This window comes from Ixodes scapularis, unplaced genomic scaffold (assembly GCF_016920785.2).
Source record: "Ixodes scapularis isolate PalLabHiFi unplaced genomic scaffold, ASM1692078v2 PGA_scaffold39__5_contigs__length_11793443, whole genome shotgun sequence".
Taxonomy (NCBI): Eukaryota; Metazoa; Arthropoda; class Arachnida; order Ixodida; family Ixodidae; genus Ixodes; species Ixodes scapularis.
In genome coordinates this window covers 5,574,527-5,718,705 of record NW_024609867.1, presented here as the reverse complement: position 1 = coordinate 5,718,705, position 144,179 = coordinate 5,574,527, and the positions used below count along the sequence as shown (strand labels likewise).

Genomic DNA, 144,179 nt, shown 5'->3' with positions numbered 1-144,179 from the left:
GGTGGGAACAATAAGAACTTGAATAACCTTCTTTTCTTTGTTTCTTGATTCAGGACAATATTATTCAAAGTAATGCCACGAAAGTAACATATTACTTTTTGGGGCTAACGTTAAATTACTTTTATGAGAGGGTAACTGGCATTGTAAAAATTACAATGTAGCCTTGAGTAATTGTAAATGTAACTCCTTACTATTTTCAGTAACGCGTGTACAAGTCTGCCTACAAGTACCGAGCCAATTTTGACGAGGGCTTGATGAGCGATAGCTCCGTGTTTTATTACGGGGTGGTAGCTGGTGTCACCTACTGGTTGTAGCAAATATAAGTGGCTTCCGTGGAAAGGTTCCCGAAAAGATGGGATGCGAAAACGCGCGCCATTGTGTTTTCGCGACGCAGCGCGGCATACATTTGAGCTGAAGAAACATTTTTTGTTGCTCGTGGAACAGATATTCACTAAGGTAAAGCTAAATTAACCCTTGTTTAAGAAAGTTATAAATGTTTGGCTGTCTGGGTAGAAGACAAGCCTCGTTCAGACTTCGTTCCAAGTTTGAAAGAGGACGACGAAGTTCAGTCCTATAAATGATGAGGAGGAAGTTAGCAGTTAAAGGCGGGCGGTACACCACCAGCATGGTTGACCAGCATGTAAAAACTGTATATAACACAATCATAACTTTAAAAAAACTGTAATTCGGCTCCAGTGCAAATAGATCTATTCTTAAATTATCGAAGGATCAAGGGGAACTCTGGAAGTGTAATTCTACGATTCGCGCGCGCTGGCGTTCCCCTTATAAAATATTTCAAGTAAATAATCATAATAAGGATTTGACGAACTCACCTGCAAGGCAAAGTATGTTTTAGGCTTTTGGATTTAGAACAGTTATTACTGCAGACGTCAGAACATACAGCGCGTGTGACTAGAGTGGTAGCCTCCGCATAGTTGCTGGATAAATTTAGCAAAAGATCTTCTCGAACGCTGTCTTCTTCTGCGTGTTATCAATACCCGGCCGATTGAGTCAAGGCAATCCACGTTCCAAAGACGTTGCCATGCCTACAACCATCGATTTCATTTCGGCTTAGTGATGGCCAAAATCGAGACTATCTCGAAAATGCGGCGAGGTCATTTCCCATTCTTTGCGATTTAAGTGAGGTAAGGCAAAGCAAAAGCCTCCTGCACCTTTAATTGCAGACTAGCGCACCCGATATTGCAGCTGCAACGACATATTGTTCCAAAGCGAGCGGCGCTCACTCACCGGGGAACCACCATGTTTCCCAGCCGTCGTTGCTCTGCCGGTCACGTGACCTAAACTTTCCCCTAGTAAGGAAATGCGGTTAACTTCTACCCGCGGTTAGAATAACCAGCTTCGAGCCAATGGGCCCTGATGCTCTTCGCGTATTCGGGACTGGTGACCGGCGGCCAAGCGCTTAGCCGGTAACCAAACTCCTGCTAGGCAGTTCTTTTTTTTTTCAGCCATTGTTTGTTTGAATATTGGCCATAGTTGGCCGGATAGATGTAAACGTGTCTGGAACTGCCGGCTGGTGGAAAACCTCCCGCCGGTGAGCAGCCTCCTGCTGGGCAAATGTTTGCAGCCGCCCACACAGTGGACGGTTGTTTTGTTTGCCGGGCAGATGCTGACACATATTTGGGACTGGCAGCCTCCATCAAAATATACAGCGCTGTGGACAGCCTCCTGATGGGCAGATTTTCGCAGCCGTTGTCCATGTAAATGTCACTGATTATTTGCCCGCATGATCCTGCACACACTGTTGAACTGATTATATGTCCTTTTTGTTGCACCACTAGTATTCGAGTGATTTCGTGGTCTTTGTACAAACGGCCGGCAAGTAAATAATTAAAAAAATTAATTGAAAATGGTGCCCGGCAGCAAAATGTAGAGTAGGTGGCCAGCATTTTACCGCTAACAATGGGGTTATTGATTGACAATAGAAAACCAAGCCGTCAGTGGCCATGGGTTTACCAGCGTCGTTTTGAGGAATGTTGGCGAGCTACTTGGCAATGGCTAGCCAGGCAATTTTGGTTCCAACACTCTACCGGACACTGGCCGCTACCCGGCAATAGTATTGTACTTCCTGGGAGTCCACTGCTGCCCTCTACCAAGCGTCATTGCCACCAAGGTCCTGCGTGGCACTCCTAGAACACAAGGTCATGGAGTCAAGGGTGAAAATCACAAAACACCACCGACTTTTGCGTGGAAACTCCTTTGAGGACCATTAGATTTAGGTCCACTTTTCTTCGATCTCTGTCTCCCTACGAACGTGCATGCCACTGACTGTCCCAACATGTGGCCTTGAGTAATGCACAGGCTGCGCGCTTTCAGGAGGGACGGGTGAGATGCCTCCTTTGCGGATACAATAGACTTCGCTTATAGAATTGCTTTAACGTTAGTCAATGGCGCTACTTGCGGAATTAATCAAATCCGTTCACTGCCGGCGCCACGGCTTTTTATTGACTATCCGGATCATATTCTCAGCTACCTTTTCAGGTATTTGCTTCGTTATAGCAAACTACAATCCTCGCTTCTGTGGACTACCTACAATCCTGGCAGAATTCGGATCACAAGGCGCAACACCGTCTCCGACATCAGTGGGGAATTTAATATCAAGTTTGTGATGTGTTAGCTGTATACAACGAGGTAGAGGGGCTTAGAGCGATAAACCGGGGTTCCGGTCTGCACTCGAAAGTGACCCCCATAAGGAGGCTGCCATTGTACGCAAATTTGACCACACGTCACATGACCAAACCAAATACGTGACGTCACAGAAAAGATGGCAGCGCCCATGCAGCGGCTGGCCTCAGCTGGGCCGGAGCTTGTCGGATGCTTTGTTGGTTGTCGTTCGTCTCGGCGAGTTGATTTCAGACGCGGAAGCCGTCATATGAGGCCGGTCGAAAGCGCGGTCAGAGTTCAGCGTGGTGTTTGACGTAGGTATCACGTGAAAATACGGAGAAACGGTGTGCATTTCGCTGGTGACCGACCGGGATATTGCCACGGAAGAGACAATCTGACCTACGTTGCTCGGACCTCGGATTGATTCGGATACCACTAGGATATAATTTAAGGCGACGTTTCTGTGCTCTCGTTGACCATCGGAATCTTCGAGGTTTGCAGTGAAGCGTGTGCAATATATTTGGATACACAGTTTAGCGACGGAAATTGCGTGAGTAGTGCTTGGCGGTGTGTAATCGCGGTGCAGCTTCGATCAAATGACCGAGGGCTCACTTCGGCTGTGCGGCGCACCGGAAGACTGCCTTGAAGCTGGTAGTTCCCGTGCCGTGCTGAATGATGGTGTGCTGCTTACAAATTGTTCCGGCGTAGAAGTGCACTTTCACGGAGCACAGGTGTGCGGCGCACCGAAGAGCTGCCTTCAAGCTGGTAGTTCCTGTGCCATGCTTTAGGTGATGCTGTGCTGCTTCCGAAATTGTTCCGGCGTAGACGTGCACTTTCACGGAGCACAGGTGTTGCAGTTGGTATTGATCCCGCTGGTCTGCCGCACGTTTCGTCAACACAAACTTTTCATCCACACTCGTTACGCGAATTGCAAGCTGTCCGGACATTTCACCCGTGTTACGTACCCAGCTCACGCCGCTTTGTGGCAACAGTCTGCAGTGGCTCATTACCAGAAAAGTGGTCCCACATCCATTTCAGTTCAGTTCGTCCACGGCAGTCGCCAAACCCCGAAGGAGAGGATTTATTCGGACAGAATGCCACTAAAGCAATGCAGCTTCTTCAGTGGTCAGGATAGATTCTCTTCTGCTAGTTTTGTTATACTGTCACGGATCCTTGTTCCAGTCCTATCTTCTATCAATATTCACTATTCTGGGACACTGCAGGTCATGCTCAGCTGTAATCATATGTTCAGGTGGAGGTGCTGCGCACTTTACCCGTAGCCCTTCACTCTGTGTGAACCCGGCGGCTCTTCAGCCGAGTTACCCGATAATGGGACACGGCTGGCGGACTATTCTGCGTCTTATACCCCTGTCGAGCCGTAGGCAAAGTCCTGACCCGAGCCTGGCAGAACAACCGCAAGACGACCGAGTACCACAAGGAGTAACCTCGGAAATACACCACGAAGCACCTGAAATCCGAGCCAGTTGCTGCTACCAGGAAAAACCACCGGAATTCGGTCTCCTGTCAGAAAATCCGAAGCTGACTAAGCCAACAATGACAAACTTGTAGCAGCAAACCGTGTCCCCTCCCACCATTGTTTGCATGCCCGTCGCAAATCACACTCCGACGCTTTTTCACGCAAGCTGTATGAAGACGTCAAGGACTGGATTGAACAATACGACAGTGTCGCCCGCCACATTGGGTGGACAGACAACCAGCTCCTGCAGAACCTATACTTCTCGTGGAAGCAACTGCCGGCGCTGGTCTGAGAACCATGGATCCTCCTTAACGTCATGGGAAGTTTGCAAGATCAAGCTGAAGCGCGCATCCGTCAGCCAACATCAACGAAAGAGAGCCGCATTCTTGATTCTGTCCAAGACACTGCCCCAATGAGAGCGCCACCGCACTCGTGGAGGATGTTCTGCGCTTGATCGAGCGCCCACGCCCACGCCGGCCTTGATGCTACAGAAGCCAAGAACCTAAGAATCCCATGCGCCTCACGTGAGGGACGACACCTTCGGCAGCCTTGTCCGCAACCCCCCAACAACAGTCGAAGTGTTCATATCACTGAGACTTCCAACATGGAATGTGCACTGCATGCCCGAGCCTGCCACTATGAACAACTTCCCGGCGTCTCGACACTCGAGTTGTCCAGCTACTACTTCGACGCCAGCCTCCCAGGCATCCACGACATCACCCACGACGTTGTCTGGGAGGAGATCAGGACGCTACTTCCTGCCATCAGTTGCCCGGCTTTTATTTTGATTGCAGAGATTGTTTCAGAACAAGTTTGACAGGTATTTCAACCGAGACTTCTGCGAGCGAAGCGGCATCTGACAAACCAAGGGCAACTTACGCCACAATGGCACGACGACCGCCACCGGCTGCCCCTTAGTATTCAATGCCAATTCAATGAGACACTCTAACGCCGAAGCATTCCCGACATCGTGTGTAGGACTGTGCTCAACAAAGTACACCGAGGAAAACGTAGGTGATGCGAATGTGCGACCGAAAACCACTTTGCTACCACTGCATGAAGCCGACCATGTCTACCAAAGCAGCCCGTACCAATGAATTGGTCGGCGAGGGTTCGTGCCAAATGACCCTCGATTACGTCTCGAGGAGCGACCACGGGAGATTAAGGATTACCTTCGGCGATCTTTGTCCCTGGTGCCGAAGGTGCTGAATCGAAGATTCTGAATCCCTGATTACCCCAAAGCTCCTCATGTCCATCACCTCAACAAGAGGTAAGCACGACAAAGCAGGTGAGTGGCGATGCAGTGACAGTGGATTTGGTGTCGGTTGTCGTCCAAGGACAATACCTAAAAATTTGCTGACACCAATTTTCTGTGTCCACTCCACGAAGCACACAATTTCCAAATTTGAGGGAGAATGCCCCTGAGTGACTTGAAGGAATAGAATGGTTGGTTGCCCTCAAAAGTGAACTGCAAGCATCACCAGACTTGGATAGCAAACAAAAATTGTTGCCAGCTTTCAAGTCAACGGTACAGCGAAAGGCACAGCCACGTAAGCAATACATGCCCGAGCTTGCTACATTGATGCCGAAAACTACCAGGAAAATTTTCGGATTAGAAGCCAGCCCTGCAGCTTCAGTGCACATGACGTATGATTACAAGACAGCATCAGTCGGTCAAAGTTGCCACTCGACCAAACTAAACACTGACGTGCCAGGAGCGTCATCCGACAACAAGGTCCACAGGTACTACGACTGAACGCCTGACACGAGACTGTCGCAGAAAGAACTCGTTATGGAACCATTTACTAAGAATCAATAATTATGTAATCAAGTGGAAATAAACATATTTGATACACTAACCAGATAAACATATTTCCGCTTGCCTTCATGCCTTGAGAGTCTACACACCGAGAATTGTGTCCATTGCACGCTCTGGACCTTACGAGGACACTCGCTTCTCTGACTCTTCAGTATTAATTAAGCGGTCATACCAGACTGGCAGACTTCTTGCAAGGGGCTGCACTCGTTCAACCTTTCCTGAACATGTGGTGCATCCGAAAACCAACTGCAGTGATGTGAAAATGTTATTAATTTATTCCTTCCAGGGGCCTTCGTAGGCATTGCAGAGAGGATACTTAAAACTACACACATGATAATAGCATTAAAGCACACTGCTGTAACTTGTTAATTGGAAAAACAAACACACCTCTGAGCATATAGTTTAATAGTATGTGTTGATGCATTGTTATATAGCATGACACTTCCTATATGTATGACACAATAGACCCTTTGCAGAACCTTTTCAAGCAACACAACCGTCACCATTTTTTTCGGCGCAAAGCACACGAATGGGCCCCAGTTCATGTCGAACGCCAATGCAGCATTCGAGTCCAATAGTTGCTGAGCCGAATTCACAGGGATGGCGGACATAACATTCTTGTCGAGCAAATACCCAAAGTATGAAAGCCTGGGGTAATTACAGTAGTAGCTACTGTAATTTGTTTTATCAGAATTTGGCAGACAGCAAAGGCTACGGTCTCGGTGAGTCAATACACACATTGGAGAGAGGCACATGACAGCATATCACCAGAGTGCTCGTCTGCACAGATTTGTCACACACCTTCGCTCCGTCTCTCTGATTGGCTCGAGGGGGCTGTGGCGGTTGGCCTTTTCCAAGTTACGGTGATGCGAAGTATAGACAGCCCACACTTTTAAAAAGAGTCTATTGAAGAGACCGAAAGGAATGGTAGTCAACATTTTTCAACAAGACTGCTCTCCAGGCAAGGGATGAACACAAATATGAATCATCTTATCCAGGTAATTAGAACAATTAAATAATTGACCGACTAATACAATGCACTCTTGATGGAAAAGAGTATAGCTGCAATAAATCCTACAAAACGGAAAAAATGCGCAGTTAATCTATGCATGCACCAAAACAGTTGTTCTTATAGCAAGTCGAATAGCTTTGAAGCAGGTGCCTGCAACGATTTATTCTTCCCCATACTCAATAAAACGCCAACCTCGTAGCTGAAAATAAGGGTGCACTTCGCACTCACACACACAAAAAAAAAAAGGAAGAAAAGCGATCGAATGCAGAATCGTGGATTAGCACAAAAGGTTAAAATCGCAGGAGCTTCCTCGCTAAAAGTTGCTATGGTTGTTCGGTGACGGAGGGCTGAAACAACTTCCCTTAGGCCCTAACGCGACGTATACATTTCGCGTAGATTCTCAGATATTTCAACGTTGAAACAAAGCTAAGAGAATGCGAAAATTTCATGTTAAAAGCACTCAAAGTTCTATCGATCCTCGGACACATCCCGGAATCCAAGCACCGGTACGGCGATGCAGAGCTGATGCTGTCTCACAGGCGTTAATATCCAGATGATCCAGAGCGATCTTGCGCAAAAACGGTATAAAGTCTCATTCCTTCATATTTTCACATTATACCTGCGTCAGCGAGCACGAAGAAGCCCGAAGTCGTCGGAAAGCAGCTGCACATCACGGCTACCGCGCACCGAACAAACTCGCATCCGCCAGCTCTGGGCGCTGCCATCTTACCTGTGACGTCACGGCTCTTGGGAGGTCACGTGACGAGTGGTCACATTTGCGTAAAATATGGCGGCAACCGGGGGGGTGCCACTTCCGAACTTCCGGTTTATCACTCTAAGCCCCTCTACCTCGTTGGCTGTATAACGGCAGCGACAGCCGCCCCGTACCCCCAGCGCCGCTTAGCAGGCGCCGTCCGAAACTCCGCGCACACGCTGTGTGTCGGGAGCACACCCTCGCTTTGACGTCTGCTAGGCGCAGAGCAGGCGATGCCACAGTGCTGCTCGTCTGGTACCTTCGCCATAGCGAACTGGCCTCAAACTCATTTTAAACCGGCGATTTTTATTGGGGCATTAACCCTGTCTACGTTTATTTTTTCCTTTTTTTTGCTTTTTTACAAACGGGCGGCGCAATGCACCTGTAACAATATTCATTCCCAAACCAGCATGAGCGCAGCAGGTATGATACAGAAATAGACTGTTATACTCCTTCTTATCTTAAGTCCCAGCGCAGCGTACTTACAAAACGACAAAGCCAATCAAATATCGGCAAAGGTGCAACGCCACGGAGTGCATCACCGGGTGACCAACAAGGTGCAAAAAGTGCGCTTTTGTCGCTGCTTGGAAGGTTCTATCCTTTCGTAGCGTCCACTGCGCTTAGACCTAAAGTGAAGCGGTGTATAACTGCAAGTTTGTCCTTTAAAAAATGTAATCTACCTTGATATTACATTTGGTGGCGATGATTATCCTTAGCCAGCGGAGTCAGGGAATCAACCGTGGGCACCTCTTACGCGGGGTTCGCTGAACCATGTTCACCGTACATTGTTGAATGCTGTGGCGCCGCTTACTCTGTGCCTAGGAGACGACAAAGCGAGGGTGTGCTCGCAGGCGGGAAGAGCGAGTCCGCCACATGGTGCATGCGCGGAATTTCGGACGGCGCCTGCTATGTGGCGTTGTGAGTATGGTACGGCCGCCGCTGCTGTATTATAGCTAACAGTGTCAACGATAGTACCTCTACCAGCCACGGAAATCTTCATGTCCTTGGCGTTGGACCCCAAAAAACTCTCGGCGAACAATTGAAGGCGAAACAGCATATCTCCAATAAAATCAGGCACACAGCATACAGCTCAGTGTCCGCTTCAATAAAAAAAAACACAAAAAGCATCAACAAATTCAAGCATCAAAACCGCATGATGAATGATAAGGCCCGTATGCACAATAGAAACACCCCCAACCCCCCCCCCCCCCCCCGCGCTCCGGTAAAGATTAGGTGCGCAGCTGCTTCGAAAGGCGTTGGCGCCACTCGAAGATTTCGTGTGAAGTGCAAACCGCATAGTGGATGATAAGGGCTCCCGCGAACAATGCGAAGAAAGAAAAAAGACTTCAGAAGATTGAAGCGAAAACTACAAACGCCACGCATGCCACATAAAACAGAATGATAATAATGCAATTAAAAACAAAGCTGCAAGTGAGCCGGACAACAATTATGAAAATAATCCCTGGAAAAGGGAACAAGAAGGACAAAAACAAACACAAATCTCCCAACACAGCTAGGTGACGGTGCGCGACCGAAAAAATCCGCCTGGTCTGGGTATCGAACCCGGGACATCTCCATTAAAGGTGGAGCGCTCTACCAACTGAACTAACCAGGGGTTACAGGTAAGTGTAGCAAGCGGGTTTTATCAGCTGCAACCAGTCTGACACAAACAAGAATCAAGCTTGCAATTTAAGGTTATGATTATAATGCAAATAAATACAAAGGTGCAAGCGAGGTGGACGAAATGATGCAAATAATCCCTGGAGAAGGGGAACAAGACGAACAAAGGGCCAACACAAATCTCCAAATACAGCTAGGTGACTGGTGAGCGACCGAAAAAATCCGCCTGGTCCGAGTATCGAACCCGGGACCTCTCCATTAAAGGTGGAGCGCCCTAGCAACTGAGCTAATCAGTGGCTAGACGTCAGTAGAGAAAACGGGTTTTATCAGCTGCCACCAGACTAACACCAACAAGGGTGAAGCTTGCAATTTAAGGTTATGATTATGATGCAATTAAATGCAAAGGTGCAAGCGAGCTGGACAAGAATGATGAAAATAATTCCTGGAGAAGGGGAAAACAAGAGGGACAAATGACAAACACAAATCTCCAAACACAGCTAGGTGACCGGAGCGAGACGGAAGAATTCCGCCTGGGTCCGGGAATCGAAACCGGGACCTCAAAATTGCAAGCTTTACCCTTGTTAGTGTTAGACTGGTGGCAGCTGATACACCCCTTTGCTCTACTGACGTCTAACCCCTGGTTAGCTCAGTTGGTAGAGCGCTGCACCTGCAATGGAGAGCTCCCCGGTTCGATACCCAGACCAGGCGGATTTTTTCGGTCGAGCACCAGTCACCTAGGTGGTTTGGAGATTTGTGTTTGTTTTTGTCCCTCTCGTTCCACTTCTCCATGGATTATTTTCATCATACAACACAACATTTGTTTCAATAAAGAATAAGCACAAAACAAGCGCCCTAACCATATAATGAATGAAACGATGCTCCTGAAAACAATGCGAAGCATGTAGCGCTCCCCACATACGTTCCCGGTGAAGACTACTGTTGTCCTAGCAGCCGCGGCGATGGCAGCTTGCGAAGTGGGGAGTGACGTCACTAGTATTTCATATATAAAAGAAGAACCCACCTAATACCCCGTTTCACCTTTCATCCGGACGCAGAGGATGCTGCGAGCTCTCTTAGCCAATCCCGTTCTGTGGACGTGGCCCGTGATATGTTTTCCGCGAAGTGCTGTACCCCCTCTCTAAGGTTACGTGACACTCACAAGGCCTCCGATTGGCTTCGATGGCGCGTAACATTCGCTGCGCTTAAACGTGGGATGAAACGGTGTAGAGCAACTGATTTCATTGCTGGTGCAGCACCGCGGTGAATAGGTCACGCATAGCTCGGACTCCCGAGGAGCAGCGAGAATACTAGGAGCGGCAAAGGGAAAAGAAGCGGCAATACGACTGGCGTGTGCAGTAGGCGATCGTTGCGGGAGATACCACAGCTTCGCTAACCAACCACCTTCACAACGTGGATTAGAACCCCCAACGTTTTTTTTTTTTTTTTTTTTTTTTTAATATTATATTACAAGGAAATGGCAGATAATTGCTTTGAGTTGCTATCCTGAGATATAGATTTTTTCTTCATAATGAATCACCATGCACAACTGATTACATCATTTAGTCACCTGATTTGGTTGGCGGTTTAGTTTTACATGATTATTAATGCTTGAAAGTTTCGAAAAAAATAACGCAATCACCCGCAAACAATTGTATGAAAACTTTGGGCCATTTGTACTCAGCTAGATCATTAATATAGAATAGATAATGAAAAGTAGTGGCTCATGGACGGATCATTGTGGTACTCCAGTTTTAACTTCAAAGAAATGGGAGTAACTTTTTTCACGTATATAATTTACCTGTGGTTTTCCAAATAGGAATGAATTAATCTGACTGTCTACGGTTGAACTTCATTTTTGTTTTAATTAAGATGTAGCTTGCCAGGTTGTATTTTGACGGCTGCTTAGAAATAGTTAAAAAATGCACCATCGATTTGGGCAGATTTGTCGAGAACTTTGGCCATATCATGTGAGTTGAGTTGTAGAACATCCCTGGCCTAAACCTATGCAGCGCGTCCGATAGTATGTTGTGCTCGTAAAGGTACAAAGATAGATAGTTCGCAGTCACATGTTCCATAAATTTATACGATAAGAAAGTTAAAGATAATGCACGATATTTGCTGAGGACTGACGCATCGCGCTTTCTAAAAACCGGAATTGCATGTGACGAGCGCCCATTATGATACATTGAAGATAACAGATAAGAATTTTACAGCTATTCCGCATATCTTTTTTGAAAAGGGTTAGGAATGCCGTCCGGGACATATGGCTTCTTAGCATCAATGTGAAGTAACATAGAGCACACGCACCCTGATTTGTAATTTCAAAATCCAACCCATTCTGTAATACGGTTGAGAGCTCGGCTAGTTGGTTGTTGTTAAACATATTAATATAAAACAGCGGAAAAGTTTCAAAAGGAAGCGACAAACCGGACAGGAAAAAGCGCTGACTCTCAACGATGTATTTTTACTGATAGACAAGGAGAACAAAAATACACGTTCTTCAACACGTTCACACGCACATCTTCTAAAGATAAGATCTACGCATTACTGCAAGCGCTGGGGCTTCATTGTGAGTTTCAGGAATTATAGCTCCTTACTAAGCATTCTACATCCTCAGTGGCGGAGAAAGCTGCACTACCTCAGCTTTAATCCAGCGCGTGAAGCAATGGGAAGATATCATCGGTAGAAGATGTGCGTTTGACGGTTTGGAACGATATGCGTTTTCTTTATCCTTGCCTATCAGTAAAAATACCTAGTTTCGAGTCAGCGCTTTGTCCTGTCCGGTTTGTCGCTTCCTTTTGTACCTTTTTGGGCTGTTTTATTGCATTATGTTTAACAACTCATCCTCCCATTAATAGTTAGATACAGGACAAGTTTCGCGTGTGACAGGAACAACGCTCTCAAAATACTGGTAAAATAGCTCAGCTATTCCTTTACTATACTATTCCTGACGGCGGCATCACTATGAAAGATCTGCATAATACCTTTTTCATTTTGAAATAGATATGCCAAACTTTCGGATGGAAATCATTCAATAACCTTGAAATGGTGTTAAAAAATGCCACCTGTCTTCTGCCAGTTTTTGTAACAACCAACAACGAAGCTGCAAGACGGCATCTGCATTACATAACTGTGACTTCTTGTACGCGTGATTCTCCGTTTTAAATGCATTATTGCTCATCCACGAGTTTCCCGAACCAACTCGTCTTCGTTTTACAGGGACAAAGTTTAGCAAGCAATGATAACAATGACTTTTGAATTTATTCCACAGTAAATTAACGTTGTAATCGCTGAAAGTTTTAATAGCGGTACCGAGATAATCTAGAATCGAAACGTCGTCGGCTTGACTGTAATTCTTGACGGGTACCTTGGACTTTCGCAAAACTTTTGCTTTCGAAGAGAACAAGAAACATACACCAATCTACGGTCTGATATACCTTTTTGAACAGAAATGTTTGGGGTATGAATGTTATTATTAGCGAAAACCAAGTCAAGGATGGAACTACTCGAGTCCGTAATTCTCGATGGTTGATCTTCTATCTGGGCAAGACTGAATAATAATATCATGTTTAGCAGTATTTCTGAGCTTCATACGTTTGTAGGACTACTGCTGGGGTTCACCTAGTTAGCTTCTGGAAGGTTGAAGTCACCGGCAATTAAATATTTGTTACGGCTATGTGCGCTTATATAGACATACACTGTTTTTGTAAGGTCTGGTGCAGCCTGTTGGTGTCCAATACACTACAATATTTAGTATATGATTTTCCCATACTTTTTTTCCTGCAACAGATGCTTTCGTGGTCACCTACTCGCTTGACCATTAACTTGAAATGCAGATTTTAATTAATAAGACTACGCCGCCTTTCCTTGGGTGTTGGTCTTTTTTTGTACACTATACATAAAGGTGGAAACACGTCGCCATTCGATATTTCGTCCCTTAACCAAGTATACTTTATGAGAGCCACATGTGGGTCATACTGTGAAATTGTAGTTTATAGTTATTCTCCTCTATTTACCATACTTTGTGCTTTCACAAAAATAATTCTAAGATCTTTTTTCGAGACGCTGGCATGATTCAGATTTGCAGCTTTGTCATTCCGGCGTTTTGGATACAGATTTTTCTTTTTGAAGCACTACTCTGGAGTTCGTGCGCCCATCCCAAACGTAGACAATAATACTAACGTACAGTTTATCATAAACTATCCTCACCCGATCTCTTTGTTGTCACTAGTTCAAAGTTAAGCCTTACTGCTTACGTTTGGCCAAGGTATTTAGCAAAAAATCATTTGATATACACAACCGTTTGCCCTTAAATATAGAGTAGTTCTTAAAAAATGTCCGTTTCTCATTATAATTGGACAGCCATAAAATGTCGAGTCTAACTTTGCCCTCTTAAAGCCTTCTCAGTCTATGTATTCGCTCTAGGCACGTGATGTTTACACCAAATTATTCCGTGAAGATTTAATCTATGGCATTATTTTCTAGTTCTCTTCTTGTTGCGTTAATTTTTTGGGGTAAGCGAAAAACTAGTAGGATGTTATGCCGGGAGTAACCTTCATATTAGTTAAGCTTATTGATCTGCTCGTGCAATTTTTCTTTCAAACATTTAACAGTGGTTCTAAGTGCATTTAGCTTGCTATCAATTTCCTTTGTTAATTTTAAAACCTCAATTGGTTTTGACAATCGATTGCTAATTTCCCTGAGAGCTCTGTTGCGTTGGTCATCTTTCTGCGTTATTTTGTTTTAACTTGTTTACTACCTATTTGAGCACTAACTTGACTTCGGGGCACGGGTTAGATTCAACGTCATCCGCAACTAACATAAAACCGTCGAGCCCTCATCCAAAATTTCAAAGACTGCTTTTGAGTACGGTACGGCAATATTACAATCCGCACTAGAACGAAATTTACGCCATCAGTGACTGTAACCAACCTGTACAGTAAACCATGAAACGTTAGGCGTTTTACTTGGACTATCAACACCGACACCTTTGAAGTTGGGAATAGTAGATGTCTCTTTTATAGCCTCGATGTTAGACGCCAGAGTGCCACATCGCTTGTTAATATTTCGGTCCCAGAATGCAAGGTCATCCTGATAGGGCGCCGCCAGGTAGTTCGTGTCAGCCGCACTTGCACAATTTGATGACGAAGTTGTTAGGGCTATAAAGTACCGAACAAAATCTGTACAGCAAGACCTGACTATTAGCCGTGTTGCATGGACGATACGCACTATACCACGATTAGAATATTTATTTACAGGGTTTTATTTGCTTTTTTTTGTCACTAGCCGTTATTGTTCCTTGCACACGACACACCTAGGAGTGAATAAAGGCTCAAGCACTGGTAGCACACGTTCTTGAGTGTTCGATTTGAAATATACATAATTCAACATAATAGGGTAGTTATAATGTGTTAAACAAAAACCTAAATGGCAAACCTTTACAGGAATCAATCGCTTGTATAACGGCATCAGTTTTGATGCCAGTGGAACAGCCAGCCATGTATGTCGACTCAGCACACGGTGGTTTGACAGATCCAGATTGCTAGTTTTAGACAGCAGTGTCCACCAGCTAGACCACCGCAGTGACTTTCTTAACACGAGCATCCTGGACATCGCAACTAACCATCGACGGAGGCTCTTTCTTGAATCTTGGCACATTCAGACCACGCCAACAAAGATTAATAGGTCCCTTTGCGTACTGCCATCTGTGTATGTGACCGGGCTCCACCACGTGTAACCAATAAACGACAAGAGATGATTTAGAAGGGATCGTGCTTATTTGCCTCCATCATAGAGGTAAAAAAAAAGTCTGCGGCTCCTTTCTTCCATAGTCGGCCCTGAAGAAGACGCGAAACCGGCTTCAAAATGTTGGGCCCCTGATTTAGGGATTGGGTGGTCGCCGTATTTTAATAATTATTTCCCCCGACTAGACAGACCTCTGTCTAATATTTACTTTCAAGACATGAGTTTAGTATCAAAACTAAGTATAACTCTTCTAATATGTTAGTGTTTTTGACCAGGCCTGGTTTTATCTAGTACTTCGTATTGACTATTGCTCACTTCGTTTCACTAGATCAATAGTTTGCATACTTTACAAGTACCATTTGTGTACTATTCATTATAGCATTAATGTAAGAGGTCGAACATCATTCTTTTATTTTTTGCCAATATCAAGGGTAAAGTGTAAAGCGTCGACGCCGTTTACATCGAAAAGCCATTGGCCAGTACCTTCCTGCCACAGTGAAGCGGTAATGGCGGGCGTAACCCAGGTCCCACCCGAGCTGGGCAGGCCCAAGGTTCAGTGTGGCAAGTGCAAGTCGAAGTGCTGCATACACAAGGCCATGTGGGCCGGGGCAGACAGTGGGCAGGGCCAAAACGCCGTGATTAGTGACGGAGAGTGAAGTCAAGTTAAGATTAAGATTTTAATGTCGCAGCGGCAATGGTGGCCATAATGCGCCAAACAAAGTGTGTATTAAAGATCAAGAAAAACAGATACTAGGTTACATAAAATTTTTATAACTGGTGTAGACAGCCGGTTTTGTTAATAGAATGAAAAACCCAACTAAGATGTACGAAAGCGTTGTCTCCCATTAAAAAACATAGGATGAAAAAGGAAGATGGTTTCTAAAGATTTCAGGAAACATGATGCGCGCAGTTGATGATAAAACCTACACTCCCATAAAATGCGTAAAACTGTAAGTGATTCCCCTCAATGGGCGCAAATTGCAACATCTTCGCCACAGAGAGTGTACATATGTGCCAAACGGGAATGGCCATTTCTGAAGCGGCAGACCAGAACCTCGAGATGGCGGTTTTTGAGAAATAAACTGTCCCAGTTGCCTATCTTGGGTTTAATCACATGGAGCTTGTTGTTGGTTTCAGTGTCCTATTCTAACTGCCAAGTCATTACAAGACATTTCTTTAAAAGTGGTTTAAAATCCTTTAAAATCCTGGTACGGCGGGCCAAAATATGTTATTGAATCTCTGGCAGATGCAGGCAGGCGATCTTAGCTCTCATTCCCTGCAATTCCCACGTGACTCCGTACCCAGCAAAATTTTACATTACATCCAGGCACGTAGCCAGGATTTTGTTTTGGGTGGCCGGGGGGGGGGGGGGGGGGGAGGGGGCGCACATGACAAAACGCTGTGTGAAGGGGAGGGGGGAGAAAAGGTCCCAGCAAAATGGAAGGTTTCATGGGAGGGGGGCGGGCGCCATGGGTCTCCTCTTTGGCTACGTGGCTGATTCCTCCAAGGCGGAAAGCTGTTTCCTTTAAAACAAAAATGCTGTGTAAGAACATTTTTTGTAGAAACTCTGGGAGAAATAGCAGATAAAACGCTTTGTGAATCGACAAAAATTACTGCGTTCAATACACTGTTGTCCAGAATGCGCTCAATGGCAATAAAATAATATAAAGCTCTGCAGCGAAGATGCTTGCAATTGAGTCAAGCCGCACAGCTCTTATAAGCTTACTAGAATAAACTGCACAACCAACGGAACATAAAGATTTCCTTGCAATGGGAAGGAGCTGAGCTAGTTGGTTGTACATACTTAGATTGTGATAACCAGCTGAACTTACAGAAAAGGGTGAGGAGAGAAAGGAGGAAAAAGCATCCGATCGCTGGACTACCAACTATTTATTAACCCTCGGCTTCTTCTTCTACTGGTCTGGTAACTGTCCTTTTTACGTCTTCATTTTTTTCCTTTTTCCTTCGGGACGTTGTATAAATGACCGCACGCGAGAACATGCCGCAAACTTAAGAAACCTTGCTGCACCTGGACATCTAACAGCTCATTGTAGAGAATGCATGTGTGAGGCTAAGCTTGAAACGGTAAGCATCCTAGCTCACCACAAAGATCGGTTTGCCCGAGAACTACTTGAGGCCTTAGCCACAGATCAACAAAAAGACAACTGCGTTAGTTCACCATCCATTGCCCTACAAACAAGTGAAAAGAAGTTCCTGCGAGACGAAAATGCCCATGAAGATAGAGGAAGATCAAGAAAAAGGAAAAAGAAGAAGACGTAAAAAGGACAGCCACCAGACCAGTAGAAGAAGAAGCCGAGGGTTAATAAATAGTTGGTAGTCCGGCGATCAGATGCTTTTCCCCCTTTCAATCCTCACCCTTTTTTGTAAGTTCAGCTGGTTTTCACAATCTAAGTATAAAGATTTCCACCCGTAAGCGTAGCACTCGATGCAACCTCTACATATTCTTTCTTTCAACGATAGAAACGCATGCTGGAGAAACTGTGGAGAAACGGTCTTCGTACTGTATTTGGTGAAAGACGAGTCACAACATATGGGCAGCTCGTTCTAGGGGGCAATTCTCTCTATAGATTTTAGCAAGTTAACACCTACAATGGAAAGGACATTGAGGTTGAGATAACTACTAATACTTTGAGCTCGAGAACCTGGGGTGCGCACTATTGTTGGCTTGTTTTCAAACAATTTACAGAACAGACGGGTGTGCAAACTACTATAATCAGGATTTTTCTGGATCCGACAGCACTTTGTAATACTAACACAGGCTCAAATAGTGTCGGCGTTTTTCAAGAGACATTTGATGTGTTTCCACCTACAAGCTTAACGTAGGTGATGTGCGAAATGCTCAAGTTGCCAGCCGGAGTCCTATGTGATGAACCGGATACAACATCCTTAGTGTGGAAGGTCGAGCCGAATCATAAACAATCACTCCATAATGCAGGCATGGTCGGACTAAAGCGTTGTATAAACGTAGGGGGCATCGCCTGTCAGACCTCCAAGAAAATGTGACAGTACAAGGATTTTAGAGGATCGTAAGCACTTTTGCTTTATTTCCTTTAAATGAGACTTATATCTGAGTTTTCTTTAATCGAAGATCAGGCCTAAAAATTGATGTTCGTGCTTCACCGATATATCTGTGTTGTTCAATTGTAAGATTGGATCCAAAAACAAACCTTGTCGCATGGAGAAGGGCACACATACAGTTTTCTCTGGGGAAATTTTAAAACAATTTTTATTTGCCCACTTGCTCATCCTATTTACTGTGAGCTGCAATTGTCGGTCACAACTAGGGAGGTTGAAAGACGAAAAATATATTTGCACGTCGTCCTCGTAAATCGAGTAAAAGACTGATGACGATATAACTTGAGCCAGACTGTTTATCCTAACTGCAAATAAAGTGGCACTTAGGACTCCGCCTTGGGGGGACACCATTTTCTTGTAAGACAATGCTGTAGAAAGGCGAGCCTAATCGAATTTTAAATGTACGGCCACTTAAAACGTTCTCCAAGCAACGGAGCATGCGGCCACGCATTCCACAGTTGTAGAGATCTCGAAGGATGCCATACCTCCATCTAATGTCTAATGCTTTCTCTGAATAAAAAAAAAAAAGAAACACTGACACACAATGGTGCCGGTGTGCAAAGGCCTAATGTATGACGGCCTCAAGTCGGACCAGATGGTCCATCGTCGACCGTCCAGCCCAAAAATCACACAGGTTAGAATCAAAACAGTTTTTTTTCTTAAAAACAACAACAACAACGTAATGCGGCGATTTATAAGCCTGTTATACGTTTTCCCAAAGAGCTTGTAAGTGCTATGGGGCGTTACCTTTTAGCCAGAGAGGGATATTTTCCAGGCTTCAGCAAAGGTATAAAGCGGGCACATCTCCAATAATGCGGAAAAGCAGCAGCTTCTCAAAGGTAATTGAAAGAGGACAGCAAGTAAAACAAATATTCATGAGACAGGTGCTTGAGCATCTCGTAGTGAACTCTGTCTGGCCCAGGTGGAGACTGCTGTTTTACCCTGAGAGCACCATCAGGTTCCCACATTGCGAAGAGTCTGTTGTATGCAACGGAGTTCAAGCCTGACATAGTGATTGTCTGCTTTTCAGCGGTAGACCGGAACTTTAGAAACTCCGTTCTGTAATTCGAAGAGCTACAAACACGCTGAATATGTTCAACGAAGAAGTCTGCTTGCCTTGTTAGAGATGCTAAGATGGAAGGAAAAAGTGGAATCCTGAAAGCATGGTACTGCCCGCGAACTTTTTTGAGTCAATCCCATACTTCGTTAGCAGTGACAAAATTATTTAAGGATAAAACTTACTTTGTCCATGAAGCCCACTTGGCCTGCTTTCGCGTCCACAAAGATTGTGCTCTTTTTTTTTTTCCTAAACTCGATCAAGTTACTGAAAGTTGGATATCGCGGAAAAGTTCCCCATGCCTTGTTCTGGCTTTTCCGAGTGGAAGTACATTCCTCATTCCACTAGGGCTTGCACTTCCGGGGAAGATTTCCTGAAGTCTGTGGAATGGAAGCGGAAGCAGCATTTATAATGCATTCTGTAACGTAAAGCGTCGCGTCCTCAGGAGTCTCATGAAGAAACAAGGGGGGATCAAGTGTTGCTTCTAAACCGAAAATGGACCAGTCGGCCTTTTCCAACTTCCATCGCGGAAGGCGAGTTGATATCGATGAAAGTGGTAAAACGAGCTCTGAAATTATGGGTAGATGGTCCCTTACAAAATGATTGTTTAAAACGTCCCATAAAAAGCATGAACGTAGATATGGGGATGATTGTAATAGGTCGATCAATGGAAAAGTATTGTGGGCAGCATTAAAAAATGTAGGTTCTTTCTTATTCATCAAGCAGATTCCAGTTTATAATAAAAGTCCTTCAACAACTCTACCTCGAGAGTCTTGACGAGAGCTTCGCCACAAAAGAGGGTGGGCGTTAAAATCCGGAAGGATTAAAGAAGGTTTGGGAAGTTGGTTGATGAGTGCTTGGAGTTCATGAAGATGCAGCGGAACATTAGGTGGTAAGGAGAGTGATACTAGAGTGATGAGGCGGTCTACGAGGATGCGAACTGCAACTGCCTCAAATGAAGTTTGTTAAGGAATTTTGGCACATGCCGCTACACTCTGAACCACCACGGCTACACCACCCGAGGGGCTTGAGGAATTGCGGTCCTTCCTAAAAACTAGGTGATGAAACAAGACCTGGGTGTGCGAGTCACTCAAGAAAGTCTCCTGTACGCAAATAGCAACAGGGCAGAGCTCATCAAAAAATGAAATGATGTCATCTATGTTACGTAGAAGGCCGCGGCAGTTCCGCTGCATAATACCTATAAGCTTAGCCAGGGCGAAGTGAATATAAAAAGCGGTAAAAAGTAAAATCAGGTGACTAGGGCATAAAATCTCTTTTTGCGCGGTGCACTTCTTTTTACAGCCTCTTTCTGCTGACCATTGGAGTAATTGGTGGCACAAATGAAGGAGTCAGATCCCGCGAGGAGGCTTTCCTCGCCGGACTTAGGTTCACCCTCGTCCATAGGCTCCTTAGGGAGAGCCGGGGGGAGACCCGCTGGGGTCGGCTGCCTTCACGGCTCGCTAGATCTCTGCTGGGTCGAGACGCGGGGTTGCCCCCGGGCTCGAGGAGGCACGGAGGCAGTGGCGGCGGGGGGTGCCATCCCCTGCTTCAGGCTGGACGTTGAAGGAACAGCGTCCACCGTCTGGTTGAGGTGCAGTGCAGGTTGCACCACTCCTGTGAGTTTTAGAGGGGACACTGACGGGAGACACACACCTTCTGGAGGAGTCTGTGTTCCCACCGATGCCACCACGGGCCGTGCAGGTCCCCTGTGCACAACCTCGGCATATCCTCCTTTCGATATAAAGGAAAAACGTTTTCTTGGCTCGTGGTACGGGATGTTTTCTGTGGTCTTCAGAGTCAGTAGCTCTTTTTCTTCTTTCAACTTCGTACAAGAGCGCGAGTATGCTGGATGACGACCATCACAGTTGGCACATCTCGGTTCACTTTCGCAAGTGCCGGCAACATGCTCTTTACTGGAGCATTTCGCGCAAGTGTCCCTTTCCCGGCAGCTCCGTGACCCGTGACCGAACCTTTGGCATTTAAAGCACCGCTGAGAGTTTGGCACATAAAGGCAAACACGGCACTGGAGGTAGCCTGCGTTTATGGTTCCTAGGAGTGTGGTGGAGTCGAAGGTCAGTATAACATGTCTTGTTTTTCGCTCCGCGCCCTCACGACGAAGAGTGATGCGTCGAGCGGCTACTATCTTCTTGGTCTGAAAGGCCTTCGACATGTTCTTAGTCAGATAAGTCCATTAGGTCATCCTCTGAAATAACTCCTTGAACTGTATTAAGTTTGCTGTGTGGAGCAACATCTACTTTATAGTCAAACACAGCATTGAGAGAAAGAAGGGCATCACTTTGCCTTTTGGCGTTGATCGCGACAATTAGGTCACCGGACGACATCTTTATTGCAGAGTAATTCTTTCCAACGATTGCTTCAAGTACCTCGGTGACCAGGAATAGGGACAGTTTAGCAAGTGGTTTTTCTTCTTCGAAGTGTGAGATAATACGTTTTGGAAATTTTTGAAGCACTATGGATGTTTCGGGAGTGACTCGAGCTTCGATGGGACTTCTTTTCAGAGGCCGATCAAGAAAGGTTTTGTCGCGTAGACCTATATGGAGATGGGAGGACAGTTCAGTGCCCGGGTGCACCGCCCACCATAAAGCCCAACATGGGGGTAGGTAATGTACCATAGCAAGATTGGCCTGGCTAACACAATTACTCTACCAGCGCTGCCCGGGCACTATACCCTAGTGTGGTTGCATGAACCGGACCTGTTTCCACTCAGGGCTGGCCCTTGCAGCCTAAGAAGGTGAAAAAGGGAGGAAGAGAGTGTATAAGAAAAGAGAAAGAGGTGGGAGGAAAAGTTAAAGAAGGAAGAAGAATGTAGAGGAGGCGACTGACTGAATCATCCTGGTCGGGCCAAGCCAGGACACCCGTCTAGAAGAAGCAGGTACCGAAGCGGTATATTGCCTCACCCAGGGGGCCCCGAACGGTCCAAACGTGCCCCGGGTTCAGCTCAACCACCAGGATCCCCTTTTTTTGTGGACACGGGTTAAGCCACTCACAGTCAGACATGGGTGCACGGTCCCCCATGGCTCGGGATTCATGTGACGCCACTCACCGAGTACCTACTAAAGTAGGTGCCTCCTGCGTGCGGGTATGGTGGCCCACTGGCTGGGGTCCATGGTGACAGTACTCACCAAGCACCTAGCACCTAAGGCGCAGGCGCCCCCTGCGGGGCTCGGGGTCCGTGGAGACGCTACTCTCTAAACACCTGCTTTCACAAGTGCCCCCTGCGGAGTGACTGAGAATGGAGAGCCTGCTTGCCCTCCTTACGTTTTTTTTTTTAAATAAAACAATTGTAAAAAAAACCAGAATGTAATATTTATTAATGAAAATTAATTTGTACTGTTTTTTGTGACAAGATGGTAAAACGATTGTCGAATATAAGTTGTTATAAGGTAAAGGTAGATGCCCAGATTGGCTCGTAGGATGTGATCACGAAGGTCAATATTGGGAGGTTAATGCTTCCAATATGGTCTAGAAGTGAGAAACTAATAGAAGTAAATATTGGAAACTTGAGTGTAGCAAACATTGGCCAGGGCGACGGTACGAATATAGGCCGATACTGAGAAAGTAGTGTTGTCAATATTCGGTAGAGTAAGTGTAGCATTATAGTAGAATATAGAGCTAGAAGGTGGAGCTAATATTGACTGCAATATGTGTACCGAAATAGAAGGAGTTTGTGCAGCCAATGTTGACTGAAATATGTGTACCAATATTCTATAATATCGCGTAACTAGCATAGAAAATATTAGCAATACAATGTACACCAATGTTGGTCTAGTATGGAAAAATATCGCGTAGCCAACTTAGAAATTGTGCACTAATAGTAATAAATATTATGCTCACAGAAAACGTCAATTTATTAATTACATTTTTCACTTGACTGCTAGGAGCATTGCTAATAAACATGACGAAATCACTATCTTTTTGGGCTCTCTTAATTATAGCTTCGACGTTTTGGCTTTTACAGAAACTTGGCAAAGTAGTACCAGTGACGAAGTTAATTTTCAGGGATACAAGAGGGAAGGGGTGTTTAGAACAGACAAAAGAGGAGGAGGCGTTTCCCTGTACTTCCGTGATAGCACTAGTTATCGTGTTGTGCCCGAGTATTCGGGTGTTACTAGTCACTACGAATCGATCGTTGCAATATGCGACGGTTCCGTAGTCGCTGCATGCGCTGTATCGCCCGCCTTCAGGAACAGTATGTGAATTTATTAATTACATCACTGAATTTTAGGCTATATTACTGCTTTAAATTTACCAGTCACACTAATAGGCGACTTTAATATTAATGTACTTGGCTCGAATCCGTCTTGCAGACAGTTTCTTGACATAATTGAATCTTTCGGGTGCAGTAATGTTATCACCGCCCCAACAAGAATAACCTTTGATAGCGCAACTGTAATTGATCTGTGTATTACAAGTCATTTACCGAGTCAGGCAATCCCCGGAGTACTCTCGAGTCCTATAAGCGATCACCTACCCATCTTCTGTATTGTTCCATCTTCGCGAAAAACGAGAGCCTCATCCTCTCCTTCACCTCTGATAGCCTCAAGATGCATCAATCTTGACAATATAAACACTTTTTGTGCCACGACATCGAGTATTTATTGGGATGATATATGCAGTGAATATAATACAAGTGTATGTTATGACATATTCATAACAAAAATCAAACGATGATATGATGAAGCGTTTCCGAAATGTGAGAAAACACAAGAAAATAAGACAACCAAAGATAAATAAGGATATGTACAAAAGAGTGAACTATTGAAATAAACTTTATGATACTTTTATCAAACCGAGAGAGGAAGCGATATTACGTGAACATAAAAAGACTAGAAATAAGGTGAATGCAAATATCAAATGAAGCACGCAAGCAGTACTTTGAGAATAAATTTGCGTCAGTTTATAACGACCCACAGCAAATATGGAACAACCTAAAAAGTCTTATTTCTCGGATTCACGATGTGTTACCTAATTAACTAAAAATTGATGGTGATTTATATTCAACCAGGTCCATGGCACACAAATTTGACATACATTTCTTAGATGCTGGTGCATCATGATGTACATTGACTAGTAATTTGGACCTATAGCTGTCACCAGTTCAAAATAAAAACTCAGTGTTTCTTTACCCTACGACAGAAACAGAGATAATACAGATTATTTTGAACTTAAAAATAACACAGCAGCTAGGGTAGACGATATCAAGGCAGTACCGATAAAAGCAGTTTCTCATCTTATCAGTCTTCCACTGACACATATTTGCAACGCTGCTTTATCAGCTGGTACATTTCCACAAAAAATGAAACTTGCGAGAGTGTGTGTTATACATTAAGGTGACCCGCGCAACAATATAAACAACTACAGGCCAATTTCTTTACTCCCACTATTTTCTAAAATCTTGGAGCAATAATTAATGTTAGGCTTTCTAAATATCTAGAAAAAACACAAATAATATTGAAGGTACAGTGTGGTTTTTAGAAAAATAAATCTTCAAAAAAGGCTCCATTACATATTAAAGATAAACTGGTCAATAGTATTGAAAGTCAGCTATACACCGTGGGAATTTTCTTAGACTTTCGCAAGGCGTTCGACTCGATTAAGCACGACATCCTTCTAAAAAAACTGATGCTTTATGGTATAAGGGGCACAGCTTCGGTTTTAATGTGCAGCTATTTATCGAACAGGTGCCAATACGCAAAAATTAATGAATTCGAATCGGAACCAAGAAAAATAAATTATTCTACCCCAGGGGTCAATGCTCGGATCATTGTTTTTTCTACTATATATAAATATTATAGTGAACATACCTGGCACTGCCGACATAGTTCTATATGCAGATGATACCGATGTATTTTTTACTGATAAGGCTCTAAGTGTGATAGAAGATTTGTGAAAAATGTGGCTTCATAAACTAGCGCTCTGGCTATACTCCAATCAAATAGAACTGAATTTCAACAAAACGAAATATATTATTCTTAAACCGGGTCATAAGCAACTTCGTAGTAATCTTAATCTAAAAAAGAACTTTTAAAAACTTGGAATGGGAAGGAGTGGTCCTCCCTTAAATTTTTGGGCGTCTGGTTTGAAAAGACCCCAAGCTGGTCGCGTCATATAGATCATTTAGGTTAATGGTCAGCTAGAACGATAGGGACAAAACACAGACAGGGAGAAACGGAGACATACACCCCGCTGTATGTCTCTGTCTCCCTGTCTGTGTTTTGTCCCTTTTGTTCTGGCTGACCATTGACCTAAATTATGTACTAACTAGCTCAACTTTAGCCTGTTATATAGATCTTGTTCGCTCAAAAATATCTCAATCTATCGGCGTCTGATGCAACCTCAAAAAATCCTTCCTTGTTTGCTTAAGCGTCAGCTCTACTGCTCTCTAGTACAATTCCATCTGATGTATATGGAAAATGCTGCAGTAGCTCAATGTGATCACCGACAACAGCCATTATGAGGAAATACAATTTTTCATATCAATATCGTATACTACTACCCAAATTAAATTTGTGCCGGCTGAATCGTGCCGGTACATTGCGCTGGGTACCTTCACAAATAAATGACAATAGTTGCACACTAACACGGACACCTAAAAAAGACAGTGGTCCACAACTGAACTTCAGCACGTCTCGTGTTCACATAATGGCATTTCCTGCGAGGTTAAAACTAAGAAGTGCGAGCTGGTAGTCAATTAAACCTGAAACAAAAATAATTTTCTTCAAAAAATTAACACGCAACCAAATGAGGTGCTAGGTCTAATGGATAGATTCTAAACTCCCACTTAGCGTAACTTCGACGTGCACTAGTATCAGTTTCATGCACCGCGTTCTATTGACATGCCCAGGTTGCAACAATAATCTCCTCAAGGAAGAGGCCGGAGCCCAAGCTAGGGTGGTGTGGAGCAAGCATAATGTTCGCCGCTCAATTTTCGCTTGGATATTGCACAATGCTGAAACGTAAGTTGTCGGTGTCAGCACAGGAAGCACAAATGATAGCGACAATTTACTGTCACTGCCCACCTATGGCCTCGACTGTAACGGTCGCAAATAGCGCCTGTGGACGCTGCAGGTAGCCACAGCAACGTCCCTGCAGAGTTGTTTAGGAGTCACGTCCTGTCATGTGCCTTTGCGAACGCATTGGGTTATTCTGCCCGATTATAGAAATTGATTACATACATGTTGCCTGGATGCCCCGCCTCTTCTCAGAGTCTGTTTTCTTCCACTTGGATTTACCGTTGCCCTAAGACTTGTTGGCGGAAAAGTGGCTGGCGGTTATACTTCGTGCAGTCTTTTCTATGCGTTAATTTTAGTTTCTTTCGGAACGTTGTTAGCAGTAGCACGAAGAAGCTCCCCTCCTTCGTGTAAACCAATCAATTCCTGTCACCTTCGTTGAACGACATCACTGTGGGGCAAGGAACTACAGTATGACTCTGAGGAAAGAGGAAGGGTGAAAAAGATGCTTGTTCTAGGCGGTGACAGCGATGCAGATAGGCGGTGAGACCAGTTGAGACGGCGAAGGACGGGCTGGACGGCGAGACGTAGGGACGACCGACCGGCACAAAGAAGGCTGCGTATTTTCGGCACCAATTTGAAGCACAGGGGGCGTGGCCAGGGACGTCACGGACGTCAAAATAATGTTATTTCGGGATTGTTTGTTATTTTGACGTTCTTTACGTCAAAATAGTTTATATTTGTTATTTTGACCCCACGCACCCCCCCCCCCCCCCCCCCACACAAAAGAAAAAAAAAATGGCGTGTCTGTTTTTACACTGCCGGCTAGAGAGAACATCGGCGCGCACTTTATTAGTTGAAATTTGGTAAACTTGGCCCGGAGAAACATCGTGCCTTGCGAGCCGTCGTCGAACGAAAGGTGAGTGGTTTGCGTTTTCCTGTGATGGTGATCTCTTCGTTCAACGCGTCCGAACTGTTTCTTCGTGTCAAATTCACTTGGCGCCCCTGCCTACATTGTTGAAGCCTGCTCTCACGTTTAAAACACGCATCGCGAAAAGCTGAAAGCCCGCCGAAGGACCAGCTGGCTGACCTTGCGTGCTAAACCTAATTCAACAAAACCATTTGATCCGACAGAATAATGTGCATGATCTTACATCCCATGTCAACAAAGAACTGCGCTGTCTATCTTCGTCCCTACATGTTTTATTCTTTCGTGTTTTTCAAATCTTTACCAACCCGGTTCCGATCAAATGCCCCGATCACAAGAAATAGTTAGTCGTGCTCCGATGGCCCTAATCATCAGCCGGTAAGGAAGTTACGTCAAGTAACGTCATATTCTGAAGCTGTTAAATTCTATCACCACTTTTAGTTTCACATTCTGGTGCACTTACAGCTTCCTGCACCCCTGGAGGTTTCCTGCGATCGTATCCTGTATATCATGGATTTCTTGCCGTACGCGAGTGCTCTCAAAAGCGTGGGTTGTGTGCACAAAAGGCACAGGCCCGAGCACACCACAGTGAAAAGCGCCCGTTTTGCACGAGCACCCGTGCAAAAAGACTATTCTTTGGAGCTACGCCTTCGCACCCGTGCCTTTGAGGCAGACAACTTATTAATAACCAAGCCGTTCTCGTTTTTTTTTTTGCTCATATGACTCTGAAAGAAGTGTCATTGTTATTTTCTTCTCAAACAAAACTCAGACGCGAGACAATAGCAAACATATAGGAGTCTGCACATTCACACCTTTTTCTTCCTTGTGCGACAGGTTACAGCTGGTCGCGATTCATCAGCAGCATTTATTTTGAAGCTGATGGGTACCACAAGGAGTGAAAGAGGTGACTTGCAGCTTTTCCAAGGCAGCAGCAAGACACTACAAGCCTTCGCAGCAACTGGCTAGCCAGTGCCGCTCTGTTCTGAACAGCACTGCGTGCAATGCAGAGAGTTTGTGCAAGCTCTCTGGGTGGCAACGCTAGCCATGGTTAGTGCATTTTATGCAGCTTTCTTTTAGGGATATATGTGGCTTACAGGCCATGTCGTTCATGTGCAACCCTAGGGACAGCAGTGCCAGGGGCACGGCTGTGCTGATGGTAATCACCACTGAACTGTGTTTTGGTTCAATAAGTAGTGACAAGGAACCAAGTACTTCCAAGAGATTCTCGGTTGTGCTTTGATGAACTCCAGCTCGCTTATGAACAGGTGGATGGCACAAGTGGCTTTTTCCTATCGGACTTGATGTCCGTGTTAACAATGTAACCAGACTTCCGTTTAGTTTGTGGCGTTTTTTCCGTTGCGGGTGACTAGCATTGCACTAGAGAAATATTCAAAAAAGTGTAATGTTTGCATTAGTTACCTAAATTGGTGGCGGGAATAACTGACCTACATTTACACCGACTGCATTTCTCAGAGGAATAGCCTGGACTAGATAGCTCGCTGCGCTATGTCCTTCCTCCTTAGCCTGTAGAACTCGGCGTCTTCCCCTGATTGTCTTATGCGGCTGCTTCTGTGTTTGCCTAGTCACTCAGATGAAGTAGTGAAACCTGTCTGCTTTGCGCATGATCGCCATGAAAGCCAGTGTGAACGTAGCTGAGGGAGCCCCCAGTATGGCTTCTCTAGCTCGACACAAGTAACGTTCCTACCACTGTCGTGTTCGCAGAAAGGAGACCTGCTTAAAGGGGTACTCCAACGATTTTCTGAGAAACCCCACCTAACTATATTTTCGAAATCGCCATCTTTTACTCTTTCCCGTATGCTATTTACTATTGCGAAATTCAAAATAGTTATTGTGAAATCAGCAAATGAAAATGACGCCAAAAACCAAGATTCCCAATACTTGCGCTTTTCATTGCCGTGACGTCACGGCAGGCACGTAGCCATGATTTCGTTTCGGGGGGGGGGGGGGGGGGGGAAGGGGCGCCCACCTATGATAAAGTGCTGTATGAGGAAGTGGGGGGAGAGGCGGTCCCAGTAAAATGGAAGATTACGGGGTGGGGCCACATGCCCCCCCCCCCCCCCCTGGCTACGTGCCTGCATCACGGGATTGCAGACTTGCGATTCGAGCGGGCTATCTAGAAATGAACTATGCTGAGCATTTGTTTCGTGCTGCTGCGCGGGAGGTACATTCCAAAGCATACTTTTGACACCATGAAACTGTTTGTGATCAGTTGGGAACAAAGTCTACAGCCCAAAAAGTGAACCCCTGCCTTCCCATGACGTCACAATTTCAATGTTGCCAGTAGATCTTTTCACTTTGAAAAACACGATGATGACCAAATTTTAAATTCTGTAACTTTGCGAAAAAAAGTTCTTTTGGCCAAATATTTGGGTGTCTATTTCACGATGTTTGTTGGTGTGTTAAGCAGGTTTTTAGGCGAATCGGGGACAATGAAGAAAATGCCGGAGTACCCCTTTAAAGGGGAACTTTGCCGACTTTTCGAGCTACCTATTCCAAGGGCATAATCTGAATGCGGGTGGCTTCCTGATTCCAAAATACTGTCTCGTTCTCCCAGATTCACTCTAGTTAATTAGAAAAGTGATATTTTGTTTGCTGCCGAAACCAAAACATCGTTCTCCTTAGGTGTTCCTTAGTTTTTCCCGCCGCCCAAGCGTGACGTCACTTGTGCGCAGCGACCCGACATGCAAGGAACCCGACATGCAAGGAAGTCGATAGGCCTCTTGATGCGCCCTCTTTCTGCTTCCTTGTGCCTTGGGTTTTAGCTGTGTTCACAATTCACGCTCGCCTGCATGCCTACTCTCTATGTCTCTTTTTTCCTCACGGTGTTACCGAAGTTTTCTGTCGTTGCTGTCCCAGAATCGCTTCGTGGATGCAAAGAAATACTCGACGCCTGCGGCTCATCGGTATTGCCTTTCCCAGTACCACGGCAGGAAAGCGGTGGCCTCTTTTCCTTCCAAGCAGCTGCGATATACTACAAGCACTGGGTTACTGCTGGTGCTAGCCCATGGGTACCGTTCTGCATCCTGCACTGCGTGTAGTTCAAAAGGCCGTGTGAAAGCAAGTGTGACCTTTTAAGGCGCTGTCACTTTGTTTTGTGCATTTTCTGCAGCTTTTTCGGGGCAGCCTCTTTTTAAGATTCAATAATTACAATATGGACTCGAGTGAGAGAGGGGGTTTTCTGAGTAGACCGGCCTCTTTGCTAAACCATTAGGACTGGTATTATATATTTATAGAGTTCATGTACGCCTTACGTTATGTACTTTTTTAGTTTACTTGTTACTTATACTTGAATGTTACATGATAGCCACTAAAAAGGGGGAAAAAACAAAAAAAAAATGTTGACTTGTTGGATTTTTTTTTTTTGATGTGTTGGAAGACGGAAATAATTCCTGGAGAAGGGGAACAAGAGGAACGAAGGACAAGCACAAATCTCTAAACACAGCTGGGTGACTGGTGCGCGACCGAAAAAACCCGCCTGGTCCAGGTATCGACCCCGGGACCTCTCCATTACAGGTGGAGCGTTCTACCAACCAAGCTAACCAGTGTTTAGGTGCTAGACGTCAGTAAAGCAAACGGGTTTTATCAGCTGTCACCAGTCTAACACCAACAAGGGTGAAACTTGCAATTTAAGGTTATGATTATGATGCAATTAAATGCAAATGTGCAAGCGAGCTGGAAAAGAATGACGAAAATAATCCCTGGAGAAGGGAAACAAGAGGGAGAAAGGACAAACACAAACACACGGTCATGCACCAGTCACCTAGCTGTGTTTGGAGATTTGTGTTTGACCTTTGGCCCTCTTGTTCCCGTTCTTCAGGGGTTATTTTCGTCATTCTTGTCCAGCTTGCTTGCACCTTTGCATGTAATTGCATTACAAAAATGTTGAAGATTCAATGATGTGGTGGGTCATTCATGTTATTTTTTCTACGCGCACGTCCAGCCTACGTTTACGTAAAGCCCCAATTGCCCATGGGCAACGGAAATAATTTGTGCGACAAACTAGGTGGCAGCACTGGTGAAGGAAAGTGGCCTGATTATATCTGCCATGTTTAGAGACTATATTTCATGACAGGTTATGAATTCAGTGGCAAATTCCCCTCAAAAGAATCTACATCAACTCCGCCAGCCAAGCATTGCCGTCAGTTGTCGTGACGTCACGTCCAGCAAAGAAACCACAAAATAGTATTCTTTTTAAAAATGGCAGGTTTCTGCGGTTGATGCCACATAGCACGTCGATACTCGAAGCAATTCTTCCGCTCTTGACCTCTCCGGTTTCATCTTGCGAAGTCGTGACGTTGTCTGCTTTTGTTTGCGGTATTTCTCGTGTGTCTACGTGAGAATGCAACGGTTGTATCGCCAAGGAAGTAGAACTCAATTTGTGCATTTGCTCCAGTGGCACAGTGTTACAAACCGGGCTTTGCCCTTCGCCAAGGGCAATGTCTAATGACTGGCCCTACAGTTGCCAGCATCGTGCAGCTGTGAATGCATAACTGCTCCGAATGCTTTCGTTTTTATACACTGACAAAATGACTCGCTGAATGCGAAACGCCGTACAGCAAACTACAGTAAAGACTCGTTAATTCAAACTACAGGAAGTCACAAGTTTTAGTTTGAATTATCAGAATTATCATAAATTCATCTAAATATGATACTAGATGACATTATGATTTGTTACTGTAGCAAGTATGTAGCACCCCCTCCAGACTGCCCGTCTGTGGCCGCCAGGTTCGGCGGGCAACATTGGTCACAGCGCCAATAAACGCCGTGGAGCGTACGCCGCCCCAGTCAGTCATCGTCCACCCTCAAGACCAGGCTGCGTGTTGCCTCTTCTCGGCGGGCGCTTCGGCCCGCGGCTGCTTCGGCCCTTCTTCATCCACATTCTAGAAGGATTGTGACAGTTACATGGATAGCTCCTCATGCAAAGCAGATTTTTGCCAGTTTCCTCTACATAGGCCTAATTATAAGCAAGTATAGTCATAACATATCAATACCAGCCAACGCAAGTAGCTCTTTACGGGACTCTTCCTTTGCAGACAGAAATTTGTGGAGTTGAGCGATGTGCTCGAAGCTGTGGGTGTGACAGTTGGTAGCAAGTCATCCCTTGTAGCAAGTCATCCCTATCTTCATCGTCATCTTCACTCTCACTGCTGCACTGGGCTGACATTACTTCCTGTACTATGTCGTCTAATGAGTCATCACGACAAACACACGCATCGTCGTCAAGACTAGCATATTCCGCCAGCTCGGCGCTCACATTATGTGCTTCAATGCCAGAAAGCATAATGCCATTGAGCTGGTCCTTATCCTCGATGTCGTCTTGGTCATCATTGCTAGTCTTGAAGCACATAATGTGAACGCTGTTTTCCGCTAATGTGTGCCCGCTTGAGCCCCATTGAGCGCGATTCTTTCCGAGCGCCAACGCACTCCAAAGAAGCAACACTCGCAAAAGCAAGCTCCTCAAGTATCGCTTCTCTGCGGTGCACCGGTGCTCGGAAGAAGCGCACTCAACGGGGCCGCGAGAACAAAAAAGTATGAATTAAGCGAAAACGCCTTTCGAATTGGCCGACTTATAAATACATTTAAAACATAGGGAGACAACCAAAATTTTCGAATCTGTTTGAATTAACCGGAAGTATGAAATATCCGAGATTGAATTATCGCGAGCGTATTGTATCAATTACTTTCTGCAGCAACTTTGCACTTTACATCGCAATAAAGTGATTTTTAGGCTACCGTAAAATACCGGGCAAGCGCCCACTCAAAATTTAGAGATAATCGCAAAAAGATGGGGGATGAGTGCTTGTCCGGTGATCAATTTTATATATAAATGTACTGTGCATATATTTTTTTTTAATCTTAGAAATTTGGATATGGGCGCTTAATGTGCAATGGGCGGATGTGCGGTATTCTACGATAAAAAATTTTTTTTTCGGACTGCTCAATTAATTTCAGCTTTGCGCGATCCCCATGGAGTCCGAAATATTGATCGGCGACTATCAAACTTAAACACAATGGTTACTCAACGCAGGTCCCGAGGATTATGACATCAATGAGCTGGCTTTCACTTTGTCCTGGGCAGCAGCGGAACACTATGGGCGGGACCCTGGGTCACTGCACCGGCCGGCTCATGGATGCCATCCTGTGGAATTCTTAAAGATATATCAGTGAGATGATGGACTTTAGCATCAGAAGGTCTATGTGACCGTTGGGTTTAATGATAAAAAGAACAACACTCTCATCTTCATCTTTCTAAGGTCTCGATCGGTACTTCAATTCCTCGTGCCTTCTTCTTTCTTCTCTTCGACTTCCTCAACATCCTCCCGAGCAAGCAAAGGTGAATGGATTTCAAGTAGATGGAGCATTTGGACTGGTCTTCGATAAACGTTTCCATCTTTGTCTCTGACGAGACATGCTCTAACACACCCATCTGTTCCAGCGTAGACTTCTGTAACTCGGGCGAGCTTCCAAAAATATCTTGGACATTTTTTGTCCTCTAACAGGACTACGTCATCAACTTTCAACGAAGCAGCCTTGACATTTGGGTATTGATGAGCCGATCGCAGTTGCACGATATACTCTTTACTCCACCGATTCCAAGAGTGGTCCATAATCAGTTGTCTATACCTCAGCCTCCGAGTGGATTCCCTGTGAGTCATGGTCTTGGGAAGCTGAGAGTTTGAGCCGACTTCCGGAAGAACAATGAGGCTTTGTCCAATCAGAAAATGAGCTGGACTGACAGGTGTCGGCTCCTTGAGGTCGGAGTAACCGTATGTTAATGGTCGGGAATTAATAATGGCTTCTGCTTCTACAACCACCGTTGCTAGGTCTTCAAACTTGAGACGGCTTCTTCCCAAAACTTTCCTTAAAACTACCTTTACTGAGCGAACTAACCTCTCCCACCATCCTGCCCACCAGGGAGCGCTTTCAACAATAAATTTCCATCTAATTCTCCGTTCAGCAAGGTATGACGATAAGTCCGGATGACTCAGGGAGTTCCAAATTACCCTTAGGTCAGCCGACGCCCTTTTGAAGGAAGTAGCATTGTCAGAGTATATTGTACTTGGTATTCCCCTTCGGGAAATGAACCTTCGAAATGCTAGAAGAAACGCTTCCGTGGAGAGGTCGCTCGAGAGCTCCAGTTGGACAGCTCTAGTTGTCGCGCACGTAACCAAGACAATATACGCCTTAGAGCTGTTAGTTCCTGCACTCGCTGCCTTCACATATAAAGGTCCTGCGAAGTCAATGCCTGAGATCTCAAACGGCTTTGTAACATTCACTCGTTCCGCTGGAAGGGGAGCGAACGGCACAAGTGTAGGCTTCGTGCGAAACCTCGAATATAGAAGACAGTTTCGGATAGTCTTCTTAATTACCTGTCGTGCTCGAGGTATCCAAAATCGCTGTCGGAGGGTGGCCATGGTGCTAGATACTCCTTCATGGCCGACTTGATAATTAGCATCCATAATAATCAGCTCAGTCAGACGATGATCGTTCGGTAATATGATCGGCTGTGTCACGGAGCAAGGGGCGTTGAATTGCTGCAGCCGTCCCGTTACCTTGAGCGTATTATCATGGTCCAGAAATGGGTGCAGATCCGAAAGAGGAGAGGCCGGCTCAATGTTCTGATTGCTAGAAAGCAACTGAATCTCCCCTGAGAAGGCTTGTCCTTGAGCTTGCTTTATCCAATGTTGTTCTGCTGCAGCATATTCTACGGCCTCCAATTGGCCGACTTGTCTATTTTCTTTAGAACTGCTGTTACGCGCAAACCTCATCCCCGAGGCTGTTATTCTAAGCACCTTCTGATACCCGTTGTACTTCTTTAGATCAAAAAGTGCGGCCGTTTCTTGACCATCTGTCTGCAGGTACACCTGGGTCGGTTTCAACTCATTTGTTTCGAGCTCATTGAGTTCCCCTAATTGAAGTGGGGTTTCCGGCCAGTCATCTGCTCCAGAAATGAGCCATTTCGGCCCTTCCCACCACAGACAGTTATCGCGAAGAATCGATGGAGATTCTCCTCTTGTCAGCAGGTCTGCTGGGTTAGTGTCTCCCGGGCGATGTCTCCATTTCTCTGGCACGCTCTTAGTTTGAATTTCTAGAACGCGGTGTTTGACAAATGGCTTCCACCTGCTCGCCGGACCTCTTATCCAACTTAGCACAACTGTCAAGTCGGTCCACATGGTGTATGTTTCTTTAAGCTCGGTGTACGTACAACCTAGGTATTCCAGCAGCCTCGTTCCAATTGTGGCTCCCATGAGCTCCAATCGTGGCAAAGGCAATACCTTAAGAGGCGCCACTCTTGACTTTGCGGTAACTAAGGTAGTCCCAACGTGCCCGCTGTTATCTTCGATTCTTAGATAGGCGCATGCTCCATATGCCTGTTTGCTGGCGTCCACGAATATGTGCAACTGGACTTCTTTAAACGGTGTTTTTTGTCCATTCTTATTGTGCCTTGGCATATGTACTGCCTAGATGTTAGGAATGTCTCTGCACCAGTTGGACCATTCGACATATAGTTCCTCAAATATTTCTTCATCCCAGTTCACTCCCAGTTTCCATAGTTTCTGGAAAAGGAGCTTAGCTCGAATAGTGAAAGGGGCAATGAATCCCATGGGATCAAATATTCTTGACGCAGCTTGCAGAATAGAACGCTTGCTGTCCACTTTCGTCTGAAGGAACGATGTAAGAGAGTCCACCGAAAACTTGAAACTGTCACTGTCCTTGTCCCAAATCATTCCCAGCACCTGGAGATTCTGGTCAGCTTAAGGTTCGTATCTGCCGGTACCGCATCCGCTTCCGCTTCGTTCATTATATGCTGCACGCGCTTGTCGTTGGAGGCCCATTTTCTCAAGTTCATGCCCGCATCCTTCATGATAGTTAGAAGTCTCGTATAGCGTAATCGCTTCTTCGACCGGGTCGGCACCCATCAAAATGTCATTGACATAAAAAGAGCTCCTCATTTTTTCAGCAATGTTCTTTGTAGCAGCCACAATTTTTAGGTGGTGTTGAATTGTCCCACACAATAGAAAAGGACTGGATAATACCCCGAAAGGGACTCTGGTCATTCGCCATTCCTGTAAGCTTTCTAAATCAAATGGCCCGGTGGGCTCATTGGCAAGCCACGGGAATCTGACCGCATCACGGTCTTTTTGACTGATTTTTATCTGAAGGAAAGCCTTTTCAATGTCAGCTGTCAAGGCGATCGCATACCATCTGAACCGAAGAAGGATCTGGAGGATGTCTGGATTCAGGTTTGGTCCCTTTTCCAGGCAGTCATTGAGAGACTTGCATCCTTTTGCATGTGACGAAGCATCGAAGACTACTCGTAGCTTTGTGGTTGTAGACTCCTCCCGAACAACTTCTCGGTGTGGCATGTAATAGATGCATTTGTTGTTATCACCTTCCAAGTCGGATGGTACCACTTCCGCATGCCTAACTTTATGTACTGACGGATGGTGGTGTCTTACCGATGAAGTAAGCCCTCTTTGGATGAAAGTCGTCTGAGAAGCGAACGCAAGCGTGAGACTGCTATGTCTCGATTGTTCTGCAAGGGCTCTGTGCAATCCTCCTTCCAAGGAAACGCTACTTCGTACCGTTGGCCATCTTTGACTATGTTGTCTTCAAATTATGCGCAGAGGCTTAGAATGTCGTCCGCAGCTTCCTTAGCCGAAATTCCCATGGCATCCAGCTCCCAGAAGGCTTTTAGTAATTCGGATGTAAATTCATCCTCTGTCAAAGTTTGCGTGTTCAGTACACATACCATCAAAGTCGATGCGGACGTCAAGATTCCTTTTGGTATAAACGGTCCCTGCAAAGTCCAACCTATTTTCGTGTTGACCGCCACCAGCCCCTCGCTTTCCTTACATCTCACGACCTCTCCTGTGAGGATTTTCCAAACTTGGTCGGATCCAATAAGTAAGCTAATTCCCGGCGTAGCTTGCACTTCTGAAACTACGGTGTCAACTGCTAGATTTCTATTTTGCAGGCGTAAGAACTCTACAAAACTGTCCTCAGAAATTTGCGCTGCAATGTCCTGGCAAATAACCGGAATGGTTACCGCTTCGATTAAGCACTCGCTATCGTCAAATTGACTCTTGAGGCGGACCTCCACTACACTGCTATGTCCAAGCTCCTTGCTGGTAGTGCTGCCAAACGTGTTCAGTTTAAGCTTCGTCTTCCGCAGAATCTTGAGATTCAATCGCTGCGCCAAGTCTTCTTGAATAAATGATCGCTGACTGCCTCCGTCCAGAATTCCCTTATATATCGGCCGGTGTCCTTGTTGATGACCCATGGTTTAAATGTCAGTAGGTGGACTCGATCTCCGATTATCCGTTGACACGAGTCATCTCTCTTTTCATACGGCTTAGACGAAGATACACAGGCGACTGCTCCTTCTTTTGTTCGTGTGTATGACGGCTCACACATAGTGACGGCATGTCGACCACCGCATGATGAGCAAATCAATCTTTTTCGGCAATCCCTAGAACGATGCCCCTTTGCAGTACACCGGAAGCATCTGCGATCTCTTCCTAACATCTTTTTGTTGTATGGCGTCTCCTGAGCATCGCAAAATTGTGTCTCGTGCTTCTTCGAGTGACAAAAAAGGCATTCCCCTGGCACTGAAGGTGCCGCACTATGGAGCGCTGATGCCGCCGGCTGGGACTGGTCCTTCGTTTCGTCTGTTTGCTCCTTGCCTCGAACTGCGGGGTGGCCGCTTCGCTCTCTGCTTTCCACTTCGATGCGGAGGAAACTGAGAATCTCATTGAGATTCGAAGCGGCAGTGGATGTCTCTGATGCGGAACCGTCGCCCTGGATCACATTTGCGTTGCTTGAGAGCTTGTAGCTGACTTGCCGATGATATTACGCGACGATGTCATATGGCATTGCCTTCATCAGAATGTCGCTGAGCATTGCCGCAAAACTTGCAGTTGGAACATCTAGGGCGTTGAGGCAACGTATGTTCAGCTGCGTTTAATCATAAAGCTTGCGAAGACCCCGGGTGTCAACCGAAGATCGAATCTGAGGAAGGTTTCGCAGTGCTAATAGGTGCTCCTGCTCTATTCTTTTGGGATCTCCAAAGCGCTGTTTCAGGAGTTCAATAGCATCTGCATAGCACAGCTCGGTCGTCGGTAACCCGGCAATTGCCGATGTTGCATCGCCTGCGAGGTAGCGTCGTAAGTAATGGAACTTGTCACTTGTAGACAATGCCTGACTTGAGTGGATTGTTCCATCCAATTGCTCCCAGAAAGTGCGCCAGTGGCTGATGTCGCCTTTAAAAATGGTTATGTCCAGTTTCAGCAATCTTGGACCACTCACTGGGGGGATACTTTCAGAAGCGCCTTGTAGGGGGCCGTTGTAAGAGGAACAGGATTACGTCTGGTGATCTCCAGGTGTTCGATCTTATATCGCAGCTTTGCGAGAATCCTGATGGCGTGGTCTTGGTATTCCGCTACCGAAGCGTACTCATTTTCCAGCTCCGCGGTTGGCAATAGTGGCTCCAGCTCCTCGTTGATGCGGTCTAACTCGATGTTGCTGGCAGACAGCCGATCCTTGACCGCGTGGAGCCTGCCTAAGTCTGTCTGTGGATCGTCCAACATCGTGTCGGCGTCGTTAATCAGCCGCGTGTTCTGGGCTCGTCGGGCTGAACGCTTGGCTTTTAACCGATCCATGGCTATTTGTGAGCTCAGTGGTCAGCTGATGCCGTTTCCAACCTTGTAGATCTCTAAGCCGAAGAGTTTATCTTCGCGTTACTTCTGCCGGTCGTAACGCTTCCGTCGTTTGGCCCTTTGTGATCAATAAGATTTCCGTTTCACTTGCCTTCGCAACGTCTTGTTGAGCACGATACGATGACTTGAAGCTTTCTCCCGGGTTTCGGCACCATGTGGTTGATGATGATGATTAGGAGTTTATTGGCGCAGCAGCAACGAGGGCCATAATGCGCCAAACTAATGTATTTAGAGCATATTATAACAAAAGTTTACTTTGAGGCTACATATTTACAAATGGTATAAATATCCAGTTTGTTTTTAAAAGCCTAAGACACGGCTGAATGGAACTAAAGGTTTATCACCAAGCAAAAAAGAGGGATGAAATGGAAGATGATCCCTAAAAAGTTCGAGAAAACATGATTGACGGAGTAGTTGATGGGACGAACAATGCCACAAAATGTGCAACACGGTCAGAAGCTCTCCACAATGCTCACATAGTGCAACATCCTCACCACGAAGCAGATGCTGATGTGTCACACGGGAGTGACCTATTCTTAGACGGCATAGAAGAACCTCCACATGACGTTCCCTGTTGAAAGAGCTCTCCCAAACGCCCAGAACGGGCTTGATAATGTGAAGTTTGTTGTTGCTCTCTGTATCCCATTCCAGCTGCCATTTGAGAAAAATAGATTTGCTCAGAAGTGGTTTCAAGTCTTGGTAAGGTAAGCAATTGAATGTTATAGACGAGCCTTGGGCAGACACGGCCAATTTATCCGCCTCTTCATTGCCCAAAATCCCAACGTGGCGTAGCACCCAGCAGAACTTAATGTCCCGACCGCGTCGCAGGGCGCTATTGATCTTACCATGTAGATGTTGTGCAAGGCGGTTCCTTGTGGGCATCAGAGAGGACACAGCCAATAAGGCACTCTGTGAGTCGACAAAAAATTACAGCTTTCATTATACTATTGTCGAGTATATGTTCGACCGCTAGTAAAATAGCATAAAGCTCTGCAGTGAAAATGCTTGCCCTAGAGTCAACTTGTGTGGCTTTGCTGTAGGAGGCGGAATAGAAAGCACACCCTACAAAAGACGACGATTTGGACCCATCTGTATAAAACTCCAGGTAGTCTGCATATTTTTGTTGCAAGGAGAGGAACTCCTGCCGGAGGATTTGTGGTGAAATGACCCTCTTACTGTATTTTGCAAGTGACCAGTCACAGAAAATCGGCAGAACATCCCATGGAGCAACCCTATGAGTGTCTTTAAGCAAGGGAATCTCATGGAGGGGGATATTAAGGGATTGACAAGTACTTTGCAAACGGAGGCTTAATGGTCTAACAATGCTCAGCTTGTTTTCGAAAAGTTGTGAACTTCTGCAAGCATGAAGGGCACTGTAGGAGGGATGCTTTGGATTTGAAAATACTTTGTAAGCATAAGAGACGCTGAGGTACTGCCTCCGTTTCTCAAGGGACATTTGATGCGTATCAGCATACAAACACTTCACAGGAGATGTACGAAATGCACCTGTAGAAAGTCGTAGTCCAAGGTGGTGTACTGGGTCAAGCATCTTAAGAGCGGATGGCCGCGCTGACCCATATACTACTGCACCATAGTCGAGGCGGGATCGAACTAAGGAGTTATACAGTCGTAGAAGACAGCGCCTATTAGCACCCCACGACATTTGCGATAGCACTTTTAGGATGCATGATGACATCAAGCATTTCCATTTCAAATTCTTCAGATGGGGTACAAAGGTAAGTTTCTTGTCAAAAATAACACCCAAAAATTTGTGTTCTTGTTGGACTGATATCTCAATGCTATTAAGATGCAAGCAAGGATCAAGAGACAATCCCCGGCGTAATGAAAAACGAACACAGACTGTTTTTTCAGGAGAAAATTTGAAGCCGTTTTCGTCTGCCCACTTACACATTCTATTGATTGTAAGCTGCCACTGTCGTTCACAACTGGAGAGGTTACAGGAAGACACAGAGATTTGCACATCATCCACATATAGAGAGTAAGTTACTGATGATGGCATAACCTTAGCTAGACTGTTAATCTTTACCGCAAAGAGGGTAACGCTCAACACTCCTCCTTGAGGAACACCATTCTCTTGAGAAAAAACATCTGAAAGTGTGGAGCCCAATCGGACTTGAAAGGTTCTTTCGCTGAGAAAGCTCTGTATGCTCTGAAGCATGCGGCCCCGTACACCACAGTTGTACAAGTCACGAAGTATTCCATACCTACATGTGGTATCATATGCTTTGTGTAAATCAAAAAACACCGAGACGCAATGCTGCCGGTGTACAAATGCCTAACGTATAGCAGTCTCCTGGCGAACCAAATGATCGGTGGTCACTCGTCCCTCCCGAAAGCCGCACTGGTTTACATCAAAAAAATTCTCAGTCTCTAAGAAATGGACAAGACGACGATTCACAAGCCGCTCATAAGTCTTCCCTAAGCAACTTGTGAGTGCGATGGGCCGATAGCTCGTAGGAATGGAAGGTTTTTCCCAGGTTTCAAAAAAGGGATTATGTGGGCATGTTTTTAACAACGAGGAAAGGCGGCAGATTGCCATAGATGATTAAAGAAAGTTAACAAAACGTTCATAGATTCAGGGGACAGTTTCCTCAACATTTCATAGTGGAGTCTGTCTGGCCCTGGTGCAGACTGCTTCTTTGCACCAAGAGCGACTTTGAGTTCACACATTGTGAATGGTCCATTGTAAAAAAATGAACCACCCTCCGACATCGAGATGGGCTGCTTTTCAACAGTCGACTGGAACTTCTTGAATTTTTCGCTAAAATTAGAGGAGCTACTAATAAGATGGAAATGCTCCCCAAGAACATTTGCTTGATCTTTCAGCGATACAGAGGGGGAAGAAAACAGAGGAGTTCGGAAAGATTGGTAATCTCCTCGAACTTTCCGCAGGCGATCCCAAACTTCTTTAGCTGGGACAAAGCTATTTAGAGAAGATATATATTTTTCCCATGATGTCCTCTTTGCCTGTTTCCGTGTCCAACGTGCCTTGGCCCTACATTTTTTAAATTCAATCAGGTTCAAAGCAGTGGGATAACGGCGAAATATACCCCATGCCTTGTTCTGTTTCCTGCGAGTGACTGTACAGTCCTCATTCCACCAGGGTTTGCATCTCCGGGGTAGGACGCCGGATGTTTGCGGAATAGAAGATGCAGCAGCATTAATTAGACATTCAGTGACAAAAACCGTCGCCTCCTCGGGGGACATACTGCGAAAAAGCGATGGATCCAGTACGGCATTTAAACCAAAAAGAGCCCAGTCAGCCTTCTCTAATTTCCACTTTGGAAGGCGGGTCGAAAGCGAAGGAAGGGGTATTGAACTTTCTAAAATTATGGGGAAATGATCGCTGCCAAATGAATTATCTAAAACCTTCCATGAAAAGCATGGAAGTAAAGCTGATGATGATATGGAAAGGTCTATTGAAGTAAAAGTGTTATGAGCAGCACTAAAAAACGTTGGCTCCTTTTTATTCAGAAGACAGAGCCCGGAGGATAATAAAAGTTGTTCTAAAACTCCACCACGAGAATCCTGACGAACACTACCCCACAGTGGGTGGTGGGCGTTAAAATCACCTAGAATTAAAAAAGGCTTAGGCAGCTGATCTATGAGTCCTTGTAGCTCGTGGAGCTGCAATGGAACGTTGGGTGGCAGGTAAAGAGAGACCAGGGTGACGAGTCGGTCAAGGAGAACGCGAACTGCTACTGCCTCGAGTGGTGTTTGTAGAGGAACCTGAGCACACACAACCCCGCTCTGCACTACAACTGCGACACCACCAGAAGGGCTAGGGGAAAGGCGATCCTTCCTAAAAACCTGGTGCCGGCGTAAGACCTGTGTGTGTTTGTCGATCAGATGGGCTTCCTGCAAACAGAGTGCCACAGGACGAAGCTCATAGAGAAAAAAATTAACGTCATCAATATTACGAAGAAGGCCGCGACAGTTCCACTGCATGATACCTAATTGTGCATAGCATAGCAGTGCTAAAATTAAAATAAACTTTAACTTATAAACTGCAAGAATGGGTAAAAACGGGTTACTAAGGTTTAAAATCGATTTTTATGTGCGGAGCGTTTTTCTTTTTCGCGCAGTCATTCTGCTTCCCAGCAGAGGTAGTGGGAGCAGCGAGGGAGGACTCCGATCCCGAGAGGATAGCCTCGTCGTCGGATCTGAGCCCACACTCTTCCATGGGTTCTTCCGGTGGTGTCGTCGGTTGACCCTTAGGGGCCAACTGCTTCGACGGCTCACCGGGCTTCCTCTGGGGAGCAGAGGAGCGAGGGGGTAGGCCTCGGCCCTTAGGGGCCAAAGGGCCAGGTCGAGCAGGGGGGGTCAGCCCCTGCCCTGAGGTGGATGCAGAAGAGGTAGCATCCACCTTACAGTTCGAAAGCGGTGTCACTGGCACCGCTCCCGAGGACGGAGACCTCGACGGGAGGCGCAGACTGTCCGTAGACGTCTGCATTGCCGTCAAAACCATTGGCCGCACCGGTCCCCTGCGTACGGCCTCGGCATAAGAGCCTTTGGATGCAAAGGCGAAACGCTTTTTTGCATCAGCGTATGAAATATTTTCGGTAACCTTCAAGGTGAGGATTTCTTTTTCCTGTTTCGATAATGGGCAGGATCGGGAGTACGCTGGGTGCTTACCGCAACAGTTAGCACAGTGGGGCTCATTCTCCTACACATCAGCAACGTGCTCCTTGCTAGAAGACTTGGCACAAGTGTCACTTCCTCGACAGTTCCGTGACCCATGGCCAAACCGTTGGCATTTAAAACACCGCTGAGGGTTTGGCACATAGGGGCGGACGCGGCACTGGAGATATCCTGCCTTCACAACTTCAGGAAGTGTAGTTGACTCAAATGTGAGGATGGTGTGTTTCGTCTTGCGTTCAACACCGTCCCGGCGAAGGGTAATACGCGGAAAGGCCCTCAACTACTTCGGTTTCTGTACACTCGAGCAGGTCGTCTTCTGAGATCACTCCTTGAATTGTGTTAAGTGTTCTATGAGGTGTGACAGTGACTTTGTAATCAGTCACACAGTTTAGTGCTAACAGTGAATCACTTTGTTGCTTACTGTGTATCTCCACTAGGAGATCACCAGATGCCATCTTTTTTGCATTGTAATTCTTCCCAATCACTCCTTCAAGAACTTTTGAAATGAGGAAAGGGGACAACTTGCCAAGCGGTTTTTTATCCTCAGAGTGCATGACAAGAAACTTGGGGAACTTTGAAAATGTGTATGTTGGTTTTTCTATCTGCAGTGCTTCGGTGCGGACCCTTTTCGGGGCCCGATCAAAAGGTTTTTTAGCTTGAGAACCCATATGAAGGGGGAGGGTTTTCGGAAACTGTGGTGCACCGCCCACCACCGAGCCCAACAAGGGAATAGGTAACGCTCCATAACAAGAATGGCTTGGCTGAAGACGTTACGCTATTAGTGCTGCCCAGTCTCTATAACCAAGAGTGGTTCTGGACAAGGTGTCTGTCGCCACCCAAGGTTAGCCCTTGCCGCCAAAGGAGTTGAAAAGGAAAGAAGAGAAATGAGAAGAGTAAAAAGGAGGAGAAGACAAGGGTGAAAGCAGAGAGGGGATAGTAGAAGTGGCGACTAGACTGAATCATCCTGGCCGGGCCTTACCAGGACTCCCGTCTACGAGAACCAGGGGCCGAAGTGGTGTATTGCCTCACCCGGGGGGCCCCGAAGGGTCCAAACCTACCCCGGGCTCGGCTCAACCACCAGGATGCCCTTTTCCCCGGACACGGGAAAGCCACGCACAGCCATACGTGGGCGGGCGAACCCGCATGGCTCGGGGTCCGTGGAGACGCCACTCTCTAAACACCTGCTTTCACAGGTGCCCCCTGCGGGGTCGGCACCATGTGGAATTCTTAAAGATCTATCAGTGAGACGGTGGACTTTAGCATCAGAAGGTCTATGTGACCATTCGGTTTAATGGTAAAAAAACATCACCCTCATCTTCATCTTTCTAAAGTCTTGATCGGTACTTCAATTCCTCGTGCCTTCTTCTTTCTTCTCTTCGACTTCCTCAACATATCCTGTGCCGCGCATGACAGTGTGTGGCTTAACTGGCCAAGCAGAGCGTCATTGCATGACTTTTATCAGGCGTCGCTAGCCTTTGTAAATATATATTTTGGACACTCGTGTCTGGCAATGTACTTTGGTACTCTACAACAAAACACAGTTGGTGGCGGTTCAATCTTGCCAATTAGGCCATTTTGAAACTGAACACATTTATTGGCGGCTGTGTTTCTGACTCGGCGGTCTTGCAGCAGTGTCTAGACTCGGCACAAACGTATTTGTACTTCATTGTCAGGGCTAATGTAATTTCTGCAATGCTGTCAAAGCAACTTCTGCACACGATCAAGATACAAGACGAAGCCACATGCTCGTGCCCAGTGTACGACTACATGTACTAATTAGCACTCATGCCCATACGTAGTACATTTCGGCGTTGCCACTCCACGCGTTCATGCACTCGCTGCACCTTGAGAATCAAGTGTGCACCACAATGCACTCCTGTGATGCATCACTCACGAAAGGAACGAGAGCAGACAACTGGGGTTTTTCCTCCATAAGAGACGGGAGAACCGAAAAAGAAGGAAGCACGTCCCACGGGCAACAAAATTGGACGCGAGCTGGGCTATTTATTCTGTGAAGCAAGCAATCGACAACCTGTGCTTTATTTCCAAGTTTTCAGTCATTTTGTTGCCGCACAGACGTTGAAATACATCAGTGGATAAATAAAGGTTCAGAACAAACATCAGCTACCGCGAGATCTGTCGCCATTCGTGCGGGGGTGGAACGTTGGGACGTTAGTTGACAAACCTCGCCCGCCTTCTGTCCATGACCTGACCCCAACATGCGAATGTGGCTATATGCGAGGGAGCGTGACCATGTGGCAAAAGATTCAAGTGCTACTGGCCCAAAGAGCACATAGTTTCCACAGCACTGTCAGCTTAGCGGTGCACGGATAGCTGTGCGTAGTACTGCGAAAACCACAGGCCAGAGAGGGGGGGAATCGACAACTTTTGTCCGAATGTTGAGCGAAGAGCATCAAGGGCTGATTTTCTAGGGGAAGATTGGCAATGTGCGGGTACAAAAATAAGAGTCCAAGCACAATGAGTAAGAGGGGAGTTCCTGCTTTTCCTCCTCTGGAACTGCTAGCGATATACTAGCTTTAGGTCTGTGTTCTGACGTACCCACATTCTCTCGTGTCCTCCTCTCCCTCAGTGTTTTGGTGCATACTCACGTGCTCTGCATCATGAACACATTTTGTTTTTTTTTTGGAGGGGGGGGGGAGTTGTGTTTCTTTTTCAGGTGAACTTTTTTTTAATAAAAAATCAACATGCTCCAGCTTTTCTTAAGAAGAAGTGATTAGTTTTTGGTGACATAACAAATATTAGGTGAACAACACACATCTGGGCTACATTTTGCCCGTGAAATAGGTATCTCCTTGCAAACTCCCCCTTCTCTCCACCCCACCCAGCCTGACCTATAAATTCACCCCTGCTCATCATTGCCCTGCATGTTCTGGTTGGATATTGTCTGTGTTGAACAAATGGACTCCTTTGTTCCCTGCATTCATCAAAGGTTTCAAACCGTCCTGAATCACGGACGAAGCCTTGCAAGACTGCACTCTTAGGCCCGCTCCTTTTTGGTGGATCGGGTCTTGCCATGTTCCCTTCTTGTGGGTTCCGGTCGTAATTAAATAAATTGTATTTTTTTCTGATGACGGTGCATACCTACTGGTACACGTCACAAAAAGAGTGTGGTGAATCCATGCCGCGGATTGCTGTGAAACATGCGAGAAGGTAATTATACAAAAGATGAAGCTCTATAACGTTTGATGGAAAGAAGATAGATATCCCCATTTAATTTTCTTGCCACCTTAACATGCTATGTCTAAAGTATTTCAGCCTATCGTGGCATTGGCTTTTGACCATTTACGCTTTCAAGGAAATGCTATCAGCAAGAAGGGTTCCCAAGTCTTTTCTGTTAGCAATCATTACTGAGAAAGGTTTATGCGGAGCGCAGGTTTGTCTGCTTTTTTGCTGGGCTTGTGGTGGCGGCGAAATGCCAAGCTCTGATTGAAGGATGGTGGGTACACAATGCTAGCTGCCTTCAGGTCTACCCACTATCTTCAATCAGAGCTCTGCATTCTGACATCACCACAACCCCTGCAAAAGAAACGGACAAACTTGCACTCCACTAGACATTTCCAAGTGGATTTCAAGACGTCTATATGCATGAACTTTACACTATTTTGTCCCCATGATTTTAATGAGGTTCTGCTAGGGGAAGTGTGTTTTCAAGAGCTTTTGCAGTTGCCATACATAAATTTAAAGAAAAAACATCACCTTTTTATTTGGATCACCATCACTTTTTATTTGCGTGGATAGCACTTGTGTTGAGATGTTTTACTTTCGCATGTCCGGAAAGCATCCTTGCCGGGCAGCTGTCAACAGTCTAGTGACGAGCCGAAGCGTGACGGTAATCCTGGAGATATAAAACAGAATAGTACCCAGTGTTAAATATTTATTTGTTTGCTGGTCTGCTAGGCATCGCTGAGGTGCTTTGTTTGGCTTTGTGCCTTTATTTTATGCTAATAGAATGTGCTACACCTACAACTACTGCTCAGTTGAATTCGTGCAGGGTCTACGACAGTTGACCGAACACCATTCCATAGAAGCATGTTTTCAAGTACGTTTACAGCAACATCAATTATTGAAAAAGGATCGCCATTAGAGAATCTATTCGATTGGCATAAGCAAATCTGGGAGTACCTAAACGCTAGTGCGATTTACTGAGGCATGTTCGCCTATGCTTTGGGCTCTCGCTCTTCTCTCTTAGGTTGTAAACGAGGCAAAACGCAAAAGTATTCTTGCAAAAAAAGCAGGGTTGTGACGTGCACAAAAACATGTCTATCATACTCTGAATGTGCTGGCCGCCCAAGCGATTGATTCGCTGACTGGCTCGGCTTCACCATCGGCCAAGGCAGAGCAAGCAGTCGAGTTCGGTGAATTGTATTTTCCTGAAAACAAATTTGCTAAAAGGAGGTTTGTCGCCATTTTCTCTAAACTGTGCCTTTTGAAAGGATTCAATAATATCAGGATTTCTAAACCGGTGCTTGAGAAAATAGGTTCCCCCGCTCAGGCCCTACACGCCGTTGTTCTTAGATCTATCAGTTGACGAGCTCCACAGAAAAGCAGCGTTCAAAAACAGTTCCCTGTTGCTGGCACGCAAGCAGGTAAAGGTAGATAACGTTCCTAGCGCCATAGCGTCAATGCCTCCACGGTCAACAAAAAATATTTTTCGAATGGCACTCTTTGTGCATTAAGTGTTGTGAAGACCTTATGCTTACTGTAAGAACCACAATAAAATCCCTTTCCACCGCAGGTAATGTGCATCCAACCTTCCAACGGATCTGTCCATAGGACGGGCCTATAGCGTAGCAGGAGTCATTGAGCGGATGTGCCGCAAAAAGGCGTCGGGCGTTTTCCGAAGCTTGTCAACTGACCTAGATCTAAGAACATATGTACACACATTGCTACCATTGCCAAGTGGGTCCAGACATTGTTGGAGATCTGCTGTGTTTGCTGAGAAATGTTTTTGCAATGTTCACATTTTGGTCAATGCAAGCACATCTTTTTTAAGTAATATTGACTAACATTTCAGCAATCAAGGAAGTTGATACCGAAATGTTGAAAGCAATAAAGAAATTAAATCTAGGCTCTTCTTGGGTAGAGGATTTATATCTTGTTTTATTGTTAAGAACAGCACTGATTTTGTTTGCCCCATCATTGAAGCATGCATATCACCCGAGATATCTGATCTTCCATCGTTTTGGAGAAAGTTTACTGTATTACCAGTAAAGGAGGCTGGTGCCATTTGTAGGGTAGAGAATAATTGCCCCATTTCCCTACTGTATGCTCGTTTGAAAGTGTAAGATAGTTATAAAGACATGGGTCTTTTTGTTCGTTACAAGCGGCACCATGGAACACAATATTTTTTTAGAAAGTCGCTCAGTTGAAATTAGTTTCTGTACACTTGAATACACGGTACCATTTCTTCTTCCTTGGAAGCCTGTCGATATTATTTTTTTGATTTATAACAAGCTTTTGATAAGATCACCCACAAATCGCTTTTGTAAAAACCTTTATTGTATGGTGTAGCATTGCCACATTTAAAATTGTTTAGTAACTCTAGAAACTCGCCAAGGTAAAAAAAAACACCTTTCAAGCAAGGCTTGACAAAATATTAGGAGCTGGAAAATATTGGCCAGCCACATTCAGTCCTTATTGAAAACTCTATGTTCATGTCCTGCGGCCACATTGAAAGGCACTGCAAAAGAGCGCAAGCATGCACCTGACCTCGCCACACCAGTCTCCTCCTGCAAAATAAATTCTGCTTGCTATGGTCACCAAATGTCAATAGATGCACATGCCAATGCAGCGACTGAAGCCACCTACCGCCACTCCATCTTCCAAATGTAGTCTCCTACCAATGGAACAGTAGCTTGGGCTCCAAGCTAGGCAATCTCCCCTGCAAATGGTTTTGTGGCATCCCTTTAATTTATTTCTAAAATTCTATAGATTTTTTCACCCTCCGTCGCATGCGTGCTGCCATCTTGAAATCACGTGACATAGCCGCCATAAGGTAGCTTGAAATCGTCGCTCCTCTCTCCCCTTCGTGAACGCGTTGTATTCGTTTTTTCGTCGCGTTTTACCGCAACTTTACAACGAAGCTGTGTTTGACTCGGTAAGTTTTCTTTTGTGTCTGTCAACAGAACAGCAGTGGACAGAAAAGCATTGTGCGCTCCTTGTCTTCTATCGTGTAGTTTTCAATAAGAAAACCACAAGTGTCAAAACCACATGTTCGATAAGGCGTGCACAAACAATGCGAAACACATAATGCTCCCTGTATGCGTCTCGGTACCAATTGTGGTTTCATAAGCTGCCGTGGCAACGGCGCCGTACAAAGTATTTCACATAGACCCTTTAGCTGTTTACAACATGAACTGCTGCTTGCGTCCCAAGTGACTTCCGATCGCTCAGTCTTTGCAAGTCTGTTGAGCTTGCTTATGCTACCAGTGCTAGAAAGAATAAATACTACACGGACAACAAAGTAGGAGATTTAATGAGGGCATTCGGCTGTACAATTTATTGTCTTGGAGGAGGCAAGTTGGTTTAAAAAATATTCTAGACATATTAACATACTGTAAAGGACTTAAATTTTGCGAATTGCCTACATTTTGTGAAAAATGGGTCACGCGAACGATTCTGGTAAAACGTAAACATATTGGAATCTACAATGAGATTCCACCTCATCACAAAAATTAGAACCGACGACTTATTCCAAAACTTCAGCTTTTACCTGAATCGCGAAATATTGAGCCCGCGAAAAATAAGTCGTTTACAATATCTCCCATTTCTTCGTTTTTTGGCGTTCACCTGAAGAATTGTTGGTTAAACATTTCATCGACATTTCAGGCAGCTGTGTCAAGGTGGGTTTTGTTCATTCTTTCTGTGAATCGGAAGTTCGCTGGGAAGTCAAACTGGAGCATCGCCTGGTGGCATTTGCAAAGAAAAGGGTCTTTACAAAAAACGTTTTGGTACAGTGCATTTATTTTTGCTTTGTCAGTCATTTGGTATAGTGCAGTGGGCAATCATTGCAGATGATACCACAGCTTCGCTGGCCAACTATCTTTACAGCGTGATAAGAGCCCCAATTTTTTTTTATTTTGTCTTGCTTTGTGAAGTGTTGTCCGATACTTATATTTACTACCTAACTGCATGCCATCAGTATGTGCGCAAACTCTGCACATTATTTTATATATGCACCGTCGAGAAAAGGAATCGGCGTTAGCACTGGCACACATAGAGTATGTAGAGGTCTGCAAGACAGACGAGGGTTGAGAGGCTAATTATTTGTGACACTGGAAATTTGCTAAAAAAAGCCTCTGACACGCAAAAAAAAGTTTTTTTTTGCGCTAGGCGTTGAAATGGCATATCAGGACATTACAAAAAAAATTGTTTCAGTGTAGAGTTGCGTAGTTTTTTTTATAAAAAATTGAAATACGAGCCCAAATTCAAAGTTACCGCTAGTGCACTGTGACGTAACAGTGTACCGCAAGGTGTCGGGGCGGTCAGAAGGGAGGCATCGACCAACGTCACTAAAATTGGGTTCACTGGAAGTGACGTAAGCTCCACTCCTCGTGCTCTCCGCGACTGTGCCTAAGATTTTTTTTTTATTCGGCTCTTTGTACGAGCGATCGTAGAAAACGAAGTTTCAGTTTCACTAGCTCTTAATCGCTGCACCGTTGGTTAGTTCGCGTGCTGTAAAATTTGAGGACGAAGAGTCAGTGGATCGACGTTATGGAGGTCAATGATGAAAGCGGTTCCAGTACGAGCCGGTCTACGAGTGTAAGCCGTCATTCCGATGATACAGGGCTATACTGGGCGCAAAACAAGCTATCAAGTTTTAAAAAAAAATAAATTTTAGAACGCTCGCACAAATTAGGATTGCTAGCATACGACATGCCCGATCCAATTGCTGAAGGTTCAGACACCGAGGTCGTTGAATCATCGGATACTTTCCAGGCAAAAGATTCCTGCCGTCTAAAGAATACGAACTGGTTTGTGTACCAAGTACAAGTAAACGTCGAGCACAAAGTACGTATTTTGTCTAGAACATGAATAGAACTTTTTTACTAGGTGCACATGCGGCCGATGTATGTCTCTCGGAAATGCATGCAGTGTGATCTCTTCTTCAGTTGCTGAAATACCAGAACAGTCCCTCACACAGCACCTTCTAGGCATTGTAGTTGATCACGTCAGTTCACTGACTCCGCTTCGTCTACCTTTTCAGGAACATGAAGCGATAGAAAGCAAATAAAAGAAACCTTGTCTGCTTGGATCGCTCGTGGAGGAACGGAGAATAACAAAAATATAAAAAAAATATTACTCGCGGTCGCTGTAACCACGGGGAGGGATACAACTCGCGTGACTTCCGACGATGCCTCCCTTCTGACCGCCCCGACACCTTGCGGTACACTGTTACGTAACAGTGAATGGCGGGAACTTTGAACTGGGCCTCATATTTCTATTTTTTATAAAAAAACTACGCAACTCTATAGTAAAACAATTTTTTGTTATGTCCTGATATGCCATTTCAATGCCTAGCTTGAAAAAAAAACATTTTTTTGGCGTGTCAGAGGTTCTTTATGTGTTAGTTGTGCAATAAGAAGCACAAGGTATATTTACACATTTATGATCTTAAAGAAAGCTGCAAATATAGACAATGCAAGTAGTCACTGTGTGTTTCCTGAAACCACCAAGCTCTGCCTTCATAACAAATCCAAAAGTTGCTTTTGATTTAATGGAGGAATCATGATTGTAGTAAAAACATTTGCTTCATCCATTTATGAATTTAAACGAACTGCCGTAAAATTCTGAGAGGTGCCCCACCCCCAAAAGATAGCCCACCCCTATTTTTGGCTTGATTTGCTTTTTTTGTTTTAACACCAAAAGATCCCCTTAGACTCCTAGTAATAGTAGTATTTGGGTCAATGATGACTTCGGCGTGAATGCGGCTAGTTAGCTATGGCGGAATATAAGCGAACGTTGGTAGCTGCGAAGTACAGTTATCTTTGCTTCGTTGCCCGTCGCCGCCATAACAAGCTTGAAAGGAACATGACCTAAAGATAGTAATGTTTTAAAATTTTCTTCATTGTACACCGAAAGTTAGGCCACTCCATATTTTCACCTGACTTGCTCTTAATATTAGGTGGGTTATCACAGGATTTTACGGTATACAAATAATTTATTTAGACACACAGGGTTGGCTCCCGGGGTGAAAAACCTGTCAAAGAAAAGTTGAGTTCCTGACAAAAGTGCCCAAGGCTAGTAATAAGTGACGCTGAAAAGAGAGCGTCATCATGTGCTCAAGGCATTTAGTGATTCTTCAAACCATTCTGTTTTCCGTTTAAGTCTCTAACCTCCTGAAGAAGGGTAGTCTGGCCGGTACATAATGCAAAACAATTTCAAAGGATTTGTTAAGCAGGGCTTCTCGCAGGTTATTAATAGGGCAAAGATTAGTCTATATATCCCTGCCAAGAAGTAAAAACAACATGTGACTAACACTTTCGACACAGCCATTAACACACAAACTGTCACTGTCAAAATCTAGGGATCAATGGCATCCAGGGCTCGCCAGCACAGTCAGTCCTGGCTGCTGGCACGCAAGGCACCTAGCATCATGGCAAGCTCGGCTGGTGTGAGTGGGTTACAGCAGAGCCGTGTATACAGAGGGTTTGGTCAATGGGAGGCGCGGGCAGAGCCAGGGCATGCACCAGACGCAGAAAGTGGGCTGGACATGCTTGGTAGCGAGAAACTGTTTTGGTCCAAGGTATATGCTGGTAGAAGGCAGGGGTGGCTAGGCTGACCAGGCCTAAGAGCCGCAAACAAAACCACAAAACTTCTAAGAGCCGGGGGGGGGGGGGGAACTTAATTGTTTTCAGAGTGACTGTACGTAGGGGAGCACAGGGCTGTACGGCTGTACGTATGGGAGCACAAAGCTGTCAAACTGCAAGCTGCAGTGTGCTTTATTCTGAAATCCTTTCTTTTTTTTTCCTGGGGAGACGTGGAAAGGGGCGAAGGAGGGGGAGGGGGGTCCCCTCATGAGGGATCCGCGAGCCGCACTTGGACCAGCAAAGAGCCGCATGCGGCTCGCCAGCCGCGGTTTGGCCCCCCCTGGTATAAGGTCTTAATAAGCGCGTAAGAGTGAAGTGTAGTAACGCTTTATGGTTCAAAATAGGGTGCACGTGATGTTTCAATCACGATCATTCAGAAAGATTTAAGAAACGAATGCGCCGCTCAACTCTGTTTTGCTCGGACAGAGTTTGACCGCTCGGACGGCAGATTCCCGGCCCTCGGCGCTTGGCATACGCAGTATGTCTATCGTTTCGCTAGTGACACCCTTCCAGCGTCATTTTGGATGACCATGATTGAAACATCACGTGCACCATATTTTCAGTCACCGAGAGTTACTCCGACGCACTTGTAAGGTTTGTTTCTCGCGACCACCGCCAGGGTGTTATTTTTGGCTTATGGTTCGCCACATTCGAATTTCTGAAGACGCCCTGGAACACGCCCACACACTTAAAATTTTTACACCCTTATTCGTGTAAATGGCTCGTCCTCTGGCTAACGCCTTTATTCGTGTAAGGGTGTTAGCCGCCGGAGGTGGTGAAAATCGTGTTAGCTGCTAACACCCTAAAAACAATATGGCGGCCAGTATGCGACAGGCGATACGAGCCTGGCGAGCCGTACGCGGCTTCTCGCCGGAGCAAGAGCATACGACTCGCACGCTCGTTTGGTGTAATCTGTAGGCGCAAAAAACTTTCCAAACATCTCTATGTCCAAGCGCCAACACCGCAAATAATACGAGTAAGGCCGAAACCGCTGGAGACTGAACAGCCGAGACTGTCGCCGACGTCTCGCTCGGCCTGCTCAATCCTGGTCGCATTTTCATCGCATCAGAAGCGCTTATAAAGTAGGGATAGCTTTACAAAACACTGACAGGCTGGCTTTATTGAACAAAACGCCCACTTGCCGTGGGCAAGTTGACAACGAATCGCTCCGACACCCTCTGTCGACAGCGGCTAGGAGGCATCGCACTCACGCTCCGTGTGGCTCTCGATTAACTATTGCCTGTGCTCACCTCTGTTACGTGCGTTATCCACTCATGAACGTTTGTGCGTGAACAACGGCATTCAGCACCTAGAACACGCGCTGGGGAAGCCGCCTAACCTCCTTTTGTTGCAATCAGGCAGCATAACACGGCGACACAGCTGCCAGCGGAACCGAACAACTCGGAGCGATCAACACGACGGATGGACTAATGGCATCCAGCCCTCTAATAGTCATAGATGACCAACCGCCACACTTTTCAAATTGGGCGGCGACAACCCCCATCTAGCGACGAAAACAAAAAGTGATAAACATTTGAAAAAAGAAAACAGCAGTGTTTTTGCTGCCCACCGCGCGGTTACATTCACTCACGACATCGACATACACAAAACACTGTACATACACACGCGCATACAAGCACTGATCAATTGCACAACACACAACAAATAGTATATACAACCTACTTATACAAACCGGCAACTGCCCCGAGCGGTATATATGCCCTCCTATTTCGCGCATCGGTTAGCCCAGTGACCACGCTAGTCTTAATCAAGATATGAAAAGATTACGCCAATTTTATTTTTCAATAATATTTTTTCTGCATTTGTCTTAGGTAGGTACACATATCCCTTAATAACTTCTTACAGCATAATGTATTATAATGATACGCGCCTAACTTCTAGTAACTCAACGTGAGTGACGAGAAAAAAAAAATCGTGTGAATTCTGTCTGGCAACCGAACTCGCGGCGTGGTTGCTATGGCGACGCTGTCGGTACGCGCGCCGGCAGCCGTCCAGCTGGTTCGGCCGTTCGGCTGGTTCGGCTACGGCCGAGTGCGCGAGTCCACGGTGAACGCCGCGAACGCAATCGAGAAAACAAAGCGTCGACTACTGAAGCTGTACGTAATCGAGTTTCCGCCCGTTCGCTGCCGAATTCTTTGTAGCCTTCTTCCGCCCGTTCGAAAGGGAACAGCCTACCAGTACGATTGCCGCCGTGGCTTCAGTGGCTTCATCTTCGGAGGGAACTGTCAACTGAATTAGTTCCAAAACGCGGGTGCATCAGGCAGCGCAACGTGGCGCGGTCCACGCACAAAGTCGGTAAGTAAACAAAACACTCAATGCCGTTCCATTCTTTTTTTTTTTTTTTTTATTTACGGGGGCGCGCGGTGTTTCTGGGTGGCTCAAGGTATGGGAAAGCAACCGGAAAAATCGACGCCTGATCGACCATAGGGTGAAAATTTCAAGGCGTATCGTACGCAAACGACAGCGTTTGCCAGCGGAAGACTCGGTCGTCCGTGGCGAACGCATTTTTAGTATTTTTAAGGATGTTCTAGCTGCAAAAGAAAGGAGCGCCTTAAAATTTCACAAGGTAAAATACACTGCTGAGGAAACGACGCCCCTTTGCGTGCAGGCGCCGATTTTTCCGGCAGACTTTAGCGCGCTGTGAAATGCAGTGTGCATTTAGGGAGAGTTTTGGCATAATATAATGTTGCTCATTGGAAATAAAAAAAAGAAATGCTGGCATCATATGTTTACACACTCTTAGTCATTTTTGGAATCTTAAGTACTCTTTTTGTGGCAGGTATTGGACGCCAGCACATTTTACGTAGGAACGAAGACTGGAATCTGGCCAATTCCCTTCCACATTAACATGAAATGAGTGCTGTGAAAGCAAAGAAGAAAGTGAGGGTGAAACAGTTTCTGCAGTAGTAAGTGCCAGAAACAAGAAAAGTGCCCCGAAGTGGAAAATATACTCCCTTGAAAAGGATCCAAAAGAAATAGAGGTTATCAGGTATACCGCCGAGCGTCACAGACCTGGACACTCCATTTCAGTTTTTTTAAATGCCCATGCCCCGATGAGCTGTTTACAGCGATATTTGAGGGGACCATCCTGTATTGAACTCAATGCCACCATGAACACCATTTTCGGGTTCTGGTCACACCTCCACGCAGGATGTCCTGCTTCAGATCAAGGACGATATCCTTGACAGAATCTCCTGTACGACAACGCGGGCGGTCCTGGCCCTGGATATAAAGGGCGCCTTTGACAACGTCAGTCACACGCTGGTGTTCGAGAACTTGGCCTCAACTGGGTGCGGGCCCCGGATGTATGATTATGTGCGGGACTTCCTGAGCAACTGGATGGCCACCATCGGAATCGAGTCCATCCGCACAAGCACCATCCCGATACCGAGCAAGGGCAACCGGCAAGGCTCGGTCCTGTCACCCACCTTGTTACCTGGCGATGTGCAAGCCGCCTCCTCTACTGGAACGGATTCCCCGGATGAAGCATACACTCTATGCCACTCTACGTGGACGACCTGACGATTTGGGCTACGTCGGGATCGGACAGCGGGAGGCAAGACTTCCTCGAAGAAGTCATTGAGACGGTGCAGAACTACCTCGAGGCCGGCAACCTCCAGCGCGCCCCCGATAAGTCTCAGCTGTTGCTCCTCCGCGCGGGCAAGCCAATTCCCGAAGAAGAAGAAGGCGGACATCCGCCTCACGTTAAAGGATGGTACCCCCGTGCCGGTGGTGAAGCGGGTTCGGATACTGGGGCCTTCACCTCCAGCGGGACGGCGGAGCCAAGTACACGGTCGACCGACTCGTCAAGACAACCACGCAAGTCATGCGCATGGTGAGAAGGATAACGAGTCACAGACACGGGCTCTAGGAGTCGGACCTGATCCGGCTGACCCAACCACTCGTCGTGAGCCACATCGCCTGCGCAAATCCGTATCTCAACCTGACCTGCTGTCGAGAGGTAAGGGCAAGATGGACGTGATTATTCGCAAGGGGTACTAGCTGGCACTGGGGGTGCCGCCGTACGCGTCGAACGCCAAGCTCCGGCTGCTAAGTGTAAACAACACCTTCCAGGAACTCATCAACATGCACCTAGCCAGTCAGTGGGAGCACCTGGCCCTCACACTGAGTGGGCGGCATGCCCCGAGCTCGCTCGGCATCCCCATCCCCGCATCGCAATGCGAGGCTATCCAGCTGCTGCTGGCCCTTTGGGACAAGATCCAGGTGGCACCAATCCCGTGAAAGCTGAACCCATCTTTGCATCCAGGTCGCTGGATGGCTCCCGGTCCCTTGATTCCGCTTGGTCCCGTCGTGTAGCATAGGGCCCCTAGTAGCAATCGGTTGCTAGCCCAGCATTTAAGCATACTCCAGCCTTTTTGTATGTAAAGCAAAACAATTACTGCAACTGAATACTTCTTACCCGACAATAATCGTAGTTTGCACTGCTCAATGCCCTTCTGTTTTATCTAAAATACCGCAACTAAGTACTCCGAGTACCGGTCGGAGCTCTGCGGTGCCAGGTGAAGTTTCTGCTTATAAAAAAGTGTCTGCCCAAAAGCTTGCTTCGGTACCACGAGCTGCAACAGGAAGCCTGATGCAGAGGCTTTAAGAGCAAGCTCCATGCTTTGAATGTTGCTAAGCATGCGCGCTTGTGCAGTGCAACTGTCGTTCAGGACAACGTGCTCATTCTTGGCATTTCAGTTTCACTTGCACTTAAAGGGATGTTGAACCGAAATCTGGATTCCATAAAACACGGCGGCAAAAGCTTGTAACAAGATGCTACAAACACCAAAACATCACTCATACAGCGATATTTCGAATGGATGACCTTACTTTTAAAAATAGGAGGCGCATTTGACAGATTTGTTTGTCTTGTTTCTCCGAGAAGGAAAGGGAACGACCTCGCGTCTTCTCCGCCTCGCCGCCTTGAGGGGGCGAAGCAGAGAGGAGAAAACGAGATATCTTGACGTCACGCGCCTCATCGGCCTCGTTCAATCTCAACTTCTTTCTCCAAAAATACGGCCGTCCATTCGAGATATCGCCTTGTGACTACGAGTAGTGTTTTAGGGATTGTAGCGTCCCGCCTCCGGCTTCTGCATCGTTTTCTGAAATCCAAATTTCGGTTCACCAGCCCTTTAAAGGGAAACGGAGTGTGGCAGCGATTGGATGATTTCTTGTGTCAGCCGGAGTTGCCTACCATTACCACTGTAAGGCAGCAAAGGCTACAGGCATGCAAGAGCGACTTTGAGAAGCGCTTTCGCAGAACAAGAGCTTGCGATAGAGCGTGTACTAGCTCGCACTTGTCGGCTTCGACCGCGCTGTCACCCTGGCAAGCCTTCGGCAACACCTTCAGAATGCCCGCATTCTTCAAGAAAGCCACAATGTTATGAATATACCACAACAATGCCTGGCTTTTATTTTTTTCTAAAAAAGAGCATTTATGAAACTTTGAAAATGCAGCAGTGCACGCTCATTACCTTCGGTACTGCTTAGTACGTGCTCACTCACGCTCACTTTATCCAGGCTGAAAAGCTTGTGCTCGGACGGGGCGTATTGAACACTGGTGGTGTCTTTTGACTGAAGTAATATACAAAGTATGAACAGGAGTGATAAAGAAACACAACATTTAATGCCGGTCATCTCCACTTTTAAAAAGTATCTCAACGTGAGATTAATTTGACATTTCGTAGCAAGGGTGATGAATTCCAGACAGGGTGACACAAACCGTTTTGATAAAAACGTAAAAACAAAATGTAACTACTCCATACAGGTGCCCAATAGTTTGATGACTAGGAAACAACACGGAGGACTAGAGAAATGTGATGAATATGAATGAATAAAGCTGGTCATGAATTGAAGCATACTTAGGTATGTGAGCCACACAACTTGCAGCTGCCATCTCAAGAAAAACAAACAAAGCCTTTAATGATTTCGAAAATCGGAACAATCCTGGCAGGAGTTTCACAGACTTTGGCGATTGCACTATGTGATCAGCAATCAGGCTACAGGTGTTTTCTTGATTGTATTAATCACCTTGATTGCAACTGGCCGTAGCTGTGAGTAGATTAGAATAAGACAAAGCCTCTCAAGAAGGCAGCTCGTATTGTACGTCTTCTGGCCATGGGCGAAGCCGAAAAGCCAGTAGGCCGCCATGACCACAGTAAAGCCTTCGAAAAGCCAAATGGTTCCCTCCTGCATATTGAAGCAGAATTGATTCAGTCAGAGAATAATAAAGGCCGCACTGATGAGTATGATTTTAAGCATGAAATGCTTTTAGCTCCCGGCCACCAAACTGATGACATATCTTTTCGGGACCTAATGCCAAAAATCACTTCAAAACATCCCAGGTTTCGAAGTTGACTTTTGCGTTGGTTTTCTTATTTGAAACCTACTGGGTCTCGAAGTCAGTTTTGGATCAGAAACGTGTACACTAGCAGGGTCCAAAATTTGCTGTCAAAATTTTGTTTCCTTGAGAGAAGGAAAACAAAAAGGAACATACACACCACCGTCTCAAAACCAGCACAGCATACAGCTGTCATTTATTTCCGCAAGTCATCTTCCTTGTCATCCCACACGCTACAGATGCTATGGAACCTATTCCTATACACACTATGAAACCTATTAATTCCGAACTACAGCTTTAAAAAAATTATCCAACATTCAAATTACTTTTTTGTATGACATCTCACTACCGAATTCTAAACCAAGAGCGCATCATTCGTTTAAACCGTTTGAAGCAATCGCCTGACGAGGAGCCCGTTGTCGTGACGCTTTGACGGCGCACTTTAGTTCACCTTTCTGCCGCCGTCTTGGGGGGGGGTCTCAGGCATTGTCCCCGCGCAAATATTACCACAACTGTTTAATTGATTGGTGCGGCACACAAACTTTTGTTCGGGCTGAAACTTGGTCAACAATGTCTGAGATGAGCCCGACGCCCATTTCAGACATCAAATAAAATTTCGAAATTGCTTTTATAATCTCTAAGAGTTTGAATGCAGGCGTCTGGAATTCGCAAAATTTAGTGGCCGCAATTATGTCCTCTGTGACCGATTTGCAAAAATAAATGGTTTTACAGTAATGATCCAGATTGTGATTTATTGGGAATTAACCAGTGCTGTTAATAACATGCTCTGTATTGTCCGCTCTGCTGGTGTTTTTTCTGCCGTCATTGCATCCGCGCAGCTTGAAAGTGCACTGCTTTATGCGACAGGTGGCACGCACACACCGTGGCACTCCACTTCATAGCGTGGCATGTGGTGGCAGCAAAAGGCTCTGCCAAAAACATGCTAAGCACAGGATTTGTGGCGGCAGAAAAGATACAAGGCTATGATCTTGTTCCCGAGAGTATAGTATGTTGCAGGTTAAGACGGTACGGTGAGGGGAAGAAGCTCCGTCTACACTCTTTCCACTTTAGCAGAAAGGATGCTATAGAGAAAAGAAGGAAACCGCCAATCGTGGCAAGCAAACCCTTTTTGGACTGGCAGAAGTGATGGGAGACGCCAGGCAGTGTAAAAAAAGGGGAAGGGGGTGGACTGCAAACGTGTTTACCAGTAATAAAAAGGGGGCAGAGTGAAAGGAGGTATTCTTCTGTAGATTCCTCTTCCTCCCGGAGCTGTGAATGTGCCATGGCCGGACTGGGCTCAACTCAATGCCCCAAATCATATTTAAAAAAAAAAAAAATTATTGCCGGCAGAGTTTTGCGGACTCCTAAAATGCCTTTACGGAGAGGTTCCACAAACCCTCTTTCCAGAACCGTTGGCCTAGATTGCGGGCATGGGCATCTGCAGTACGTTTTGCAGGAAAAGGAGGGGGAGGGGGGACAAACCTTGTTTTCTTTCAAAGTTATAGGTTTGAAAGCTACACCCCTTCAGAATAACCCCCCCCCCTTTTCCGCCACTTTGCTGACGCCCATGATTGTGGGCACCTCATCACTTACAAAATGTTTCCTAGGACCCATGTGTAGAAAGTAGGAGCCACCATTCAAGCCCCTGTCATGACTACAGTGCAGACATATCACAATAGCAGGGAAGAACAATAAATAATAATGGACAGTCTGACCGGAAGCAATATTGGTACAGTTTCAGACTCGCCACTCAGCTTGCCAGCTGAGCCAGGCTAGAAAAACGAAATTGGCAAAGTGAATGAGTTGCGAGTATAAAGATGCAACAACAAAACCCTACTGGAGTTCTTAGAAAATGTTGGGGCCTTCTTGTCAATGGAAAAGGCACTCAGTAATTAAATCCAATACTCTTTCGGATAGTGAGATTGATATCGTGGTAAGGTGGGTGCTTGTCCCAAGCTCTTGTTTTAGCACCAGTGGGTGTCAAGTTACACACAGCCAGAAAACAAATCAGCATAGCCAAACGAAGCACAGGACAATTGCATCCGTAAAATAGCCGATGTTCCATATTTCAATTAGTTTTTGATCTCACTCTGCGCAGCACACAATTCATACCAGACGATTGTCCCTTTTTGGCTCTGCGAACAGAGCCAAAAAGGGGCAATCGACGAACAAGTCTGTTCGTCAAACGACGAACAGACTTGCCAGTTTGTTCGTCGTTTTGTTTCTGTCAGAGAATGATACCTACCTAGTAGCAAACAAACTCATTATTATTCCCTCATGTTAGCAGACGATGCGTCTGGTAGCGGTATTTTGTAGCGAGTTCGCTTCACACGCACTGGCACCGTTCGAGTTCTCTCCCAGAATGCATCGCACTCGCAGAGTGTTGCACTGAGAACTGGACTCAAACGAATTCGCCAAATGCACCAAGTGCGGAAGACTGATGCTGCCGCCATCTATGTTGTAGAAAGAATACCAACCTCAAACCGAAACTGGCGCCTTGCTGTTCGGAGTGATGGGTGGGAATGCGAGAGTACAGTCGCTACCAACGTTTATCTACAAACGTTGGTCGCTGCAGCCTGTAGTTTATAGTTGCGATGACTTCAAGCAACTCGGCTGTCATAGGGATAGTTACAGATGGCGTAAATTTCCGCAACCAGCTGTCTACAAAGCAGCTGGTTGCGATCTTTCAATTCTCATAACCGTTTACACTGAAGAAAATGGATGATGCTGTCCGAGCAGAAGCTTGATCCATTTCAGCATGACATTATGCGTGGACCACTGAAAGGGTACGCCTTAAAACTAGTCTGCTGGAATACCCAGCAAAACTTTTCGATTTCGATCGTCATTACAGGTGGATCAGATATTAGCTTTGGTGACGGCGTCGAGAACGAGAGCTTTCTCGAACAAAATATGACGGGGCAAGTTAGCTGAAGTAGGTAAATGTTAAACATGATGATGTTGCCCAAGCCTCGGGTAAGATCACTAAATTTAGCTTTCTCCGATGCTTATTGGGCAGTCAAAGTTTCTGCTGGGGCAGTTTTGTGGACAAATGTTCAATTTTTCACCCGCACAAGTTGGTGATAAATATCTCGGGGGCCGCTGATGCATTTGTTCTGAGCATTTCTTTACACACTGGTATATTTCAGCGTTTTTACGGCAACAGAGCGACTTAAAACCTCCAAATAAAGCACGGTTTGTCAACTGCTTCCTTCATGAAATAGGAGACGCTCACAGTTCAAGCTCGCGTTTGATTCCGTTGCCCGCGGGACGCAATTTCTATCAGGAAATCTACTTTTTTTCCTTTCAGTTCTGCGACACATCGTAGCAGACAAACTTTCGTCATCTGCTCCAGCACCTTGCCGGCCTAGCCGGAGCGAGGCACAACGGGATTGCATTTTGGCGCAATCTCGATTTTCTCGGTGCAGCGAGTGCATGCACGCGTGGGGTGTCAGCATTGAAACGAACTCGGAGAGTGCAACCACTTGTGAAGTGCCGGCTGAAACGAACCCGCTCCACGCTGCGGGTGCCGTGAAACGAACTTGCTAATACTTCTTCAGTGCAAGCCGGTTGAGACCTCAATGACCAAAATCGGGCTCTCGGTGAGATGGAATGGCAAACTGAGAATGATTTCATGACCAGGGGCCAAACAAATAACAGGTGCATTGTATGGTGAGAGTATTAGCACCGAGAAGTTTGGGAGGCGACCTTTTACAGCGAGCCGGGGTGACGTCCTGCTGAGGACAAAATTTACCCCCTCACTCGCCCTACAAAGGCCGAGAGGCGTTAGCTGTCGGCATATTACTTTCGTTTTTTTTTTTTGTGGTTTTTTTTTGCGCATTTTACGTAGGAAATGCGAATTATTATATGCGGCCTTATTGAGGTATGGTCTGTAGCTGCAGGCGAAACTTCAACCAACATTCCGAGCATGGTTTCCAGGGCAGACGGTGCATGAATCACAGATGGTATATGAAAAGGAAGAAATGCCACCACACTTGCAGGAGCATTGCAGTATATTTACATCTCGCACAATCAACGCTGCTGATGATTTGAATAAATTAAGAGGTTTTTTTCAACTTTGTTTCTATACAAAAGCGTCTCAGCGAAAAAGCTGCACTCTGCTCGAGCAACATGTTAAATATATTCTGGGCCATGGAGAGCAAATTACAAGTGAGACCGCCCAAAGGCCTTTGACTTAGATGCCATTTGTATGCCCGCAAAGCGGGGTCTGATGTTCTCCTAAAGCGCGAGACAAATGGACGGCAGAATCGTCCGGTCCGACAGTCCGAACGCCACTCCGAATTGAGACACACGCACATGCTTCCGACCTTGCAAGCGACACAACAATCCGTTCGGCTCCGCCCAGGAGATCCAACTTCCAAGCACTCCAGCGGAGGTCCGCGTTCATAGATCTCTGGTCCCAGATTGATGGTTTAGCTCGCACGAACGAAGCTAGGAGCTCGTTCTTGTTAGCGCGTGCATTCTTTGCCGGGGCCATCTTTCTCGAATGGATCAGCGGGATCTACGCGTCCGGCTTCCCGTCGCCCGTCCCGTTTTCTTATTCGTCCCGACAGACCAAGTATGTCATCATGACGTTCGCGCTAGCTGTGCTGTCATTGGCTGGACGCATCCGACAATCCGTCCGCCGTGCGAAACTATCTGGCGCGTTTGACGCATGTCGGATCGCCGATCTGACGCCTGAAGCGACCAAATTTTTCGGATCAGGCAGTCGTACTGTCGGATCGGATGGATTTTTCGCGCATGTGTCTCGTGCTTAACTCATGAACCTGCAAAGAACAGAATTTCAGTGTCTGAAACACTTACACCGCCCCATCCACAACCCCTTGCACAACCGCCTTATATCGTGTGGAGGGGGCGGGGGGGTTCATCGATGAAGTTGCTTCCACCGATAGCTTTCCATACTTATAACCCAATTATAAGAGTAAACGTGACAAACACGGTTGGAAAAGCTATGAAAATTCTGTCGGCATAAGTCTCACCCAGCGCCTTGTACACTGGGTAAAGGAAGCCCCGCTTCTCAACGTGCTTACAGCTCACAACGGCCGATGTTGACGGTGCCTTTCCCATCCTTAGTCTGACTGTCCATGCTCTTTTTAATCTCGAAGTTTTCGGGTGGTAGAATATGATACCAGCTTCTTTTTGGAAATTGCATTGCAGCACTGAACAGTAGGTCAGCATGATCACAAACCTCCGATCGTGAGGAAACGGGCGCAGGAAAGCCAGCTAGATGCCAGCTAGATGCCAGAACGCGAAGCGGAGTCCGTCACCAGACGTCACGGTACACCTCACCCAATCAAGACGTGGCGACCGCAGCGACACTTGTGTTTGCTCTGAAGACTAATAGTACGCCGTGCAAGCAATACCATTGATCTCCACGACAATTTGCTGGATCGCGTGTCTCCGCTTGGTCGTTGCAGCTCAGGTGCGGCCACCGGATGGCCACCTTGGGACAAAGATTATAAGTCAACCTTTTGGAGCGTCGTGGAGGCTGGGCGGCAGTAAGCTGAAGACATGTTTTCTGCTCGTTCGTTGTCATTTACCGAAGAAGTTTGTTAAAACCCCGAACAGTGAGAATTGCGTTTGAGAACACGTGGAAATTTTTACGAAAGCTCAGCACCGCAAGAAAAAGGGGCAACTCGCCTAACGCAAATCTTACCGTTCTGGCGGCATGATCAAAGCTTCCTTGGCATGCCAAAGTGCTGCATCTTTGTCTTCGCACGCTTGAATACCGATCAAGAATTAACGCCGTGTGGATTTGTTTCGTGAGTGCAAAGAGCATGAAGATGCATGTGCCTCTGGAGCAGCATTTTACTTTACTCTTACGACTGTATTTGTAACTTGCGGCACTTGCAGTCCAGAAGCGGGCATGATCCAGTGGCGAAAAAGGAGGGGTAGGAGGCTCTGGCGACGGCGACAGATTGCACACAACTATATGGACGGGCTTCATACTTTTGCCTTCGAAAACCTACCTTCTTCCACAGCATTGCTCTATTTGTGCTGTCATGTGATCCATTTGAGTAGATTTGGAACATAGCCATGGTTAATCCATAATAGCAACCACCGATTTCGTTTCCTATTGATAGCAACTCGCTGGAACAGCTGGGTGATAGAGAAGACGCCTATGTGCGACATACCTTCAAAGCACTGCCATGGCATTGATTCTTGATAAGTATCCAAGCGTGAAAAGGCAGAGAGACGCAGCAGTTTGGCAGGCCAAGGAAGCTTTGATCACGCCGCAAGACCGGCGAGACTCGACGTTCGACAAGTTGTGCCTTTTTCCTGCGGTGCCGCGCTGTTGCAAAATATTTTATGCGTTTTCAAAGGAAATCCTTATTGTTTACACATTGCGAGCGTTTGGCGCTCCTTTCACTAAACAGAGGGGAGCGCCGCCGGAGACTGACACTCGAGCGCGCTCTTCGTGCTCCGAGCATTTCTTGGAGCACAAGTGACTTCTTTGCGCTCCGTGATGTCACGTCCACAAACAAGATGGCTGTGCCATTGTTGAGATTGTTGAAACAAAAGGCGTAGCCGGGCAGCTGCTCCTTTTCAGTCTACTAGTGGTTAATCCAGCAGGTAAAAACAATTTGATTTGAAAGCGAAGACAGCAATTAGCATTCCGGAAAAGGTTTGTTCATGTGCCTTGCCTGAGAACAAAGTGATCTATCGAACGAGCGTGCTGATAGCTCGGCGACAGAAAAGTTGCTGAGAAGACAGTGGGACGGCTGCCCTTTTTAAACTGCTTAGTCCAGCTGCAGCGAATAAAGATACTTAGATTGGAAAGCCGAAGCATCAGTTAGCATTGCGGGAAAGGTTTGTTCGTGCATCTCGCCTCAAAACAGCTTGCACGGTCAAATATAAACAGCTTGCACGGTCAATAAATAGATCAATCAGCCAAGGTGCCTTTCCCCGCACGTGCTCGAAGCGAGTCTCCAAACCTCTCAGAAATACTTAAACGTTCGTAGAAACTTCATAACGTCGCCGTCTCTTTTACTTTGTACCCTGCCGCTCTACACTGGCTTTAATTAATTTACCACCGAAATAATTTTGGCTTGTCCCACCCGTATCCACGGGATGCCAGGTTCGTCATAACCGTGCGGTGGGAAGGAGCTTGTGCGGCTCGTCAATAGATTTGGTGTGTACGCCATGCGCCGTTTAGTTGCTGTGCCTGGAGTATGAAACTCGGAGCGTCAGAGTAGGAGTAAAGGAGTGTGGACTTAAAGGGGAGCTGCAATCATACTTAAGCGTCTACCTCTTTTGCGGTTTCCACGTCTCTTTGGGTTCGGGTAAGCCAGCGGGCACGGAGAGAATAACTAAATATCAGTGAGTCATATTTTAACCGGACGACGCGGAAACCTCCTCCACCTACGAGGGCGACCCGCGTTGCCGAAAGCGCGGAATATGTGACGTCTTTGGTCCTGGGCTTACTACTAGTCAGAGCCGCTAAAAGCATTTTTTTTTAGTCTATACAAAATATAAGTGTCGCGAACCGTTTCAATTATGTATGAAAGTAGTTTTTGTTCAGTATTTTAGATCAGAAAAGAAACAAATGCAGTTTATAAAGTACGGAAACAAGAAAAGACCCGTCGACAAACCCGCCACCAAGCGGTGAAAAAAACGGCGCATACTAGAAAGGCGTAGTGGGATGAGGCTCCGACGAACAATGGGCTTAGAAAGGTTCCGGATGTATGCGGTGGCGCTTAGGTCGTATACTGGCTCGAGGATCCGACCGGTTCCGAGCGTTCCCAAGGCTTTCGGCGCGGGCTTGGCTGGCGATTTGACCCTTTGGAAGTATGGCAGCACGAAGTGGCTCCCGTTCTGAACTGATCTTTACCCCGTGTTTGCCGTCGTTTGTGGCCAATGAAGTGTTATGCCGAATTAGTCTTTAATCGCGCGGCAAATGCAATGCGAGCTGCCCTGGCCGCCCGCTTCATACAGCCTAGTCAACACGTGCTTTAGTGGCACCCTCTCGAGCCGTTGCCACTGAGTGCGGCAGCCGTGAGCGCTCGATGAGCTCACTACTTCACGGCCACTCAAACCAGGACCTACGACGTCATGAAGGATGTTATTTTTTGCTTGTTTCTGTAAGTCTAATTTGCCTATAACTTTTAAAATAAAGCGAAATTTTAGAAAAGAAAAGTTTCTTTAAATTACTACGTTCAATGCGCTCAGGTTCGGTCCAAATTAAAAACCAGTCAAAAAGTTATTGCAGGGCCACTTTAACGCTCCCAATGACGACAAACGAGCAAAAAACATGTCTTCAGCACGCTGCCGGCCAGCCTCTGCAACGCTCCAAAAGGTTAATTTTCCGTGTCCCAAGATGGTCGTCCGGCAGCCGCAATCACGGAACGGGGAAGCGCAATTTAGCAATTGTCGTAGAGATCAGTAAAAAAATATGGAACGCATACCCTCCTAGCGTCCATCAGGTAGGGATAAGCATTCTGTGCAGTCTATATGCCCATCAATGTCAACACATGTAGCCATTTGCAGGCAGTCGCATCCTTTCGAAGATCAATCTGGCCTTCGTCAGGCACCAGCTTTCGCTCTCAGCACACAGCCACTTTTGGTGGGCTTCGAGGCTGCTCGCATCTTCACCCTCCACAGGCGGGGCAGCCCCGGTCTGTAAATGTAGACTATGAATATGGCAGGTATTATTTGATAACACTTTATGTTTTGGCCGTGTAAAGAAAATCTGCCTTCCATTTTCTAACATATCTGTTATGAAATAACAAGGTCAGGTGGAACGGCTCGAGTTCGCTGACTGAAAGACAGAGGGCTTAGCCTGAACCAATATCCTAGCAGCCTTCGATATTGGTGTGGGGGGAGAGAAGGCTGAACCTCTAAAGATGTCTTCAAATGATTCTCTAATTGCTTAACTCCAAAGTTTCAGGCTGCTGCACTTCAATGTTCTGAACTTTTTCCAACATATATTTGCGCTGTCGCTAACCATGTTCCATTTGCCAATTTTTTACACGCCCCTTCTCCTCCAATCAGAACAGCACGAGAGTCCGCCGTGAACAGACTTGGCATCATCGTGTGTCATATATCCCCGATGATTGCCCATTAAAGCCAAGGTTCGAGCACAAGCTCATAGCATCGCTAGATGGTCGCACTGCACGAACCCTCGTGCAGCCTGAGTATCTACTAGTACTGTTAAAAGCGAGCGAGTTGAAAATGAATACTTAAAATCGAAAGAATAAAGCGCGAGGGACAAGCACAGGACAACCACGTAAAGCCTGGTTCAAACAGTTGCGTTTGACCGCGTTGCGGCTGCGAGAAACCAGGACATCCCTGCTGCTTATATCGCGTGCCAAGATGATTCTTTGAATCGGAATCCACGCTTCATACGAAGCACAGATGTGCCGGTGACTCGTTTTCGGTTCTAAACGCAACGCAGACAAACACACTCAAACGCAAGTGTCGGAACCGACCTTTACGGTACAGGCTCACAGTAAAGCTGTGAGCCCGAACCGTCTCGCACGTCTAGCCTTCGCTTTAGTACATCTCAGGATAAGACGGAATGTATCATAATAGAACCGATGTGGTCTCACCATTCTGAGCAGAAGTGCGTGAGTAACCGATGCTATTTTCGTGGTCGCTTGCACGTAAACAACCAAGGAGCTTGTACACAACGCCGGCATTCATCTGGCTTGAAAACAACTTGAGCGTTGGCTTGGCTTGGATGTCAGCTGCCCATTGTGCTTACTTGAACTTCACGAAATCCTCTAAATTGAGCAGGCTGCTTCTTGACTTCTGCTGTCGGCGCGTATGTCTGCAATTCGGCGGTTTCCGAATTCGACGATTCGGAAATCATGGGTGTACCACCGCAACACCCTCTTAACACGATTTCGGTAGCCGTAGGGTGTAAAAAGGATGTACGAAGGGTGTAGGCCTTTCCGTACACCCTTGAATATTCAAAAATCATGTAAAAATAGTGTAGGAAGGGTGTGAGCTCGGAAAAACACCCTTTTAACACGAACATGGGTGTTGAAATTTTTAGTGTGCAGCCTGCTTTCGGCCAATGGCGCCTCCTCATTTGTCTCCTCTACTTCCCAACGAATGGCCAAACTCTCTACATATATGGCTCTGGGTTACAGGTGCGGTCCTCTCGTCCAGCGAACAGGGTCAGCTCTGGTTGTTGCCTCAACCGGCAGCCACTGCGAGAAAAGTCATGTGTCGTGCTTTTGACTGCAATCAAATCTCGGCCCAAGATCACGGTCACCGTAATTTCAAAGTGCTGATTCTGTTCCTGTTAAGCAGCTGCATTTGCGGCATCCGGGCTCCTCCAGGTGAGGATGCTGTGCCAGGGGGTAATTGTAAGTGTGTACACATATTGAGGCTTCCCTCTTTCGCTTTGGGGAGTTTAAAGCAAAGTCTCCTGTAAGAGAGATAATGGGCCCACCACCCAAAAGCATGACGGCATACCGATGGGATCAGTGTCACTGCCTCACTGCTCCCAGGGACGGTAACGGCCATAGGTCACTGGCTGTTTTGGTTCAGCGTCTCTGCTGGTTTCTTTGGCCATTCGTCGCCCCGGCGTTCCAGTTTTGCTTATTTGTAGGTTCTACCAGTCACCGCTTTTGAAGATGTTCAGGCTGCTCACACTCATGGCAGTGGACCGACGACAGGTGCCTGCCTAGGTTCTCCCGTACCAAGTTTTTTTTGGACCGCCTCGTATCTGAAGTTGCTCTCTGCAGTGAGCACAGATAAAAAAGAAGCCATCAGGTCAACCAGAGCACTACGAGACGCAAAGACGCAAGGCAACGCACGCCACTTGAGCAATGAAAGGGAAGTCGGCGGCTGAATTCATTGAACCGAGTGTGCTAAAAGTGCGAGCTAGTGCAATTGCTTAGGATCACGTGGTATGAGCGCACCTGGAGCGGGTGCTCCAGACATGACATTGAAGGCTACTCGCTCACCGCTTGCACGGCGTTTGCAGCTCTTCTATGCAAGGGAGATAATCCATCGCATTACACACCGGTACAGCTCCAGAAAAGTGCGTACAAAAAATTACTGCGGCTGGGCTCTGTCGCCTCCGGTACACGTAATCTTCATTTGCTGTAGGAGTGACGTTAAAGCAAGGGTGCACGCGAGCTGGTTGAATATAGACATTTTAACCCTTTAGATTAGGGACAAGGGGGACAACACGACACAGATCTCGAAACCAACTCCGAGCTACATATTTCTTTTCTCACATCAGGCACAGCTCTCAAATCACGACTATTAGCCCTAAACGAACTGTCAACAATGGTACTTAACCCTTTCACAGATTGGTCTATAAATGCTGACCTTTCATCGTCAGAGGAGATTTTGTGTGCTACTTCACGAATATTTGCTACCATGTCTATTCTTGAGGGTTTTACGTTCAAACAAAACTTGGGGCTTTCTTCTAATACGCAGGAACCCGAGGCAGACAAGGGTACATCACAAGGATTACAAATCTGACTCCTTTCTAGATCCGGTGCGCTACGAACGCTTCCAATGAAATTGTTCGCTGAAGATGTAGAACGAAGGTCTGAAGGTTGCGTACTTTAGCCCCGCGAAACGTTTACAGTTGGGTTCTTTTCGACAACCAAAGGCGAGGATAGGAGTCTTGTTACAGTCGATACCAAGCCTTGAAATCCAGCGTGGAGAAGTTCTCTCCGTGTACAGCAACCCACGGCTTAGTTGACACTTCATGAACGTACTTAAGTTGATCACACAGAGGATTCTTTTCTTATAACGCAACTGAAAGTTTGCAGAAGTCAAATATCTGAAGCCAGAACCTCCACCACATCGTTTCCGTAGTGCAAGGCTGAAGTAGCTTGCGTCCGGCTCCAAGTCCACAGCACGATGACCGAGCTGATATAAAACAAAGAGCGCACGCAACTCGAGGTCTCTCGGATTCATTAGGGAAAGAACAGAAGTAGATATTGGGACAATGTATGCGTTAGGTAGAAGTAATGAAGTTAAAGCAAGGGTGCAGGCGTACAGACATTTTAACCCTGGAGAGTAGGGAGGGCAACACGACACAGATCTCCTCCAAACCAACTCCGAGCTACATAATTCTTTTCTCGGCACCGGGCGAAACTCGAAAATAAAAAACGCTTACCCACTTATGTTCCTGAGAACGCGACGAGCACAGGTTGCATGTCGACAACACACAGCACAGCGCAAACACCGCCGAGTCGCCGAGCCCCCGACTACAGTAGCCCGAGCGACGCTACCAAAGTCGCACGCCATTTTTTTTTTGTAAAAAAAAAAACAACGAATATAAACCACTCTGACGTCACGGACGTAAAAATAAGTTATTTTGACATCCGTGACGTCAATGGTCATGCCCCTTGTGTTTCAAATTGGTTCCGAAAATACGCAGCCCACAAAAAAGCCGAGAAGCGGCCGCCACCGTTGCCGGACTGGAGAAGGCGTGTGGCTGTTTGTCCAAAAACCGGCCACAACGCATAAAACATGTGCGCTGCGAAGCAGAAAGCTTGCAGACTCTGAATTCAATATTAGTAAAATGAGTTCCATAAATAAAATCAAACAATGTATTCATAACTCACACCACAATATTGCTTTTAACTTAACTTTTCACTACAACCTCGTAACCAGAAGCCTGTCACGTCTCCTTGAGTTTTGTGGAGTGGAGGAAGGAGGAGCTCCTCCTCCGAGGAAACGCCGAAGCGCGTCATTGAAGCCCGATGGCTTCTCAAGTGGAAGCCAGCATCTGTCCTCCACTCCACTGGGTCGAGGTGGAGTGTCGAATTGAGGCCTGTTGATGAATACGGCCTCGATTCGACACTTCACCTCGACACTCCACCAAGAAGCTTTTCGTGTATCTTGCCTCTGTAGTTTGGAACCCTACAAAACAAAAATATTGTGTTTCAAGCTTCGAAGACGTTAAAATAATGAATTAGAAAGAAACGGCAAAAATATGCTAGACAGAGTGAGATCATTCATTTGTATAATGTTCATCGAAACAAAACACAAACACCTAATACTTCTTCCCAGCATAAGCATCAAGCCTGCCTGCTCTACACACGCGGCTCGAGTTGAAACCCGACACAGTGTTTCCGCGCTCCCTGGAGCGGGGATTATCGGAGGCCCGCTAGGCGCCTGGTCCGTGTTTTCACTGTGCCGCGGAAGGCACGCGAACGAGTGGACCTTGTTTTTCGAAGCGCACACATTTGTTTCCAAAAATTTCCCCCTCCCGGCATCACCTTTCCGTGACGGATTAAGAGCACCGCCTATTTGGGAAGCACCCATTTATCTCGGATATTATCTCGCCTCGCTCGCGTGTCTACGTCTATCCGCCAACACCCCCCCCCCTCCCCCCCTCGCCCTCGGCCCCGCAACGGCCTACTTGCTTTCCACGATCGCTTTGGTAGCTAAAAAGCGCGCGAGATGCGAGCGCCACGCGTGCCCATGCTGGCAATGGCTACACATCCCGCGCCTTCGTCGGGCGCCCCGCGCGATAGAAAGGTGAGCCTGAACGCATGCGCGCAATCGTCCTCCCTCCCTCCTCTACCTCCATGCCCGGCTCCCCAAGCGCGCCGGTGTTTTGTGCGCACGCGCGGATCGCTCAGAGCCGGAAAGGGTAGCGATGGGGAAAAGAGGCGCTTCTCCTCCCGAGCTTCCCTTTTTATTTCGGGAGGGATCCTCCCCTCTCCCATTCCCCGCGGAGAGGAGAAGTGCGAGTGAGTAGAGCCGACGGGCGCGCGAAGGAGAGCGAGGAGGTCGAAGGGGTCTCGGGGCGACTCTGTGGCGCGCTCCACTTGGGCTGGGCGCAGCCGCCGCCAGAGGCGTTTTTGCACGGGCCCACGTTTTTTTTCGGTGCGCGCTGCGCGAAGTTGCCTCGTCGTTTTCTCTGGATTGCTGCGGCCTCCAGCTGAGGGTGTGACCTTTGTGGTGGAGTGTCTGTGAGTGCGCGGAGGGTGTCGCTGCGTCGGCCGGCCGTCGTGGTGGACTGGCCGCCCGGCGTAGTCATCGTCTCCCGGTGATGGGGAGGCGTGGCGGGCAAGTGGCTTACCCGGGATGAGAGGCGCCGAAAGGATTCACACCGCCCTCGAGTGGACTACAACGTCGCCGGCCCGAGCGGATTTGTTTGGCTGAAAGTTGTGTGTTCCGCGCGCCTCTTTGAGACCCCTGCCGGAGTTTTGAGTTGGGTCCAGCGAAGACAGGGGTTGTGTCCCGCTTATATCTGCTCAATTATTTTCCCCGTTGTTAGCGCACATTCTTAGAAACATCCTCGATGATTTTTATAGATTGTAGAAGTGCTACACTGAACATTCAAAATGTGTGGTAAAACAGGCCGCTAACGTTGGCGAAATGTTTTCATCATAATCCTTTGTATAGCGCCAAGATGTACCTCTGATGCCATATGTAAACTGCGGACGAGGTACGGGAAAATCACGAGGGAAGAAATTAAGTATACCCAGAATTACACACTGTCACAATTACGAACTGCCTCGTATACCACCATATATCCCCACCCGCTTCTTCGTCAGCGAGTCGCGCCTTCGGAGGTTGGCAATGCCAGCTGATATAAATTACATACGAGTGCGAGTAAACCTATGGATACGCGAGCTAACCCCAAGCCGCACCCGACGCTCGTACCGAAGCACCTCTCCCTGTCCCAAGGACTGAGCCCCTAGCCCGACGCTCTCGCCATCCCGATTTCGTGGTGGTAAGCAGGCCTTGAAACAGGCCATATTTACGAGTTGCTTCCATGGCTTCCTACAAGTGGCCGCCACTGTTGGTCGCCATCACCCTGCTCGCAGTCTTGCTGAGCAGCACCGTGGGCACGTCGCAGGCGGCGACCGTCGCTAGGCCTAGTTCCCGGGTGGTGCGGACAAAGTACGGACAACTCCGGGGCAAGATTGTGACGCCCAGTGCCCGCTACGGGGCCCACCTTCCCCCCGTCGAAGTTTTCATGGGAGTGCCGTACGTGAGTCCCCCGCTAGGGACCCTGCGATTCATGCCTCCGGTGAACTCGCCGCATTGGGACGACGTCCGCGTGGCCGACGTTCCCGGTCCGGCGTGTCCGCAGCGGCTGCCGGACTTCCTGAAAAACGACAGCGCGACGGCGGCCGCGGCCGCCAAGATGCCCTCAGGGAGGCTGGACCAACTCAGGAGACTGGCTCAGGCATCGCTGGGCAACACGAGCGAGGACTGCCTGCACCTCAACATCTACACACCGGCGTCAGGTCAGTCAGTGCGCACGCTCGAAGTCGAGCCCCGGTGAACAACCCCGGAAAGAGGTTATCTGTTTCGAGTCGAGGGGAGCATCCGTGATGGAGCGCTCGCTTGTCCGTCGTGCAGATATATGCTATAAGCAGGGCCGGATGCAGGAATTTCCTGGGGGGGGGGGGGGGGGGGGGGGGGGGTTAGGTGCTGGTCAGTGTACCATATGTTTAGGAACCCCCTCCCCATCTCCCTCGTTTCACTCCCTAAATTTTACACATGCAGAAATCAAGGAAGGGGTCAGGACATGTCAACCTTCCTCTAAATCCGCCCCTGGCTATAGGGGGAATTCACTGGCGGCCATGGCTATGTCACGACTGCAGAGGGTGTGCTGACGACGACTTTGCACAGCTCCTTTTCAACATGCATTCCACACTATCAAGATTACGGATCATAGCGGACTATTATTATATGAGCTCGTTTTCAGCATCCACTCTGAGCAGCGCACTTAAATATGACGTCCTGTGAATACCCCCTGTACTGGGATTCACCTTAAGTGCAAGCGAGACGAGAAACTACTGGCAACAATGACATTAACTTCTATAGAAAAACATATTATTCCGTTGGATTATTCGCATTTCAGTTGATTTTCGTCACCTAAATAACAGAAAAACGCAAAACGCCATCACTGGCTTTCTCAGTGGAGCTTCATCGGCCACATTGATTCGTAAAGTTGATAGCACTCGGACTTAAGCTGAAAAAATGTATAGATCCTCGAAATACATTGGGCCAACTTTAAATTGAGTTGTTGTTTTTAAGGTGTTGATATCGCAACAACATTAATATGGTTTTCCCCCGTTAACACGCCTAAATCGCTGAAATACGAATAGCTGTGGCTAGTCATTACCATAATTCAAATTGTACTTTTCTTCCACTATTGAAACACTAATGTGCCTTATATTCTCCATTTATGCTCATGCAACACGTTTTATATCTTTAAAGGACCTTGAAAATGCTACCTAATATTACTAAATTCATTTAAACGCGAATGTAATTCATGTTGAACAGGAACGAAGTTAATCCGGTGTTGAGTTACCATCTCTTTCCCACGGGGTCACGAGAAACTTTCCCTTCCCGATAGACTGCTGCCGCTTTCAACGCCTCCAAACTGCTCGAGAGCGGCTTCCATTTTGAGCCGCACCCGATACTAGCATTTCATGTTGCAGCGCAACGAGGCCAGATAACAACTCGTCAGCAACCCCGAAATAGCGTTGGAAATCGCTACGTCTGAAAGGGACCTTACGAAACAACGAAGCTTGAGTGAAGTGGGAAAACCCGCCCTTAGACTTGGTGTGAGGTCTCCTTTCGGTTACGCAATGAGCAATTACCTCGGGTGGTACTTAAGTAGCCTCCTTTTGTAACGAGATGGGTTTGCACAACCACCGTTATAATTTTTAAAGAAAGCAGTTAGCGGAAGAATATAAATTATCGTTGTCAGAGTAATCGGAATGATCTTCTAAAACTTTTTATGAATAGCGTTTCCTTTTCGTCACGTTTGTGGCAAAAAATACTCTCAAATTGTTTAAAGAACCGAGCACTTATAGGTCACGTTAGGATCCTTCAAATTCACTGATCTTTCACGCACAGATAAGCGGTGTTCATCGATGTTGCGTAGTGAACTATTTCTACGAGACGTAAGTGGAGAGAAACGATAGTTAGACTTTGGATGGCTCTCTTAGGTTTTTTTGTACGGTCCAGGAGAGATATTGATTGGTATTCTAGTACTGGACGACTTCAAGACTCAAGGTGATAAGGAACCGAGGGAACACTATTACCGTGTGGCCCGTCATTGTCATTGAATATTGAATATATCTGGGACTGCGGTGGCAGCTCGAGTATGTACAAAACATTTAGTTTAGTTGGGCCAAACTGAAAAAAGGACGTAAGTTCTGAGAGTTACAAACACGTGGTCTTTACTATGAGTTTATCATGTTCGGCGCGCATTAAATGAAAGAAAAATCGTCGTGGTAATATGGATAATTAGCTAAAGTTTGTGAATTATCTTAATTATTGGTTTTAGGGATCATATTTAAATTGCAATGTCAAAGGGGGAGCTTCTAGTAGATGCCAGGAAAAGGAAAAACACCTTTTTACGTTACATCTGAATTTAAAACAGCGCAAAAAGGGCATGGCAAGCACCGCAAAACAATGGCTCGTGGAAAAGTGACTCAGCCGTATAAATGAATTCGTCCCTATCCCACCAGCGCGTCCTTGGTGGGTGTGACGACGCATTTGGAAGGACTACATCACCCTCCGAAGCTTCATTGTGGGCAGATATTGCTGCGCCCTTTTTGCGAACAACTCTTCATTCGGGTTAAAAACGCGAACATTCATCGATTAATATCTCAAAAATTAAATTTTCGCAAGTGATTTTAATTGGTCCGGCCCTTGGTTCAAATTGCCGTCAATACTGCAGTTTGAACATGACCTCATAAGCCAAAAAAGTAAGTGTCTAAATATCAAATTTTTTTATTCATTTTTCCATGCAAGTTATTCCATTATCTAATGTTCTCCGAACATGATAAATACACGGCAAAGACGGCCCTCGTCTAACTCCCCCCTCCCCTTTTATAATATATGTTCCAACTAAAATACAACTTGCTGTATACTACGGAGCGCCATAGGCAGCATTATAATACAGAAAACACTAGATCTCTGTAGGGAGCTTTTATTGCGAAAGGCATTTTCATTATGGTGATGATTTTTGCATAAATCTTGGCGTTTCTATTTTCACCACTTTGCCGTAACCCTCTTAACCCCCTATAGCTCACCGCCAATCGGTGTCAGAATAAAAGGAACAAAAGCAAGATGAAGGCGGGAGGAAAAAATATATTCAGAAGCTCTACAAGAAGTGTATATATATATATATATAACGGGCGTGGTTGCGGAAGGCCAAAGGCGTGGGTATAAAACTGAGAAGAAAAAACCCTTAGTGAAAACAGCAACAACGGACGATTTATTCTTCGACGTTTCAGCCGGAGTCCGGGCTTTGTATACATATATATATATATATATATATATATATATATATATATATATATATATATATATATATATATATATATATTTGTTCTTATATTCTTTTTGAGGAATTTTCATATACATAGTAGGATCGGCTGCACAGTCTTCTACTTCGTAAGCACTGAATAATTCGATCAAACTTAAAGTAAGTACGAAGAAATTAAATCTGCAAATGTTTTAGGATCTATGGGATCGAACAAAATTAATGGTATCGAAAATCTAATTGGAAGGAAAACTTCACTCCTGCTCTTGAAAATATTGAAACATATGTTTCGCAACGAAACACACTTGCAACAATCTTCTTATCAGACCTGTGAGGTCAATCATTGCAATCAATTAAATTACTCGTATTTAATTCATGTTAGAGCTTAGCTCTTGGCAGCGCGCTTCCGGGTTAAGTGGCGTCGGTGTAACGGCGCGTTGCATTATGGGACTTTTCCCATAATGACGTTACGTGTGATATCACGAGGGTAAAATCTCTCGGCTTAATTTAGGAGGAACATTTTTCGCTAAATTTGATGGGAAATATTTCCGCTAAATTTATCGGGGAACCTTTTCCGCTAAATTTAGCGGGAAAAAATTGTTCGCCAAATTGACGAACAAACATTTGCGCTGAATTTAGCGGAAAATTTATCCGCTAAATTTAACTGTTATTCTATTTCGCTGCATTTAGCGCAAAATTTTCTCGCTAAATTTCACAGGGAAATTCACGTGACGTGACCTCAACGCCAATTCAGTTTCCCCGCTAAATTTAGCGGGAAACTATTTTGCTAAATATTGGCTAAACGTAGCGGGAAATGTTGGTAAGTTTCACGTTAAATTTAGCGGGAATATTTTCTCGCTAAGTATACCGAGAAATTTAGCTAAAATTTTTCTCTAGACGTTAGAGGAGCAGAAAATGAAGAGGTGAGGGTACGGAAGGGGAGCTTGGCCTGCACTCCCCTTCGTATTCTCCCCTTGTCCTCCTGAACAGCCGCGCCCTGATTCGGCGTTACAAAGGATTGTAAACGTTTTTTTTTTTTTTTTTTTTTTTAATTCTTTCTTTAATTTTGTAATTGTTTTGGATACATTTATTAAGAAGTAACCGCAAGAGCAATCTGATGGCGCTTGGATGTATTCAAATTGCTTGTATCCGTTATGAATTTCTCCTTCCCTGCCTAATGTCGCCATTTGATTGCTCATGTTCCCAACAGGAGGCAATCGGTTTAGCAAAATCAGTTATTTAAGATTATAAGTAGTTCATTGTTAGCTGATCCTTATCCAACAGCGTAGAGTAAAAAAACGCGTTTTCAACATGAAAAAAAAAAATATGTCGCGTTGAAAAATGAAGTTATCGGAAAACATAACGGATTCTTTTTTTTTTTCAGATAACGGACAATTCTTCTTCATCTTGGGTAACCAAGTAATATAATTGAGTATTGTTTAACCGAGAGTAATTGTAAAAGTAACCGATTACTTTTTTGGGTTACATGTCTAAGACTGCTTCTATGCGAAAGAATAACACCCAATTTTCTCGATCTACCCTGAGGGTGTGGAGTACGATGAAGTAAAGCAAATATTCGCCGGTTTATACATTGGTCTCTTTCGAGACACTCAGCGCGTGAGACGTTCCAAACCGCGTCCAATTTGTGTTTAATTTCAAATATAAGCTGGACATAAATCTGATTTATCGGTAAAATTCCTGCTATTGGGTCTCCCATTTCTCTGACCGTGGAAAGGGAGGGGGGAGTTGTGTAGTTTTTCGCTATTGTGCCCTGTGAAAGCGTTTCCTTAGGACTGCGTCTTCTAGTTTAATGTTTGCAATTCAATTCGGCACGAGGCATCAGGCTTCCTTACATCTTCTACCAGAATTTCGTGCAAGTCAACCCTTATTCTAGAATCGATACAATAAAACTGAATCGTAATTACAATTAAATAAAGCAACAAAGCATATTTGGCGAAAAATGAGTTGTCACTTGTTAAGATAGAAGTTCGTGATAGTTGGAAAGAAGGGTACCTTTTAATGGCAACTGAGCCTTATAAACACGGACAAAAAGAGAGGGCGCATAGAATAACAAGCACGGCAGTGATTAACAATTTACCTTTCTTCTGCTTCTTTGTAAGAAGCACTACTGCGGCATAAAGAAAACGAAAAAGAGCCTGAAAATGTGCGGTTATCTCACTGACTACTTCGCCAAGTAGTATGGTTCTTTCGTGGATAAAGAAAGGTAAGGGTCGCTGGCACATCTGTCATCAAGCAGCACGATCTTCTCGACCTCAATAATTTCTCTAAATAGACGGTCGCCACTCCCGCGCCCAAACAGAGCATTTTCCTAACTGAGGATCCGAACCTCCATCTCGGTAGTGAATCCCTAGATGGCGGAAAGTTTGTGTTCTTTGTTGCGTTGATGCTTTAGCATCCGATCGTTGAGACATCTGCCCGTTTGTCCAGCATACCATTTGCCACATGAGAGTGGTATAGAATCTACACGCCTCTACATTAAACGAAGACAGTTTTTTTTTTAACTTTGTATTACAATGATTTCGTTGTCTTCTTTTCTGCTTTAACGACTCAGGTTATGTGGTACCAAAAACAAATTTACGTTAACTCAATTTTCACCGTTTTTTTAAGTTTTGCGATACCTTGTTTACATAGGGCATCACTATCGTTTGTTTTTTTCAACCTCGTTCACTGTACGGTTTTTGGTTATTGCAAATTTCACCTTCTTTGCGGGCCTTACGACTGCATATAAAAAAATGTGTGCTGGTTTTCCTGCAGACTACAGCCTTTGGATCCGCGCATTGAAGCTTACTTTCATTGAGTGTGGCCAGGATTTTTTCAAAGCATTGGCAAGACATATAATAATTGTACTTTTCACTAAATTTGAATGCGCCTATTGTTAAAGAAGGCGTGTCTTTTACTTTCGGTTCATATGACCACCATACATGTTCTTCTTCAAACAGTGGTCTGAGCTTTAAATATGCTAGACATCCTCCCTTTAGTATCTCATAAGTTATTTCCAAATTGCGCAATTTTGTACTGATACTAAAAAAAAATTTAACACGGCTGGGAAAAACTAATATTAACTCACTTTAATATAAAAAATATCTAAAACTCAATAAACTTTAACTGTTTTTATTAACTAGGCAACCTGTAATACTCCCGCCAAAGTACGCAAGATATCGGAAGCTAAAAATTAAGACAATCCATGACCCAATGCACCCTTTCCTTTGAAAGAAAAAATTATTATCCCGTGTGGCAAAATAAGATCGAAGATAAACCGAGAATAACTCGGGAAACTTACCCTGAGACACAACTGAGCCATTCTGAAACGCAGCAGCTCCAAAAGTGTCAATACATTTTTCCGCAAACGCTAAAGGTGGTAATTGAGGAATGGAATAACAAAGGACTTTGACATCAACAGTGCTCGGTTCGTAGCCTTTGCAGCCTTGTTGGGTGAGAAAGCTGATGACATTATTTGAGTCCTTGAGTAAGGACGGAAGATTGTAAGAAAATGTAATATCGCTCGCAAGTAAGTGTTTAAACACATGTGCCATGTGCCCCTCCCCGAAACTGTCTCTTCAAGCACAGACATTTTGTGAGTTTTCACACCATAAAAAGGTCATGAAGTGGGGTCTTGCCCCTTGTCAGTAGAGGAACCCACATGCTTTAGATTCGGCGAAGGGCAAACTTTTTTGCCTTACTTTTTACTTCTGCTAAGGACTTGCTATTGTGCCATTGGACGATATGGTCAATTGCTGCAAGGGCCTTGGTTCTGAAGTTATTGCTCGGCATTACCTAACAATCACTTTTTGTCCACTTGTAGTAGACGTAGGGACTGTTCTTTCAAGTAGGGCTGAGCTTGTTTGATAAACTGGTGTATAACACAGCAGCTGCAGAATTATATAATTAATATATAATTACATCGTTGTCAAACGATGTTAAAGTACAATGTGAAGCATTTTGTTTGTGGGATTTATAGATTTCATGTTCATTATTTTTATAAAATTGTTTTAATTTATCTTATGACAGAGTTCAAACACTTAGTGCATTATATAATCCTGAATCTGTGACAAAATATTCAAACCCTCAGAGGTGCAGCAGGTGCAAATAGCTTCCGGCGCCCCTCGTGACACTTGCTTCAAAAATGCCAGAATCTCGGGTACAGGGCTGAGCTCCGAACTTTGGGTCATAACGGAGTAGTCAATGAAATAACCGCAAATTTCCAATTTTTTTTTTTTTATAATTGCTGCCTTGCCTTTACCATACGTGGTTGAAACGTGAGTTGTTATTCAGCGCTGTGTTTGCTCTATGCTTCATCTTCTTTTGACCCTGTTTATAAAGCGTTTTTGTTACTAATACATACCCCAATCTTAAAACCCGACGACCAGCCTGCGTTTTCCACTCTTCCCTCGCCTCCTGCACTTCTTCCTTCCATCATTGTTTTTCCTTCTCCCCCCTTCCCTCATTGTCCCTTACCTTAGATATCTGCCCCCCTCTGCTAAGCCCACGGCGGCTATGCTATACACGTTAACTAGACACAAAACAAAAGATTACGGCACAAAAGGGAAACACCAATATGATTGACCAGTGTCATTGAGTCTGTGAATTACCATGCCATTTGCGTCGGTGCACGTTTTTAGTAAGCCTGCTGTGCCCTGGTATTTCTTTATACGTTCCCCTTAGAGCACCTTTTTTCGGGGGGGGGGGGGGGTGCAACGTTGCTAATTTCGATTCCAAGCCGTGCTTCACTTGAATTGATTGAGGAGATGACCACGAATTTGATATTGCCTGCGCATGCCGAGCCCCAAGCAGACGCCGGTTTGAAAATTGTGAGTATGAAAACACGTGATTGTGTGTTCGAATGAAGTAAGGGGAATTAAATCCTAATTAAATGCTGCACACTAGGTGCAGTGGACTGTGAGTGTGAGTATTCCCCCCGTATCCTTTGTACATACTGTGGCTCATCTGTCGATTTTCTTTCGTCCCGAAATTCATACAATAAACTTCTTCACTCTTCCCTTGTGGCCTTCAAATTTTTATACCAATTCATTCCTATCCAGGCTTCCGACAGGGCGAAGCAGTTGTATAAAAAAACACGTCAATTCACGATGTTTAAAAATTGCCCCGATCAAAGAATCAGCTAGCGGAGACGTTCCGCGCAGTTCCAGAAACAATGTAGGTTCATGTTTCTTGGTCCTGGAAGGTTCCTTCGCGAAGCTTCCGGTGCACAGGTTGTGACGTGCCCATTGTGGTTCACCCTTTCTGCTGGCCTTTCTCCATTCAGCTGCTCGCACAATCCGAACAGCGCGTCAGTCGAGAGGCGTGCAGCGACTGATGCCCGACTCTTTTGTCCCCTCTTTCCATCTTTCGCGTCCCTCGCTCGAAGACGTGAGAGCTTTGCAGAATATCGGCTTTGGTTGTTCGCTTGTAAAGAAGTATTTCCGTGTAAGCCCCGTTCGTTTTTGCATGCCAATTAGCTGTGCACATGTCGCTCCAAATTTTGACCCTTGTTTATTTCAAAGAGTGATACTTTTATAGCACTCTTATTAATTGGTTGAGCTCCAGATTGCATCATAGCTAGTTAGAACAATAAGTATAAGGTATTGTTTTCTGATATTTTTGCTCTGAAAGGCATAAAGCAACATCAGTATTTTATTTAAAAAAACTGTCAATCCTTCATTGAACTATGATAGAAATGGGCATTTACACTTTGTGGCAAAATACAAAAAAGCAACATACACTGGAGAAAAAACATACGTTAAATGTGTTAACAGCTTTTTAGACCAGTTGGCAATACTTCCGGAATAAATGCAATCAGTAACGCAATATTTTACTGGACAACACGCTAGAATAGCACAAACGGAAAAGCAAATTGTTTACGTTTTGTGTTTTACCTTCAAGGGACACACTATACTTTTAACCATCGCAAAGCAACAATTTCTTTTTTATTTATACACGTTGAATATTGGACAATTACTTCTGTTCCGATCAATTTAAACATTGATATAAAGAGCACCAGGGTATTGCTCTAGCGCACAAGTTGTAAGAAAAAAAATAAACTACTTAAATATTCGCGTGTGCATAGATCATTTATATATCTTAATTTATTTGTTTATTTATTTAGAACTATTGCCAGCCGGGTTGTGAAAGCGGAAGGTTAAGCCGTGTGTTATCATAGCAGACTGAAGCACTAGAGAATCTCTAAAATCAGAGATATTCGCACAGTTTACAACGTTCGTTGGAAGGCAGTTCTTGTTATCAATGAATTTAAAAAAGGAAGACTTTCTAAATTGGTTTGTTAGTGCTAGTAGCGCAATCAGGGTTTTCGTAGCTTACATATTTGCGAATATTCATAAGGTAATGACCATGAAGCAAGTTCAAGAATAATTTCATCCGACTAAACACCATTTTAGTGCTAATAGGACAGAGGCTTGGAGCGGATTCCAATTCGGAACGGACTCTGTAAATATGAACACATTTAAAATGAAACGGACCACTTTACGTTAATTGCGTTGGAGTTTACACAAATATATATATATATATATATATATATATATATATATATATATATATATATATATATATATATATATATATATAGGCAAAAGTAAGGTGCGCGGACACAGCCACCGTAGGATGATAAAAATAAAATTCTAATTTAATGGCGAAGAAAGTCACGCAAGAAAAAAAGGGTTGAAGTGCCAGAAAAAGTTGTATTAGTCTACGGCAAAAATGAAGGCAAGGCACAAGAACGCTAGTTACGCGGGAAACAAACTTGTTTGACCCCTTTATTATTTTTATTATTTTTTTTATTTTTAATTCTTTATTTTATTTTTTATTAAACAATTAATTTTTGTAAGTTCTTGTGTGTTAACTGACTTTTATTCCGTCATTTTTCAAGTTTGTTTTCCGCGTAACTAGCGTTCTTGTGCCTAGCCTTCATTATTCCCGTAAACTAATACAACTTTTTCTGGCACTTCACCCCCTTTTCTCCTTGCGTGACTTATTTCGCCATTAAATTAGAATTTGATTTTATCATCCTACGGTTGCTGTGTCCGCGCACCTTACTTTTGCCTATATATCAACGGAAGCATCTGCAAACATTCTTACCTTGATATATATATACATATATATATATATATATATATATATATATATATATATATAGTTACTTATATATATATATATATATATATATATATATATATATATATATATATATAGTTACTTATATATATATATATATATATATATATATATATATATATATATGTGTTAATAGCTTTTAGACTGTGCTTGCATACTCGAGCGTTCGCAAGATTAGTGATTGACATGCAGTTAAATTTAACTCTGGCGCAGCGAATTATAATTTCCTTCAAAGTGCCCAAATTGTTTTATTGATTTATCGCAAAAAGTTTCTACGTGTGAATTCTAGTTTAGATTTTATTTAAGAAGTACACACAGTTATTTTAATTCCTGGACACTTTTGAAATGCATACTTCATTTAATGAAGTTTAATTGTGCCGGTGTTTAATTTTCGCGTTACATTATTACACACAGTTTTTTTTCTTGTGTCATTTTAGTTGCCAATCGTTGCGCGCGATGGTCAATATCTGTAAATGCGCACTCAATTTCCTCTGATCGCCGGATGTTCCTATTTTTCAATATATAATTACATCGTCGGCAAAAGATGTTAAAGTACATTATGAAGTATTTTGTTCTTAAATTTTTTAGAATTTGTTTATTATTTCAATTAAATTTATTTATCTTATGCTGAAATTCGAACAGTTTAGTGCATTATATATTGGTTGATTTTAAATTAGAGCAGAACAAAATCCCAAATATCTGAAAGTTTATAACCAAACGTTTCAAGGCCAACCCGATCCCTTGGTTTGGATCGAGTAACTGTTTTTGTGCCACTCATAATCTTCCAAAGTGCCCAGTGTCATATATTTTATGGGAATGTCTGTTTTCTTTGAAATTTCCCGATGCGATTGTTGTAATTAAAATATCAGGGATTTTTTTTTTGCATTTAGCAGTGTAGGGTGTTTTTGGTGATGCTTTTTGTGAACGCTTCTCGCGTGACACATCGTAATTTAGAAATGAAGCTACTTGGTAGCGTTCCGCAACGCGGTTGACTTTGGTGGATGAATTGAATACGGCAAGACTCTAGCAAGAGGTACTTTGGCCCATGTATTTCCTTGCCGGCAACGACAGGGACAAGAACCGTCACCCGTAATTACATTGCGGAGCTGGCGCTGAAACGTTGGATTCGTCGATTTGAGATGGCCATCATATATTTTTTTTTCTTTTCTAGTTCATTAATTTCTAACCAGGTAGATGTCTATTCAGAAGCTTACTTTCGAGGCGACTTTAAGTTAGGAAAACTATTATACAAAACCTATTGCGAAGTCTATTTCCTAGTTCACAAGATATGTAAACTCAAAATGCATTTATTTTAAAGTAAGTAATCAAACTGTGCCTCCTCTAAAGTCAATATAAAGCCTAGACGCTTTTGGTATATAGCTGGCCTAATATAATGGTAATAAAGCAGCATGGTCCGCTAAAATATTATACAATTCAAACGCCTGTTTTTTATATATACAAAGATGTTGGGATACTGATGACCATGCAAAATGTCAACAGTATGTAGCTCTACAATATCTAGTCACTCATTCTCTCGGCAATATCGCGAGGTTAAAAAGAAGCGTGAGTCACTATGCACAACTCTTTCCATTAATCGCGAACATATGCCACACAAAGAGGAGTCTTATATTCTAATCTAAAATTCCTTTCGCGCTTAATACTTAATGGGGCGTACGACTTTAAATGTCTTCGCAGAAGCAGAATCTAAACCAAAACGAACGTACTAGTACTAGGTTTTATTACACTAGCGAAATATTCCAATAAGTCGTAGGGGGGTCCCGCGATTCAGGAGATGGAGAACGGGGTTGGCAAAGTACGCTCTCCGACGTCGCGAACGAATGAGCGACTGAAAGCCTTTCTTGCCTCGTGGTTAGCGTAGCTACCGTCGCTGACGGTTTGACGCGGCGTTCTGGCATTGGGCTAGGTGATGGCGTCGACGAGGGTTGCTAGGGCTACTCCGTCTAACGATGGTCTTCGTCGCTTGTGCATTTGGGGCTTAGGTCGACACCAGTGATTCCCGACCAATGGATTAGAGTAGATATTCCGTCGCAGCTCGCGAACTCCGTTCGTTGTCTGGCGGCTTCTCCATTCGATTCTGAGTCTAACAATCCGTAATCTCGCGTCACACGGGAATTGATTCAGCTCTAATGTGAAGCATACAATTATAATGTCTCCTTACGCAACGGCAACCATCCAAGTCTCTAACGCTAGTTCCCACAAAAACCGATCACATTTTTGCTTTCGAGTAAGGCATTGAATCGTAATATTCGTATCTGCCATACAATCGGTGAAATGGAAACCCTGTGGAAAAAGAGGCGAGGGCATGTCCCGGTGTTTCCGTTCCGCATTTCGGTTTCCTCGTACAATGGAGCCGTTTCCTTACGGAACGCCTTTCGACCATGCACGGGATCCAATGGATCTACCGCGGCAGCGTCTATGTTTGGGAATTTGCCTGTACCCGGAGGAACAAAATAAAAACGGTCTCGTCCTTCTAAAACATCCTTCTGGAATGAAATCGAGTGAACTGCGGGTCCGGTGTAGGAAGGCATTGTAGTACGATCGCTTACTTAAAGCTCTACTGCGGCGAATATTTGAGCTACGCCCATTTTACTATATATCTTCTGAATCGCCAAGTTTTACCCTTTGCGGTATGGCATTTAGTACCGCGAAATTCGGAATAGATCTTTTGAGACATCGAAAAACGAAATTTATTCCAAAACCAACATTCATATATATCCACACTTTTCAGTGCCGTTACGTAAGTAGCAGGCAGGCTTGTAGGTCCAGCGGTAAGTCTTGAAAATGAACTTTGCCCATCATTTGTTTTGTGCTATTGCGCGGGTGTTAGAACAAGCTTTCAAAACATTCGTTTGGCGCTCTAAAGATTCTTGGAATCACCATGGAACATTTTCTACAGTCCAAAGAGTATTCCACTGCCTTCCGCTGGCGTAAATGGATGTTGTTCATGATGTAGAAAACCCGAGACTGTTCTAAAAGCAGGGGAACGTGGTCGAAGAAGAAAGACAGGAGAAGAGAACGTCTCAATCAGGGGAACTTGGTCGAAGAAGAAAGACAGGGGAAGACACACGTTCTCTTCCCCTGTCTTTCTTCTTCGACCAAGTTCCCCTGCTTTTACCGCAGTCTCGGGTTTTCTACATCATGATCAATTTTTTGTTGTTTCCAGTAGAGACTTTCATCTTAAAAAACAGGGTAAGGACCGAAATTTTTTAATTGAATAACTTTGCATACGGGAGATTTTTACCTAATATTTAGGTTACTAATTCAAAAATGTTTTAGTGCGTTTAACTAATTTTACGCCGAATCGGCTACCACGAAGAAGACGCCAGAGTATTCCTATAAGGGGCAACTTCGGTCGAAAAGAAAACCAAAAATAAGAAACTGGTATTGCTTTAGTGGCACAAAATGAGATCGCAGCCGAAATATCACGTCAACATAAGGCCGTGTAGTTCACTAAATTTGATATTAGCGATGCGACCAGCTGCTCTTTAGCGGGTGTCAAACGCCTGAGCTTTTAGTCAAGGAACACTAGGCGGCGCGTACGGCAGCACCCCCCTGACGTCACGTTGCGGGCATGCAGCAAATGATCAATGTTGCCATCCCTCTAGCACAGAGTTTTGATTTCGCCATAGCCGCCCAAAACCAAATTACACCAGCGGCCTTTTTTTAAACTGTACACTGTATCAAGAAGAACAAAAACAATACCCTTTAATTCAGGGACACTGACTGAGCTGAAAACAGTCGTATTCTCAAATTGTAAAATATTTACCGCAGTTGCCCTTTAAGCAATAGCACCTAAACCTGCCTATGGTGTTGTCGGAAAAGGTCCGACATCTCGGATATTAAACACGAATTTCGACCACAGGTTGTTTGAAGTTCGACGGCGATGCGCGTGAGCAAAAGTTCGAAAAGAGCTGACTCCAGTTTGTGGACAGTAGTAACAAATTAACTTGTAAATAATTGAAATATGCTTATTTTTTATGGTGCATAAACCTTTGTTGTAATTTTTAACATTTAAAATAAAGTACTATGCCGTTTGTTTTGTTCACAGTATGTTAGATATTTCGTTAGATATCGGAAAAGGTTGTTCCAATCTCAAACTCGCTAGAGTTTTGCCAAAGATTTGAATGTTCGATGACCCATTCGGTACTTAAAGTACGAAAGAAGCTCGTAACCAAACGCCAAACTACGGTGTGTTTCTACCGTAGAAACATTTCACGCGTTAGACAAAATATTGTGCATCATGGCTGGCGACTCTGTTAGATTTAATAAAGTATGCTATAAAAGAATTAATTCCGTATGCACTCCCATCTTGCCTGGCGATAAAGTTTGTATCACGTCATTTCTCTGCTGATGTCTGTCATAAAAACAATACTTATTAAAACTATGAGAAAAAATATAGAGAGAAACTAACACATTAATGTAAACTCCGAGTCTTTAGTTTTCTTATTTTATTTTACAAATAACCATTGCAAATGCTTTTTTTCCTTTTAAAATTATATCTTCCCATCCTAAACCTGCCGCAATTGAGGTAGCGTAGCAGATCCTTAGTCTCTTCATCCCTCTGATTATGCCCGCCAGAAACAATAGCTGTTTTTTTTTCTTCATTAGAATATTTTGGTGTTTTCTACCGAATTTCGGTCGTAAATTTTATAATATTGTATTTTATTAATCAGCTTTGCATATTGGAGGACGATGGAAACGCAATTTCTTCAGCATATGTTTTGTTTGAAAATATGTTTGTTACTTCACTGCTGGATCTATTCGCAAAATTACCTAATGGTTTTCTGACGAGATGTCTTTTTTATATAAAATAAAAATGAATTGATATAAAATTATTTATACTATAACCAGGGTCCTTGTTGTTCAAATACATTTTATGTACTTTAAAATTCACCGTTCAGAAAAAAAAGTCTACCGTTTCGAAAAAAAAAATAATGTTGGGGAGTGCCATGTTGTAATAAAAAGACGGTTGGTTTTATTTTCTCCTGTAGTCCTGAGAAAACCAGCTCTCTTCGCAAGCATCACAAAAATGTATATTGAACAATTATAAAACAATTTGGCCATAATTTATTAGTTTGGTCTTCACCGCAACTCAGTTTCGGGCATTTCTCTTCTGCTGGCATCTATTTTATACTGTCATGCGCCTCCCCACGACCTCATTTCGTTAAAGATATCGCATATGTGCACGTTCGTTGCCCCATCTCCGCCGGCAACAGAGATTCGAAATCCGCTCAGATCTTCTCAATGCTTGAGCGGGATAGTCCTGGCGCCTTCCACGCCTCTCTTTCTACAATCATTGCAGCCTTCATTGCTTACAAGTTTTGCCGCATGCGTGTTATAAAATCAGACAATCTCAAAGTACCTGTACTCTTTTCGAGGATTTCCTTTTGGGCGTCAACACTTCGGTGCTTAGTGGAGACTAGGCACGATCAGCAATTGTTGCTATTAAAAAATGTGACCTAAGATTTAGAGAAGCTCAAACTCAAACGATTTTTCGGTGGACCTTTTTACCAATTTCGCATGACGTAAAACCATTTCATGCTATTTATTTTAGTCACCAGTATTTTGTCGGCAGTCGATTGTCGTCTGGTGGTTCAAGACCATGAAAGTAGCATACCGGCCTATACAATCTTCAGTGTTGTTCTGATCGACGTCGGCACATATTCATCTACAAAACACGGTGTCAGAAGTGTCCTTAGATCCAAAATCCCGAACACGTGGATAAGTCTAGAAAATATCAACACGCGATAGACCACCTGCCTCTACAAGAACACCACGTTTCTTTTTTTCTTTTCTTGTGGAAATATGGCCGAGAATTGGAAGAGAACTCGACAGCGTGTTGAACTCTACTTCAAGGAAAAGGCAGCAGCAACAGCATTCGCAGCAACTGGAAGGACGAAGGCTCAAAAGGCCGCAATATTCTTGAACGTTGTTGCGCAGGAGGCAATCGACGTCTAAAACGCATCTCAGCTCACGGCTTCTAAGGAAAAAGACTACGATCTGATGGCACAAGTGTTTCCAGCTTCTAGAACACGAAATGCCTGCCTGAAACGGAACTTACTTTGGATAATGAGCCAAAGATCAGGCGTAAATCTGTGTTTAGTTCTTTCTCGGGAAACTGCTTTTTCTGTATTTGTTTCTCTTGTATACTCATTTACAACATTTATCAGCTGGGTTGTGGTCGCATGTGCGTCACCTGATATTCCATAAACGGAAGGTATTAGACATGCTCGCAGCACATTCCACGACCAACTTTAAAAAAATGAAAATATGAGCGCGCTGAAGGCTAGTTTTGAAATTGTGTATGAAATGTAAACTGAAGCTTATAGTTCATAGTCAACTGTTTGGAAAGACGTTATTTATAGTTAAGCATTGCAGCCCAAAATCTGTAGAAACATTCCCCTGAATTGAGTAGAAGTAAAAAAGTGAAATTGTTCCTTGAAAATACGCTAGTCTTTCCTCTACCCTGCATCCGCCCAGTCTATCCACCCCGAAGATGACGGTATGGTAGAAGGGTAGAAGCTACATCGTCGTTAGACGTCCAGTCATAGGTCTATCTTTCGTTCCGTTATACGGCTCATGAGCCCATGATCCCACAGACACTATCGTCGGTTTTCCTTCTCCACCAAGGTCGCTTTCTTCCCTCTCCAATTCCCCGTCACAGAGATCGGGGTCAAGCGATGAAAGAGAGGCTGTTCATTGGTCCGGCGAGTGCCTAGCCCCCTCCACACTGTCAGCTTAGGGGTAAGAAGTGTAGAGTTGCCACTGGCGCTTCTTGAACTTGCTCCCTCCGTTTCCGGTTCTCCCCTTTTCAATCTTGTCGAGGTCGTCGGCAAACCATCAGGAGGTACGGCAGCGGGTCTGGGCCGTTTCTTTCCTCGGTTCACGTTTTACGACATCTGGGCAAGCCAGAGATGGATGGTTCTAACCAATCTATCAAGAACTGTTGAACTGAGTGAAGACAAACTCACACACGCAAAAAAATTGTCACATTATGAAGTCGTTAAATCCACCGAGGTCACACTTGCGAGAGTATACGAGGTGTTGGCGAATCAATGTAACGGCGCTTTTTTTATTTTGTTCAGGAGCAGATCGTGAACGGTAGATAAAATTTTCTAGGTTGATCGCGCACAGCAGTGCCTTCTGCTTGCACTGTGGAAGTAGCAGAGTATGGGGCCTTTGATTTCACGGGTTGTTTTCTGTGTTCTAGGGCCAATCTAAAAAAAAAATCTTAGGTGAATTTTGTCCGTCTTAAGCGTTATTTGAAAGCAATACCTTTATTTCTGCACGTAGCGACGTCGCATTAACTCAAGTTTTCAAGGAAATTGTGGGTTTGCACCAAATCAATTATCACCCAGTACGACAATTTTACTTGATTATAAATGAAATTTATCGTTTAATTCACCAGTGTCATTGCCTAATATGTTTTAAAAAAAGGTGGTCGAAAATGCTTCTTTTAGTTTTTAATTTACATAAAGAAAGATATGGCTCCCCTGTTCTTGCAGATGCTCGAATAGCCTACGAGAACCGAAGCTGTAAAGGAATAGATTTCGTAGCCTTCCTTTAAGACGGTAAACATAACATAGATTATTGCAGTCTCCCTTCCGCATCTAAAAAATAGCAGAATACACTGGTAGCCTTCGTTTTACATCGGTACCGATTTTCTTAGCTTATACAGCCAAAATAATTTTGGAAATATGCTGCAATAACTATATTAGAAACGGCTTAAGGAAACTTTTTTTTGTGTGCGAAGCAGCAGGTAAGTACATCCCTGGCTCTCTCTTATACGCTGTCTGCTCCTCCCCGATTTTTGCGAACATTTTTTATAATATAGTTGTAATGTTTTTGGTTTTTCTCCTATTATAGTTTCTGTTTCTTCTCGTGTATGTGAATTTCCTCCTACGTAATTTTTTCCTCATCAGATGTTTTCTCCCTTTTGTTTATCCTTCATAACTCCTGTGTGTGTAATACGTTACTATTTTTTGTCCTTTATGATTTAATCTTACACATAATTTCTTCTATATTTTGCATCTTTCAAATTTCAACTTTATTGTTTCTCTCCAGGGAAGAGGGCCGGGAGAAAAAAAAGCCGACTGTTGTCGCTTGACAGTTGCTCTTTTCCACCACCAACAAGAGAATTCATTTTACCTACTAGTGACCCGTAAAACAAGGTTTACATAGGAGCAAAACACACACCATTAAACAGAATAAACAATACTCACATACATCACTAAAATTTCTTGCAAGTCTGAGGTTTCATCAAGAATAGTCACAAATAACACTAGAAAAAATTTACAATATTCTTTCTGCTCAAAATTATCAAATCCGTGCCAAATCTTAGTGTTCTGTTTATAACATTGGGCAACGAGTACTGCAGCATCTGGAGGCCGTAGCCTGTTTTGGAGCGAGGCGTTCACCATGCATCCATTCAACGGCCTCCATATGCAGGCACCCTCCGCTTCGTATAGACGACTGATAAAAAAACCGGTTGATTCTGCCTTAGATACGTTTCATGTGTTAGAAGAAGTTTATATTTTTAATGCTCTTAAATTGCAACTAAATGGAGATTTTAGAAACGCTGTAATGCGTGAGCGTTGAACTCTGCATTGCAAATAGTAATTCGAATTATTTTCGTCTAGAGAAGATGGAAGTGATGCATGTTTGTAACCGTTGTGGTACCCCAAACAAGGAAGCAGTAATTACAGCAAGAGTAAAAGAGGGAGTTATAAATAAGTAGTAAGTCTGAAAGCAGTAATATATAACGGTATCTATAAATAATGTCCAGAACGTTTGGAACTTTGCTAGCTAAACACTGTATTTCGGCGTCTCAGCTCATGCACTCTTTATATATCACTTTAAGAACCTTCACATTTTGTAAAATGTCAATATTTTGTCCTCGAGGAAGAGACTTTCAGTAGATAAAAACATTTGTATTTTGTTATAAAAAAGTATTGCTTGCTTGTTATCTGCATTAATTACTAGAGAGTGTGAGATTGTTCATTCACTTAAATTCATCAGAACACTATTTTCGGCCCATAAAACCTGGTGCACAACTTTCCCCGAAAAGAATGAACTGGCATCGTCTGCGTAAATCATAAGATCTGCACTGTCGTCTGTATTCACTATATCCTTTATGTAAACATTAAACAGAAAGGGTTCAGGGATGCTTCCCTGCGGCACCCCTGACGAAAGTTTCTTTAAGTCAGAGCACTGGCAATCTATCACAGCACACTGATGCCGATATTAAAAAAAAAGACAAAGAAAAACTCTCGATCATCGTTGAGGGTGCTCCTCGCAACAAGTATGCATTTAGTTCTTGAAGCAGAGTCATGTTTTAGATGGTCGAAAGCCTTTGAAAAATGGAAGACCCCCGAGGTAATCAATTTCCTTTCGTTGTTGTTTAGAATTAGTTCGTTCTGATTTAATAGTGCCAGTTCCGTCAAATGCCCCTCCCTAAAACCAAACTGGCAAGATGTTAGAAGAGAGCGTTTTTTTGCAGAAAGTGTATATTCTGGCATGTATTATTTTATCTACCCCTTTTGAAAACCCCGGGAGCAGCAAAACAGGCCTATAATTTCATAGGTGGCTTTAATCCCCAGACTTGAAAATAACCGTACCCATAGCGACTTGCATTTTTTTTAGAAAAATGACCACTTTAAAGTACCAAATCAAAAATATGTGTTAAAAAAGGACCAATTGATTTAATTACATGTTTCAGAGGTTTGATCCAAATACCATCTATGTCAGTACTTTTGCTATTTCCAAGGATCCTAAAAACTGCTGCCACTTCCTCCGCGTCGGTGGGGGCAAGAAAAAGTGCGTCAGAAGCGCCTTTCACAAATGGATATTGATCGGCAGCGCTAACAATCTATACAATGCTTACAAACTTTTCATTTAATATTTCATCTAACGCCAAAACACCTGTCGTCTCCCCCTCGATGTTAAGTTTTAGGGCTGTAGATTGGTAAGGGCCACGTCGCAGAAATGAGTTAAGCTTCTTCTGTATAATATCGATTCGGCGCTCATTTTCAAAGGCAGCATAAACATACGTCCACTTAGCCTTACGTAAAGCTCTTTTCACACTATTTCGGTGCTTTTTAAATAACGCCAGCACACCTGGTGTTCTGTATTTCATGAATTTGTTGTAGCAGGCGTCTTTTTCGCTCATCATTTAGACTATCTCTTTTGTCACCCAGGTCTCCGAGCCTTGCTGTGGGCAAGTTGTTCTTTGTACGGGAAACTCTTTATATATTTTTCTAAAAATCCTCCAAAAGTCATCATATGCTCTTCAGCTGAAACAGTAGATAACACCGTGCTCAAGTCAGTACGGCAAACCTCCTCTTCAAATGCAAGTAAATTTCCTGCAGTGATACTTTGATAATAAGCTCCACTTCAGCGCGTTTCCAAATCATATATCGCTTTTTTTTTTCTTTTTTTTTCTAACGACACATTTGGCATGACTTCTCCCTCTCGCTTTCTACACAACTGCTCCCGTGCTTTGTGGCACACTCCCTAATTTTCGCCTTGTTCGCTAAAATTAAACCTACACGCCGATTCTCTTTATGTTCCCAATTTCCCATCAGATAGCAGTCGTTGACTGCTCACAATTCTACCCCGCCTCATTTGGCCTCGTTCTCCGTTAACTCTTATCGTCATACTTTCTTCCTCGGGACTCCGACATTTTATTGCGCTCCTCATTCTTATTGGTTGCTATCTCTGCTCCAAACTCGGCGGCTCCTCGGGTACTTATGCTGGTCTCGGGCGGCGATGAAGGTAGCGCGCGGACCGCAAACACTGATAAAAAGGGAGTTCGATGCGACTAACGTTAGGCGCGCCCCGCTCCTCATTAGCAGTCTGCACCAAATAACTTACCAGGGAATATACCTTACTCAGCCAATACCGAATGAGCCCGGCGCCGACTGTTTTTCCGTAGTTGGAACGGCTTAACGCTCGCAACATCGAGGTTTCCCATTTTGAATTGGGATAGACCTTGCGGCCGCCATCGCCGTTGGTGAAAATCTTCGAGGCTCCAAAGAGATCCGTCTCTGCTGTCTTCGTGAATCCGGCGCCTCGGTGGGTCTGTGGCAGCCATAGTCCTCGGTGCAGTGCTAAAACGCGACAGCATGAACTGCGCGATGCGCATGCGTTCTCTCGGACGCGGGATGTCCCCACCGGAAGAGGACTTGGTGCGGGAGGCGCGCTGCCTAAAGCCAATGAGCGGACTGGAGTTCAATATTCTGGTATATTCAGCTTGCCTGTTCACGGTGGGTTACGACTCAATTGGTCTCTTTCATTGCGCGTGAACCTCCGTCACTGGTAAATTTTCCGTGCAGCATCGCGACTTGTCGCCGTGCGCTCCGACAGCGCAATAGGATGTATTAGATCAGCGCGAACAAAACGCGGAGCTGACTCAAGCTCGTGAAATAGTTCTAAAAGTCTCGGGGTGAACGCCCGAGTTTTCGCTGAGCCTCGTTCATGGGATATTAGCTCGTAAATATATGCCGACTTCGGGCGCTAAAGGAAAGGAAACGAACATTTTTTTTGTTATCTTATTAATTGGGGCAGTTTCCAAATGACAGATTTCTAATTTTTTTCGCGTATCCCAATTTTCACGATTGGTAGTGGTGTGTTTTGTATTCGTTATTACAAGGTAATAATCTGTTGGTGTGTTTTTTCATGTGTGTGTTTTTTTTTTTTTTTTTTTTGCATGCACTTTTAGAAAAGCGAAATTCGAGGATATTACGTGTCTGCGAAAGTTAGCTTGTCTCCCCTCATGCACATATATCATGAATGTTTCTATTTTTGTTTTATATTCCATGAACACTTGCGTTTTGAGGACGAAGTAATATATAGGAGTAAGAATAAAAGACGCAAAACCCTAAGCCCGTCTGTCAGAGGGAAAACTCACCTCTATATCTGTCACGTTCTCCGCTCGGAAAATGGTGTGGAACTGCTTTTATATTTTATTTCATTTAAGTTTTTGCTTGTTTGTTTGAGGCACATCTTTTTATACGAAAAATGGTCAATCGAAAGTCATACGTAATTTAGAACATTCAAAAATTGTTCCATGTAGTCATAGAAACAAATCGGGGAATTTTCTGAAAATGACAAAACAATTTGGTTTTGCTATTAATGTAATTTTACTCTCTGAGGAATAAATACAAGTACGTAGTATGCTTGTCAACAAAAATTTGTGAAAGTTGCTTTTTTTTGTCAAATATTAGAGCAATTCGCGATTGTCATTTTTAATGTAATTTTCAGGCTTTGAATTGCAAGGAGAACAACTCTAAACCGTGGGGAAATCGAACCACCTGAGTGAGGCGAATGTCACTATTTCTGAAAAGTGGGTGAATTTTCCCCATTAGGTTTAGAAACTTCGTTCTGTTAAACGTTTTGTCGCGATCGCCGTTTAATAAAAGGTCCCATGAGGTTCGTTTTCTGAAGAATAAAATCGAATTAGTTTCTAAAGTTTCTCCTTCGACGATCGTCTGGGTCTCATTTTTGTGTTTTTGTTTCAGTCTCAAAATAGATGTGCGAAAAGTCAACCGAAAGTTGCACACGATTAGGAATGGGAGAGAAACATTACACGGATTTTTATTTTATTGAGCGTATTTGGATCACATAACTCATATATATATTGCCGCGCGCAGGGGTCACGGACTTCTAGAACTTTCTCGTTTATTCTTGCTCCGGACATAACTTCTATCGTTTATCCCCGCTTATGTTGTTCTAGAAAGTGCGTGTTCATTCTCGCCCCGAGCGCGCTACGCTCGAACCTTCTCCGCCGAATCTTCGAGATAGTGACTTACTCTAGATAAGACGCCGCTCGCGACCTTGTTGAGTCAGTATCGCCCTAGCGCTCGATTCTGCTGACACGCCGACTTCGATGCCCGCGACGCTCTGCTTTCTTCTGTTTCCTTCTTTATTTTTGGCACAAGTTCGCCACATTAAACGTTTATTTATTTCTGTTTATTTCTTGTTTATTGGTCACGACTCACCACCCGTGACATTTTTGGTGGAGGTGCTGGGTAACGCATACCCTTGTCGCCTACCTCTCCAAGGGACCGCAGTGCAAGTCCGACGCCAAGCCCACGAAGAACCAACGAAGGCACTACCGAGATCCGGTTTAGTCGTCGCACCCAAGGCCTACACCCGGAATTCCGACTTCTGCCGCCCAGGACCAAGCAGCCAACGAAGCCGACGATGGCCAACCAGTCGCCGACCCCCGCCTCTCCTGCCGTCGTCTACCTTCCCGCCGCCCCCCGTGCGCCGACTCCCTTCCACGGTGAGATCCATGAGGATGTCGAAGACTGGATCAAGCGCTACGAGCGTGTGGCGCGGCACAACGGAAGGACTGCGGAGCAGTGCCTCCAGAACCTCTACTTTTCGCTGGAGGGTACTGCGAGGTATTGGTTCGAGAATCACGAGGCTTCGCTTACGTCGTGGGACATCTGTGTGGCCGAGTTGCAGCGGACGTTCGCCACCCTACACCGACGGGAGAAGGCAGAAGATCTCCTCCGAATTCGAACGCAGGGCCCCGACGAAAGCGTCACAAGCTTCGTGGAAGATGTCCTCCGCCTGAGCGCCCGTGCCGACCCACGAGCCACAGACGACAAGAAGCTGCGGGTGCTCGTGCGCGGGATGAGAGACGATATCTTTGGAGGCCTCGTGCGCAACCCGCCGGGCACCGTCAAAGCCTTTGTCACCGAGGCGACAAACATGGAGCGCGCCCTCCAAGCGCGCGCTTCCCACTACCAGCGACATCCCAGTGTCGCTGCAACCGCGCTGCTTGGCGGCGAGAACGCTCCTGGTACGGACATTCGAGAAATCATCCGGGAGGTCGTCCGCGAGGAACTCCGCCAGTTGCTGCCAGCCGCAAGTCGACCAGCGACGCTTTCCATTGCCGAGGCTGTGCGCGAGGAAGTACAACGGGCGCTCCAACCAGAGGTTCCCGTCACCACGGTGGCACCGGAGGAACCGACGTTGAGCTACGCTGCTATAGCCCGACGACCGCCGCAAGCTCCCCGCCAAGCCACGGCGCCGCCCCGAAGAGACGCCCCAACGCCGCAGTACCCGCGACGACAGGAAAGATCAGGCGCATGTTCCCCCAGAGCGACCTGCGCCGAGGAAGACAGACGTCTGGAAGACGGCCGACCGACGCCCGCTGTGTTACCTGCGGAGAAGCTGACCATGTGTACCGCCGATGCCCATACCGACGACTCGGGTTGCGCGGGTTCCACCCGAACGACCCGCGGCCACGTTATGCTGAACGCCCTCGGGAAATCGACGAGTACCTGCGACGACCTCAGTCCCCTGAGCCAGCGTCCCGCCGAGAGTTCCGGTCACCGTCGCCACGACGTCCAGCCTCGCCGATGCACCGACCCCGACGTGAAAGCCTGTCGCCCCTCGCTCCACGCCGGGGAAACTAGGCGCGGCAACCCCTGGAGGTGGAGTTGCCGAAGACGACCGACGCCAAGATCCTCCACGATTGCCGGAGGGCCCCTACTCGAACGCTACCGGAGACCGAAACGACGCTCCTGAAACGGTGTCCAACAACCTAAACGTCGTCATCGACGGCCACGACGCATCGGCACTCGTGGACACCGGAGTAGACTACTCAGTCTTGAGTGGGAGGCTCTCCCGCCGCCTTCGAAAAGTCACCACGCCGTGGGATGGACCACAAATACGAACCGCCGGAGGGCACCTCATCACACCAGTCGGGAAATGCACTGCTCGCGTCGAGATCCACGGTGAGACGTGCCCTGTGAAGTTCGTCGTTCTGCAAGACTGTTCAAGGGACGTTATCGTCGGAATGGACTTTCTCTGCGAGTATGGCGCCGTCATCGACCTCGGGGCAAACCAGCTGACGCTGCGAAAGCCTGTTTTACCGCCGGTGGAGACCAACACGACGTCAACCGCGATCCGAGTTATCGCCGACCATGTGAACTTACCGCCGCGGTCGAGTGTTTTCGTCACCGTCATAACCGACACAGCCATGCACGGTGAAGCTCTTCTGGAAGGCAGCGTCCAACTGCTCCTTGAGAAAGGAATTGGCGTCGCACGAGGCGTAACGGATCTCCAAGAAGGACGTGCAACTGTTCTTGTGACAAACTTCCGAGAGGAGCCGCAGCACCTAACGAAGGGTACCACTGTGGGCCACATTGAGGAGCTTCATGCGCCAGCCGTGGTCACCGCAATCTCCGAAGAAACCTCATCGTCACAGCAGAACAGCACGCCGACGCCGCCGATCGACATTGACCCCGAGCTCCCAGCTCCTAAGCGCCGGCAACTGGTCGATCTCCTCGCTGAATACCGTGACTGTTTTGCCACGTCGTCGAAGGTTCGCCAAACACCAATGGCGAAACATCGCGTTATTACCGACGACGACGCGCTCCCTGCCCACCAGTCGCCGTATCGAGTCTCCTTAAAGGAAAGGAAGATGATTCAGGATCAAGTCCAAGAAATGCTCGACGACGACATCATTCAACCCTCAAGAAGTCCATGGGCGTCCCCCGTCGTTCTTGTAAAGAAGAAGGACGGAACCCTGCGGTTCTGCGTGGACTATCGTCGACTGAACGCTGTGACGAAGAAGGACGTCTATCCGCTCCCCCGCATCGACGATACGTTAGACCGACTGCGCCACTCCCGATATTTTTCGTCGATGGATCTGAAGAGTGGCTACTGGCAGATTGAAGTCGACGAACGCGACCGGGAGAAAACTGCCTTCGTCACTCCCGACGGACTGTACGAATTCAAAGTGACGCCGTTCAGCCTCTGTACTGCGCCAGCCACCTTCCAGCGTGTCATGGACACCGTGTTGGCAGGTCTGAAATGGCAGAGCTGCCTCGTCTACCTCGACGACGTCGTGGTATTTTCACGAGATTTCGACGAGCACTTGAAACGACTTCGAGCCGTGCTTCAAGCCATCAAGACCGCCGGCCTGTCACTCAAGCCGACAAAGTGTCGATTCGCCTATGGTGAACTTAAGTTCCTTGGCCACGTCGTGAGCAACAAAGGTGTTCTACCGGACACCGAGAAGACCCGCGCCGTAGTTGCATTTACGCCGCCGTCTGACAAGAAGGCCGTGAGAAGATTCCTCGGTCTTTGTGCCTACTACAGACGATTTGTTCGGGACTTCGCCAAGCTGTCCGCACCGCTGACGCACCTCACGAAGGACGCCGTAAAGTTCGAATGGACAGACGAACACCAGCGGTCATTCGATGAGCTGAAACGAAGACTCCAGACGCCTCCGATTCTTGGCCATTTCGACCAGTTCGCAGATACAGAGATTCACACGGACGCCAGTAACACCGGACTTGGCGCAGTGCTTGTTCAAAGACAGGACGGGGCAGAGCGAGTCATCGCATACGCGAGTCGGACGCTGTCTAAGGCGGAGAGGAACTACTCTACAACTGAAAAGGAGTGCCTCGCTGTCGTCTGGGCAATAACAAAGTTTCGCCCTTATCTGTATGGAAGTCCTTTTCGCGTGGTCACGGACCGCCACTCGCTCTGCTGGCTCGCGAATCTGAAAGACCCCTCCGGACGCCTCGCCCGGTGGAGCCTACGACTGCAGGAGTTCGACATGACTGTTGTGTACAAGTCCGGCCGGAAGCACAATGACGCCGACTGCCTGTCAAGAGCTCCTGTCGAGGCCGGACCTGAGTGTATCGAAGACGACGAAGATGAGTGTTTCCTCGGCGCTTTGGACGTCAGCGACATGGCAGCACTCCAACGGGACGACCCTGAACTGCGAGCGCTCATCGAGCACTTAGAGGGACAAGCGAGTTCGGTTCCCCGTGCTTTCTTAAGAATCCTGCATACATTCTCCATGCGGCTAGGGGTGCTGTACAAGGAGAATTTCGTCAACAACAACAGAGCATGGCTGTTGGTTGTTCCTGCCAGCCTTCGAGACGAAATATTCCAAGGATGCCATGACGACCCAACGGCTGGACACCTTGGCTACAGCAGGACGCTCGCCAGGATTCGAGAAAAGTACTACTGGCCGAGGCTACCGAAGACCGTTCACCTATACGTTCGATCATGCCACAAGTGTCAGCGACGCAAGAAACCGCCAACAAAGCCGTCAGGACTTCTGCATCCGATTTCTCCCCCGTCTATACCCTTCCAGCAGATCGGAATGGATTTACTTGGCCCTTTCCCGCCGTCAACATCGGGAAACCGCTGGATTATCGTCGCCACCGATTATCTCACACGGTACGCCGAGACGAAAGTCCTTCCAGCAGGCACGGCTGTTGAAGTCGCCAAGTTTTTCATCGAGTTCATTGTCCTCCGGCACGGCGCCCCTGAAGTAATCATCACAGATTGTGGATCTTCGTTCATGGCCCAGCTGACGCAAGAGATCCTTCGTCTCAGTGGCACCGGCCATCGTCGAACCACTGCATACCACCCGCAGACCAACGGGCTGACCGAGCGACGCAACAAGCCAATCGCCGATATGATCTCTATGTACGTCGACGTAGAGCACAAGACGTGGGACGAGGTGTTGCCCTACGTCACGTTCGCCTGCAACACGGCCGTGCAAGAGACCACCGGGGTGACACCCTTCCAACTGGTTCATGGTCGCAAAGTAACGACAATGCTGGACGCGATGTTACCCCACGAACCGGCTGTCGACGGAAGCGACGACGCCCAGGTGGTTGCCCAACGGGCAGAAGAGGTCCGCCAGCTCGCCAGACACCGTATTCAAGACCAGCAACGCGTCGACGCCGGCCGCTACAACCTTCGTCGCAGGGACGTCCACTTCCAGCCCGGAGATAGGGTGTGGGTATGGACGCCCATCCGTCGCCGCGGCCTCAGTGAGAAATTGCTGAAACGATACTTTGGACCCTACAAAGTGCTTCGTCGACTCGGGGATCTGAACTACGTGGTGATGCCCGACGGAACACGAACATCGTCACGCCGCCCACCACGACCTGAGGTCGTCCACGTCGTGCGCCTGAAGCCGTACTACGCTCGATAGGACTGTGGATCTTTTTGTGTTTCAAATGACTCTTTGGTTTGGCGTTCTTTTTATGTGCTTTGTTTTGTTTTGTGTTGCATCGGGGCGATGCACTTTTAAAGGGGGGAGTAATGCCGCGCGTAGGGGTCACGGACTTCTAGAACTTTCTCGTTTATTCTTGCTCCGGACATAACTTCTATCGTTTATCCCCGCTTATGTTGTTCTAGAAAGTGCGTGTTGATTCTCGCCCCGAGCGCGCTACGCACGAACCTTTACCGCCGAATCTTCGAGATAGTGACTTACTCTAGATAAGACGCCGCTCGCGACCTTGTTGAGTCAGTATCGCCCCAGCGCTCGATTCTGCTGACACGCCGACTTCGACGCCCGCGACGCTCTGCTTTCTTCTGTTTCCTTCTTTATTTTTGGCACAAGTTCGCCACATTAAACGTTTATTTATTTCTGTTTATTTTTTGTTTATTGGTCACGACTCACCACCCGTGACAATATATATATATATATATATATATATATATATATATATATATATAGAGAGAGAGAGAGAGAGAGAGAGAGAGAGAAATTTGTGAAAAGCCTATTCGCGAGCCCATTTTATACAGTGAAAGGGCAGCACCCATGCAAGGCTGAACCACCCTTTTTTAAAAACCATGCTACTAGTGAAAACAAACACCCTGTACAATCTAAGTTACGAATTAGTTCCCGCTGGACACTGAATATTTTTTTTTTATTTATTTTAATTTGTAGGGTCACCTACAATTCGGGAGTGACATTCTCAATACTTGCGTTGCCGTGACGTCAATTTTGTTGCTTTTGCTAGTTTGTTCGGTGCATCTTTGATTAATAAATCACGGCTATATTTCACTGGACTTGTTTTTTTTTTTTTTTTTTTTTTGCTCAGCTCTTATACTTATTACTACGCAAAACACAGATTTCTAGCTGCAATTATTAACTGGATTAAGCGAGCGTGTTGTAATTATGAATACTTATAGCAGAAATGATAAAAACCCGGAGGACGTTCCCAGACAACCACGGCCTTTCAGTTAGCAACGCGGAACGTACAATCTCAGCCACTTAAAATTTTCACGTCGACCAGGATCTAGATAATTAGCAGCGAACGGCAGAAGGAAAGGGGTATAATCGAGAGGGCATATAAAGGCTGAGCCACCGTACCGTGACTGTCCTTGTTTATATTTTCTTTTTATTTCTGGACTGATAAATTCCATTTCACGCTTTGTCACTGTTAACGATTTAGAGGCGACGCATACATATATAAATATTTTTTTTTTGCTTATTCGATGAAAGTTTTCATGATTTCACGTTTGACTCGCTGACAGTGTGTTTCTAAAAAGCTTGGTGCTACCAAGAAAGTGTGTTCCCCCAAACCTCTTCCCCCCAGAAGACTGATGGGATGTCTAGTGTGATCGGTTTTTGATGTTGCCTCGTTTTAATGTCCTCGTAGAGGATTGTTTATACATCAGCGTTTCTTGCAGATGTATTCAGCTCCACACTTTAGGGGCACTAAGTGCACTTCTCTCTCGCATTCTCTGAAGTAGGTTGTGTGTGTGTGTGTGTGTGTGCGTGTGCCTGTGCGCGTACGTGTGTGTGTGTCTTCTAGCAAGTCGGCTTGGTGTCTTTCCTGTTGGTCATACTGCGCAGGCTTTCCAATTTGACTGCATAATTGCCGCAAGCCGTCTATGTTGCTTGTTGGCCTAAAACATATGGAACAAGCCGGTCCTTAAGAAAAGACTGATTTATTGTAACATGATCGTGGCTGGGTGATCAGCAAGAACAGCGATAGAATCTAGCGCGTTGCTATTTATCAGTAGGTAGAGAATGCGCACTGCTGCAGTTATCGCCGGTGAGCGACCGGACGTGACACTTCCTCCCTCTTCATTTGAACACTAAACACGTCACATAACTTAGGGACAGGCTTAGGAACGGGCAAACAACACCTCTGTTCTTCTTCATGTCAATGGGAGGGGGAGACAAGGGGCGAAGCGGCACGGAGGAGAGCTGACGAAACGGATCGCTCCCTGATGCCATGTCACATTAGCTCCTAATAGGAACTGATTTGTTGGCAGCGCGCTCGAGAATATGACGGTTTCGCGCAAAATAGTTTTTTTTTGTTCATTAGGGGAAGTCTTAAAGAGGTGCCCTTGGACATAATAGGGAGAGGGGGATGCACCCCTCTTCACCCCTAGGGGATGGGTAGTGAAATTACTGGGGAACTCTCAAGACGCGACGAATGCCAATTTTCTCTGCGAATTTTCGGAAATCCCGCGATGAAAACTGTGCGCAATTATCCGAAACAATAATCTCAAAGTTGCTGAACGCGAGAAATAAATTATATCAAACAATTACGAGTGCTTTCTGCCGCAGTTGAACGCATCACAAAAAACTTCATGCAAGTTCGGGAGGGTGTCCGCCACAAGCAGAAACTTGATTTGATAAAAAGGGTAATTAAAATTTATATGAATGCGTTGTCACGGTGTTGTGGTCTATGACCCTTGCCAGGCGTGCAGTGCTGCTCCTGACAACTTATGCAGTCTTTGACTCGGCGAGTGAGGTTCGCTTCGATGGATAGCCACCACACGTAACTGCGCGCAAGCTCCTTGCTGAGCAATATGCCAGTATGCCCCTCATGGAGTTCCAGTGACAGATATTGTAGTTTCTTGGGACCACTCGCAATTCGTGCATGATGCTGCCCTCTTTAAAGCTCTGCTCGTTGAGACTTTCAAAGAAAGCCTAGAGAAAAGAGTCAAAGTACAGGCTAGCTGGTGGACGTCAACCATTTCGTCAATTACCCTGAGACTGGGGGGTTCTAAAAAAACCCCAGTCTCAGGGTAAACGACGAAAAGCCGAGAGGTTTTCGTCAGAGACAGACATCGGCCAACAGGCACTACTGAATGCTCTCAAATGGCTTAGCGATGAATCCCCAGTTGTTTAAGTGTGACATCCCACCCTGATACCAGCACCAACTGCACTTCAGTCTTAACGAGTGGAATGATTCCTCACTCTCTCCCGTCTCGTCATCAAAACTGGGTAGCGGGAGATGTCAGACAAAAAGGAGTTCGTCGTTTTCGCTTGATTTCTTGAAGATAATTTCGTAAGTATGCAGAAAGCAGGTCGTCACCTCTTAAGCAGGTGTCGCGGTGACGTCGAAACGACGCCGAGCTCTGGTTGACTTCGATCGAAAGGATAGTGGGTAGACATCAATGCTAGCTGCCTTGAGGTATACCCACTATTTGTTTTTCAATCAGCCAATAAGAGCTCGCCGTTCTGACATCATCGCATGCCCTTTTGCATGAAGCAGACAAACTTGCGCTCCGCAAAACCCTACAACGTGATGGCTGAACGTTGCACATGCTGAGCGCCAGTGATCAAAATCCCAGTTTTCGGGCCTTAAATGGTCCGCAGCGGTTGACGGTTTGTTACCGAGGTGAATGCCCGACTCTGAATATACAAATATAATTTCCTGAGTTCAAAAATAACGACTGACGCCTTTTCTCGAGTTGCCTCCTCACGTTTTCGGCATCAAACTGCGTACGTAAAGCGTAAGTGGTCGGTCTAATGATGCTATTTACACAAACAATGAAAAGCTAAAGAGGCGACCCCATGCTCAAAGGCATCACACGATAACTTCGGCTGTGTCTCAGAGACGTAGTGTGGCAACGTGAGAGGCGACGCCAATTCACTCTTGACTGTTGAACGCTTCTTGGCAACGCTCGTCCCTGCACCACGGAGCGCCCTTGCGCAGCAGTCTGTAAATTTGTTCTGCTACTCTTGCGAAATTTGGTATAAACTATCCGTAGTAGTTGACGACGCCCAAAATAGACTGTAGCGGCAGCTTTGTCTTGGCCTCCGGTGCCCTGAGCAGTGCGCCCTCTTTTTCTGACGACGTCGAAAGGCCTTCTGCGCTGGTCTTGTGGGCTATGTAGCGAAGTTCCTGCTGAGATATTTAGCTTTATTTTTAGAGCGCAGCTCTTAGGGGCCCGTTCCCGGCTTGAGCGGCGTGGGCGTAACCAAGGTCACCCCAAGGTCACGTGGCCCCCAAGGTCATCCCAAGGTCACGTGACCCCCAGAGGTCATGTGACCCCTCCCCTGGGTCACGTGACCCCCAAGGTCACGTGACACCCAGAGTCACGTGACCCCCGAGGTCACGTGCCCCCCCGGAGGTCATGTGACCCCCCCCAAAGTCACGTGAAACTTCCGAGGTCACTTGAAACCCCCAGGGTCACGTGACCCCCCGTCGAGGTCACGTGACCTCCCCAATGACGTCATCGTCACTGATGACGTCACCGGCATCCGCATCGTCATCGTCATCATTACGGATGACGTCATCGGTGACGTCACTGATGACGTCATCGACAGCCGCATCGTCATCGTCATCATTGACGTCATCAGTGACATCACTGATGACATCATCGGCATCGTCACGTGACCCCCGAAGGTCACGTCACCCTCCCCCCCAGGTCACTTCACCCCCCCCCCCAGTACCCTTCCCTCCTCCTCCTCAAGAGCTGCGCGCTAATTCGGTGTTACAGGGAGTTGTAAACGGCTTCCACTTTTTTTCATTACTCGTACTCCACTTTCGAGAAGACGCCTCAACACTGATTCTACGTTCTTTAACGGCTCGTCTGTGCTTTTTCGAGAGACTTCGATGTCATTCAGGTAACAACAAACACTACTTAGGCCCTTCAGCATGGCATTCATTATTTGAAAAATAACCGGTGCTGATGAGATTTACAAAACGAGTCTGTTGACGAGGAAGAACTCCATGTACGTGTTAAGCGGTAGTGCTGCCAAGGCTCCGACAGACCAACCTGCTGATAAACTTGATAAATGTCGATCTTCGAAAAGTGTGAGCGTCTGATAGCGCGGCAAAACGTCATCGAGCTTCGGAAGCGGATAACGGCCACTATCAATGCAAGGATTGAAGATGGTATTATATACGCCACCAAGACGGAAACCCCCAGCATTCTTAAAAACTGGCACAACGGCGTATCTTATTCTGCGTTTTTCTCACGGGTGCGATTATGCCCAGTTTTTACAGCGAAGCTGTTGTGTGCTAGGATCTGGAAAAGAATGCGTCCATGGATGTTAACAAGAAATCCCCGTTTAAATGGCGCTCCTTCGTTCCGATTGGTCGTGGCAGGTATACATCAAAAAAGGGGGCACCCAGCGTGAGTCAGCCTTCCTTGGCATTACTAGATAGCGAAGTCCTAATCCCTTGTTATCAACTACGATCACCGACTCATCTCAGCTAAGAGTGCGCTGTGACGAGGCTGAGGGCAGAACGCGCCGATTTAAAGATTTTTTCTTTGGCTCCCGCGATGCCAATAGAGAGGCTTGGGCTCTTCATCAACATCACTGTTAAAGAGCTCAAGTTGTTCTAAAACCTAAAATAGTCGTTTACCAACACGTATCCGTCTGCCGACGACCAACAGCAGAACGTGTATCGACCTCACGTTTAGGAAGAACGTATCCGAAGTCATATACAACCAATGACGGTTTACCCTAGTGACCATAAGGCACTGATCACTTTAGTCACTAAGAATTAAAGACGATTTAACAACGATGTTGTGTGCGTGTTTTTATTCCAAACATATGTAAATCGCATAGATGTCGTATAGTTGTCGTAAATTTGCCGTAAAGATAGCAGTCTCCCTTGCCCTGCATCTTCACGTGAAGTGAATGGGCTTTACCCTTTTTTTTCATTTCATACAACTCTGCTTCTGAAGCCGTTTTTAACGAGAATGTAAGACTCCTTTTTTAAGAGCTTCGGCCGTTCGTTTGGTTTGAAGAAGGGTTCTGCCCCTTCATCTGTTTGTGTTCAGCTCATCGGGGAAAAGTGGCTGGTACTTCAACACTAAAACGTGAGGCTCCTGTTTAACGCGCGTATAAGCAAAGAATGTCTGACCTTGAAACGCGGTTGAAGATCCGGATGTTCCACTCGAGTCGGATAGCTCGGAGCCATTCTCGTCCCAGCCGTGGCGGCCCGTCTCCGTCGTCGACTTTAAGCACACAATGGCAGCCGCACTGAATCCTCGCTGTGTTGCATGCTGCTTGTCTCGACGCCCCGATGGAGAACCAGCACTCCTGGAGGCGCGACGTCTAACTCCAGTTGGCGTCACATCTACCGAGGGAAACAGCTGGCAGTACTTTTTGAAGTATACACCGCTTCTCCCGTATTCACTTTCATCTCCACCACAGATACATTTGTGGCCACATGCATTGTTACCGGCGCATAAACGGGTGAAGAAACGCCGTTTACAAAGACGGTTGCTTCAGCTTCGGATGCAACTTGTAGAGTTTTCACTCTCCGTCTTTGCTGTCGCTTTTTGTGCCCAGAGCCAGTTCCGGTCTGGCAGACTCTCTGGGCACTTTTTGTTGCACTTCAAGCAGTTGTCTAGACGGTGGGGGCGCTCTCGACCGGGGTGCTTCAGCGAACCCCAGCAAAAACAGGCTCCCCGCTGCTTCTCAACCACCGCTTAAAGTTTCTGCATCGGTGACGCTTGATTCGGCCGCGCGAAGTTCAGCAGCGCTCTTCATTTCAGCTTCCATGGCTTGGGCTCGGTGAACCGCTTTCTGGGGCGTTAATTTGGTGTCTTTTGTTAAGAAGACGAGCTCGGTGTCCTCCATTAGCAGCCAGGGAAAAAAAGCAATCCCGAAGCGACTCGGCGAGAGCATTTCCGAAGTCACGCATCTGGTACAGAGTTTGCATGACGTCGACGTACTCCGAAATGAACTCGCCTTCACGGTGCCCTCCTTGATGCCAATTGGCAAACTGACCCATGGCAGAATGCTTATCGGACAAGTGGTCGCTCAGGACCTTCATCGGTGACTCGAACCTCTTTGTTGAAGTCAGCTCCGGGGCAATCGTATATTTCAGGAGAGCGTAGGTCTTTGGCCCAGTGATGCTTAGAAGTGTGTAAAATTTGTTGCTTTCCGCAACTCGGTTGACGAGCCCAGATGCCCTGATGGCCCATACCTCCGGCGAGGTGCGACACTGTGGCCTTGTTCACGATGAAAGTCAATGTCGCATCGGCTTCCGTGGCTGAATATGAACGGAGGCTGAACGTGGGAAACACTTGCTTTCACGGTCGACGTACGATTTTTTCTAAATCCATATTCGTCGCCTGTAGCGTTATGTCGACCCGGACGTATAGAGCAAGCAAGCTCCCAAGGAAAGACTGGCTTATTGTAACAAGGTTGTGTCTGTGTGGTCAGCACGCAAAGAACGGCGACAGCGTTCAAAGCACCGGTTATGTATCAGCAAATACTGCCTGCGCAGTCCCGCTGTTATCGGCGGTACGCGGCCGGACAGGACAGTCCACACCCAAGAAGTTTGCCAACCTTGACACTTCACCTGGCATGAATTAGTTTTCTAAAATGGCATTAATTGTGCAATATTCCTAAAGAGAAATATTTATTCTTGGATGCCCAGAACTTGCTGAAGCGTAGAAACTTTGAACTCACTGATCATTGAACACTCCAAATATATTGCGTGTTCTATTATAGTGTATTAAATTTCTGCACTTTGATTTGCAGAACTTTCTAGAGAATTTAATTCAATACGACAATTTCATCTGTAGCGGAATCGGGCAGGTTTTTTTCAGGTGAAGTCGTCTAGGAAAATAATACTGCGCAATCTTGGACGCTTTTGGTTTTTCGTTCTTTTTTAATGCAAGAGAGTTGTGTGGGTTATTTAAGTGATATTTCAATAATATGTGCAGACTGGTAATACGTGCAAGTATTATATTTTACAGCGACCGTACAATTCCGTATAAGCCAAGCCTTTGATAACCGAAGGCGGCTCAGGGTCATTTAGTACTTACACTAAATTTACATAAAAAGCACATTTCACCATATTTAAAGAACCATTAAGAATACTAATATACATAAAAGGTTTGTTGTTGTGGAAAATGTAAACAGTTTGTATTTCGTTTAGTAAGAAAATATTTTTAAAACTCATCTTGTATTGTTCAAACATCATCGAATGCAGCGTGGAGATTAAAACACTGGGTGCATTTAATTGTGATGTTTTTTATAATAATATCTAAATCGTGATTCGAATTATGCAAATCTTACTACAATAAAACGTTTCCCCGGAAAAAATTGCGAATACAGTCGTATTTACCCTTCGTCTATCATTTGAATATCTGCGTAGACATTTGTCCCAGTCTGAGATAACTAAAACATCATAAAGCAAGAAAAATTATATTATACTGAAAATAAGTAAAAAGCAGTGTTTTTTTGAGAAACTTGGGGCATTAGGCTTTCCTTACGTAATTCACTTGGTTTAGCAGTTACTTTAAGTCTTACTCTCGGCAAGTCAGAATGAAAACACACGAAAGCTAGAGAAGTAATGTCATATTGCAACAAAACGGAAAGACTAAAGAAAATGCGAAAAGGAAACAAGAAACGTTTGACAGTTACTTTATGTAATACTCCTGGCAAATCAGAAAGAAAACACACGAAAACTAGAGAAGTAATGTCATATTTGTTGGACGCCGTAATGTCATATATGTTGGACGCCGTGTACTGCAATTTCGTTTTTCGCCTGACTATTTTTTCTTTTTCTTTTACACATCAGGCGCGACACTTTGGTCTTCGTGATTATCGTTATTTTTTATATTAAGTTCTCTTAAACCTTATCTATGTACTTGAATCAGTATTTGGAGGCGTGATTTTGTGTGTTGCATGCACCCAACTGCTGACTTTGACTTTGGGACATTCTAAGGACGTGTGTATGTCAATCTGTCTTATTTCCTTTTGTATACCGGGTAGCAATGTTTAAAGTGTTAATTTTAGGGTAGCATCACACAAGCCTTGTTTTGGCTTTGATGCGCCCGTCACGCAAACAGTGTTGTGCTCCATACAATAAATGTATTATTATTATTATTATTATTATTATCGCAACAAAATCGGAAGACGGAAGGATGTGAAATAAAAAAAAAAGTTTTAGATAACTAAATTACCAAGCTCCTTTTGTTCTAGAATGTCAGGGTTTACATCAATAAAAAGTTAATTAAACGGTACTTGCATTTTACGGTTATTATTTATTTTGCATTGTGTTTAGTAATCGGACTAATAGTCAAATCGTTTTGCTATTTTTAAAAAATCTCTGTACTAATGAAGAGTGACTATTTTCTAGCTATTGTGATTTAGTTTAAATAAACCTAACTGAAATGAAACGAATAGAAACTAAAAAATGAAGATGGTTTAGTTAAAATTAGTACGATATAAATAAAAATAGTATAACTTAGATAAATCTAATTGTATCTACTTAGCTTTTTCTAAACATTGTATTTGTCCCCCGTCTGGTATTGGGTGATACATTTTACGTATGTGCTGAAAAAAGAGTAGCTTAAGTGAAGTAAGTAAGTCCTTAAAACGGTTGAAAGTCAAACCAAATTGAATCGAAAAGTCAAGGTGATACAATACGAAGCAATTTCTATTTTTTTCATCATCACCCTGCTTATCTATACACCCTGCTTACCCATACCCTGTTTACGCATTCAGGGGTCTTATAGCTTGATTTAAAAGATTCAGAAGAAAAAAAAAAACCTTCGTTTTTTTTTCTTAATCTGCTATATCAAGCAATAAGACCCCTGAAGAAGCTTGTTGGAATTCAAATGGAGCTTCCCACCTGCTCTTCTCCATCTTCCTTTTATTTCGTGCTCCTTTCCTTCGTTCCTTATGTCTTTCTTTATGTTTAGTCCTAGTGTAGGCAGGCGACGAGCCCTCTTCGGCAAGGTCTAGATTCTCCGGGCTGTCCCAGGAACTGCCGGCGCTCAGTTCCTCGGCTGCCCGTCGCGTGGCAGACAAAGTAGTCGTCGTTTCATCAGCGCAAGGGTCGGGCACCCCTCCTTAATCCCCATCAATATCTAAGTCGAGTTGTTTATTTAGATTGCTGCCACGAGCCTATAAAAAATGCAGTCTACCGAGGACGGCTCGGTATATATAAAGCAAATGTTGTGCAAGAAGCTGAGGAATTACCCTAGAAGAGTATTATACCCGACAATTCACCTTTTTGCAGGGCGAGGATGTGGTAGGTTTTTTTGTTTCTTTTTTTTTAATGTTTTGAAGCAACTTTACTTTTCATGTTCGTTTCTTTTTCCTTTTTCTTAAGATTCTATTATTTTTTGCACGTCGCCTCATCTGTGTTTTTTCGCGCGACGGGCACTTCGGCGTTCTTTATTAAAGGTGTAGTCGCAGTACAAAATGTTAACTTGTGTTATGAAACACAAGACATCTTTCCCGAACCGGGTCTATTCCATTTCGCAATTTCTTTTTACCTGCCCGGCTGCGTGCCAAGAGTCTCCACTCCTTATTGTACGACTTACAATATTCTGCACAGAAGGACGGTGCCCAACAATACCATATTCAAAGCTGTCCTATCTGAGTGGAGTTTAGTTGCCTCAATTTTATACTGATCAAATTTGAAATAAACACAGCAATATACATTTGGTTACCCGTTTAAAAAGAACACCTTTGAAGAAAAATATATACTAGCTATATCTACAACTTAAATGCGTAAAATATCAAAATTCAGTCTAAACATCTAAACATCATTACCTGTTTTCGCACTAGATAGTGAGGATGTTGTTTGGTGAGGTAAAAAAAAAGTTTTTAAAAGGTCCACACAAACACACAGACACACACACAGACACACGCATACACGCGCTCACACACACACACATACACGCATACGCACACAAGAAAAATACGTCTTCCCCACGCGCAGCGTGCCTTAAAAATCGCATTACTAAAATCACTTTTTTATGAAATTTGTATTTAAAGAAGTAAACAAAAAAAAATATAGGTAAAACATTTATATTGCCGAGCGCGCAGCTGGCCAAGTAGGCACCGCGCGCGTTGCCTAACGGTTTTCGCGCTTGCCTTCCACGCAGAAGGCCAGGGTTTGATTCCTGGCCGCGGCTATACATTTTTGTTGACACTGTAATGTGATGTTCTGGTGAATTCGAGAACCGTCTTGCTGATTCGAGGTTAAAATGTTCTACGCGCCGAACCTTCTACGCCGAACGATCCAGAAATCCACGAGTGTACATAAGGGATTCCGCAAGGCGAGCGGAGTCAGTTTCGCCCCAGCATTCGACTCTGCAGTTACGCCGACTTCGACGCTCTGTTATTATCTTTTGTACCCTTTTATTTTTTGGCAAAAGTTCGCCACATTAAACGCTTATTTCTTCCTGTTTATTTATTGTTTTTTGCTCACCACCCGTGACATTTTGGTGGAGGTGCGGGGTACCATCCGATGCCCGTAAACCGTACACCTACGAAGACACCCCACTCGAGTGAGGTCCTCAGCCCCGGAAGGCTACCCTTCGCCGAAGACGCCAAAGCCCGAAGAAGCCGTCGGACCAGAGGTCAGTCCCCCGAATTGGGTCTCTTGCCCGAGAGCCTGAGGAAGAAAATACCGACCATGACCACCGCACCCGTCGTAATCCTGCCCATCACTCCCCGCACTCCGACGCTCTTTCACGGCAAAGCCTGCGAGGATGTCGAAGACTGGCTGCAGCATTACGAACGTGTTGCTCGCCACAACGGATGGACGGATGAGCAGCGCCTCCAGAACCTGTACTTCTCGCTGGAGCGCACCTCGAGGAACTTCTTTGGAAACCACGAAGACTCCTTCACTACATGGGAGTCCTGCGTCGCCGAACTGAAGCGGACGTTCCTTAACCATCACCGCCGCCAGCGAGCAGAGGACCTTTTTCGAACAAGGGTGCAGGGCCCCAACGAAAGCCTGACCAGCTTTGTTGAGGATGTCCTGCGGCTAAGTGCCCGAGCCGATCCGGAGGCCGCCGAGGAAAAGAAACTTCGAGTCCTCATGCGTGGCCTCAAGGCAGAAATTTTCGGAAGCTTGGTCCGCAACCCCCCGACGACCGTCGATGCTTTTGTGAGGGAAGCCACCAACATCGAGCGCGTACTGACAGCCCGAGCAAGTCACTACAACCAAATCGCCGGCGCACCTGCTGCCCCAACTGTCGCTGCTTCGCTTCTGGACCTGAATACCAGCAGTGCCGACAGCCTTCGAGAGATCGTCCGTGAAGTCGTCCGGGAAGAACTCCGCAAAATACTCCCCGCTGCGGATCGCCCGTCCTCACTGTCGCTCGCCGAGGTCGTCCGGGAGGAAGTTCACCGAGCATTCCAACCTGAGGTTCCGATCAACACTACGACGCCAGAGGAGCCGACTTTGAGCTACGCCGCCATTGCCCGACGACCGCCGTAAGCTAACCGCCAGGCCGCGGCGCCACCCGACAAGACCCTCCGATGCCGCAGTATCCTCGACGCCAGGAAGGACAAGTCCAGGAAGTCCGCCCGCAGCAACCCTCGCCGAGGAAGACTGACGTGTGGTGAACGGCCGACCGACGGCCGCTCTGCTAATACTGCGGGGAAGCCGACCATGTGTACGACCGATGCCCATACCGACGACTCGGGCTGCGCGGATTCCACCCAAACGACCCGCGCCCCCGGTATGGTGAACGCCCTCGGGAGATCGACGAGTACCTGCGACGACCTCAGTCACCCGAGCCTGCGTCCCGCCGAGAGTTCCGGTCGCCGTCGCCACGACGTCCAGCTTCGCCCATGCACCGACCCCGACGTCAAAGCCTGTCGCCCCTCGCTCCACGCCGGGGAAACTAGGCGCGGCATCCCCTAGAGGTGGAGTTGCCGAAGACGACCGACGCCAAGATCCTCCACGAACGTCGGATTGCCCCCACTCGAACGCTACCAGAGACCGAAACGACGCCCCTGCAGCGGTGTCTAATAACCTAAACGTCGTCATCGACCGCCACGACGCATCAGCACTCGTGGAAACCAAAGCAGGCTACTCAGTCTTGAGTGGGAGGCTCTCCCGCCGCCTTCGAAAAGTCGCGACGCCGTGGGATGGCCTTCAAATACGAACAGCCGGAGGGCACCTCATCACGTCGGTTGGGAGATGCACAGCTCGCGTCGAGATCCACGGTGAGACGTGCCCTGTCAAGTTCGTCGTTCTGCAAGACTGTTCGAGGGACGTTATCCTCAGAAGGGACTTTCAGTGCGAGCATCGCGGCGTCATCGACCTCGGAGACAACCTGCTGACGCTACGAAAACCTGGTCCATCATCGGGGGAACCTAAAGCAACGTCATCCGCGGTGCGAGTCCTCGCAAACCCCGTGAACCTACCACCGCGGTTAAGTGTTTTCGTACCCGTCGGGGTTGATGAGACTTTCTGCGGCGACGTTTTGCTCGAAGGATGCCTCTAGTTGCTTCTAGGAAGAGGGATCGGCATCGCAAGAGGCGTCGCGGAGCTCCAAGACGGGCACACTGTCGCACTCGTAACGAACTTCCGACAGGAGGCCCAGCACCTTACGAAAGGAACTGCCGTGGGTCACGCCGAGGAACTCCCTGACTCAGCCGCAATCGCCTGAATATCAAAAGACCTCTCTTCATGGCCATCCAAGACAACGCCGTATTCGCAGTTTGACATCGACCCAACCCTGCCTACCCCACAACGACGACAACGCGGTGACGTTCTCGCCGAGTTCAATGAGTGCTTCTCCACATCGTCAAAGGTGCGCCAAACAACCGTTGCGAAACATCGAATTCTCACTGAAGACAACGCGCTTCTCGTTCATCGGTCGCCGTACCGTGTTTCTGTGAAAGAGAGAGAAATCATTCAGAAGCAGGTCGAAGAAATGCTCGATGACGACATTGTCCAGCCCTCAAGCAGCCCGTGGGCCTCACCGGTAGTCCTTGTGAAAAAGAAAGACGGGACTCTTCGGTTCTGCGTGAACTATCGCCGACTGAACGCTGTAACAAAAAAGGGACGTCTACCCGCTGCCACGCATCAACAACACCCTGGACCGGCTGTGCCACGGTCGATACTTTTCGTCAATAGACCTGAAGAGTGGGTACTGGCAGATCGAGGTCGACGAACAAGATCGTGAAAAGACTGCCTTCGTCACGCCGGACGGGCTGTACGAATTCAAAGTGATGCCGTTCGGACTATGCACAGCGCCTGCGACGTTCCAGCGCGCAATGAACACCGTCCTTTCCGGCTTGAAATGGCAAAGTCGTCTCGTCTATCTCGACGACGTCGTGGTATTCGCCAGCGACTTTGACGAGCACCTCAGACGCTTGCGAGCTGTGCTACAGGCTATCCAGAATGCCGGACTGACACTGAAGCCGTCAAAATGTCGGTTCGCTTACGGTGAGCTCAAATTTTTGTGCCATGTCGTGAGTGCTCAAGGTGTAAGTCCTGACTCTGCAAAGACATCCGCTGTCGCCGAATTTCCGAAGCCATCAAACAAGAAAGCCGTACGAAGATTTCTTGGGCTGTGCGCATACTACTGCCGTTTCGTTCGCGATTTTGCCACGATTTCTGCACCGCTCACGCATCTGACAAAGGACGACGTGAACTTCCAGTGGGGGAGAAGCAAGAACAAGCGTTCAACGAACTGAAGGAAAGACTCCAGTCGCCCCCTATCCTCGGACACTTCAATTCATCAGCGGAAACGGAAGTTCACACAGACGCCAGCAACGCCGGGCTAAGTGCGGTGCTCGTCCAAAGACAAGACGGAGCAGAGAGGGTGATCGGTTACGCAAGCCGGGCAGTGTCCAAGGCAGAGAAAAATTACTCGACAACCGACAAGGAATGTCTCGTAGTAATCTGGGCGTTAACCAAGTTCCGCCCATACCTGTACGGGATCCCGTTCCGCGTTATCACGGACCAGCACGCTCTCTGCTAGCTCGCCAACCTCAAGGACCCGTCAGGACGCCTTGCTCGCTCGAGCCTTCGACTGCAAGAATTCGACGTGACCATTGTGCACAAGTCTGGCCGCAGGCATAATGACGCCGATTGTTTGTCTAGGGCCCCAGTTGAATCTCCTCTCGAGAGCACCGACGACGATGATGACGCCCGTTTTCTCAGAGCAATTACAGATACCGACATTGGAGCACTTCAACGAGACGACCCCGTACTTCGCGCCAAGATCGACCACCTCGAAGGTCAAGGAAGCTCAGTTCCGCGAGTCCTGGCCCGAGCCTTGCCAAGCTTCGTTCTGCGGCAAGGCGTGCTCTTCAAGAAGAACTTCGGAACGAGCAGCCCTGCCTGTCTGCTGGTTGTTCCGGCCAGCCTGCATGAAGAAATCTTTCAAGCATACCATCACGACCCGACGGCTGGACACCTTGGCTACAGCAGGACGCTCGCCCGGATTCGTGAGAAGTATTACTGGCCGGGACTCCCGAAAAGAGTCCACCTGTACACACGGTCGTGCCATGAGTGCCAACGACGTAAGAAACCTCCAATGAAGCCAGCAGGACTCCTGCAGCCGATACCTGCACCGACTACGCCCTTCCAGCAGGTTGGAATAGATTTACTTGGGCCGTTCCCAACATCGACGCAAGGAAATCGGTGGATGATCGTCGCGACCGATTACCTTACAGGATACGCCGAGATGAAAGCCCGGCCATCGGGAACAGCGGTAGAAGTGGCCAAGTTTTTTGTCTGGTCTATTCTCCTTCGACACGGCGCACCTGAAATGCTGATCACAGATCGCGGGTCATCCTTCATGGCACAGCTGACTTAAGAATTTCTTCGGCTCAGTCATACCAGCCATCGCCGAACAACTGCTTATCATCCGCAGACTAACGGGCTAACGGAGCGGCTCAACAAGACAATCGCCTACATGCTCTCCATGCACGTCGACGTAGAGCACAAAGCATGGGACGAGGTTTTGTCGTACATCACGTTTGCGTACAACACAGCGGTGCAAGAAACCACGTGAATGACACCGTACACGGGCGGACGGTTACCACAATGCTCGATGCTATGCTGCCTCACGTGCCGGCCGACGATGGCAACGACGATGCTCAACTGATCTCGCAACGCGCGGAAGAAGCTCGCCAACTGGCAAGAATCAAGATTCATGACCACACACCTTTACACAAAGAAAAACAATCACGATTTGAATACATTTGGACTCACACAATAACTTTAGGTGAATGCCTCGTGGTGTAGAAAATATACCAAAGAGTAAATTGACTTCCATTTGAAATGGAGTGCAACTTTCGACCTGTAGTTAAGTACTGGCTTTTGAAACAATCCACTTTATCCGGGATTCAATCCCGGGACGTCTTCAAGACTCTTGGAGCGCTCTACAAACTGAACTAACCAGGAGCTAGCAATCAGTAGAGGAAATGGACCTTGGCTATTCCAACAGCAATGAGCGTACACCATAGAAATTACATCAGACGTTAATGTTTAAATACCTTCTCCACCTTCGGGAGTTTTCCTAAAATCTATCTATGGAATCATTATCGTATCATATCATCCTTTCCGTGGTTACAATCAAGACTGGCTGAAACTGTTTTCAACCGTTTGCTCCACTTAAGGATAGCTCTTGGTTGTAGCTTAGTTAGTACAGCGCTAAGCTATTCTTGGAGACGTACCGGGATTGAAATCCCGACAACGTGGAATAATTGGTGGCCACCAGTCGTCTAAGGTTGCGAGTTGCATATCATTTCTGGTGGAAGTCAATTATTATCTCGAACTAGGGACTATAAAAGTCACAAATACAATGGCCCTTCAACGGCAACTTCAACAACGATCTCACATGAACTAGGACTAGGCTATATATATATATAATTCTTCATTTCAAGAATTAACGTTTCATATTTTTCGGTGTCTTTATCGGGGTGTTATATGCGATATGATGCACACCGTGAATGTCGCATTCTCCACCAAGAACATACGTCATTACGGTGGCCGTGGTGGTACCTCTTCTCTTCTATACCTCCGGTTAAGCTTAGGGGCGCGCTCATTGATTTATCCTTGTCTCAAACACTTTCAAGCACAGCTGACGTCCCTCCGTCTTTGAAACCTTCCACTATGGAATTTTGTGTTTAATAATAAATGCCGTGCAGTGCGCTGATCACTCAACAATATGACGCCTTAGACAATATATATATTTCCTTTATTACTTAAAGCACGAACATGCAAAAATGTTGCTCCAACCAGCATCCCTCCAAGGTCACTGGCCGCACGGTGAGCAGCTGTCTCTTAATCGGTCGCAAATTAGTACCTTTTTAGTATGAGTAGAGGGAAGGTTTATCATAATTTTGTTGGTAGTTCAATATCGCTTCAGTTACCAACCAACGAAAGCACAAAACCGCTGAATGAACTGATTTCCTGCGATGAACCCAATGAAACAACAATGTAATAGTATAATAATATTTATTTTTTTTGCGCCCACAAAAAACTTCCAGTCTCCACTGTGGTGCACTAAACTACTAAAATACAAATACCACAAAGAAAAAAATACTAAATACAAATACCACAAAAGTCTCATCCAGATATCTTTGCGGAAGACATGGATTTACCAACAAGCAATGTATATTACCGAAGACACATGAAAGTATCAAGGTGATTTTCCTTATTGACGGCCGATTGAATCCGTGACAGGGGATACAGGTCAATAATCCGCCAATGATAATATTGCTTCCTCAAACATATACGGCACTGCAAGAGGCGTTATCATTATTTCTAGGAAGTCACAAATCTGGATATAACTAATTAGACTATTAAAATATGTCAATTCTTAATGTTTTGAATTTCTTTGAGTGCAATAAGTATTTTATTTCCTGCTTTATAAAAAAGCTAAACAAATATGAGAAATATAAACTATGAAAGAAAACCAGACATGTGTTGAACCCATACATCGCTACGTTCAAGCTGCTTCCTGTAGCCACGTGGATACTACTACTCCACAGCATGTGATATGTAAGATTATATTGGGAAGAGGCTATCGCTACCGCATCCTTGGTAAAGCTATGAGTACGCGCACAACAAAAAACCCGACGGCTCGTAAGGCGTGTCTTAATGTTTGATGCTTCCGGGTGTGTCATAAGCTTTTGCACACACTTGTTTACTCATGTTTGAACGTAGAGCCTATTCATCGAGCCTGCTGCTAATGGACCTTTAAAGCGAGGCTGAAGATGTTCTTTACTTGCGTAAACACACTTAAATCGCGATTATTTAACCTCTAGATTTGCGAATATTGAGATTAATATTTTTTTTTGTAATTCGCTGCGCGAAGGTTGCCGAAAGTCATTTTCAAAGTACCAATAAAGCGGCTCATTCCCGGAGCGTTACGTCATAGAAGGAGTTTTTAAAGCCTCCGCTCTCGCGCATCATCAGCACCCATCAAAGCTGTGTACGCGCATTATTGCTATTTTAAGAAACTCCAAAAAAAGACGTCACTACTCGGGTCAGGCCGGGGGGGGGGGGGGGGGGGGTATACCTGGCAAGTCATGGTCTCAGATATTTTCGCGCTCTACTCCGGCCTGTCGAAATGCTCGGCTGCTTAGCAAGAAAAGAGAGCCGAGTCAGTTCTAGATCTCCGCATGCGGTGCTTCAGACCAAACCAGAAACGGAGACGAAATCGCCTCAAAGCACTCTGTCAAGAGTGAGTCCACGGCATGAGACTCGGATCTTTATTTTTTCTCGACATCCGAATAGAAACAGGTTAAATTAATCTCTGCTGATTCGTAACTTTTATTCGCTGCTTCGCTCTTTGCGCGGTTTAGCTGCATGATTCCTCAAAATGCGAGATTTGGTGCGAATTTATATTTGGCCATCTTTTGAATACTGTCTGGGCCGGCGGTACAGGCAGAGAAATATTTTAGTGTCACGAGTGAGAACCGCTCTTGAACTTCGATTACGTGCACGGACATTTGTTCTAAAGCTTTCGGGCTTTACAAATATGAGCCATTAAATTTCGATCAACTTCTTCCTTGCCAAAGATATGTGCCTTCCGGTGAGAGGCAGGGAGCAAATTTCGCGCTGCTCATATGTTCCGTAGACCGACGATGATTCTAATGATGATAATTCACGGCAATATATTTGTATTGTTCGGTTTAATTGCAAACGCCATCAAACCCCCCTTCCTCCCCGGCCGCAGTAGCGGTGCCTACCGCGCGAATGCGACGGCCTGAGGGGCACAGTCAGCGCGAGACAAAACTTGAGGCCATGGGCAAGCTGACAGTTGCATATGCTGAAGATGAACGTGGTATTCAGACCTAGAGTGTACAAATACTCTGTATTTCACCTCGATAAAGCTTTTATTTTCCAAGAGCCTCTTCAGCTTCACGCTAACTGAACCAAGCAAAGGGCATGTTGGGAGTATAGTTACACGCGCTACACCCGATGGCGTCTGCCGCAACACCAACTGTTCTAAATAAAATGCCTGAACCAAATGGCACTTTGCACATGGGCGCCTTGTTTTGATTATTTATATCAATTTTTTATAGAAATAAGCCGAGCGCGCGCAGCACTTCTACTAACGTTGCCAGCGGTGTCCTGGATACTTTCTTAATTTGAACAAAAAATAATAATTGGCTATGAGATTGTTTTCACGAATGTAAAGAGCGGATGAATGTACCACTACAAATAATAATTTAAGTAGGCGACCTTGTGACCTAAGCTAGAACAAGAAATGCACCGAAATACTGCTGCAGTGATAAGAGCGACCTCCACTGCCTCGAAGCAGCGCACAACGGCTGCTTAATACGCGCGATATGTTCAGGAAGGTTCCAATGAAATCACCGCAGAATTACTTCCTATGCTGGAAATTTCCAGAGGAGCAACGGTTTTCAAAATGAGTCACCGGCGCGTGGGTCTGAACGCTGTACCTCAGCCTGTCAGCCGCGTGCGCGGCTACTCTATAATGCGCGACAAAATGTGGACCGCAGAGAGCGCTGCTATCTAAAGCCGGTTACGAACCCTTTATCTTTTTTTTTTTTTTTCTTAATAGTAGAGTAAAACGTGCCCATTCATAAAGCCCTTGTCTCGTGCGACCATTGGAAGCAAATGACGGCCAAGCATTGACATCAGAGGACCTCGGAAGCGAATGGCGACGGAGTAAAGTGACTGGACGCTTGGAATGTAAACCCGTCGCCTTCCCTGCCTATTAGTTTAACACAGGAAAATACTAATATTCACACGACCGAAGCCTCGCAAGGCGATTGGCTAATCAACCTCCGTTGCTATGGCAATCGCCATTTTGGTCTCCTTCAAATTTTCGTAGCTTGGAGAGTGTCGTTCTTATCCAGTTGCGCCAAGATCACGATGAACAATTATCGTAATGAAGGCGTTCTCGCCAATATAGGCGCCTTTGGCACCGTGTATGCAATCAACGTATCATTCATGCCCATCTCTACAGATATATTACGATTATAATATCCGTCTTGCTTATTAAAAACACTAATCCTCCAACCGCCATCACCGCATGTGCTTGTGGTAATTAAATGTTAGAAGGTTTCGCCGGTGTGTGGATAGCTGAATCTCGGTATACAAGGTACGTCTCTTTTAAGCTACCCGTCACCAAGGAACAAAAAAAGGCTCACCAAGATTGTAGAGCTTACGAAGAAATTGCTTTTTTTTCAGGAACCAATATGACAGCCATATGGGGTGGCTGGCGAACCCTACTTTCCCACAATCCAGTTACCCTAGGCTTAGCAGTCGCTCGTGGCACGACCCTCGCGCGTTCAGACAGCAATGGTATACTCGCAAGAGATGCAAAGCGTGATTTTCATGTGGGGTTTTCGAGACGGTAAATTTTGTAGATACTCCGTCTCGGCGAGTGCTTGGGCGACCATGGTGTTCACGAGAGTAATGGGGGCCACGCTTGTGGATTTTGCTGCAGTACAAGTGTGACCAAGCAGAGTGACACCAGGGAAAGAAAATAATAATAATCTCGCGGCATAACGGGTTTCTCGTGGTCTTAAGTAAATTTTCTTGCTTTGCATTTAACGGAGCGCTCACGCGTGCACCCTGCACGTTTTTGAAAAGGTGAAGCCTACTATAGCGTGTTTCAACATCGAAATATACAATGAAGATCCGGATCATAGCTTTTATAATTATACGAAATCTATGCAAAACCCATGTTCTCAGGAGCAACATTCAGCTATATGTGAACGATGTAGCGAATTCTATTCCGGAGATATAAAATTTGAAAGCTCGATGCCTTTTAATCGCCAAGGTTTCCATGCGGTATTTTACAGAGTCGTCGATTTTATGCCCAAGTAGGTTGTAATATTTTTGTATATTTTATGACAATAAAATTACTATAAAATACTTGGAATGAAGAGTGTGCTGGTAATGGTAATATAATTAAGGGAAAGAACATAAAAACATCTTGAGTGTTCTTGTCTTATATGTCAATCAAATATTTCCATGCAAAAGAAGCTACAAGACTAGGGGTGTGCGAATAGTGGTTCGAATCGTATAGCGCAGTGTCATTCATAGCATCAACAGCGCAAAGAGAGCTGGTTGCATCGGCTTCCCTTTGCACCGCAAAGACCATGAATGACGTTGTGCTATTCGATTCAAATCGCTATTCGCACGCCCCTATACAAGACAGGTCATGTGATGACGCTTTAACGATATATTCATAAAATATTTACCAACAAACTACTTTAAATAAATGGCAAAATCTACATGAAAATCAAAACTGCTTAATGCGTTTTACAAAACGCGAAATGTGAAACGCAGCGGATTTCTCAAAATATGGCAAAATTGCACGTCAATATTAAAAAAAAAGAAAAACATTTAATCTCTTTCTTTGCGTTGCTTAACCGTTAGCAGTGACTTCAACTAACACGTGATGGCAAAACATTAATTAACGTATGACCAACGAAAGAGAAACACGATAACAAACCTGCACTCAAATTGTGCTTGCTTATTGTCTTCGTTATAGAGACTTTGCTGCAGGACGTCAATCCAAAGAGGCATTTTCTAGAACCGACAATGTCTGTAAAGGGGTGATACTGTCTCGTAGAGTGTAGAAAGTCGCGCTATAACTACCTTAGCTTGGTATTTTAGTTCATTTCTTTGCCACCTAAAATCCTCCCCCTCCCAAAACGTGTCAAAAATCAGTGATCTTTGGGAGTATCGTAAAATGCTGTGCATGCACTATATCTTTATAACTTGGGTGGGTTTAAGTGTTTTTGAGTTACCCCTACCATTTTTCATTGCGATTCTTTGAATTTCATCATTACAAAATGAATTAAAAACGGTAATTATAAACCTAATTAGAACGAATACTGTTATCTTCTTCTTGAATTGTGCTTTGGCTTTAGCATTAACCAATACTACATCACACGCTTTTGCTTTTTTAAGGAATGCGAACCTTTCGTAGAACGATTTGGCTCGAATTTCGTGAAACTCCCTGTACATAGTATATAGTTGAGGTCTTCTAGCAAACACATGACTTTCCTATGGTATATATCTTACATAAATATACAATATATGACCAAGACTATCATTGTATGAACCTATATGGAAGGACATCAACACTACTCTTCTGGTTAATAAATTGTATCTGTATCTCATATTATGAAACGGATCGATAATTAAAAGTGTTAGACTGGTTTGTTTGCCGTCAAATAAGGTTCAAGACGAAGATGCTTACTTTCCAGATATTACTCAACTCATCTTGTTTCTGTGGTGAGATACTTTCCCCGCGTGCGGGCTTTAGGTTTCATCGCAATGGGCTCTGCTTACAGTTCTCAAGTGTCGTCAACAATGGCGTCAGCAGACAGCCCTTTGTGAAGCTACGCAAGTAAACACAAATATCGTCGAGAAGTTTTAATGTTTGTGTCCGTTTTTGCCTGCAGTTTTGGGGTTTATGTCATGTTCAACGAATATAAAGCATAGATAGGGACAGCACCAACTTCTACACCATACCATAATGCAGCCCCACTGTAAATGCTTTGTAAATTCTTCAAAATGCCTCTTTGATGCCGACGTCGTGCGGCAAAGCCCCTATACAAAGTCAAACTGGCTCGATTTGAGTGAAGGCTCGTTGTTGTTTTCGTGTACTGAGGTCATTTGTTACTCAATGTTTTGCCATCACGAGTGACACTGCAAACGTTAAAGTAGAGTTAAACGTACGCAATGTTGTGCTTTTATTTTTATATTCAAGTGCAATGTTGGGACATCTAGAAAATGAGCTGTGTTTCTTCGTTAATAACCGATTTTTATGTATTCGTAAAATACAATTCAAGATTATTCTTTTTTATACATTTGCCTATTTTTTTAAATGTAGATCGTTGGTAAATAATTTGCCAGTATGTCTCTCAGATGTTTTTGCGTGACGTGTTTCGTAGACATTTTTGCACAAAAATATTTTAATGTATTGTTTAATATTCCGTGTACAAGTTGTGAACCGTTTATAAAATCAATAGAAAATATTAATACAGCGTGCATCCTTCAGTTTTAAATTGAAGTCCGAACAAAATGCTATATTAAAACCTTGAGAACCTCTACACCTCAAGCTTCGAAATGTTTTATCTCTGGAAGAAAATGAGCTACAATCTTTACATGTAGCTGAACATGGTTTCACATATATATTCATTTTCATTACATATATATACTCATATGTATATTTATGCATATATATTCACACATTCATACATAAAAGATTATACTCATGTTAATATATTCATATATACCAGGGACATGGTTTCATGTATATATTTTACATGCATAAAAATTTACCGGGACCATTATTGCATGCTTTATGTGAAAACACCAAATAGCCATTTTCAGGCCCGAAATTACAAATATAGTTTTCTCTATATAAGCTGGTAGGATCTTCCTGGTACAAAAGCCAAGCAAACAGTTTTACGCGTCCAGGTAGTCCTTACAAGATGACGAGAACGACAACGATTAGAAAACAAATAATTTTTTTAAAGAGTATATAGCTGGATACGCTGAACTTAAAGTTCAAGGGTATCATCAACAATAAAATAAGTACTAAAACTCTATTAATTTGATATGTTTTCGCTACCATACAAAGTTTAATGATTGGGGCAGAAAAGATTGAATCACTAAAATATTAATGTTAGAAAATTAACAAGATATTTATTAGAATGTTTGTACTAACAATGTACCTCTGTATCATTAACAATCTAGCATTACTAGTGTACAATTTATATTTGCTCCTTTGTAATGCAGGCACATTGTATGCTACTAAGCATTAAGCATATTTACTTCGATGACGCGGAATGAACCAATTTTCAGGACCTGAAAAAATCTTTACAACCATTTGAGGGTATAAATTTTTTAGCCTTAGTCTTCAGGAATCCAATAATTGACTATACAGTGTGTCTCAAAAAGTGTAGTTCATATAAAAGACGTAATTCATGAAGGCGTTTCACAGAAAATATTCCATATTGCCGGAATATTTTCTTTATCGGGGAGAGATGTGGTACGCCATAGCGAAATTGCCGTATTTACTCGAGTAATAGCCGCGCTGTTTACGAACAAAGCCTGCGGGTCTGCTTTCCCGCGGAGCACAGGAATAGAAAATTACCGCGATCGGCAAAGAAATGGGAGCGATTTACGCTACAGAGATAACCCGTTTACGAGAAAATTATATCTGCTCAGATCGAAGTTTTATGGAGAATCCTGGTCTCGCTCTTGCTATTTGCTGCTTTGTTTTTGTATACTGTGGCGATTGACTGTATGCGTGCCCTGCATGCAAGTACACGCAAAGGCCTTGTTTATAAAGAAGTGCGGCTATTACTCGAGCAAATACGAAAATATCTTCTGTTTTACCTAAATTAGTACCGCGCCTATTTTGTTTCTCGAATCTGACACCAAAGTGCAGTAGTTAAAATGTAATCGTAAAATTGAATGGTAAATTTCAGATGTAATGCTTGTAAGACAAACAGCGACGTTCAAGCGAGTCATTAACTGCACAAAATAAATTGTTAACAACAAAGTATCATGAGAATACCACGCCGTGACATGAAAAGACAATGCAGGTAAAACGCTGTGCTCATTAACAATAATAAGTAGACGGGGACACACAATTAATGCGTACTTTATAGCAACGTAGTCGTGTTAAGCTTGAATATGGCGGGTTCCTTTTTGTGGTATTCTCAGAATAACACATTTCTCAGTACTGGAAAAAATAGAGGAAGATCCATCACGACCCGTGGAAAGGCTCCACACGTCCATCTTGGGGAAACGCTAACACTGACCACTTTACTTGTTTCTTTTGAATTTCTTATTTGCGTCCTCTAATTTGTGCTGCCTTTTTTACCATGATACGGAGTCAGTGTTAGCGTTTCCATCACAAGAATGTGCGTGGCGTTTCTAATGATTCATGCTAACGGATTCCCCAAGAATCCACTGATGGATCTTCCGGTAATTATTTTCGCCTTCATGTATGTACTCTGTCTGTCAGCGCACGTTGACGCCGTCGCATACGGTCATCCATACCTCTGGTGGAAAGAACACGATCCGTACCACTCGTGGAAGAAGTAAGAAGTCGCATTCATTTCGCTTGTGGAGAGAACCGCATCGATCGTTTTAACTGCAGAGACACATCACAGCCCACGCACCGCTACCAGGGAAACCCAGAGCGAAGATCAACCGGCGACAGCAGGGCGACAAATGAGCGCGCCCGCATTCCACCCCGCCGCAGCAAAAACTTCCTGGATAACAAAGCCATAATGACGAATGAGATAGCGTCAGAGAAGAAACCAATGCTGGGCCCAGATTGGACACGACAATTGCGCCAACGTTCTGCTCAAATTTGACTCGAAGCCGATCGGCGACGCATCACTCGTCCCCAAAATGTGTCCACTGTTTGCTTTCTCTGATTATACCATCCGATTCAGCACTACGGCTTTGTTTTCTAGATGTTACGCGGCGCCTCCTCCTTTCTTGCTCCGCGCTAACTGTAAGCGTGACTTTGCCGAAAATGAAACGGCTTTGACGGAAACCCAGCGGTGTCTGTCAGTTTGTCAGCACCGGGAAGAGAGGGAGAGGTTGACGCGTGCTCAAGTCAGCGCTTCGGACCAATAGGAGCGTTGCACGCGACAACTGACAAATGGAAGACAACGCCGGGTTTCCATCGAAACGAAGGGTCTAATGCTGACGTATTAAGAAAAAAACATGGCATGAGGATATGAACGTGATGAAATAATCGACGTACAGCAAAAACTCTTTGCGCTTGTCAAAACAAATATCGTTCTTTTACACACGCTTTAAACAAAAAAGGCTCAACACGCTGTCTGAGGAACATCGAGATATTATATTGAAATGAAGACTCGTAAGCATTAGTAATTAAGCTCTGTTTTTCAGCAGATTTATAACAATGCAAAAGCAACTGCGGACTGCTGTGACTACCGTAAACTTTTAATTTATTCAGAAAAATGGCACGGCTGAGCGAGTCCAAACCTTTGCTTGAATGATAAAATGATTCAAGTGTTCTGTTTGCTGTTTGACATTATTTCTCTCGCAATATGGGGGCTCGTGAAGCTGTACTTTGTGCCAGCCTTTTGCACAAAACTACCACCTCTCAATTTGAAAAAAACACAAAAACTTTAATATAATTTAAATCTGACTACATTTTTGTGCTCTGCCAGAATGCCAGGCATAAAAAGAAAGTTATCAATTCGTTTTTAGAGAGCATAATATCAAGCTCCCAACTTGATTTCATCTTCACTTTTATGTATCACTTAATGTTTTTGCTGGATTAATACGAAGTGCACAACATCTCGATTATGAAATTAAAGTATGAGAGTCTCAAAGAATATTAAAACCCATCGTTCAGTGTGGTTCAAGATGTGTGTGCTGTATTTTCATTGGAAAAGCTGATAAATGTTTTAGATAGTAGTAAATACACGAACCTTTATTTTATGCCATCTTTAGAAATAATAGACCCTTTCCGAAATTCAGTCTGGCCACTTTGATCACTATCATCACCATTTGAAAAATGGCATATGTGCCATACCAATGGTGGATTTCTATTAACTGATGAAGGAACATGTTGAAGATACTCCTAAGCTGAGGATTCGAGGCCTATACATTCTAGCACGGAGCCTTCATGTGCGCTTTGCTAGGGTGATGCCACCCCTTGTAATATCATTCGCCGACAAACCAGCAGCCATTTTGGTCCTCAACGATAATCCGTGGGCTTATAACCCTCCCGGAAACAAGCACCTTATCTCACAAGTTCGGAGCAGCGTTCTGGAACCCACGGAGGGAGGATTAGCATTTCCCCCCTCGGATAGGAGGACCGATGGACACAAAGGCCACTTTCCGGCGCACGGGAAAACAATAGGGAACAAAATGGCGGTGGACAAGGGTGTGTGAAAGGGAAACAGGCAGTTGGCATCACCCTATGCGAAGCGCACATGAAGGCACCCTACATTCTAGACCTTAGCACGTTGCGAAACCGGAATTGAATGCAAGCGCTGCGTAATTGTTCATTTCTCTAATTCGAGCCCAGTGAGCCTGTTAGCGGCACAAAATCGACTTCGAAACCCCTTGACTTTTAGAACTTCATCAAGGCGTCTGTCAGGGTTGGCGCTTCGTTCTGACTGGTTGCATCGTTGTGGGAATCGACACTGGAAGAGATGATCCAGAAAAAGCTGTATAGCGAAAAGTTTATTCTAGTCTGCCGTTGACATGCAAAAGTGATGGTGCCCGATAAAATACTGCAGGCTGCGGGTTCATTGCCGCCATTCGTATGGCAAAAATTAAACCGCCATTTCAGCCACCAGATGGCCCTGAATTTCGGAAAGTGTCTATTGCCTACAGATAAAAGTGTGCTTATCCCCCTTCATAAACTGCCTCAGCGAGTGGGGGTTTAATACTGAGGGAGACTGTACATTGGCAACTAAGATAGAGGACATATTTCAAAGGACTATTCTGTAAGCTCTTGATGTCAATGGTTTTGCATGTTTTTTTGTAATAGAAAGGTGCGTTGAACTTTCGCGCAGTCTATTAATTGTAGCAAAATCTGTTGCCTGTGCTACAGCCGACTGTGCATGCTCGTCACAGGGAGTCGGTATCCTTGCTCTAACATGACCGTACAAATTGCGTTCGTGCATCGGCAGCTATGACCGATACTCTATTCCGTCTCCAGGTGCACCCCAGGGGAGCAATTTTGGTCCACTGCAGTTTCTTGTTTTTGTAAATGACTGTATATTTCATTCGACAGTAGAAAGTGTTTTTATTTGCCCCCTATATAAAGCTGTTTTTACATTCTGATTGCACACTATTCCGTAGTGACGAGAATGAAAAACCTACGTGGTGCTTTTAAAATAACCTAATTCTACATGAATACAAAAGAGATGTAATGGGTCTTCGTAGAAAAAGTGTGTCGCTTGTTTCAACTCTATGCTTGGTGGTTCCGTCATCAAGCAAGTGTTCTCCGCTATCTCGTGGCTTATATAGATAAGGCATTAAGCTATAATCATAACCGGTCCGGCAACGCCTCACTACGAACTTTGGTTTCGATTTCTTTGTTTACAACGCACTTTTTTCCCGCAAGTGCTTTGTTTGCTTGTTTTATTGTCTTTTGCGCTCAAAACTAGAGTTCGTGTCTTTAATCTGGAATTGTATAAATAGCGCAGCATCATTATATTGCGTTGTTTCTCTCGGGCGTATGCAAAAAGGTTTTACAGCATAGATTTTTTTCGATATTTTGGGCGAAATGTTTGCTTAAGTAACGGAGGAATGCAGAAAAAAACAAGCTTCGTTTAAGATTTAGGGTAAACAGACGACGGTTTTGTCATTTTATGTCTATACATAAAGCTCTAATTAGGACTGTATACACACCTGGTCTGTTGGGTACGGTACGATTTCAGGTTCCTTCACGGTCTAACCGAAACCGTAGCCCCTTCTTACCCAAGCACGTTCTTTCGCGTTTGAACGTCAATCAGAATGCAGATTGATTTTAATAAGTTGGACTGCTTGTACCTTGTTTTATCTAGGGACACATCCAATGTTCGGCGAGACATTCAGGGTATATAATATTCGTTATTGCAGTTTGACGCGTATGTGCTCTTTTGGTATATATGTGCTGGTCTTTACGCCATTGCCATTTTTGTATTTTTCCCCTTGCCTTGTTTGATGTGCTTTTCTATGTATCACACACAATGCTCTGAGCTGTTTAGGGGCACATAAATAAACATAATTCTTCTTCTTATTATTATTATCCTTGTCAAAACGCTCCGAGAGAGCGGTTCTGGAATTTGTTTTATTATTAACCCTTATTTCATACGTATAAGTGCGAGTTTTACACCGTTCAAGCGAACCATTTGTTGTATGCCATATATTTACAATACGCGAAATTGAAACACCCCGGTACGTTTTGTGATACTTCTGTGATCTGTCGTTTCGCCGTTCAGCCGACGGGATCGGTGGCCGAGTGGGCTGGTGCACACCAGTTTGGAGCACGTGGAGCGGAAGCTCGCTCTGCAAGAAACTAGGTATCGTGGGTTCAGTCCCCACCCCTGCCCGTTTCGATCTAGATGAGAATTGTACCTTCGTGTGGACGTGTATCACTACTGCGTGGCGCACGTTAAAGACCCCAGTCTAGTGACTGCAAAGCACTTACCAAATTTCTCATGAACAGCTGGGAGACAAGTCGCCCGTTCAGGGAGACTACGTTCAGGCTGTATAAATACACGCACCCCTAAGTGCCATTCAGCAGTTAGGCGACTGCACGATTTTTTTTTAAAGCTCGCAAGTATATATATATTTTCAAATTTAAAAAAAAAACTGTGATGTTTATTTAACAAAGATACTAAAAGCTGCGGTTTTCAAATGTATGGGCACTCTTGCAGTGCTCTAATTGCTCCGGCATTTAAAAGAAAGGTTGTATCATTAAAATAATAATAATAACAGTTTATTTCAGTCATTCATCGATGGTTCCCCATTTGACGACTGACAGCAACGGCAACTTTAAACAAAAAAGGCTTCATGTTTAGTCTTACGTGAGCCACTGAAAATTTTCCCTCAAGGCATTTATAAGAAGAAAAGAAAGAAAAAAACGCCTAGGAAAATGATATTGGTAATTTTAAATCGAATATAACTGAAGCGAAAACAAGTTAAAAATGGCAACACCAATACACCATGCAAACTAAAGTAATATTCTGCACTATACGAACGTTTTTTTTTTAAAGAGTAATGACTTTATATAGAGTTTAGCTAGCCCAATATTTATCTGTTAAATAAAACAAGCGACCATTGTTTGCAGTTTGAGATCCCGTGTATATGTCCAAGAGGAGCAGCCTCTGCCCCCAAAATTGTCAATTTCCAATATAAGAATAGGAAAAAATGGCCGTCTGAAGGACCCAAAGTAAAGAGAAATCACGGGAGAGGCTCCATATTTGTTCGTATTTTTTGTTGACTTTGTTTTTCTTTTTGCGCATTGGCATTTTTCAAAGCGTCCGTGTCCCTCCTGCAACCTGTTGGAACTGCTGAGGGACTAGCGCTCGTTAATGAACAAGTTAAGCTTTCGCTAATCGGATTTTCGCTTCACCCCTTAATTACTGAATAATTAAGTCCTAGCTCCAATTTTCTCTTCTTTATTCGGTACGGTTCCTTTGCGTCCTTCGTTGGCAACCTTCTTCGACAACCTTCTTTAGTTTTATCTTCACACGGGGCGCTGTTTTGACATAACTGCTATCGAGCACCAAGGTAAACAAGTCGAGTTTTATCTTTCTTTACAGTGCGGGTAGTTTATATAAAAGCAGCACAATTAGAGTGCTGGATAATTGTAGATTCGTAAATGAGGCCTATTCCTTTTATTCGGAGGATGAACATAAGAAAATAATTTCTGTTCTTAACTTTAATTGCAGGTGTTGAACCCACTCATTAAGTTTGTGGTGATTGCTACCTCGGTGTATTTGAGTACGTCCAGTCAAAGTAACGACAACCATGCTACGAATTTGGGAACTTTTTTTTTGCTGACATTTGAGGGAATAACTGCGTGTTCAGGCCGTCCAATAAGCCGGAGTTCAGAGTACGTCCTAAATTTAGATGCATTGAGGTCCTTTCTAGTACATTCGGTAAGTCGTATCTTACCGGAACCAAGCCCACGTCCACCGTGAAGTATCTCCTGATTCTAGTCTTATTTTCTCTCTTTTTTCTAGGCACACTCCTGTTCAACAATTACATAATTAAAATTAAACTATTTTTCTTAAATTACACGCTATGCTAACTTTGAAGATCATCTGCGCTCTCAAAATATTTTGAGGGTAAAGATACAAAAAATGTCACTTTCATTTATGGCGACTACATGCGATTTGTGGGCACTGCGTGAATAATTACGCGCTTGGTCAGGCAATCCATCATGTGTGCGCCATCCATTGGCCGTCCTTGCTTTTAAAACGCTAGGAACGTCAGGATTTCCCGGCTAAATTTTCACAGGCTCCGATGACGCGCCTGGATGCGACAGACGCCTGATTATGACGGGTTCTCGAACGGTCGAACCTAATCAGTCGGCTTTGAGCGTATACCCTGGAATATGGTCACGGTCGATAGGCAGCTTTGCAAACTTAGCAAGTCGATTGTGTATTCATTATTATGCAAATCCTGGATTTTGTGTGCGAGCGCCGCTTCAAATGACAGCAAAAAAAAAGTATTTAACCCATATCCCTTCTTTCTCTCTTTCTCCTTCTCTACCCTTTTGATCCTCTCGTGGCTCCAGTTCGCTATTGGAGCTAACTGAAACCTGGTGAGAAAACAGCCTGAGGGAGTCTTCCGCTTCCTTACTCGAGCTTCTTTTTTTTTTCCTTTTTTTATGATGACGCTATAATGAGATGCATTTTCTGTGGAAGCATCGTTTTGTGACTGCTCGAGTAAGAATGTATCGAGCGAAGTAAAACCGAGTATTATACACCTCATCTTTGAAATTAATTATCTGTGTTTCTTCTTTTTTCATTACTCGCACCACCGGACAGAAGGAAAGAATAATCCTCCACGCAACTCTTTCCGGTTAACGAGAAAAGAGAGTCCGGTGGTGGACGCGATTGAGTCCTGCAGCAGCTGGCTGCGATGGATGTTTTTAAAGCAACAGAAGGTTAAGTAAACGTCCAAACAAAATTTTAAAAAAAATGTTTTTGCAGCTAGTAAAGGGCGAGCGGGGGGGGGGGGGGGCGATTTCTAGCTGCTTGATTGCAGTCACTCTAGGCAGATTCATAAAAAATGCGTCCGTTTGTCATTTGTAATTGCGAAACAGCCGGCTCGATGGCGGCAGTAATGTTGCACCGACCCGCTCTCTGTGAGCAAAACAATGAAATGATCTGCTTTGGAGCATGCTCCTGTGAAAGTGAGATGTTGAGCCTTGGGAACGTGTGAATTGTGTTATAGTATAACCTTAACTCCTTGCCAACTTGTAACGCAGCTAAAAGCTATCTAAAAGAAAAGAACGTTACTTTCCGGTTAACAATGTGCAAAAAAAAAGGAGTCGCAAACAAGAACTAATAAAACAAGACACGCACGAAGCAACCACCACTGTTGTTATTTTGTTCTCGTTTATTTTTTAATTGGTTATTGTTTTATTAAAGCGGTTTCTTTGCACCAAAGGCTAGCAACAAGCTCCGTTTTTCTAGATTCTTGATTCTCGGCCAAGCCTGCCAGGAAGACAATGTAGACATGATACAACCCACGGTTCTCATTCACACTATGTTTCTAGCGACTAGTTGTGATGGAATACACGTTATTGTCGATTGAATTCTTAGTAAAAATCGGTTCTCTTGATGCCCCATCCACAACTGTTTGACACAGATTAAAGAGCATTTATCCTTACCCTGAAAGTTTAGGCGAGTTATTGGTTAGCTTCAGTTTATTTGTTTTATTATAAGGTTATTGAACTTAATATCAAATTATCCTTACAGCTTTACATTATTTATCAGTACACAACCTTTGTCCACTTTTATGTGCCGTTAGAAAATACCAGGTGCTGGCCAGCACCTTGCCCCGAAGAAATAACCCATTCGCCAGGCAATGCCAGTGATTAACAACTGGTAGATGCCTAACAAAAAAAAAGTAGCACGAAGAAAAAAGTAACACGAAGAAAAAAATAATTAAAAAAAAATTTCGATATCATACATTGCTTAACTAAGTTGTTGGTGTTCTCTATTGCTGATACCAAGGTGACCTGCACCGTCGCAGATAATCATGCGAGGACATTGCGTAAGGATCCACTTGGACGTCTATGAAACTGATTGTATACATATTCCCGCATTTATATTTCCCACAACAAAATAGCTATCAATATTTGATACATCGTGTTTTTGTTCATTCGATGACGTTACCCTCGCAACCCGTAAGTTATTTTCGTCTTTGTAAACTACAAAGTTATGATTTGTGATTGTATTTGCTCGATAAGGATGCACAACGGCACTTCCATTGAGTCAGGTGTCACTGGTTGGGGAGTCCCGAAGGTTCTCATCTTATTTTATAGTCATGTACGATACAAACAGCGTTTTATCTATTAACTTGAAATAAACTGAATTGTTTCGATTCCGGAATAAAAGGTTCGGGCACTGCGAACGCAATCTTCATTCCAGCCAGTTTCGATATAAATAGACGTTGATATGACGTGAATTTATGTGACCAAACGTGCCGTACTCACAAGAAATAACATTAAAGCTTGCAGTTGTGCTGCAGAAGGAAACGTCTGCACGCTACAGTAAAGATGCAATTCGTCGTATTTCAAGGTGAACTACCTTTTTGCGTATGTCGACGTGGAATAGACTTTGAGAGAACAGGTCTAACGGTAAAGATTCTGGAGAGCCGGTCAACTTTCGTCATGAAATAACGCATGGACGTAGGTAGAGCAAGAAGAATAAAATAAATAATAATAGATTTTATTTTGTGACCTCTGTCCATTTCTTTAGTTTTCATTTCTTTAATTTTTCGTTTGAGTTTTGCCGAGACAAAATTAATCGAATTTTTTTCCCTCTTCAGTCTAACGTTCAAAAATATCTTGATTTGTATTGCACTGCTTAGGATCATGTTCTGTGCTAAATTATCAATCACCAGCCAGGGTTCCCAAGTACTCCACGTCGTTTTTCAGCAAATTCACTCGCACTCCTCGTTGTTTTACACTGCTCATGTTCTCTCAAAAACTGCGGAATCAAAAAAAAAAAAGAAAACAACAACAGGGCTTAATTTTATGGAGTTTCCAATTGGCACCGTTGTGACCGTTGCTAATCTCCCACAAATTTGCGCGCCCCTCTCTTTGTGTGCGGTCCAACCACGTCTACCGATTCGTTCCGTGTCGTCCAATTCTTATCTCAAAGAAGAAAAAAAACACGCATTAAAAAAAAAAAAAAGAAAAAGCGATTTGGGAGCAGGGTTGTTTTAGGAAGGCGCAGGGAGGTGTTTGGTTCCGCACTGGGTCCCCTGCTAATGGGTTCCTGATGGCTGGTAGGCGGCCATTGCTCGAATTATGCGTCTCTCCCTCCTCGGGGCCCTCTACCATTTCACCCTGGCCCTTCCCGGCGGATCCTGCGTCCGGCTCACCAGGAGCCCTCGCGACAGGGGGGTGCCTATTCGCGGCGGTCCCGATTGGTGATTAGGGCGTGTGATCATGAACCGGTTAGCGCGCAAGTTGGGTACCCATCGATGATGGCGCCTTGGGCTAAGTTTGCGCTTCGCCCTGCGTGTTTAAAGTAGCTGGGAGCCGTAAAATCGTCCCTGCGCAAGGTGCCTCAGCAAATACTGCGGCATAAAAAAACAACAACAGGTAATTAATTGTGTTTTTGCTTCAGATAATATGTAGATTTTTTTAGAGCGCAGCGTTTAGGCGTTCGTTTTCGGGTTGAGAGGCGTCGCCGTCGCCGTCGGCGTCGGCGTAACCGCGTGTTGGATTATGGGACGTTCCCCGCTAAAAGTAGCGGGGAAATTTTTCCGCTAAATTTAGAAGGAATCTTTTTTCCGGTAAGTTTAACCCACAAATTTTTCCGCTAAATTTAGCCAAAAATTTACCTTCTTAACTTAGCTGGAAACTTTCCCCGCTAAACTTAGCAGAAAAAGTTCCGCGCTAAACTTAGCGGAAGATTTTCCCCGCTAAATTTGGAAACAATTTCCCGTTAAATGGGAGGGGAGCAGGAGAGGAGGCAAGGAGAATGAGAAGGGCCTAGTCTGTCCTCCGCACTCCCCCCTCCTCCTCAAGAACTGCGCTGTAATTCAGCATTACATAGAATTCTAAACGTTTCTCTTTTTTTTGTGTTGTTTTATTTGGTATTAAACCAGGAAATGGGGTCTGAATCGTGGGGTTGCTGGGCTAACGTATATCATAACGAGCGGGAGAAGGGGGTTGCAAAAACCAGCAAAGAAGGTGATTGCACACCACTTATACTCCGTTTCACAGTAACTCAGAGCTTTGAAGGTTCTACCAGGAACAAAAGCAGCAGAAACATTCTATGATATTATGAAAATCATTCAGGTAAGAACTAGAACTAGAACGCGAAGTGTGCGTTTCATTTTTGTTTTCTAAATATCAAAACAATTTAAACAAAATGGAACCTTGGGGAATCGAAAATGCAGCAAAAAACGGACTGCAGAGTTTTAGCTCCTGTTGTTCCCTGAGGTACACACATATACAGGCACTTAATCACTCTAAAAGCGCTAGGTCAACATGAATGCATGGCGATTGTTTGGCGTAACCGCTAATTGCACATACAAAAACACGGAGCACGCCGCGAGGTTGCGATTTTGTTGCTGCTTGATTAGCTTCATCAGCTCGTAGCACCGGCTGCCCTCTGTATTAAGGGCACACACAGTAAAAAAAAACACGGTCGTGACGCTGGGTTTTCTGCTTCAGCCATTTCGTCGCGAGCGCGAGGCAGCGATGGAACACCAGTGTTGTTTTTTTCACTAGTTCTGGTATTCTCACGTATCCAACGTATCATCGTCAAACCTCGGAACCGCGCGGATCGGAAGAAAGCCATCAGGTTTGATCGCAGCACCCAACATCAGTGGTTTTTCTGCAAGATGCCTCGCGCGTCTGGCAACGGAGCGGTACTTCGTATGACCACAGCCTACAAAAGGACACATCACTCACAGTTCGGGCGGGGTTCGGTGCCGGCATGACGTGCGCAGTACGCTTACGCCTTCTTATACTTCAAGTTAGACCGGTTTATTGCAAAGTTGGTCGTTACTCGCGGAAACGCCAGCCGGCATCGTTCGCCCCTCTCCTTGAAAACTTGTACTTTTGGGGCCATCAAATCCTTGTGCTACGGTTGTGAAGTTGATGTTGCTAATCTCTGGTGACGTTGAAGTTAACCCTGAACCCCTCACCGACGATCAAATTCAAAAATTGCTGAAAGCTATGGATTTAATACTAAAATTGAATAAGGGACACGAAACGCTTCTAAGTCAAGTTGCAGAAAGAAATAAGGAACAAGTTCTACTGAAAAAAAAAAAAAGATAGAGGCACTAAACGTGAAGTTCCATGCAATGGAAACGGATATCGCCTTGCTAAAAACTTTTAAGGATGAAATGCAGGATGTTGGCAAAGTCAACCACTGCAGACTATCGGCTCAGCTTACCTCGGTCTGCTATAAACAAGGCGACCTGAAAAGCAAGCCGAGAAGAAATAATCTACTTGTTTATGGCATTATAGATGAAGCTAGCGAAACGTGGTCCCAATGAGAACCAAAAGTACTTCAGTTCTGTAAAGACAAACTTAAGGTGATTGTTGCAGCGAGTGACGTCGAACGTGTGCACTCGCTTGGCCAACCCTAAACCAGAACGAACAAGGACGATAATTGTGAACTTCCAATCTTTTCAGGTTAAATAACATGTTCTGTCCCGTGGGTTCAAAGACAAAAATACTAACTTCTCTATCGGCGAAGATTTTTCAGACAAAGTTAGGTACGAACGCTAGCAGCTGGTAGAGTCTGCTAAGTCCCAGTAAAAGCCGTTTAAATTACGTTTTGGTAAGATTATTATTGATGAAAAGCGCTACTACTTCGGTAACACTGAAGGGCGTGTAAAAGAAATGAATGCCTAGCAATCACTGTCGCCGGCTGAGTGTGAGATGAGAACTGGGCTTGGAACATATCGTCCCGATTCTGAACTGTCGCAGTATGAAAAATAAAGTGGATGACTTGGCTGACGCCATTGCTTTAACCAAACCAAGTATCGTCATTGGTAGTGACGCTTGGATGGAAGATTCTATTAGTGAAGCTGCAGTGTTTCCTCCCGATTATGTTGCGTACCGCCGAGACAGAAACAAGCATGGCGGTGGTGTCTTTGTGTTAGTTCACGACAGTTTACAAAGTTCTGGGATCACGTTTGCTGGTTTTAATTGCGAATCTGTATGGTGTAAAATTGCACTAGAAAATGCCGAATGTATTGCTGTGGGCTGTTTTTATAGGCCTCCTGGTTCAAACGAAACTACACTGCTTCCCCTTTTTGATATGCTGTCATCTATAAACTATGGCGACATTGTGCTTGGAGGTGATTTTAATTTTCTTGATGTGGATTGGGCAGACGGGCAACCCATAACGTCGAATACTTCTTCAACTTACAGGAATTTTCTTAATTTTATTTCTAGCTTTGAGCTTTATAAGCATGTCTCATTCCCGACAATGCTAGGCAAAACGAGGGCGGGTACTTTGGATCTGCTTTTTAGTAGTAGGAGGGCCTCATAAAGTCTCTGTCAAGTATTTCTGGTATTAGCGTCCATGAAATAGTAATTGGGGGCATAACCACCCGTCCAAATCCAGTGGGCCAAATTTACCTAGAAACATTTTCTTCTATAATCGCGGTAACTACGAGGGCATCTCAAGTAATCTCTGTGACTATTTACCCGAGTTCAGAGAGCTTTCCCACCTACTAGATGTTGAAACTCTTTGGAATCCCTTTAGGAATAAATTAAATTCTTAAGTTACTGCATTCATCCACTATACTCCGTTTCATACATATCGTGCGACGCAGCCAAAGCTAGCGCACCGGCTTCCACTGCCGCCGACCGCCTACGCTCGCCTCATAAAATAGTGCTGCGCCTGCAAAAATAAAAAAGTCGAAAATTGTGCATTTTGGGAGCCAGTAACTGATGGTGGCGTTATAATTTCGACGTAACAACGATTTCTTTTTTTTTTAATAAAAGGAAAATAGAATGCAAACTATTGTAAATTGCTTTCAGTTTTCGTCCTTCCAGGGGCCGCTTCGAGTTTTTGGGTTGTGCGGCTACTCCTGCCTCGCCGGTTTTAACTTTTAAGAAGATGGCGTCTTACGCAGGAAGCTTTCCACTCCTGCTCGGTTAGTTTTGCAAATTAGTTGTGCGAAGATCTCGAAAGACTGCAAGAGGGCGATCGCCAGCGTGTACGCGAGCACAGCAACGCGTTTCCCAGAGACGCCGGTCCGTGAAGTCCTGGAGACGGTCAGTAACGACACCGGTGTGCGGGTCCGTACTATCGCGAAGTGCAAGGCACAGTGTCTGTCTGGCAAGGTGGCGTTCCTGAAGCGATGACCTCGCAACCTGAAAGTTTCGAGCACACGGACCGTGTTGTGATCTGCCTTTGGTATGTCTGGTGTTAAAATCAGTCTTACGGCTTCAAAATGAAAGCAGCCTCAAGAAGGAATCGTGCCGCTGATGAATCGTGTCTACGGGTCCGTCTGCTTGCGGGACCTTAATTTTGGTCGGCTAGGCGGACGATGCCCGTCGGTGCATTCCGACGCGTCTGATTTACTCTGCCTGCGGGAGCGTAACCTTGGTCGGCTGTCTGCCTGAGGCACCTTAACCTTGATCGGCTAAGTGGACAACGCACATGCCCATGGCTGTATTCAGAGGCCCTTGCTTTCCTCGAAAAGGAAACAACACTCGATCCTCACCTCGAGCGCCGTGTGTTGTGTACACGTCTATTGTGAATCACTCGGTTCAAGGGGGCACCGGCACCAGAGCAGCGAGATACTGCCGTCTGGATGACTCTCATACACCGGCGAGTATTCTGACTCTGAAGGAGACTTCCATGAAATCACATCACGCGAGGGAATGCCAAGCCGTCTGACCAATGGCAGTGCGGTCCCCTAATCCCAGTATGTGTTATATAATAATAATAATAATAATAATATCTTTATTTCCATCAATTTTGATGGGGGAGCCCGAGGAAAAAAGCTGCGATATGCAGCTTGACTGGTCCTCGGTCCCCTTACAGTGGTCAGCGGCAAGCATCAGGAAACAAAGATGAAAATCACGTCAACTAGCAGCTGCAGGTATTGTTAACAGAAAAACAAAACATATAACGCTTTATGAAAGGAATGCATTATGTACAAAAATATTCACGCAGGTCTTTGAAAGTCAAGTTTTCAAGAGAAACATTACTACTGCAAAAAGTATTTAACAAATTTGGAAGAGTAAATTGGAGCATCTGAGAGCCATAGTTCGTTCGCTGGGTGACCATCCTCCACTTCTCCGCATGACGAGTAGAATACACTGGTGAATTTTCCTCTAACAATCCAAGATTTTCTAGGAAACATGTGCCCTTTAATCTTTCACTCTTAAAACTGGTAGAAAGTCGATATGAATACAATTTATGAACATCAATTATCCTATAGGTTCTAAATAATTCGGCAGTGTGAAAATCAAAAGGCACATTACCTATACCTCTGAGTATTTTCTTTTGTAGTATGAACAGTTTTTCAATATTAGTTAACGTTGATGTACCCCAAACGAGGTAGCAGTAGGCTAAGTGGGAGTAAAACAAGGAATTATAGATCAAGAGTTTCACATTTGTTGGCAATATGTAACGGTAGCGATTTACAATCCCTACCACGCGAGCTAGTTTTGGAATAATATAATTTATATCGCTATCCCAGGACATATTTTCACTAAAAAATACTCCGAGAGTTTTAAAACAATTGACTATTTCAATTAGAGACGAATTAAAACGGAGATGCTTAGACACCACCACATGTTTATTTTTTGGACGAAAAATAACAGCTTTTGTTTTGCTACTATTTACTATCAACGAGTTACTATCACCCCAAGATTTAATTCTAGACAGAGTTAAGTTAGCCATATCGATTAGGTCATCAGCGTTTTCGGAGGAAAAGAATATGCTTGCATCATCAGCATACATTACAAATTTTGCCTCCTTATTGACGTTAATTATATCATTTATGTACAAATTAAAAAGGAATGGCCCTAATACACTACCCTGTGGAACGCCTGACGTAATAGGCTTAATAGTGGAGGAATTACCATTGATGGACACATATTGCTGTCGATGCCCTAGATAAGATTGCAGAAGTAATAGCGCCTGCCCACGGATACCGTAAACTTCAAGTTTTTGAAATAGGACCTTATGACTAATACAATCGAATGCCTTGGTAAAGTCTAAAAACACCCCGAGAACCAAGTTTTTCTTTTCAAAGTTTTTTAATATAAATTCTTTTTGACTAAGCAAGGCTGTTTCAGTTGAGCAATTATTTCTAAAACCAAACTGCGAGGAAGTAACAAGGTTATGTTTTTTTGAAAAGTCTACCAAACGGCGATGAATTATTTTTTCTAGCGCTTTAGAAAAAACGGGCAGTATAGAAATGGGCCTGTAATTCCCCAACTCATTCTTATCACCTTTTTTGTACAGTACGGTTACTTTCGCTACTTGCATCTTTCTTGGAAATACACCACACGCTAAGGAGAGATTAAAAATATGATTTAAAACGGGGGCAATTATATCGACAACATATTTAATTGGACGTATCTGCATACCATCAGCGTCACAGCTACTACTATTTTTTAAGTGCATAATCACGTTAATTATTTCTGAGGCAGTAGTTGGTTCTAAAAAAATTGAGCTACAGTTTCTATGGCACATGTATCTGCAATCATCAGCACCATCGGTATGGACGGCTATATTTACAAAGTGCTCGTTAAACAGATTGGAAAGCTGTTCACCGGTTAATGTAACTCCGTTATGCACTAACGTTTCAATGGCAGTTGACGAAGGAGCACCTTTTACCAAAGAACCTATGTGTTTCCACATTACGTCAGTGCGTCCATTCGCGGAAGAAAAAGTACCGCCCACCGCACTCCCATGGCACTCTCTGATTTTCACGCTACCATGTAAATAAACGGCTTGAAGTAGAGACGGCCGTGGATCTCGACCGTTCTTCCGTTTTGACGAGGCCGGCGCGGGGTTCAAGCGGAACACCAGTACCTAGTCTACCCCCTTATAAATAAAAAAAAAGAAAAGAGGAATTGAAATATGCACGTCCGCAATACGCACAATCTTGTATAAAAATACGTATAAAAGAA

At 45.2% G+C, this 144,179-nt stretch overlaps 1 non-coding gene and 1 pseudogene across 1 annotated transcript; one reads left to right on the top strand and one right to left on the bottom strand.

The window, feature by feature from the left end:
• Positions 1 to 9,226: 9,226 nt before the first annotated feature.
• On the bottom strand, positions 9,227 to 9,299 carry Trnak-uuu. The gene has a single exon. It is a non-coding gene; the product is annotated as a tRNA-Lys (tRNA).
• Positions 9,300 to 74,420: 65,121 nt separating this feature from the next.
• Positions 74,421 to 139,928, top strand: LOC115330029 (annotated as a pseudogene).
• Positions 139,929 to 144,179: the final 4,251 nt, after the last annotated feature.